This window comes from Diceros bicornis, chromosome 21 (assembly GCF_020826845.1).
Source record: "Diceros bicornis minor isolate mBicDic1 chromosome 21, mDicBic1.mat.cur, whole genome shotgun sequence".
In the NCBI taxonomy this organism is placed as follows: Eukaryota; Metazoa; Chordata; class Mammalia; order Perissodactyla; family Rhinocerotidae; genus Diceros; species Diceros bicornis.
Window position 1 is genome coordinate 53854368 of NC_080760.1, and position 142870 is coordinate 53997237.

A 142870-nucleotide genomic window follows, 5' to 3' on the forward strand; every position below is an offset into this window, starting at 1 on the left:
CAAAGGGCACTTTTGTGCCTTCGCTGTTTCTTCTGTGCTTTGGAGTGATTCCATGATGAATGATTTGTCACGGGAAGGCCCAGAATGAGCCGGAACTCATTAAACAGGATGACGCCTTCCCTCCTTTGGCTTTAGAAACCTGAATTAAATTGGTGCAAAAAAAGTGTTTATCTTGAACTAGAAGCCAATCTACGTTAATATAATTTCAGCTTTCCGGCTGTATTTCAGACAATAGAAAAGAAAGCTTGCTTTTGGGGGCTGGCTTTACTCCACAACGCCGATCAAAAGCTTGCCCCACTCCCGCTCATTGCTGCAGAAGTTGTCAAGATGATCACATGGTAACGTTTTTATGATTTGTTCTCGGAAGATGTGACTACGTCGGCTGCTTTCCAGTGACAACCTTGGAATTGGATGTGACTGTAACATCTGACAAATGCATGACTTACGTCTGTTTCTAGAAGATTCCTTAGGAAGATGAAGGGGTGCTTTCTCCACATGGCTGGGGGGGCATGGTTGGAAAACCAGGCAGTGTTGCCCCGCTGTTTCTTCTGCCTGCAAATGTTTGTATTTCTTGCGGCGATGCCAAGGGATCCCCAGGAGGTGAGGCAGAGGCTCACAGACACTCGAGAGCTGGTTTCTCTTGCCCAGGCTCCTGCTCAGCTGCAGCGTGACCTTGAGCGTGCACAGGACCCCGGGGCCTGATCCAGGCCTAGCTGGAGACCTGGTCACGTGACCCAACTCCCTGTAAGGTGGAGATGGTTCTTTCTCACTGGGCTGGTTTGGAGACTGAGAAGGGCACTCCACTGCTGGGCCTGGGAGCAGCTGAGAGAATATTCCATCCTGGACTGCTTGCTGGGCTCTTGTGAAAATATTAAGAGTGAGCAAATAAAAAAGCGATAGCTACTGTAATGGGTGAACAGTGGCCTTGGAAAGATATATCCATGTCCCAACCCTCAGAACCTGTGAATGTGACCTTATTTATTTGGAAAAAATATCTTTGCAGATATAATTCAGTTCAAGATCTCCAGATGAGATCATCCTGGATTAGGGTAGACCCATCCAATGACAAGTGTCCTTAGCAGAGGAGAAGACACAGAGATGGACACACACGGGGGAGAGGCCCAACTACCTGTCATCTACCAGAGATGCACTTTAAATACGAAACTACAAATGAGATAAGAGTAAAGGATGAAAAAAGTATATACCATGCAAACAATAAGCATGAGAAGGTGGGCCGGCTATTAATATCAGACAAAACAGACTTCACTTCAGGGTACATTACAAGAAACAAACAGGGATATGCATAATGATAGGTCAATTCATCAAGAAGACATACTAATCCTGTATGTACATGCACTTAATAATTTAGAGATTCAAGATACATGAAGCAAACGTGACAACTATAGGGGAAAACAGACAAATCCATGCTCAGAGGTGGAGATTTTAACACCCTTCTCTTAGTAATTGACAGAACAAGTAAACAAAAAATTAGCAAGGACAGAAGATTCAACACTGAGCTGACGTGACCTGGCATTCTAGAACACGATACCCAACAACAGCACAGTGCCATTCCTTTCCAGTGCACATGGCATGTTCATCAACTAGACGATATGCTGGGCCGTAAAAAGATCCAGCTGGATCCAAAAAAATCTTAGAAAAGATTTAAATCTTACCGATTATGTTCTTAGACAACCAAAATTAAATTAGAAGTCAACAGCAACAATTACCTAAAAAAATCTCTAAATTAAAATCGTGTTGGAAATTTTAACATACTTCCAAATAAGCTATGGGTCAAAGAAAAAAATCACAAGGGTAATTAAAAAGTACTTTGAACTGAATAATAGTGAAAACACAATATATCAAAATCTGTGGGATGCGGCAAAAGCAGTGCTTAGAAGAAAAATAGCTTTAAATGCCTCTATTAGAAGAAAAGTTTAAAATCAATAAGTTTCCATCATAAGAATGTAGAAAAATAAAAGCATATTTAATCCAAAATAAGGAGGAAAATAATAAAGACCAAAAATCAGTGAAATGGAAAACAGAATCAACACAACCAAAAACTGGTTCTTGAAAGTAATTGGTAAACTCTAGCAAGACGGATCGAGAAAATAGAGCAAACACAAATGACCAGTCTCAGGCGTGAAAGAGGATCAGACCTTATAGACATCAACAGGATATCATGAACAACTTTACAGCAATACATTTGACAGCTTAGATGAAATGTACAAATTTCCTGAAAAACAACTTTATGAAACCAATGCAAGAAGAAATAGAAAATCTGAATAGTCCTGTATCTATTAAGGAAATTGACTTTAGTCAAATCCTTCCCACAAAGAAAATTCTAGGCCCAGTTGATTTCATTAGTGAATTCTAACAAACTCTTAAGGATGGACTAATAGAATAATATTAATAATAGCAATAATCATAATAATTCCACAGAAACTCTTTCAGGAGAACAGAGGAGGGGAGAATACTTCCCAGCTCATTCTAGGCGACCAGTATGACCCTGTACTAAAATCTGACACAGATCTTAAAATAAAACTACAGATCAGTTCCCTCATGAACATAGATGCAAAATTCCTGAACAAAACATTAGCAACTTGAATCCAGCAATATTCCAAAAGGATAATACACTCCGACCAAGTGGGGTTTGTTCCAGGAATACAAGGGGACTCTAACATTTGGAAACCTATCTATGTGATTCAGCATGTTAGCAGAATAAAGGAGAGAAGCCACAACAATCATCTCAATAGACGCAGAAGAAAATCTGGGGGCCGGTCTGGTGGCGTAGCGGTTAAGTTCCCTCGCTCTGCTTTGGTGGCCCGGGGTTTGCAGGTTTGGATCCCAGGTGCAGACCTACACACTGCTCATCAAGCCATGCTGTGGTGGTGTCCCACATACAAAATAGAGGAAAATGGGCACAGATGTTAGCCCAGGGCCAATCTTCCTCACACAAAAAAGAGGAAAATCTGACAAAATAAAATACTCATGATAAAAATCTCAGCAAACTAAGAAGAGAGGGGAACTTCCTTGAACTGACAAAGAGCATCCACCAGAACCCTGCAGCAGACATCGCACTTGATGGTGAAAGTCTGGTTCCTTTCCCTCTAAGAGAGGGAAGGGCAGGACATTCACTCCCACCCTCCTATTCAACACTGTCCTGGAGGTTCCGGTCATGGCAACCAGGCAAGAAAAAGAGAAGACTGGACTGGAAGGGGTGAAACTATCTTTATTCACAGACAGCATGACTGTTTACATAAATCCTAAAGAATCTATTTTTTAAAAAAATACTAGAATAAGCAAATTTAGCAAGTCATAGGATACAAGGTCAATATACAATAATCATTACATTTCTATGTTATAACAGAAAACAATTGGGAAATGTAAAAATACTACTTACAATAGCATTAAAAACACATCAAATAGGAATAAATTTAATGGAAGATGTACTAGACCTGAACACTGAAAACTCAAAAACTTTGCTGAGAGAAGCTTTAAAAGACCTAAATAAAAAGATATACCATGTTCATGGATCGGAAGATTAAATATTGTAAAGATGTTCTCTCCAAGTCAACCCAACAGATTCAATTTAATCCCAATCCAAATTCCAACACAATTTTTAAAAAAATATATTAACAATTTGATTTTATATATATATGGAAATGCAAAGTAGAAAAGATAACCTTTAAAAAGAAGGTCAAAGCTGTAGGACTCACACTATGTGATTTAAAGCTTTAGTGAGAAGCTACAGCAATTAAGACTATAGGAGTGTGGGATTTGGCAAAAGGATAGATAAAGAGATCAATGGGACAAAATGTAGGGTCTGGACACATCAGGGTACAGTCAGTTGATATTCAACAAAAATTCCAAGACAATTCAATACGGCAAGTCTTTTCAATGGAAGTGCTGCAACAACGGGGTAAATGTATGGAAAAGAGAAGCGGCTCCACCCGTGTCTCACTACATAAAATGTAATTCAAGGTGGTTCACCTAAATGTAAGACTGTAAGTTCTAGAAACAGGCAAAGGAGAATATCTTTGCAACTTGGTATAGACAAATTTTTTTTAGAGAGGACCTCCCCCCCAAATGCTAAATATAAAAGAAAAAATTGATAAATTGGACTTCATCAAAATACATTATTAAGAAAGTGAAAAAAGAACCCATAGACAGGGAGAAAATATTTACAATGCTATATCTGACACAGACTTGTATCCAAAATATATAAAGAGCTCCTACAAATCAATAAAAAGGCAAACAGCTCAATTAAAAAATGTGCAAAAGATACTTCACCAATGAAGATATATGGATGGCCAGTTTGAAAAGATGCTTAAAATCATTAGTCATCAGGGAAATACATATTAAACTATAATGAAATACCACTCGATGCTCATTAGAATGGCTAATATTAAAGATTCACAATAGCAAACATAGATGAGCATATGGAGCAGATGGTACTCTCATATACTGCTGGATAAAAATAACATAACCACTTTGGGAGAACAGTTTGTCAGTTTCTTCTTATAGACACATACCTACCCTACAATTCCACAGTTAGTTTTTTACCCAGGAGAAATGAAAACATATGTCCACAAAGAGACTTTTATGAGAATGTTCATAGCATCTTTATTTGTAATAGCCCTAAACTGGAAACACCCATCAACTGGAAAATGGATGTGATAGAGCCTCACCATGGAATACTATACAGCAGTAAAAAAAAGAACTAAAATGCTGATGCACACAGCAATGCATATGACTTTCAAAAGCATTATGCTGAGCGCAAGTAGCCAGACACAAAGGCTACAAACTGTATGTTTCCATTTATATGAAGTTCAAAACAGACAAAACTACTCCATGGTGACTAAATTCATATCAGTGGTTACCTCTGTGGGGTTGGATGGAACTGGAAGGCACCAAGAGAGAACTCTCTGGAGTGAAGGAAACGTTCTATGCAGACTGAGTATTAGTTACTTAGGTGTATGCCTATGTTAACATTCATGGAATTGTGCACTTCTACTTGTGCACATTACTATAGGTAAATTCACCTCAATTAAAAACAAAAAAAATCACTATGGATCCTACAGCTGTTGAAAAAATATTTCAAATTTTATGCCAATAAATTTGACAACTTATATGGAATGGAAAAATTATTTGAAAGACACTACCAACCAAAGCTCATTTGAGAAGAAATAGATAACCTGAACAGCCTTATCTACAATCAACAAACTTAGTCCACAGTGTAAAACCTTCACATGAAGAAAACTGGACATACAGAATTCACTGAGGAATTCTTCCAAACATATAAGGAATAAATAATACAAATTCTATGCTAATTTTTCTGCATAGAAATAAAAGAGTGAACACTTCCTATCTCATTTTATGAGACCAACATTACCTCGCTACCAAAACCGGACAAGATATTACCAAGAAAAAAAGTACAGACCAATTTCCCTCATAAACATTAAAATCTCTAACAAAGTTTTAGAAAATCAAATCCAGCAATACATAAAAAGAATAATACCTTATTACCGAGCGAAATTCATCCCAGGAATGCAAGATCGGTTTAACATTCAAGAGCAATTGATGTAATTCACCATCCTAAACTCAAAAAGAGAAACCACAAGTTCATCTCACTAGATTCAGAAAGAGCGTTCTGACATAATTCAGCATCCATTCATGATAAAAGCCCTCAGCAAACCTCCTCAACGGAAGCTACAAAAACCCCACAACAAACATGATACTTACAGGTGAAAGACTCAATGCTTTTGCCCTAAAATCAGGAACAAGGCAGACTTCTTTCTCTCACAGACAGGGAGAAAATATTTACAAAATATATATCGGATAAAGGACTTGTATCCTTAAAACTAATAAGAAAAACAAACCAACTAAAAACCAGGACAAAAAATTAGGTGAGCTATTTCACTAAAGATATGCAAATGGAAGACAAACACAAGAAATGATGCTGAACATTTAAGGAAGCGCACACAGAAAGCACAGTGGGATACCGGCACACCCACCGGGTGGCTCAAGTTTTACAAGCTATGCTGAGTGGGATGCTGACAAGGATGTGGAGCAACTAGAACCTTCCTTCACTGCTGTGGGATGCACCATGGTAGAGTCCCGCTGGACTACAGCCTGGCAGTTTTTCATCAAGTTAAGAATGTATATACCATACCACTCAGCAGTCCTCTTAGGTATTTATTGGAGAGAAATGAAGATATAGGTTTACACAAAGTCTTGTACTCAAATGTTCAGAGCAGTTTTATTCATAACCCAAAACTACCAACAACCCCAATGTCCATCTGCTGTTGAATGGAGACACTAACTGCAGTGTATTCATTTAATGGAATACTAATCAACAATAAAAAGGAACAAACGAATGATATGCCTGCGAGAATACGGATGGATCTCAAAGATGTATGCTGAACAGGGAGACAAATCACAAAAGACTGCATATTGCGTGATTCTCTTGATATGAAACTCGAGAAAAGGCAGGAACTACAGTGACAAAAAGCCAGTCAGTGGTTGTCACGTGTAGGGGGTGGGAGGAGGGCGTGCCTATGAAGGGGCACGCGGGACTGTCTGGGGTGATGGAATGTGCTGCCGTGCACGTGTGTTTGAGAAGGTTCTGTGTGAATGTGTTTTCATCTTCCTGGGTAGGTCCCTAGGAGTGGGGTTGCTGGGTATATCGTGACTATGTGTGTTTAACGTGTTGAGGAACTATATCTATATGATTGCAGTGGTGGTTATGCCCTGTATACATCTGTCAGAACTCATTGAATTGTACCCTTCAAATTGGTCAATTGTATTGTATGTAGATGATACCTCAATAAAGCTCATTTTTAAAGCAAAAGACAAGTTGAAATCAGAAAGAAAAAGAAACAAATCGTGATGCATCCTGAATTATACACTTGACTGCTACACAGTACTCATATTAACAAGACGACGCCAGATCTCTACTCGCTGTGTGCTGTGTAGACCCAGCTGAGTCCATGTGTCCTGTCCCGGGCACGTCGGCACTCCCGCCACACGGGGATGCGGTTGACTCGCTGTCTCCGCAGGGCCCCCCCCACCATCCTCCACCTCCGCGTGGCCTCTCCGACCCTCTGCAACAGTGCTCTGTGAGCATTTCAGGTTGGGCTTCCTTCTTCAGTCCGATTCTGTCTGCTTTCCATCCCCCCAGGGTTCCTCAGTTCATGGGCCCCTTGGAAGGTTCCGGCTCCTGTCTTGGTGTGTCTTTCCTATCATTTCTAAGGGCCTGGAATGGAGCACTGTGTCCACCTCCTGGGATCTCTCTGAGCTTGGTCTCCTGATCTAGAAACTAGAACACAGTCTTCTCCTCTCCATGTTGTTGGAAGAACCAAATAACATGATGTGAAAGAGCTGTGCGCATGGCAGCCAAACAGAAGGCTTAGAATAAAGCCCGCGTGTTCTCTAGACGAAGTTAGAAGCCAAACATGAGATTTCTCACTAAGAATTGAACTCTTTTCACTAATAAATTTGTCTTGTCTACATGTCCTATTTGGGGGCTCCTGCCCTTCCCAGGAAAATCCTAAACGGTATCACCCAGAAAGACAAGGTAAATTTGTGCCGATAGCTATCAATAAAACGTTTTTTCTTATTTTCTAATCAAAACAAAACAAAACCCAAAACAAAAAATCCTCTGCTCATCCTGTTAAAAGAATGTAGTAGACCTACATGTGCTAATAAGGAAAGATGATCAAACATTTTGCTAAACAAAAAATGTAGATTGTGAACTCTACACAGTGTGGTCCAATTTTTGTAAAAACAAAAAAGTTTTCCAATTTAGCATACGTGGGGACAGATGTGAGGGCATGCGAGTTGGGGCGGGGTCTGGGCACTGATCTGTTTACTGCCCGTAGCCCCTCCAGGGCCACCTGGGGTGCATGTAAGTCCTCGGACCAGCGCCTTGGAGGGGGCCTCCCCAGGCAGTGGGGGGCACCTGTGCCAGGTGAGGTGGCACTGGGCCTTGCGCAGCGTGTCTCCAGGGCACACAATGGGGAGTCGCGCACTGGCACGGGCCGGGGCGAGGATGCGGGCCACGACCCGGGCTCCCTGCTTCCCTTCCAGCTCCAGCCACCCCCCCAAGTGCCCCTGTCCTGTGGGTGCAGTCCACGTGCGCTGTAGCAGGAGGGGCAACGAGGGCCCCGAGTCCTCAGGACACAAGGAGGCCCCGCCCGTGTTTTGCCCACAGGGCACAGCACAGGCCCCAGGCCTGGGGTCTCCTGGCCTCCGTCCGACCCCTGACACTCAAGCTGGACCCCAGGACCTGGCAGTGACCTCGTGCCCCTTCCCCTGCGATCCAAGCCGACCCCTCTCCCTCCCAGCGCCCATCCCCAGGCCTGGCCTCTCAGCGCCGGATTCAGTGGCCCCCTGCTCCCCACCCTGTGTCAGCGGGGCCTTTGAACAAATCGACTGATCCGAGTTCCAATCTCACCAGCTATGTGACCTTGGGCAAGTCCCAACCCCCTTCATTTCCTCTGCTGCCAACTGGGGGTGACAGCTGCTTCCAGCCAGCCAGGGCCCCACCCAGGCCGTGGCACACACACCCGGGCCCAATGGCAGCTTCAGCGCTCAAGCTGTGCTGGCTGGCGGTAACCAGGGTCCTGTTTCTGAGCTCCCCCTTCCTTAAACGCTCTCCACAGGCAATCAGGACCCCATGGCCCACCCACCAGGACAGCCCTTCAGAAGGAAGGGCTGCCAGACCTGTGGCCTCACCTGGCCTGGGACCCTAGCCCTGGGTCGTGCCTGAAAGAGCCCATGACAGTTCACCAGCATAGCCAGCGTGCTGGGTGGGTGTCACCCCCAGCTGGCTCAGCCTGAGTCCCCTTCTGAGACAGGTGAGGCGGGTAGAGCTGAGACCCACCCCCCTGCCCCCGGGAGATGGAGCTGCCCTGGAGGGGCTGGGACTGAAGGCAGCCTGTGCTGCGGGTTTAGACTTGGGCCCCCAGGTCTGCGAGCTGGGAGACCCCTGGGGAAACATAATGGCCCAGACTTAGTCCACTCCCACCCGAGGCCTGGCCAAGCCAGCCATCTCTACCCTCCCGCCACTGGACCCACCCAGGCTCCAGGAAGCAGGGGGCAGGCCAGGTCCCACAGCCCAGCCACAGAAGGAGGAAGTGACACAGACAGACCCACATCGTCACCTCATAAGGAAAGGTTTATTCAGATTCAACCGCAGAGCAGTAGAGAGCACATCAGACACAGGGAGGTCCTGGTCCAAGCCCGGATTGGTGTATGCACAGTGGAGATGACAGCGTTACACAGACAGGGCCGTGTGCACAACAAAGATGAAGCAAACAGCATGTCACACAACCAAGGGCTACCTGAAAAGGAACGTTGAAACCAGGGCTCTGCGTACAGACAGATGCCACCACCAGGCCACTTGTGCCCACCTAATAAAAAAATTACGGGCGATAGTACTCTTCTTTATAATCCCTTTTCCTCATAAAACATTGTGTGTTTAACACACACGTACATCGTTGCTAAAATCAGCAAGAGCTATTGTAGTGCTCCAACTTAATAAGTTGATAAAAAAAATTTGTCCTGTGGGCAGTTCGCAATAGAACTAAATAGTTTTGTTTCGAGACGCCTGGGAGCTTCTCTGGTAACAAGAGACATTTCCAACCAATGGGTCATTCTGCCTCCCAGAAGGTCTCGGTCCACGGCACCTGGACATGTGCCCCGGCAGCCCAGCGGCGGGGAGCAGGGGACGCCGCAGGTGAGGGTGGAGGCTCGGCCTTCCCGGAGGTCCCAGCGGAGCTGGCCCGATCCTGAGGATGGGATGGCCAAGGGGCTGTCTCCAGGCTGAGGTTCGGCCAGGATGGTGGTGGCTGGCTTCCCACAAGGAGGTGACGAGGATGGCTTTAGGCTGGGCCCCCCAAACATGCTGCATGTCCACGGCCATACTGAATCGACACCACGGCCAGTGGGTGCTGGGCCGAGCCCCCCAACAGCTGGGCCCCAGGAGCACTCAGGAAGTGGGCCCTCGAGGCAGCCTCTTGGCAGGCCAGCAGCCCCCAGGCCCGGACGCAGGCGGAAGGATGGCTGGTGCATCTCAGAAGCAGCCGCTCGCAGATGTAACATCAAGACGACAGGCATGTCTGCCGGTTCCTGGCAGCAACCTTCCGAGGAGGACCGGTCACAGGCATCCTTGCACACTCACAGTTCTGGCGGCCACAGGTGGACAGAGCTCAGGGAGAAGCCAAGCAGCTTGGGAAAAGTCATGTGTTGGTGCGTCTTTTCTGAAGTTGGTTAGTGTCTAGTGTGGATCTGGGGTACGTTTTACAGACTCGGTCTGTGACAGCATTGCCGTCGCTGGCTCTGAACCATCAGCCACAAGGGAGGGACAGTCGGCATGTATGAGAGCATTCCTCCAACACGCCGCACACACACCACGGCCCTGGAGGCCTGGGCTGCCGCGGAGGTGGGAGGGTGAGTGCCGCCCTTTACATAAGTCCTCCTGACCTCCCCTGCTCCCTGCAGCCCTTCAAAGACGGGTTCCTCTCTGGGGTTCTCAGGGGTCAGACACCTACTTCTCCACACACCTGAGGGCTGTGGAGCCACTGACACAGCGAGGAGGGCCCAGCCGTCCTGCTTCCCCCCAGAGGACACCGCTGATCTCAGCCTCTCCTTGGCCTGGCCCCATAGGGGCTCCGAGACTTTCAGGGGCGGTTCTTGGGGAAGCAGCGGACACACTCAGCAGCAGGCAGGATGCTTCCGGCTGAGACACCTGCCTCTACTGCCAGCTCTCGTCACCCGGGAATGTCACAATGCCACTCTGCCCATGGAACAGGCAAGAAGGGGTGCAGGGCAGGCTGGCCTGGCCTAACGCCAATCCTCCTCTGCCCCTTCCCACCAGCGCACACTCTGGCACGGTCTCGCTTCTGCCGCACGTGTCTGAGGCATCTCTTTAAAAGATTCTTTACTTAGTTGACTTTCATAGGGAACAAAAGATGCACACTTTCTTTTTTTTTATTTTATTTTTCCCCCACAAAGCCCCAGTAGATAGTTGTATGTCATAGCTGCACATCTTTCTAGTTGCTGTATGTGGGACATGGCCTCAGCATGGCCGGAGAAGCGGTGCGTCGGTGCGCGCCTGGGATCCGAACCCGGGCCGCCAGCAGCGGAGCGCACGCACTTAACTGCTAAGCCACGGAGCCGGCCCGGGAACAAAAGATGCAAATCAGACCAACGTTACCCTATTTTGTTAGTAAGTCCATTTATATTACACAGCAACCAACCAAATCCCTGCCACACATGCTCCCAGTCCTCTGCTCGAAGGCACCGGCCCGCTGACCTGTGCCCAGAAACCCCAGGGCCTCTACGAGGCCAACTCCAGGCTGTCTCAAGCATCGGCCACTCGGCCAGCCCACCCAGTGGGCACTAACAGAGCCCAGCCCAACCAGGCCCCTCAGCTAGGGCACCAGACAGAGAGCCTGTCCATTCACCAGGCTGCAGAAGAGCTGCTCCGGGGCAGTTCTCCTGCGATCCCACTGTGTCTGAGGTACAGCGTTAGAAAACACACACGCCCGAGCCAGTCTGCAGCCACACTGCACAGCTAGTCCCTTCCCCTCAGCTTAAGACACAAGGTGATGACACGCTGAGAGTTTCAAGTTAACACAATCTTGAAATAATCTCACTGCAAGTATGGGGCTGAGGCTAAAGGATTCAGCTACTTGGTCCTCCCCGAGCTCACCCCCCAGCGAGGGCCCAGCAAGGCAGCTCCAGACACCAGCTTCACACCAAGTCCTCTGATCCAGACCACAAGGCACCTCCCTTCCTTCCGGCCTGCACGCTGACCAGACCTACACAGTGAGACAGACTTTGGTCACAACACCCAAAGGGCTTAAAAATCTCTACAAATCTACTGGAGCACAGCCACGTGCTTCTGCGCCGAGGAACAGACAGCAGCCACACGCTTCACCGGCTCTCACCAAGAGCGCAGAGGAGCGCCTCGCTTCTCAGCGCTGTTCTTCTTCTAACAGGGACTTCAACAAAATGTGCTTTGACGTCTTTGTTATTTCAGATCATGGTCAAGTTTAAGGCTGGGATCTCAAGGGTTAATGCACTTTTTGGGTGGTGGTCCTCACCATAAGCCCCTCTTTGTCCTAAAAGTCCAGTCCCAGCCAGGCCCTGAGCCCCACCACAGGTGTCTGAGCACTGGCCATGGGTAAGGGTGGGCGCCCCATGGCTGGACATGTGTTTGGTTCATTTCAGATCTTGATTCAAGTCTGTTCCACCCCTACCTGTATTCTCTGCTCTCCTGTCTGTTTCTAGGTGTCAGGAGACCTGTCCAGGAACAGGATAAACAAGCTGAACAGAGGCTGCGACTTGGAAAGAGGACTTACAATCTTAAAGCCGTTAAGGGGATCTCAACTGCAGGTGAGTGACCCGCAGGGGTGCCCGGCTGGGGCGGCGGGGAGAAGGAGTGGATGCTGGGGGGCTGGGCTCACGTGGGCACTGGGTGCACGGGGATGCCAACAGTGCTTTCAGCAGGAGGGAGGACTCTTCCCATCTAAGCACACGACTCACAAGGCCACTTTCAAGTTGGAACACACATAGAACACACTCGTGTCTCCAAGTCACTCCTCCGTGACCCTGGCCTGCGAGGGAGGACGCTCGGCCCGAGGAACACATCTGCTACGGATGGGCGCCGTGGTCCTCGGACACGAAACAGCCTACAAGGTGCCACCACAGCTGAGACTCAGCGAGACCAGGGGCCAGTCAGGTACATTAAACATAGTCACTCCTTTAAATATACAGAAAATTCAAGTAATTTATTTAAAAACTGCTTAGTTTCATCTTGAAATATATATATATTTGCTTTAGGATGATCATATTGCAGCATGATTCTCATGCACTTTAAAGTACTTTATTAAAAAACATCAACTTGAGGCAGCAGAGTATCGACTGAGTTTACCCAGGCCCTGTGCAGGAGGCCTCCCTCTTTCTCCTGAGATCAGTCAGCTCAGACCGACCATTCCAAATAGGAAAGCAGAAACTGCTTCGTTTTAAAGAGATTGTGGTCTGGAAAAGAGTTCCAAACAGCTGCACATCTGACGACTGCACTCGCCCGAAGTCCAGGTTTGGTTTATACGCTGAAAGCAGGAATATCTCAGGGCGCCGTCCATGGAGTGGACCTTCTGTCCCAGACGACACGTTCTTCACATCGCAGGTGTTCTGATCCCAGCGTCCAGTGGAGTGAGCAGGTGAGAGGTCAGAGGAGGTCAGAAGTGCCCGCACACACCCGAGGTAGGCCCGGCGCAGGACTCAGGCAATGCCACGCCTGGAGTTCTGCCCTCACAATTTCCCCAACAAATGGTTTCAAGGTGAATCAAAGTGCAATGAGAGTCCACAACCTCTCCAGGGAGCTTAGGACAAAGACGACAGGTCGGGGACAGGAGGGTACACGCGCACACGGTGCACACGTGCAAGTGGGAGCAAATCCGCCAGTTCCGAAGCTGTCCCACCCCAGGCCCCTGGTCGGGGCGTCTGGAACGGCCCTTGCAAATGGCCCTTCTACACCCAGGGGCCCCGGGGCCCTGCCTCCTCCCAGCTTTGGTGTGTGGCCGCGAGCAGGGCTGCCCGGGCGCGGTCTGTCAGACTCTGAGGAAAAGAGGAGATGTTGTTCTTCTAAGAAAACCACAGTTTTGGAAAAAAATATTTTTTTCTATAATAATCATAAAGAAAAATACTCTCCAATAGCTGCAGCACCAACAGAATGTGATGAGATCTGACAAGGTCCAAATCCCTGTAGGCGTCCACAGGAAAAAAACGTGATAAAATGTTTTAGTCACTGACTACACGACTATCATCTGAAGATTCAGATAAGATATAGCAAAGGACATCAGATATTTTTTGGTTTTCAATTATAACTTTAGAAATGCAAAATCTTATTTTTTTCTAAATTGCTTGTCTATATTGTAAATCTGGTCTACAATTTAAAAACATGCAGAATAATACACCTGCAGAAAAAAAGATAGACTTGAAATTAAAAGATCTTTTTCAATTAAAAAAAAAGATTTCAAATGATTTTTTTAATTGTGGAAAAAGTAATTAGCGTGATGTTTTTGCCTAGTGGCTCAAACCTACCCGACAACTGCTGAGTCACCACCCCACTGTGGGAAGGAACTCTGCCTGTGCTGCCCCGAAGCAACGGCAACCAGCCTTCGAGGCAGCCTCTGCCCCGGCCCAAGCGCCCCGCTCCCTGCCGCCCTCTGGAATGTGTGCACAGGAGCTCGGTCACACCATCGACTCCGTCACCACTGGCCCCTGTGGGCCCTCCCTGCGGGAGAGCTTCAGCACAGTGGGCTTCTCGCTGCCGCTCCCGCCTTCCCCCGACGTCTGGGAAGACAGGCCTTTCTGCTCCTCCTTGGCCTCTTCCGACACCTCCGGGTAGATCACCAGGAACGTGGCCGTCAGGAAGCCCAGGAAAGAGCCCACGGAGGCCACCATGGGGATAACGCGCACAGTCCCAACGGCGTCGACCACGCCCCCGAGGGCAGACGCCACCAGGATCTGGGAGATGTAGACCTGGCAGGAGAGGATGGCGCAGTCTATGCCGAAGCCGCGCTTGGAGTTCCCGGGGCTGTGGTGCACGTACTGCAAGAGAGGAGAACACACGGTGAGGGTCATGCGGAGGTAAACCGGCCAGTCAGCATTCTCGCATCTGAAAATTAGCTCAGGAGTCTGGAAACAAATCATTGCCTTCCACTCAGCCTGTCTCCCCCACCCTGTTCCACTGCTATTCGACACTGTATTGGAGGTTCTGGCCATTGCAATAGGCAAGGAAAACAAATAAGACGTAGTAAGGATGGGGAAGGAAGAAGTAAAACTCGTCATACGTGGATGATGTGACTGTGTGTGTGGAAAGTCCAGAGGAACCTGGAGAGATGCTGTAAGAAGAGAGCAACGTGCCACATTCATGGATAGAAAGGCAAAGTACTACAGAGCTTTTCACTCTCCCCAAATTAATCTATATAAGGATTGTGCTTCCAATAAAAAGCCCAGAAGCTGATTCTAACATTTAGATGAAAAGCAGACGGCCAAGAAAAGCTAAGACAGAACATGGTGTAACCCATGCAGACAGAGAAGTGGAACGACACACACCTGACCTGATACAACGTTGCAAACCAACGTGACCACAATTAAAAAAAACAAAAATAAAACAGACCTAAAAATATAAAGAATGGCACAAAAATACCTTTGTGAAACTTGCATTTCGCCTACTATAAAAAAGATGATTAAAAAAAGAAGAGCTAAGACAATCTTGAAGAACAACAAAGTTGAAGGACTTGTACCATCTGGTTTCAGGTCTTATTATAAAACTACTTAGGATAGTGTAACATCTGTCTGAGGACAGACAGGCCAATGAGAGAGCACAGAGACCAGAAACACCCCCGGATGGACACCTGACCAGGACAAACACGGCAGTGCAGTGCGGGTGGGGAACACGCAGCCTTTACGATGAGTGGCGCTGGGACAGGTGGCCGTCTGTATGTGGGAAAACTAACAGTCTCCATCCCCTGCTTCAAACCACACACACACACCTACCAGGGAAGAGCACACATCGAGAGTGCAGGCGCACGGAGGACACAGGCAAGAACGCTCCCTGCGGCAGGGTCAGCAGTGACCCCCACTGGAGGAGCCCAGTGCCCCCAACAGCAGGACGGATACAGGAACTGTGGCCAGATGGTGGTATAGGAAAAGGAGTTAGCAGCAGGGGGTAATCACAGACACTCCAGCCACAGCAGGCTCAGAAACCGGCCAGTCGAGCACATGGGTTAGAAGGCAGGACGATGAGTATCTGCACGTCTGCTTCTTGGTCTGCAGTGGATTCACAGCTGTGTTCTCCCTTCCGAAAACGCATCAAGCTGTGCATTTACAACGCGCGGACTTTTCTGTAGTCATGTTAATTTCAACTAAAAAGTTTATTTAAAAAAATGCCATCATTTAGATTTTCCTTAGTTCCATATTGATTCACCTCATCACAGTGCATTTATTTTGCTTTAATAATCGTATACGAGATGAGGTTAAACACGGTTTAGGTTTAGGAAGAGAGAGACATGAGCTTCTCTGTGGTTTCTTCCTTTCCCTTGGAAGGGTCTGATTGAAGTCTGAGAACCTGGGCTCCACCTGCACGGTGGCTCCTGAGCACTCGAAAGGTGTTAAATCAACACTGAATTTCAAAGACTTGGTGCAAATGCAAAATACCTCAACCTTTCGTATTGAGTACGTGTTGAAATGATGATGTTTTGGAAGTACTGGGTTAAATAAAATATAGCATTAAAATTGGTTTCACCCACCTTTTCACTCTTTAAATGTGGCTACTGGAAGTGTAAACCTACCCAGGTGGCCCACATTCTACCTGAAGGGACAGTGCTCGTCCCAAGCTCCCCTCCCAAGGGCCTGAGTGGGAGGGGACCGTAGGCAGCAGGCAGCCTCCCCATCCCCTAAGTGCAACCCTGGGAGATGCACCTGAAGCCTCCAGGCAGGTGCTGGGTGGGCCGGGGTGCCAGCAGCCGGGCAGCTGAAGAAGGAGACCTGCGGCCAGGGAGCCGGGGCTTGGACTGACCCGGGCAGCTAGCAGCTCTGTTAGCCCCTCAGGGGCCATTCAGAACTGAAAAGCTGGGGACCGTTTGTGTCTCGAGTGGCCACAAGCGGAAGGTGCAGAGCTGTGGCTAGAGACGTAGAGAAACGAGCACAAGCTCTGGGGCAGATGGATCTGATCATCTGTCCCGCTGGTGACCTCGTGCCCCAGCACCCTGGCCGCTGCGGCCCCCAAGGCGAGGACGCACCTCCTTGATGTCGTGGTACTGCCCGAGCAGGGCGTAGGGACAGTAGGAGATGCTCATGGAGACGATGCCCATGGTGCTGATCATGATCATGGCGACATAGACGTTGGCGAACATGGCCATCACGGCCGTGCCGATGGAGAAGCCCAGCGTCCCCAGCACGTAGATGACCCTGATGCTCAGGTCGTAGCTGTCCAAGTACTTCTGTAACAGGGCTGCAGAGAGAGTGCGACCACAGGACGGTGACCGACAAGTGTGGCCCCCGAGCGGGTGGCTCAGCTCGCTTCACTCCTGTGGGGCTCCCTCCACCGCTCGCCCCCTGCCGCCCCACCTCCCCTGCTGAACTCAGCCTGGCTTCATAACAGGCAGAACAGGCAGACACACCCCTCCTCTGTGCCCACGCTGCACAGCCAGACACGCGCCCAAACACACCTGCAGCTAGCTCACCTTGCGCACTCCGCTTCCAGGAGCTCTAGGCCCTCTTGTCCCGGACCCATAACCTGAACCCATCCTGGGGCCTGCGGCTCCGTGGGGCCTCCCTCCCCTGCCACGCCAGCCCGGCCTGGCCCAGATCCTTCCCATCAACCCAGGCCCACTCAGCAGTGCTCTCCGACCTGACACCCATCCTGCCTTGGGAACTTGAGTCCTAGCTGGTTTTCCTCATGAGTACCCTTCTGGATCTGGAAGGACGGACTCCTGCTCACCCCTCCTGACCAAGCAGCTCATGGCACCTCCTCCAGAAAGTGTCTCAGACACTGCCCTGACAACTTCTCTATCAAGCGTAGGCAGTGCTGTGTGACTGTCACGCTGGCTTCCCACTGCGGTGTGGCATTCACCTTGACTATCCTCAAGTCTAGGTCAGGCTGAACGAAGCTGGCTGCCTCCTTCACGGTTTGGGCAAAGACCAGGCAGGGAGCCAGCAGGCCCCAGACACACTGCGTGCCCTCGAGACTTGGGATGCCCTGCTTCTGTGCCTGCACCGCCTCTCCCTGTCCTCCTGGCTAAGGCACCAAGACCTCTGTCCCGGGCTCGGGGCACCGCGCCTGCAGTCCTGAATCACCCTGAGCCCACTCCCAGTCAGAAGACAGCCTGCAGCGGGGTCTCAGGACACCCAGGTCCCGGGGTCGGGCTATAGGGGCTCTTCCCTGAGAGGAGGATGCATGGGTTTCCATGCTCCTGTCCCTGAGGGACAGCCTGTTCAGTCAAAGCCAGGGCCTGCGCCTGTGCAGCAGGACCCCTCACCCACGTCTCTAGTCACTGACATCGCCCAGGCTCCCGGTGCACTGTAACCCCACTCTCGGCTCACTTACCTGAGCAAATGGCGCCGGTCGCCGCATAAATGACCAGGCCCCAGCAGCCCATCTTCACGCCGGCATTGTAGGCCTGCCAGGCGGTGGAGTTGGAGGGGGCCTGTTCCAGAAACAAGACTGGGGTTCAGGGGGGCAGGGACCACGTGCCATACTCTCTGGGCAAAGAAGGTTATTTTCCAACTCAACTACAGACAAGCTGTTCATTTTGAAAGAGGTGATAAATGCTTCATCAAGAAGAGAGCCAGCCATGGTCCAGGTCAGGCTCTGAGTGGATCTCTGCGATCCCTCCCAGCCTCGCGCCTCCTGCTCTGGGCTGATCGGATGTGCAGCCCCCACCTCTGCCCTCTCAGAGCCCAGGGGCCACAGAGAGCAGCTCAGATGGACCCGGAGGTGAGGGATGGCCTGCAGCAAGGAGGCCTGAGCCTGTGTAGAGCCCATCTTGGCCCTCCCGGCCCACCCTGGGTGACATGGCCACAAGTGTGAGCCAGCTGATGCCACGGGGAACAGGAGCAGTGCCCAGCTGAGTCCCGACGGTTACTCTAGGCACTGAGCTCTGGGGCAGTTTGGTAGACGGACAAACGAGAACGCCTCACATCAGCCTCCCACAGCGGCCTCACCCTCACGGAAGCCCTTGTCATTTCCGCCTGCAGACCATGGGCCCGGGGGCCAACACCCTGCTGGGCTTGCACACAATGACGCCTGACCCTAACAACGGGCGCACACTGGCTAGCTGCCCACTGTGCGCCTCCCGCCCCTGCATGTGAAGCACCGCGCCCCTCCCTGACTCACGTGGATGATGGGGCTCGAGGAGGCGGTGGGCAGTGGAGGCCGCCTGGGAAGTGGCCTCCCCGAGGCCAAGGCCGTGTCACGCTCAGTGCACTGAGCTGTCACCCCTGCCAAGCTCTCCCAGCTCTCCTCCTGGATCTCTGCGATCCCTCCCAACCATCCCGAGAGTGCCACCCCTCCCAGTGCCAGAAGTGCTCACCTTGGGGTCCCCTTCGAAGATGACCTGGCCCATGAAGTCTGTGTAGAACACGGCCTCGGCGATGACGGAGAACCAGGTGAGCAGGTGGCAGAGGCAGAGCCGCATCAGCTCCCTGGGCATCTTCAGCATGGACAGCCACAGCAGCCGCACAGTGGTCTCCCCCTCCCCCTCCTCGCTCTCCGTGTCCCCGCTGGAGGTGGTGGCCCCGCTCGGGTTCCGGTGCCGGCACCGCTGCCGTTGCCGCTTCTGCAGGTCGTACAAGTCGCTCATGCTGCGTGATGGCTTGATCAGGACCACGGCATTGGCGCGCCGGTAGCGGTAGCGGTGGGCCCCAATCTTGCCGTAGTAGGAGAAGGTGCTGGAGGCCTGCCGGCGGAACATGTGCCGGCGCCGCCTCATGGAGGCTGATGTGGTCGAGGGCTTCCCGTCCACCCTGGTGTAGCCACTGAGGCCGTCTTTTGGGGGGGAGCCACTTCCGTTTGGGACTTGGGCTTCGTTCGAGTGACTGTCGAGCAGCGTCTCATCCTCCTTCGCGGTTTCCCTGAGCAGTGAGGGCAGGCAGGGCGGCCTGGTCTTGGCGAGCTCCTGGCTGTTGCTGCGGGGGGTGCTGGGGTAGGAGGCGTCGTGGAAGATGGAGGGCTCGATGTCATGCAGAAAGAGCAGCTGGGGCTCCAGGTCCAGCGCGGCGTCTGGCACGTGCAGCACCGAGTCGCTCTTGCTCCGCACCATGTCCACGTCCAGGTAGTCCAGGGCGAGCTCGTGCTCCGACTGCACCTCGTCTGGAAACAGGCCGGCGCTGCCGTCCGGGACGCTGGGGCGGGCGGCAGGGGGCAGGGCGTCGGCCGCCTCCGGGCTCCGCTCCTGCTGGGGGCTGTACTGCTCCTCCTCGATGCTGAAGAGGTGCAAGGCCACCGACACCGTGAAGATGATGGCCGCGAAGAAGAAGAGCACTTGGTTCTGTGTTCGGAACCAGGCGCCCAGGAAGGTCTGGGTCCAGTCCAGCCCGCCCAGCACATAGCCGATGGCCCCACCGAGGCCTGAGCAGGGGGAGGAGACAGAGCGGCCAGTGAGTGGTGCAGGGCACTTTGACCCCCCAGAGGACACAGGCAGGCTGGAAAGATCTAGAAGGGCTTTCAACCTCAATCGGGGGCCAGGGCTGCCACTCACAGTTATGTCACAAATCAGGACATAAGTTTTTGGGACATAGAGTGAGAAACGGTAGGGAAAAGAAAACAAGAAACTACAGTTGACCCTGGGTTTGGAATTCTGACCTAACAGATTCCTGCCCATAAATGAGGAGCAGACGACTGTCAGGAGGGAAACGAGCGGCTATCCCGGGACTCCGCTCGGCACAAACCACCACCCCCTAGGCTCAGAAAGTCGACAGGCCCTGTCGGACGTGAAAGCTGCCCGACTACAAGGAGCAGTCAGCACAGGGCCCTGGGCCACGGTCACCTGGCCAGCTCGTCACCCCCATCCCAGCCCCACAGTCACTTGGCCCCGCGGGGCTGGGGGTCCCTGCTCACTGCCTTGCCTGTCGGCATCTGAGGTGCAGCTGCGCCCGGGCAGTGGAAGCCCACCCCTAAGTGGGGGTGCTGGTCTCGGGAGCAGCCTCCTCCACTCCCATGGTCCTCAGCGCCAGGCAGGAAGTGGGGGGCTGGGGGTGAAGGGGGGAGGGTGGGGAGCAGGAGTACATGCTCACCGGCAGAGAAGGCGTGGATATTGAGGGCCATGTCCTGCTCCTCGCTGTCCACCACGTCCAGCAGGTAGGCGCGGATGGGCCCCTCGGTTGCATCAGCGCTGAAATCCAGGACCACCACCCCCAGCACTGTGAGGACGATGCCAATGGGCTGCCGGCTGGGGACATCACCGAGGGACAGACCTGACAGAGTACATGGGGCAGTCAGATCTCAGCTCCCAATGCCGACGGTCATCTCCAAGGGGCAGCAGCGACACTTCCACTCCGACCAGAAAGGGGCATGTTTCTGGGCACAGACTCGGTATGGAAGGGGGCTTTGTTGTCTCCATTTCTGTCATTTACAGGATTTTTTTCTCCCCGTTCACATCAGCTGTTTGGTGAACCTCAAAGAGCTTACGTGACTTTTACATTTTGTAACTAAAAAGGGGAAAGTGGTCCTTCCTACTCAACCTTCACTGGGGGGCCGTGCTGAGAGCACCAATTGTGTCAGCGAGAAAGGATGACGTGTGACACACCAGGTCCCTCACGCCTCTGTGCACGCGCTGCGTGTGGGGTTCGACGTTAGCTCCCCTGGGCCAGGGCCTCGAGGGGGAGCCTGTGCGCCTGCCTGGCCCAGGGTCTGCGGGACGCTCCGCCGGTGCTCACAGAAGGCATAACCACCAAACGATGCTTCCTCGTTCGTTCGCTGTGGTTTCTCGGGCCTTCCAGAGGAAGACTCTGTTTGGATTTGTCTTATTGATGCTACATGGTGAGCATGTGTTTATTTTCCAATTTGCTTTACAAAGAATTAACTGCGAAGGCAGACACCGATATTTCACGAGTCACACTGCATCCAGGGCAGCCAACCAGACCTACAGGCTAATTGTATTGTATAATCTGAAGTGAAATAATACTGAAAATACTAATTCCTTCCACTGGGAGCTTTTCAAGCTAATTCTCTGAGCAGCCTGGGTTGGAGAAGATGCAGCTCTGGAGAGAGAGATGCAAATGGCCTTGCCTCTCACAAAATCCCTCTGTAAGTGGGCTGTAAGCACCCAGAAGACGCTATAATCACACACCACGTCTCACTTGCCTCAGGTGAGTCTGCCCCTAAACCCTGAGACCAGATCACTGGATTCACCGCCCCTGAAAACAAGCAGCGCCCTCTTGCACGAAGACGCAGAGGTGGCCGTGGGCCCGTGATCGGGGACTCAGGCCCAGCTCCAAAGCTCGGCAGGTTAGTTAGAAGGCGCACAACCCGCCCTGCATGCGGGCAGGGAAAGGGGTTTCTGACTAGGAGGTCCCTGCTGGCTACCCCAACCCTGTGGTGCCCGAAGAAACACAGGCACAGCAAGAGACAGGGTGCCCAAGGCATGGGCCAGAGCCCCCAACTCACCGCATTTGGGCCACATTTAGGCGGGACCACCCCATGGACACAGCCTTGAGAAGGCCCATGGTTCTCTCTGGGTGAGTGTGGGGCAGAGGCCGCTGCTCCCCAGGGTGAGGGTGACAGCCTGAGAGAGCCCACAGCATAGTGCCCGCAGGGGCCAGGAAAGCGGCACCCCTGGACTTCTGATTGGGAGACACCCCAGCTGGAGAAGGCCTCACATAAGGGGTGTAGCTCAGGGGTGCCCCCAGCCTGCCCCCACACAGGCCTCTGAGAAGCCAGTGAGGCTCTCGCTACAGCAAAAGGCTTCCTGCGGTCTCTCCTCCTGAGCGTTCCGGCATCCCTGACTTCCATCTGAGCTGATGCAGACTCGGGGTAAGTTTGTGAATGTCAGAACACAGAGTAAGCCTCCATCTTAAAAAGTGGTTGCCAGAAAACATGGCTTTGTCTTTGGCAGCATTGACGGGCACCCTCAAGGCAAAAGCTATGCTCCCACATAGAGGTGCTTTAACCAAAAACACAAACACAGCAAGCAGCAGAACAAAGCGTGAGCACACGAAACCAAAAAGCAAGCATCCAACTAGGCCTGGACACTTTCAACACCAAGTCTAAGAAAAGGAGAAAAAAAGAAAAGATAATTTCTGAAATAATGCTGGAAACAGGATGTGGTGTCAGATACGCATTAAAAACAAATGGGTCACAACAGGAAACGCTTCCCTGTGAACAGGTTCCTACAGCTTTCCCACGTGGGCCCGGATCCAGCGCCGCCAAGTGCGGCCACCGCCCGGGCGGCAGAGGGCCCAGCACAGTCGCGCTGCTCAGGGACCCAAAGGGGGCAGGGCTCGCCCAGGAGGCCACGCCGTCCCACGGCCGCCACTCGGAGTTATCTAACACCACATATTGCACTGAATGGAAAGCTACTCCCAGTCAGGACTCAGCCACAGGTTTTAGGAGGCATAGGTGGCAGAGGACACTCACCGATGGCAGAGCCGTTCAGGAAAAGCGCCACGCCGAAGAGCACGCCCACGCAGAGGGCCAGGATGAAAGGCCGGCGGCGGCCCCAGCTCAGGGTGCACCGGTCGCTCGCCGAGCCGATGAGGGGCGTGAAGATGAGGCCAAGGACGGGGCTCAGGAACCAGGTGAGACTGTAATACTGCTCCGGAAGGCCTGCAGCAGACACGCGGGCCGTCACACACACGGCACGCATGGGGACACGCTCACACAGGCCCACCCGCTCACCCCAGGCGGACTCTGCTCACAAAGCATGGGGACAGGTGCCACTGAATGCACATCCCCGCTGGTTAGAGACTCTTCGGGGTAGAGGTTCCCACCCGCGAGGCTGGGCGATTGGAAACCAACTGAAGCCTCACTGGGAAGCACCAGGCAGTCAGAGGTCAGCCCTGGGCCTTGGAGTGGGCACCCTGGGATGTGCCCGCAGGTGCACCCGGCCGCCGGGCACAAAGTGTAACAAGCAGCAAACATTAGTCGCAGCGGAGCATGGAACAGCCATGCACACACATGCGAGTGCCACGCCAGGGCCCACACACAGCAGGTGCCCATGGGTGGCAAGAGGCCGAGACCCTCGCATACCACTGGTGCTGACCCAGCCTTGGTCTCGGGGGCTGCTCAATGTTACCTCAGGGGCACCAGGCACTGAGCCTAGTCAGCCCAGGACAAGGGCGGAGTGGGGACTGCAGCTTGGGAGAGGCGGTGAGGACCCCCTGCCTGCATCCTGGGCCTCATGGCTGGAATCTGTCACCAGGGTCCCGAGGCGGGGCCATGCAGCCACTGATGTGCTGGACGCCCCCAGCAGGAGGCCGCTTAGGGGTAGCAGGGGGAGGAGCCTCAGTGTCCAGCTAGAACCAAGGGGTGTATCTGGCGCTGGATATCCCCTCTCACTGAGTCCTCCTAACTGCCCAGAGAGGTAGGGATTATTGTGCCCATTTTACAGAAGGGGAATCTGAAGCTCAGAGAGATTAGCTAATCTGCCCCAGGTCACACAGCTAGAAAGTGGGAGCCCCAGGACTTAACACCAGGGCTGCCCGATTCCAAAGTCCATGTGTCCCCCACCCCCATATGCTGCACCCTGTCACACAAACCCAATGCCCATCGACGGCGGAACGGCAAAATGGGTCTGGCACATTTGTATGCTGGAGCGCTGTGCAGCAACTGGAATGAACCAGCTGCAGCTTCTCGCAACAACACAGCTGAACCTGGCACACAATGCTGGATGCGGAGGAGACACGCTGTGGGTTCCATTTATCCGACATCCACAATGGCTAAAAGAGGCTCTGCCGGCAGCAGCCAGGGTGGCTGCCCTCGGGAGGGCAAGGGCTTCGGGGCTGGTATGCCCTGCCCCTGATCTGGACGGTGGTCCCTGGTGAGAAACCACCCAGCTGCAGGCTTCGGTCATGCACTTCTCTATGTTATGCTTCAGTAAAACGTTGACTTAAACAATAAATGGTGCTCCAGCCTGCCAGCGACTCCTCTGGCTAATGTTTTACCTCGCCAAAGACACTGAATGATGATATTGTCCTGAACTACCAAGAAAAACAAACTCGTGTAGGAGGAGGAAACCATGTTCAAAGGAGGAGGGAAGCACCTTTCAGAATTATCGCTAACATGCCAGTGAAAATATTGATGCGTTCAGGCTAGAATGCAAGGCGTCTGTTCTGACCTCTACGCACACAGCACTGTAGGAAGGGTGAATTCTGCTCCTGTTTCAAGTCAGCAGAATGTACTGTTTCAGGAAACTCGAGGCTTGCTGAGTGTGTTCATAAGGCAGGCCTGGTTCCTCGTCTTTCATCATCAAATTAGGCGGAGGGGAAGTACCAGCTGCCCGGCCGTGCTGACACGGCCCACATTCAATGACACACGTTGTCCAGCCTCGTGTTGCTCAGAAGTGATCCCTGACAAATGCATGCAGACCGTGAAACGGAGTCAGGACTTCAGAAAGAGCAGACAGCTTTCCCATCCCAACGTACACAGCCTCTTCTGTTGGGATTTGTAAACACGTTACAATTTTACTGATGAACTCTAATGTGCCTGGTGACAGGCAGCTCCTTGCAGAGCTGCAGCACATGCTCGCGCACACACACATGCACACACACACACACACACATGCACCCACGGGTCTTCTCTCCTCGGGTCCTGGCCTTCCGGCCTCAGGCACATGGAAGCCCCTGGGTCTCCTGCACACCCCTTGCTGATCCTCACGTCCCTGCCTGGCTCCTGTTAGAATTCTGAGGTCACCCACCCAGGAAGCTTCCCGCCTCGCCCACAGCTCCCACTCACCCAGGCACACCACTGTATTTCCACACCTTCTGAACCACATGTATGCATTCTCAAGAGACCAGACAGCCCTGAGGGCGGGGACTGGGTTATTCGTCCCTCCCCAGATGTGACCCACAGGAGGTGCTCATGTTTGTTGAACTCAACCAAACCTTGAGCTGCTGGAGAGAAAGCCCCAGATGCGCTGCCCAGTGACTGCCAGTCTGTCTCTGTCTGTCGATCTTCACCTCCCTACTGGCTCCTTTTCTGAAACACCACCTGCAGGGCCAGCTGGAAGCCCCCTGCACCCCCAGCCCTCTCCACCCCTGGAGAGGCCAACACTTGACCCCCAGGCCCCTCCACCCCTGGAGAGCCCAACCCTTGACCCCCGGCCCCTGCTGCTGGCTGGCCCCTGCTAAGCCGGTCTGGTCCAGTCCTTGGGTTGTGGCTGGCCTACCCCCTCCCTGGAGCACCTCACCCACCTGGCCTGCAGTCTGCCCCAAGTTACCAAGCCCCTTCCAAGCCACCAGATTCCCAACAAGCCCACTCTCTCCAGCGAGGTGCAAAGCGCCCCATCTAACCGAGCGTGCAGCTCCCACGCTCCTCTGCCACCCCGCCACACGTGCATGCCCCTCTAGCATCACAGCTCTTGGCACCTGGTTCTGGCAACGCACTCGACGCTGGTCCAGGTGCAGGCAGATGAGCACACACAGCATACCTGTGACCCCTGTGCTTGCCCGGGCAGTGTGGCGGCCAGAACCAGACCTGGTCCCTGGCTTCCCATGGCTTCCAGTCCTGGGGAGGGACTGGCATGAGCAAGCTCACCAGGGCGACCCATGGTGCTGGGGACTGGCCAGGTCGGGAAGGCAGCACCCTCATGCCAAGGTCTGATGGAGATAGGCAGACAGGGTGCTGCAGGCAGGGGGAAAGCAGCGGTGGGCATTCATCTGGCTGTGCAGGGGCCGTGACCATGAGCTTCCACATCCTTACAGACCAGGAGACAGGCAGCCCTGGCGAGACGAAGGGGCAGGCTTTAGATCCGCAGGCCTGGGGACCCTGGCGGGTCTCTCATGGGGGGACAAGGGCTGGTGGTCGTGGGGCCCCACGCACACTTGCCTGGACTTCAGGGCGTCAGGACAGGGTCCAGAGCCCGGTGAGCACGTCCTCCTGGCACCCTCCAGGGGCGTGACTGGCAGGAGGCTGCCCTGGGAGGGGTGCCCAGCTGGGGGACCAGAGGGTTCCAGCTGTTGTCCCCTTGCTACTTGGAGGAACTGACGTGTGCACCAGACTCCTCTCCTCCTCAAGGTCAAGGCTCTGCCACACGGGCTGACAGACTCTGCCACCTGTTTCTGTGTAGCCTGCACCTTAAGAATGGTTGCCACTTTTTTAAATGGTTGAAAAAGATCAAAATACGAATATTTCCTGACATGTAAAAAGTTGATGACATTCCAACTTCAGTGTCCACACATAAAGTTTTACTGGAGCAGAGCCACACTCGTCCGTTTATGTACTGTCTGTGCTGCTCCAGCTCTGACGGCAGAGCTGAGCAGCGGCGACAGGGACCGGCTGGCCCACAGGGCAGAAGACCCCTTTGGCCCTTGACTGCAAGAGTCTGCTGAGCCTGCTGAGGGACGCGGGCGGCGTTTTCTGTTGTGCGGTTTGTCTTCCCCTTCTGTGTTTAGCTGTCCTCTTGGGCTGAAGGAAGGGTGTTCAAGTTCCCAGCGACGACTGCAAAACCGTGCATTTCAGCCTTCAATTCTGTCCACTTGGGCTTTCTGTATCTTAAAGCTCTGTTTATTAGGAGCACACACACTGATGATGGCTACGTCTCAGTGTTGAACCGACCCTTTCTCCCTGGGCTGCCTGCTCCCTTTATCGCTGGCAATACCTCTTATCTGAGTCCACTTCATCTGATATGAATGCACTCACCCCGGCCGACGCAGGCTTCCTATGGGCACAGCAGATCTTTATCCCTCTCTTTACTTTCAACCCATCCGTGTCATAATATTCTAAGAGCATCTCTCTTAAACAGCACATTGGCAGATCCTGTATCCTCCGTCCTGCCCAGCTCTCCTCCCGCATGTCCAGTCCACCGGCACCTGGTGCAGTTACTGCCGTGGCTGACGGCAGGGCCCCACTCCTTCTTTCTGTTCTCTCCTTGTTTCTGTTCCTCCGTTCTTACCTTTTTTGGGTTAACTATCTTTGCGCATTCTATTTTACTTTACACATTGGCTTTTTGGCATCATCTTGTAGTGGCTGCTCTAGGGATGACATTATATGTCGACTTTTCAGTCTACGTGGTGACTGTTACACATCACAGAAGGACCTGGCAGCCAGCTCTGTCCCTCCTGCTGCCCCCTTTCTGCTGTAGTTGGCACCGAGACCACGTCTACAGACACTGTCAACCCCACACTCTACTAGGATTTTTGCTCTAACAGTCATATCTACTGTAAAGGAGTGAAGAGAAAACTCGCCCTGTATTTTCCCATTCAGCCCTTCCTTCCTGAAGATGACTGTCCATCTGCTATCGCTTCCCTTCAGCCTCAAGAACCATCTTTAGTTTCCCCAGCATTTCTTTCAGAGCAGATCTGCTCATGACAAAAGCTCTTAGATTGTATCTAAACTCTATTTCATTTTTATTCTGAAAGGATATTTTTGCTGGATACAGAATTCGGTGTGAACTCTTCTCCCCCAGAACTTTGAAGATGTCACTCCACTGTCTCCTGGCCTCACTCCTTCTGAAGGGAAGGCCGTGGTATCCCATGGGATTGTATATATGCAACGTGTCTTCCTTTCCTCGGGGTGTTCTCATTTCCCTCTGCATCGCTGGCTTTCAGCAGTTTGACTATGACGAGCCTAAGCAAGGTTTTCTTTACATTTATCCTGTTTGGGGTTCACCGAGCCTCATGAATCTGTACATTTCAGTCTCCTAACATATTTAGAAATTTTTCAGTTATTTCTTCAAATTTTTTAACCCCGTTCTCTATTTCCTCTCTTCTGGGGCTGCAATCACAGGTACATCAGACCTTCCGACGTTGCCCACTGCTGCCTGAGGCTCTGCTCACTCCCTTTATCACTCTGTTCTCTGTTCTCCACATCAGATCACTTCTACTGACCAGTCTTGCAGTCCACTGAACTTTTCTGCTGTCGTCTCCAACCTGGTCTCAACCCCATCTGGCTCATTTTTATTTCGGATATTGCATTTTTCAGTTCTAAAATTTCCATTTGTTTTTTTTTTTCCTTTTAACAGCTTCTATTTCTCTGGTGAGATTTACTACTTTTCCTTATGAGCATGTTTTCCTCTATGCCCCTGAGCACAGTTACACATGCTTATCTGGTAATTCCCACACGAGGCATCACCTGGGGGCAGCCTCCACCGCTGCCTTTTCTCCTGAGGAACCGTCACATCTTCTTGTCCACGTGTCTAGTAACAGTGAGTTGCATCCTAAACATTGTGAGTGATGTGTTGTAAAGACCACACTCTGTTATAGTCTTTTGAAGAGCGTGGATATTTTTGTTGTAAAGATTAGCCTGGCTGGACTCAAACTCAAACTCTCCCCCCTCAACTGGGGCAGCAGAAACCTCCGCTCCGTTCTGTCAGCTTGAGCTGAGCTGCTTGAAGTTTGTCCCATGAACTCCCATTTCAGGAATCAGCAAGAAATGTGAGCAGAGATGACACACAGGATGCGGGGTCCCTGCCCTAACTCTGCCCTAAACTCTGTCCTCAGGTTCTTCAAGACACTAAATGTGCAGGTGCCTTGTGAAGTTTTAGCCACCCTGTGTGGCATCAAATGAGGGCAATCCTTGGGCTAAGAACAAGCAGACAACGAGAAACCCACCCAGTGCCGCTCTCTTCTCCTGTTGTTGGATGCGCTCCAGTGTCCTCAGATAGTTGTTTTACATTCTGTCCAGAATTCCTAACTCTTAACTGCAGAAAGGTTGTTCTGACAGGAGCTCCTCTGCCATACCTTCTGCTTGGTTTTACAAGTGAGTAATGTTGAGTGCTATTATTTCAGCTAATCCTTGTAACAGCTCTGTGAGGCCAGTATTACTGGCTTTATTGCACCCCATGCTATGATAACCTTGCGTCTGCCCTGCTTGTTATATGTAAGCTCTGTGAAGAAAGGGACGTGTTCCTTACGTTCCGCTGTATCTCCAGCAGGTGCTCAATAACTACCTACTGAACCAAAGTGTGTCATTCAGCAATTGCCAGCTTGGTCTACACCCCATGCCCCCAACTGTGAGATGGGGCTAACCGTGCAGGAGGGCAGCGGGCCCATGGGCCCACGGACCACACGGCAAGTGATGGGCAAGCAGGGCAAGCTGCCGTCACCAGCACAGTCCAGATGGGAGGCTGGAGCTAGCTGGTGGAGGGGGCAGCTCCCAATGTGCTGAGCTCACCAGACCACCTCATTTTCCAGTTTCTCGATGTCCCACTGATGATGACAATCTTGTGATACAATTTAGAGCATGGGCACACCGTACTTATCCCCACAGGTACACAGTGTGGTCTGCATTACCGTGCCCATTCTACTGGTGAGCAACGGAGGCTCAGAGAAGAGACTTGCTCACCCAGATGGGGAGGAACACCCCCACGGCCTGAACCTGGTGTTCTGCTGCCAGAGCCCTCCTCCTGCTGCTGTACCACAGTGAAGACCCCACGAGGTGCATCCAGCTTCTGGTTCGGGCTTGTCTCTGCTACCGGGCCCAGAGCCAACCAGAGGGCCAGCAGCAGCTCCGGGGCTGGGTCTGAGGATGGTGCCATCAAGTCCCCCACAACGCCTCAGCAACGCTGTACCCTGCAGGGTGGGGGCCCTGGGCACTTGCACGGAGTGGGCCTCAGAGCCGGAAGCTGGGGTTCAGGGGAAGAAGGCAGGGTAGCTGGGGTAGACTGAGGGCAGGCTGGAGCCAGAAGGACAGGTGCAGAGCTCCGGCACACATGTGTGATGACGGGTACCACCCTCTGGGCACTAAGACGCAGCCACCTAGGGACTCAGGATGGCACGCCCGCACGCCCCACAGAACGCTGTCTTTAACAATGGGTTTACCACACGCGCTGGCATCAGCCTCCAGACCCCACTTCTGCCTCGCTAATTACAGGCAGGGAGGAAACTGCAGAGATTAAGCTCCTCGAAGATTCGGCCTCTCAGCTGGAGAGGCACAAATCGTGGCCAAGCCCTTCCTTCTGGCCACGGTCAGTCATCACTACAGTCATGCCCAAGCGCTGGAAGGCCACAGGGCCTGGCCACACAAGAGCTGTCCATAACCGTCCCCTCTTTAGCTGATGTGAACATCCCGTAAGCTCCTAAGAGGCACATGGCGTGCGAGGGGGGAGTCTCTGAAGACTGACTGCACAGTGCAAAATGCCACCCCGCAGTACTGTTGGGCCACCCCTGTGCCCAACAAACACCACTGGTGGTGGTGACTGGGCCCAAAGGTGTCTTCATGTCACAGCTCACGCCTCAGCCCGTGTCGCCCCTCACTGCCACCTGAGGACACATGGGATGATGATTTCAATGCGGGAAGTGGCGTTCATATTCCTGGGGGTTCTGGTCATGCTGGCGGTCATGTGACCTGCCCGAGGAGCTGCTGTTGTTCCTAGAGCACTACCGCGCCCAGGGAGCAGCGGAGACGGCTGCACGGGTGAGATCCGCGCATTCACCCCAACACGCCAGGCGTCTGAGGTTCAAGCTCAGCGCTCCCCGAGCCGCTGCTCTGTGACCCTCCGCACAGACTGTAACAGCCCGCCCGCGCCCAGCGGCTTCTCTTCCCTGAGCTACTCCCCGGGCTAAGCTGGCGAAAGGTGGCCTTTCCCGGCAAGAACGTTGGGGCACACCCGGGGGCTGCTGGGGAGCCTGTGCTGTGGGCGCGTCCCTTAGACGCAGAGATGCCCTCCGGCCTGTGGCGGTACGGGCCTGGCTCCTGGGCCCAGGGCTCACAGCCACGACTGGGAAGCGCTGTCATTCCTTTCTGACAATAGGCACGTAACAGCAATAAACACAGGCAATGTAAACCCGAATCTCAGAAACACGTTAGGAAATTTGTCAAGTGGGGCACCCCAAATCTGTGTCCTGCTCGCCTGGAAACACGACCCTCAGCAAACATCACGTGCTGGAGTGCCGGCCGGCCTCGGGGGTGGAGGCGCTGCAGGTACACAGAGCGCCTGCTGGGGAGGTCCCTGGCACCGGGGCAGCCTGCACCAGCTCACAGCGAGGCTCTAACCCCGAGGGACAAAGGGAGATGGCGCTAGCGGTGAGCCACCTGGCCCAGGAGTCAGCATGCCCAGCCCACCTGCTCTCCTCCTTTGCCCGCCAGCCCCTCCAGAGCCCTCCGGGACCCCGGCACGCTGTCCTGTCCCCTCCTGCTCCAGCCTGTTCAAAACTAACTGCTGCCATGACAGGCCAGGGGGGTATCTTCCTCTAGTCATGGTGCCATTATTGCTCTCCCCTCCCCCACACACACTGCTCCCCTTCCTCACCTCCCACTCACCCCTCCACCTACTGCAGTCTGGCTTCCCCCCAGTGCCCCTTGAAACTGCCCTCTCAGAGGTCACCAGTGCTGGCTACCTGCCAACCCAGCTGGGCCTCATTTATTCGAGTTGGCTGAAAACCCCAAGAGGGCAGAGTGTGCTGGCACAGGTGCCGGCTCACCTGGCATTGTGCCCGGCACGCAGCCGGCGCCAAAACCATGTGCTGGATGAAGACGTCACTGGGCGGCAGGGCCGAGCCCCAGCACCACCTGGCCTGGGCTCCTCACCCTTCCCAGACCTCCTCCCTGCAGGGTGGCTCATCCTCCCCCCACCGCCCTGAACTGCTCCCTCCCTCACACTCTGCAGTCACCCCCAAATCCAGGGAGGCCTCCCGTGGAGAGGGCCACAGAGTGGAGGCTGCAGAGACTAAGAGGGGATCAGGCCAAGGGAGGTGGGGGAGCCCAGGAGAAGCAAACAGGGCCTACTTCTCTCTTGTTCTTTTCTCCTGAAAGTAAATCCTAGGCTCCACAGAAGCTGCAAGCCTACCAGGAAGTTGTCTGCACCTGAGCTCAGTGGTCAGGGTTATGGGGACAGCTAGGGGCGAGGCCCCAGCCCCTGGTGGGCACCCAGAGCCGGGCACCGTGAGATCGGCACAGGGACGCTGGGTGGCAGGGACGCTGGGTGGCAGCTTTCTGTTTCAGCATGTTGGCAAGAAAATGAAACATTCCCCACCATGTCCCCCAAGCAGCCCCGCCAGCGTGAGCCAGCCACTCTGGCCGCCCCCGAGGTAGTGAGAACAGTGTCCCGGTCCCTGCGAGGCTGCTGCTGGGACGCCTCGGCCAGGGCATTTCCCAGCCAGGCTCTAAACAAACACAACACCGGCCCCAGTAAATAATTTTTGTTTTCTTCCAGGCAAAGCTGAACAACAATGGTGGGACCAGGAAGGCTCCCCGTTCACAGGAAACGCTCAGTGTGTCACCGCTTGTCCGAGGGCGCTGTGAGGTCACAGGCGACGGCAGCCACGCTCGGTCACGCGCACCACTTCCATTCAGTAAAATGTCTTTTTGATAAACGGGTACTTTCGGGGGAGGGGGCCAGGGGAACGGGAAAGTTGCCTATAAGCGTTTAACAAAAGATCTGAAATGGGAATAGGAACTTACATTCTTTCTTCAATAGACAAAGCCTTCCACATCGAGACATGTTTGTGTTTTGAGACAAAATCTCACGATAACATTAGACTCCTGAGAACCAGCTCTCTGTGGGAATCGCCTAGCAGCCCTGAGTGACCTCTGAGGAATTTGAGTCACGGAACCCTGAGGGGAACCCATCACCAAGTGGCCACTGAGGGCCACAGATGTGAAAGAGAAGGGTCCCTGCCCTCCAGAGATGCCACAGGCCCTGTGGCATCCAGTGCCCGGCCCCGAGGAAAGGGCCCCCATGAGCAGGGAGGGTCTGCACGGGGCCAAGACAGAGGCCAAGCACCTCCCCCAGCTGGAGGGAGGGCTGTAGAGCTGCAAGGAACATTCCAGAATCCCGGAGCCACGGGAAGGCATGGAGGAGGGATAATAAAGAAAGGGAAGAAAGCTCAGTTGGTTCTTCCGGGGCTCCACGTGGAGCAGTGCCTCCTGGTGTTTTTACGTGAGAAGGAACGGGACCTGTGAGGGTCTGCTGGGCTCGTGAGCGTGGGGCCCCAAAGCCCTTCTCAGGGTCCACAAAGTCCCTGTGCCTGGGATGGCCCAGGAACAGAAGAATTAAAACCCAGACGTCTGGCCTCGTGCTGCACAACACCCCCGAGCCCCCCCACATCACTGTTCCTCACAGCTCCCCAGAAGGTGCTGGTCCCCAGACCTGGGCCGAGGGGAGCAGGTCACCTTGATGTCAGGCAGAGGCGACAGCAGGGCGGAGGGGAGAGCTGTGTGATGCAGATGTAACCCAAGTGGCCAGGTTCATTCAGCTTATTCATTCCGTGCTCCCGGCGGGTTGACTGTGGTGAAGACAGCCGGACAGGTTCTTTGGGGCTTACTGCGCCATTTTAGAATGAGTTATTTTGGATGGAGGCAACAGGTTAGAAACGGTGCCATTGAAACCTACAGAAGGCTCCATTAATTAAATTCCAGTAGACTCAGAATGTCTTTCTTCTGGTAAAATAAACATTCTCCAGCCCCTTATGTTGGCCCAGAGGCGGGACTTTGTTTCCAGAGAATAAACGTGCCCAGCCACCGCCAGCCCGGCCCTGGGGGCTTCCCAACAAGTCGGTGATGGGGTATGGGTCCTATTTTTAAACGAGGGGCCTAGCAGCCCAGCTGGATGAACTTGACCAGACGCAACCAGGACACTGACCCTCTTGAAAGCCAGGGGGAGCACGCCTCCTGCTCCTCTGGGGCCCAGCCACGGGGGTCTTTCCTTCCCAGCAGCTCCTCAGGAGCATGGCCCACTGCAAGCTGGAGCACCGGCTGCTCTCTGCCCGACTATCAAGACAACCACCCATCCCACTGTTCCTTAAACCAGATGTTGCAATAAGCAAACATCTTAATGATGACAAAGCAATATTACCTTAGCTGTACAAGCAACTGCATGGCTCTCAGCTTGAGACTCCAGAAGCTTCCTGGAGTGCACAAAATGCACAGCATGTCCTGCAGCCCCCGACTAAACTCACAGGTCAAGGTTAGTTTCAAGTCCCTGCTGCCTCCCACAGCTACATGGCTTTGTCAGTCCCAGAAGCCAACAGCCCCCTTGACGCGGAGAGCTTTTTCTGAGACCTTGAAGAAGGGGATAGAGGATCTTCAACTTCAGCATGTCCAGAACCTAGCTCTTGATCTGCCACTCCGAATCTGGACCCCCTCCGGAGTCCCCTCACCAGAGAGAAGACAGCTCTGTCCACCCAGCCACGCTGGCAGAAGCCCAGGAGGCCCCTCCCATGCCCCAGCCACCAGAGCAGAGTGCTCCGTGCCCCCCGCCCCACCCCAGCACTTGTCTCCTGCCAGTTCCTCATGCCCAAACACTCTGCCTTCCCCTCTTGTTCCCGACGCCACCTAACTCCTTTGTACCCCTGAAGAGCTGCATTTTTATACGCAGAGTTTTATTTGAGCACAAAGGGCTTCCAACTGGCCCCTGGCTTCCCCCTTGTCTCTCCACCACCCACCAGCTCACAGCCAGAGTGATCTTCTACACCCTAAATGAATGATGTCCCTGGACTTCTCACACGCTCCCATGGCTCCCAGCGTCCTGCAAGGCCCTACCCTGCCCACTGGCCGAGCCCGTCCCGAGCCAGAGCTGCCCTCTCCCCTCACTAGGCTGCAGCCGCCGGCTCCACCTCCTATTCCTAGACAACTCTGCGCCCACACGCAGCTCGGGACCCCGCCAAGGCCACCGTCTCTGCACGGAAGCCCCCTTCCCCCTCTGCAGGCGGCTCCCTTGTCGTTCAGATGTCCCCGCCACGACACCCACCGCCATCCTGACATGTCTCGCTCACTTGTCTCTGTCTGTCTGAGGGTCAGCGTCTGGACAGCAGGCCTCGTCCACTGTCGTGTTGTAGAGGCTCCCCACAAACGCTGGTGGAGAGAAGAACGTCTGGTCAGCATGGCTCCCGCCAGACCATGACCCCACGGCTGAGACCACGGCAGCCTTTCCGCACACGGAGAGTGGGCCTGACGACAGACCCCTCGGGTGAACGTGGAAGCAGCTTCCGGAGCCCGGAGACAGAGCCAGGCCCAGATGTCCCAGAGGTCTACCCACTAGTCCTCCCCTTCACAGCCAGGCCCGTTGGCGCCAGAGGGACGCACGCGCTCTGCAGGCAGAAGCATCTGTCCACTACCTGCTGCGCGGCTTTGGAAGCAGACTTGGCCTTGAACATCCTGATCCCTTGTGTAAAGTGGACACACGGATAAAGGCAGACGTTCTGAAGCTTAAACAAGAAAACATACAAACGCACCTCGGCGTCTGGCACGCGGGACGCTCCCCGGACACGAGCCTCCCTCTGTTTCTGGGGCTGCAGTGCCATCGCAATTCCAACGGGCAGCGAGTTCAAAATGCTGGAAGGACAGTCCAACAGCTCAACTGCTGTTCGTAAGAAAGTTCTCCGGGAGACCATCTGCCCTCAGGAAAGGGGTTACAGGGAGAGGCCACTGCCCTGCACACCACAGGTCCACAGGCTGATTCTGCAATCAGTCTCCCCAGGAGGGGATGAAGAGAGCCCTTGACTTCTGCATCCTCAAGTCTAAGAGCCACTGGGGCACAGCCCCAGACCCGAGAGCTCCTCTAGGCTACAGCTGCTCTGAGGAACGCATCTCCAACGACCATGGGCCACCCCCAGAGCACCCAGCCGCCACTCACAAGGCCCGCAGAATGGAACACAGGGAAGCAGCTTCTGTCCCGAGGGAGGGTCCCCTGGAAAGACCCCTGGGTGTCCGAGGACCCCGAGCACACGCTGGGCGGGGCTCCACATACCCACATATCAGACAGACGTAGCTGTGAGGGGGTCCCGGAAACGGTGGCTCTGATCACCTGGCAGAGGTCTGAGGCTCCAGGTGGCCCCAGCGCCCAGAGGAGGTGAACAATGGTGGTGAGAAAGGCCGTGGGCGGGGGGGTGGGGCTGGCAGCTGCAGGGCTGAAGCCAAGCCCCCACCTCCAAGCCCCTCCCCACTGAGCAGCTCAGAAACACTCCAGCACAGACCACTCCTATCACAGACCACCGCCGTCGCCTCACTGGGGCCCCACGCACCTAATATTTTCCTGTGAAATCAGATACCTAACAAGTCTCATGCCCAGGTAATATAAACATTGACATTTTCCTTATATCCTGGAAGAAAATGACTGAAGAACGATGCTCCACAGAAGGACACGTGACCTGGTGACCACGTTTTCCCTGACTGAAAACTGGACACGTTATGCTGACGACAGGATGAGTGACTTGGAACCAGGCCTGCCCCACACCGACAAGCTTGCATGTGGGAGGGCACCTCCTGCTCCAGGGACGACGCTGTGCTGGCAGCTGCCATTGCCACTGCCTGGCACAGCGTCTAACCACCCAGGGAAGCATTTCCACTACTTCCCAGAGCCTCACTTTTCTCATCTATAAGACGGAGAAAACACGTGCCCCTCTGAGGACTGAATGAAATCGACCATGAGAAGTGCCTGGAGTCCAACATACGGGATATTCTGACAAAAAATAGTGAAAAGAATAAATAAATATATGTGGAAACTGAGGCTCAAAGGAGCCTGAGAAGCACCTCTGAGTCACCAGGCTTCCAAAAGGGGCCAATGGTCCATGGCCCTGCTGCCCCCGTGGCCTCCACAGCACAGCAGCACAGCGCCCCCAGAGCCACCGTCCTGTGGGCTGCACCTGCACCCGCCCGTCTGAGGCAGGAGAGCAGACGGGGAGTGCCCAGCCCAGGGTGAGTGGGTGGGACGCCCGTGTGGGTGGGTCACTGCTGCCTCATCTGGCGGGGGTACCCGAGGTCAAGGAGCCCCTGGGACAGGGACACAGAGCAGGAAAGAAGAGCTCCCACCCACTGGCGACAGCAATGACAGCAGCTGGTCTCACTCTGGCGGTGGGGGTGCAGGGGCAGGAAAGGCTCCCAGGCAAGGGAACAGCATGAGACATGAGGGAAGAGCATGAAGCACAGCCTGGCCTTCGCTTGTGGTTTCTGCCAGCACCCTGGGACCCGAGCAAGGAAGCCTCAAGTGTCCTCGCCTGCCAACCTCTTCCTGGGGTCCGAAGTGAAGGAAGGGGCAGCCTTCCAGATGGATTCCCGTCAACACCCATCTACAGTGCCATGCAGGACCCACACTGTGTAAGACAGACTTCCAGCCGAGACGGTCTCCTGTTCCTAGCAGCTGCAGGCAGCGTGTGCCACACTCCAAGTGACCTGCACAACGAGTGACCGTGTGGGGCACAGAGCCCAGCAAGAGGCGATTCCTATCTCGACGTAAAGTCTGAGCTGGTTCTCTCAGCTTCTACCTTCACTTCTAGATACGCCATGCTGCCTTCCTGAAGGATAAGCTGCACTTTCACATCTAGGGCTGACGGCCCTCAGGAGAGGAAGGTCCAAGCAGGGTCTCCTGGGACGGTGGAGAGGGCAAGAGGAAGGACGCGTCCTGGCAGAGTACCCTGTGGGAGGCGGGGGGCAGCAAACAAAGAAAGGAGGCCAAAGTGCCACGGCCACTAGCAGACAGGAGGAGTGGACACGAGGCAGGTGTGGCCCTGGCCGGACAAGGCTCGAGTCAGGATAAGGAAGCTGAGCCTGCCCGGGGGCAGCAGGAAGGCTCAGGGGTTTAGGTCTGGGAGAGGGGTCAACAAGATCAAAGTACAAAGAGTGCACAGCGAGGCAGGAAGGCCAATTCATAGGGCTTACTACCACCCGGACCGAGGAATAGCGTGACTCCAAGGTCAAAGGCCAGGTAAGCTGAATCATGAGGTCAACTAAATAAACGGAGCATGGTCAGGGGGGCCACTCTCAGAGCTACCAAGCTGGACGTCACACTGGGAAACGCCCATGGTGCCAAAAGGCTGGCAGACACCGGCAGCATGGGACCTCCACCCTGAGCTGTGGGGCTCAAGGGGAGACCGTGACTGCTGGGGTTACCTGGTCCCCCGGCCTCTCGCAGAGAGAAAGCACCAGTGTGCGCAGGCAGGGTGCTACACCCAGCGGCAGAGAGAGGAAGCGCTCATGAAAGACGTGGGACTGAGCCACCGACCGCACGCGCAGGTTACCACTAACGAGCCTTTACTCTCGTTTGTGAACCTCTAGTTTGCGGGGACACAAGTGCTGTCAGCTCTGAACACCGTCTGACAAGGGCAAATGGCCCGAGAATCTGCAGATGACAGCTTTGCCACAAGGCTTCAAGGAAGGAGTTTCTCCTCCCTCACATGAGCTGGAAAGTAGAGCCCAGGTCACCCAGGCCAAAGTCAGGTCGCCAAGGCCAAGGTCAGGTCAATGCTCGGCCGAGGGAAACGCAGGCCAACACCGCATGCCCAGTGCTCACACACCTGCCTGCCTTTCAGAAGGGGGCTTTCAGGTGAGGGAGCTGAGCTTCCAGAAGATGGCACAGTCTGCCCAAGGTCCTGTGCTCTTACAGGCTGGGGGGGGGGGGAGGACCCCATGAGAGTCAAGGTCTCTCCAACTCCAAGAGTCCCCAGTGTGAATCAGGCTCAGGGGGAAAGGAACCCAACAGCCACGCTATATGCTCTTGTTCACAGCTCTGATTTTAGTAAGAACAGGTGGCCAGAAACACCCCAAATGCTCAAGCGGGGAGCAGGTAAGCAGAGTCTCTATGTTGACACATGGAGTATCTGTCGCCCCCACAATGAGAAACACGTGCACTGAAGGGGTGCTGGTAAACACTCACAGCTGGGGGTCTCAGACGGGGAGTCTCCCTGCGCACTGGCCCACTTCTGTGGGGTAGGTGTCCCCCCCTGCCCGTGGCCCACCTCCCACTACCCAGGCGACCTCAGTGAGCCAGTGAGTGGGGAGCTGGGCAGAGCCGGGCCTCTCTCCACATTTCAGACACAACACGAGGAAATAACCTCACGAGCACAGACAAGAGTCAAGTGCAGCCAAAGTTACAAAGGGACGAGTATTTATCACCTTTGTTGTCAGCATAACTCAACTGTAAGTATGCAATTTAACCTTTAATAATGGATCCACTTACCCACTGGCTCACCAAAGCCCTGAAAATTTCATAGCCGGCCCTCACGAGGCAGTGTGAGCCGGTCTCAGCACACCCGGGGCTGTGGGCAGCTGGAAACTTCAGGGAGCATTAATTATATCCTGCCTCCCGCCACAAAGTAGACTGGAGGTGGCTCCAAAACACTATTAAAACTAGCAAGTGCTTAGAAATTAAGAAAAAAAATAACTTCTTACTACAGGTTGCTATTACACTTTATCAATAAAGATCTTGAGTATTTAAAAACAGCCACGACCACCCCTCCCTTCACGATACCTCTGCCAAGGGCAGCAGGCTCTCAGAAGTGTGTGCTGGGTGGGCAGCACCCTGCTCTCTGTTTTCCCTGACGCAGCCCCTTGACGGGGCCGGGGACAGCATGACGGCCGGGCGCCTAAGAGGGAGGCTGCGTTCTGAGTTTGAATCCCAGCTCCCCCACTCACTGGCTCTGTGAGCATCTATTTCCTTACCTGCAAAAATCTGTAAAATACCACTATCTCCTGATTTTTATAAGAATTAAGTCATCTGGAACAGCTCGCTGCTGACGCAAACCATTAATAAACAATGATTACTGGGGGCGCATATTTAATTTGCAGGAGTGGGGAACTGCCATCATTAACCTGCGAATTCTCCATCCCTGCGGGCTCCCTCTCGCCGCCCGCTGCAGCCTCAGGCCTGGTGCAGCGCAGGGAACGCAGCCTGGTTTTAAGAGCAGCAGCAGCGCCAATGCCAAGCCAATGTCTTCTGGCCACAGACCCCTGGGCAAGTCATTTGCCTTCCTGAGCTCCAATGCCCTCACGCACAGCTCAGCCACGCCCAGGACCATCGGGAACAGCAGGGCAGGTGTGTTTTTCTTGTGAGGCTCCCGCAGCCCTGTCACTGAACCTACTCAGCTCTCCACTTTGACATTTACCTTCTGTTATGACTTTTACCGTCTCTCCATCCAAACAGGGTCCCAGGCGGCCCGGGGGCCCCACCAGCACCTAGTGCCCACCAGAAGAGGGCTCCAGGGGTGGTCTGGGAATGTGCCAGCTCTATCCTAACCCAGGGTCCTCATCAAACTCACAGCTTGCCTCTAGAGTACTCTCCACACCAGCACGGCTAGGGCCCTCATCATACTCTGCCCCTGAGATGACCACTGGCCCCAGTGTGGCCTCCACGCTGCCCCAGACCTGATGACACAGGAGGGCCAGCACTCCTGGCCAGCTCTGCTCCTCCCTCCCAGCAGCCAGCATCTCAGGGCTTCTGTGCCCTGGCCTGGAGTGGCCGTCCTGCCTGGTGACCATGGAACCGGCTGTGAAGTGTGTCCCTCCTCTAAATGCTGGTCTGCCCCCCCGAGGACAGGGCCTGTGTCATCGTTCTTGGTGCCCCAGTACGTGTCATCTCACCTCCCTGTAAAGGTGAAATGCTTGGGCCTGGACTCTCCAGTGACCCTGCTCACCAGAGCCGCAGAGGCCAGGGCTGGGTGTGTCCTGGCGTCACCCAAGAGAAACCCTGACCACAGCGGCACTGCTGAGTACCAAGCGATAGAAATCCACAGCGAGACACATCCGCTTGCTCCGGGGCCTCTCCTTCCCTCACTGAGGTGAAAGGACTAAGATTCAGGAGACGTGCGGGAGGCCCCTTCACAAACCACGAGCGCCAGATCACACTGGCACCCAGAGCACACTGCAGACCCAGAACACTGCCGCTGTGTCCACATGACCGTGTTTCCGGTTCGGCTGTGGTTAAATTGTGCTTTGCTGTCACAACCTAGTGAGAATCAAGGTGAGGAAAATGAGGACATCTCCACATTGCGGAGAACACGGGGAACAAAAGCCTTCCTTCCGCTACCCTGCGACGGCTCTGAAGGACCGTTTACAGGAGGCTCCGATCTATTTGCTGGATGGGACGCTGCCTGACTCATGAATCACTGAACATAGCCAATTAGACCTTCAAAAAAATAAATAATACATTAAATTAAAAAACAAACAAGGACTGTTGATAAGAACGGACGAACGATAAGCATTGGGCAACAGGCCAGCTCAGGCCTGGCAGCGAGAAAGGGGAAGTGCTGGCGGCTCAGGTTCTCCTGGGGGTGGAGAAGAGGAAGCGTGTGGGACGCTGCAGACCAAAAGCATGACCCTCGAGACAGCAGCGATGCTCATGAGACAAGGTTCAAAACCATGGCAAAATGGCAAAATGTGTGTGTGAGTCTAAAAGGGATTTCAAGTAGAACAGAACTTGGTTGATAGTGATGAAGCGTTATAAGCTCTCCCTACACTCAGCCCCCCAACTCCCAATCCCCCCAGCTCAGAGGGAGCCTGTGACCCTCGACCCTGGACTCCTGGAGGCTCTGGTGACTCTGTCTCCACCTCCTCAGCTGGGAAGTTCACAGCCAGGCACAGGGTCTTTCCCAAGCCATGCTTAATCCACCCCGCAGGCGTCTGGAGAGTCCCTTGGACCTTCCCTCTCATCCAGCCCTGACCTCCTCCAACTGAAACGCAAACTTCCTGTTTCCCCCCATTTTCTACTCGGTGATACACCTCCACGCAGGTCTGCAGATAAAGTGCCTCCAGCAGAGTTACTTCCAACTCAACACATTAGGTTGAAGTTTCTTTCTGTAATGTTCCCCAAACAGTTTACAAGCCAGAAGATAATCCCCATGCACCCTTCATTTAAAAGGGGGGCAAATGACCTACACTGCACCCAAAGACGAATCCTACTGACATAACTTAGAAGTGCAGGGTTTTGTGTAAGACAGTACAGACCTGTCACTTGACTACGGGGGTGCATTCTGAGAAATGTGTCGTGAGGCGATTCTGTTGTTGTGGAACACGACAGAGTGTACTTACACACACCTAGATGGCACAGCCTACCACACACCTAGGCTGCATGGCACTAATCTTATGGGACCACTGTCATATACGCGGCCCGTCATTGACCAAAACGTCGCTGCACGGCGCATGACTGTAGTTAATTTTTTCATGACAAAATTACCACCATCTGGGAAATACTTTGCGGATGGACACATTCTATACTAATTGGTTTTTAAGAGGAAATTTAAGACGGTATTTGTTCTAAAATTTACCGTTAAAAAAAAACAACTTCATGATTCTAATTTTATTTTTGATATGTGTTTAAGAAAAATATTAAACATTTACAGAGTGATTTCCTTAAGAACTCTGCCTCGAGAAAGAGCATGCCCTTCCCAAGATAGCCCAGAAGCCACTGGACTATGCCAACATGAGGAAGACGCGTGTGACCCACTGGGCGAGCACACAGGTCACCCCAAACCCCCGTCTCTGGGTGAGCTGGTATCTTGCCTTATCATTTCAACACACATTTGTAATGTTTTGTTAAAATTTAACTTATTTTTGACTTTCATTATAAATTTAAATGATCATTTTCTGCAAAGTAACTGATAGAATTTTTCCTGTTTTGTTTAATCCAAGTGTGTATATGGTTCATGGTCTGTCACTTTAATTCTGAAAATTATAATGATCTAGTAAGTTTGGAAACTGCTATAATATACTGCTTACTATTAAGGTTTCTAAAACTACCGTTGCTTTACCAGTGCTCATGTGTGCAATATCGGAAAGGGGCAGAATCGCTCAGGTTTCTCTGTAAATCACCTCCTTGGAGTGGCCTTATATGACCTACCAGGGGCCAGATCTCGCATACCACTCCACACCAGGCTCAGGCACTTCTGCCGTGCTGTACTTGTCACAGCATCCCTCACACAGCACACTTTCCTCTCTGCCACAGCCTAGAATATGCCGACTCAGCCTTGCTTCACTCACTGACCACTACTTACTCTTTGCAACACAGAGGCCCACCCCCACCTCCTCTACTCAGCCTCCCCACTTCCCGCCCCCTCTTTCTGCGTCTAGTCGGGTAGCCTTCCACCCTGTTCCCGCTGTCCTCCGTGCTCGCCTTCAACGGAACAGGCAATGGCTGGTAATCTAAGCGTCCCTCCTGATCTTGCTTCTCCAAGACCATCAATCACAACCTGCACTCCAGGCTGGCGGAACACCCGGTTGAAGAGAGAGCCCCCTCCAGGCCCTCCCTGATCTGGAACCATCGATCTCTGGAATGGGGCTCCAGTATTCACACATTTACTCCCAAACCTCCCACCTCACCGAACCCCTTGTTGTGGTCCTGAGTTCACATCTCCATCTGAACTATAAACCTCAGGCTGCCCCAGACCATTGCCGGCACCTGGCTCCATGCCCCGCACCTGGCAGGTGGGTACTCAATGAGTGTTTGATGAAAGAATAACAGGCATGTAACTCCTTGGGAAAAATGACTCTAGTTGACATTTCATTGTTTCTAAAATACAATGATCCGAAACACAAGGAAATCCAGACCTCCCAATCCAAACAAAGCCTTGCACAGAAGTTTTTCAATTATTTTGGTCAAAATTCAGGCGATTTTGACAAACTCCTGCCTCAATTATGCAGCTTGTTTTCCATGTCCATCCTGACTGCGTCTGGAGGTGCACGCGGGCCCCGAGCCGGGTGGGCTCTACCGACAGGACTCCCAGGCACGGACAACAAGCTTCCTCTGGGCCAGCAGGCAGTCTGCCATCGCCAAGCCCGGGCCATGTGTCACCCTTCAGGTTTCCTTAGTCTCTAGGCAGCAGGAAATCCAGCTTCTAGTTGGATTTTCTGTAGGGCCCATGCAATTATTTTTTACATTTTTTTAAAGTTGTAGTAAAATGTACATAACATAAAATTTACCATTTTAACCACTTAAAGTATACAGTTTGGTGGCATTAAGTACATTCACACCGTTGTGCAACCATCACCACCATCCACCCACAGAACTCTTTCATCTTGCAAAACTGGAACTCTGCCCCATTAAACACCAGCTCCCCATCCCCCTCCCCCAGCCCCCGGCACCACCGTGCTCCTTTCTGTCTCCATGAATTTCACTAGTCTAGGCACCTCATTAAGTGGAATCATACAATATTGTCCTGCTGTGTCTGGATCGTTTCATTTAGACTAATGTCTTCAAGGGCCCATCCGATTTTAGCCATTTACCATTCCCTCCTTCTCGGCACTTCTAGCCCTGTAGGCCTCACCTCAGCTTGGGTAATGGTCGTAGTCAGTGGTCAGCTGGGCAACCTGTCTTCCGCTCCTGGGCTCTGGTCCCCAGAGCCTCAGCTCACGCCTCCGCCACCGGCCCATTTTCCAGGTGTTCGGGAATGAGGTCTCCATCCTTTGAAATATTCCTTAATTGACACAGCTTCCTTCCCACCCACCAGGGTGCCCACAACTTGGCAGAAGCAAGAGTCCAGACCAGCGTGGGCGCTGCCACCCCACATCTCTGGGGCATGAGGTGAGTGGAGGGCACGAAGTAAGTGGGCGTACCGGTGGATCTCTGTGGGGCCCATTTCAGCACTACAGACGCCTGCTGAGACAAAGTGGTGCCATGTGCCAGGCAGGTGTGCCTTAGTAATTCCTCCTGCACAAAGGAAATTGCTTGTGGGTACCTAGCTGCTGGGTCTGCTTTTTCAAAACAGGAAAACAAACCAAGAGCGCTCCCTGCAGAAGGCCCTGGGGGTGCCAGGGCTCCAAACAAACACAGCAGGCTTCACCAGACCCTTGTCAAGGGGTCCTCACACACAAAGGGAATTCCTAGAAACGCAGAAGGCTGAGAGCGTGTTCGAACTGCGGAAGCAAACCATTAAAATAACCTGCTACCGCCCAGGCCAGGGAGTCACGACGACACTGGACGACAGTGGCTCCCGAGTTTACACATACAAGTTAGACGAATCGTAGAGTAAGAAAGGTAACTCGTCCTCACAACAGGCCACCTGTGCAGCAATGTCCACACTCACTCGAGGAGGCTGCAGATGCACACGCGCTCAGTTACGACACCTCTCAAGTCCATTTAAGCATATTTCTACACACACACATGCACGCACACGCACAGAATAATGAGATGCGCTTTCACTTTGGATACAGCGTGAACCCGTGTTTCTCAATTCTCGCCAAAGACTTGTGTTCATGGGCACTGCCCTGTGGATTTCAAACGTGAAACTAAGAGTCAGCCGCACAAGAAGGCAGGCGGCTTTCGAGACTGGGCACAGAGTCCCTACGAGGGCTGGCTGTAGCCCTGCAGCCCTGAACTTCTAGGAGGGTGAGAGGCCGAGCCAGGGTTTCAGGAGGGTGTTGATCCCACAGATGAGTCAGCACGGGGCTGCGAGCCGGGTCACGTTCCCACTCCTGCTCTTGCCAGCGCGGCCTCCAATGTCAATTTCCTTACACAATCCAGGGAGTGGAGGAAAATGACTACCACTTAAGGCACTTAAACTTCTAATGTTCTCTTGAAGGCAGGCTTTTAAAGGGTAGGCTTTTCCCACAGGAAGAAAGGGGAGCCTTGAGTCCCAACAAATCATATCCTAGGAATCCTGATTCACATTAAGCTACAATGGAAAGTGGAAAAGTCTGGTGTTTTTTTTAAATAAAAAGACATATACAAAATGAACATAAGCTTTACCCCCCACACCAAATGAGACAGACAAGATTAAATCTGACTTTCCACATAAATAAACCTGCAGCCATCGCTTGTTCATTCTCAGATGCCACAGTATTCAAGACTTTCATCAAGCAGGAGAGCAATCAGGATCTCACCACGTTAACCCAGTTCTAATTCATTAGTCAAACTGCCAGACCACAACTAGCCACCGTTTTTTCTTTTATATGACTTTCCTTTTCCCTCAAAGATACTTCCTGAACCAAGAGGAAAACAATAAGCGTGTGTGTGTGGGGGGGGGGGGGGGCAGACTTCTTCCCAAGGGAAAATGCAGTGAGGGAACAGACCACACCAGCAGGAGGGACAGGCCCGGGGGGCACCTGCTCTTTGGGAAGGCCTGTCCCAGGGCTCTGGGGCAGTGTTTCTGAGACTTTCCATTAAGAGTGATCCCACATCCCCACTTGATTCTAACTCTGAGAAGCCAGATTCATCAGCTGCTCTCACACACGCCAGACGTGTACGTGGCTAGCACCTCACCTGCGGTGCCCGGCACCAGCAGCAGTTCACAGGCAGCCCCTCCTCCGTGCTCAGACCGCCCCGGATGCGAGGGCCCGGGGAGCCACCAGCTCTGCAGGAAGCGGGCACACGTTTGGGCCTCAGTGGAGGGCCACACCCTCATCCTCATCCTCTTCTTCGAGGCAGGGTTGTGGGTCTGCTATCAGAACCCACCTTCATGCGAACAAAACAGAAACCAAAACCCCGAACGTCAGATGCTTCTCTGATCTCCCGTATTTGAATCTTTGAGTCTTGGGCCTAGGAACATACATATTTTCAGACATCCCCTCCAAAAGCTGACTTGTTCAATAAATGGTGTGGGAATCTAGCACGCGACAAATTCAGCCTCTCAGGGGAGGAAGACATGACGGTGATTCTTTGTGTGTGTGTGTGTGTGTGTGTGAGAGGAAGATTAGCCCTGAGCTCACATCCATGCTAATCCTCCTCTTTTTGCTGAGGAAGACCGGCTCTGAGCTAACGTCTATTGCCAATCCTCCTCCTTTCTGCCCCCCAAAGCCCCAGTAGATAGTTGTATGTCATAGCTGCACATCCTTCTAGTTGCTGTATGTGGGATGTGGCCTCAGCATGGCTGGAGAAGCGGTGCGTTGGTGCGCGCCCGGGATCCGAACCCGGGCCGCCAGCAGCGGAGCGCGAGCACTTAACTGCTAAGCCACGGGGCCGGCCCGATGACGGTGATCTAAAGGCACATGGGACACAGGGCAAGATCAGCTGGGAAGCTCCCACAAGAGCCAGGGAGGGGGCCCCCTCCCTAGGCAGACAGAGCGGGATGGCCTGGAGAGAAACAGACAGGCCTCCTGCTTTGACCTGGAACTGGATGCTTTATCTGCTTTGGATGTTCTCCAAGAGCCGCTGCTGGGGACAGTGACAAGACACAAAGCTACCTGTCTTGTGTCATAGGTGCAGGAAGGCCCTGGAAGGAGGCCAGAAACCTGCTGCTCAGGGACAGAAGGTGTCTGGGGACAGGACTGGGACAGAAATCTCACTGTCTACACTATCGTGAATTTCGAATTCTGACCTTGGTGAAAATGCTATCGATTCAAGAAAGTAGAATTTGACTTTATTTAAAGACAGCCTCCCCTGTGAGTGAGGATTCAGAACAGCGGTGGGCACGGTCTGTGGGCCAAGCTGAGCCACTGCGACCGTTCTTTCCATGCCCACGGGACAGCGCCCACGGGACTGCTGACTGGCGCCGTCCAGGGAAAGGTGGACGGTCCTTTCGTGCCAACGTTCTGTCCCCTCTCTGCAGCCAGAGAGGTCTGGGGCATGTAGGACCAGGAAGGGAGGGACGGCCCCACCACGATCCCCTCCACTGTCTTAACGTTATACCCATCTCCTCCTTTGCCATCTCACGAGCCTTCTTTCCTCCTCAGCTCAGCAATTCCGCAGCATCCTTTCTAGCACCGAGGAATGACACTTGCTACTAGTCTAGAGGCCCCTTTCAGAAAAAAAGGAGGTCATTCGGAATCGAGAGACCTGAGTTCAGGTCCCAACCCAGCCAGGTAAAATGGGGACGACTTTTCCATGGCAGAGCTCGCCGTGAGGAGTAAGACGAGAGCGCTGCGGTGTTCCTCACATATCTGCGAGCGTCAGGGAGCGCACACTTTACACGGCAGAAACGCGCACACACACAGTTTCGAGTGTTTGGATTTAAACTGGCACCAAAATGAGTCACCTCTTTAGGGAAAAGCATGGCAATTTAACTCCCTATCAGAGATCCCCTAGAGCAACTGCCCGAGACAAAGAGACAACAGCCACGAACAGTTGGCGAGTCCAGCCCCATCTCAGCTCCAGGGTCAGGGAGAGAAGACAAAAGGCAGGCACCCCAGGCGCCCAGACCCTGCCCTTTAACCTCCCTGATGGAACGATATGAAAACAGAACAGCTCCGGCATCCCCAGAGCATGGAAACAGACAAGTCCTGCCAAGTGCATGTGTCACCACATGTGCATTTAGCTGGGTCACAGGCTGAGCATTTACAGGATCACAGGGGCCAACTTGCAGCCAAAAATATAAAACCCCAAGACTGAAGTTTACTGTGAAAGAAAACAAACAAACAAAATCCTTACAACCAGGATGACTACTGAAAGGCCCAGATTCTTCTAAATAATCCAGCTCAGGTGACAAACAATTTAAAGAATAAAACAAAACAAGTAGTAGAATTTTTTTTTTTTAATTTCCCAAACCTAGGAATGCAACAGGCCAGGCCCAGTTGACTTCCATACCATACCAGGAATGGGCTTGGCTATGGTTATGACATTTCCACATTATTTCCTTACAAAGGATGTTTTGCACAAGAAAAAAATGTTCCAATTAAAAATGTAGGATCCAGCATGAAAAAAAAGACCACCACACTCCACCATATCAGGAACTGGGAATAGAGGTTGGTTTGGTAGAAGAACTTGAGATTCTCACGAGAATAAAAGCCACTTGCTTTGGCCCCGCTGGAGCTCCATGGTACGGTGGCAAGAGCCCCAGGTAACAGGGCACTCGGCCCAGTCCAGGTTCACTCATCTGTAGATCTGTTTAGCCTCTCCCGCCCTGGCCCACGGGGCTGTTGGAATAATGCTCTGGCCTCCCAGGAGCGTCTGCAGAGCCCAAGCACGTGCCCAGAGGCTGTGCTCCACATACCTCTACCGGACCAGCCCCTGGTCTGAGTTTACGCACAAATACCACAGGAAGTTGAATTTTAATTTAAATATGGATCCCACCTGCCATCACTTAATGTATCTTAAAACATGGCTACAAAGTTCGAGGGTACACAGTAGGCTGCCTGGGTCCCAGGCCAGGCAACGTGACTCTCGCAAGAGATGCTGGGGTTTCAGAGCTAACCAAGGGCCCCGTGAGACAGCCTCCTTAAGCTCCTGGCATCTGCCAAACATGTGCACTGACTCCCAGAAGAGCTGCTTAGACCCTCGTGACACACTCAACTACGAAAAGAATTATTTCAACTACACAGAAGATACAGATGGAAAGGAAAGCCACTACTCTTCAGCATGCCACCAAAATATCACGTCAATCCTAAAAGACTCGGGAAAGCCCAGGGCCTGAGTGCCGGCAACAGAGCGCGCCATGTCGGGACGCTGAGACTAGGGAGAACCCCGATGAGCATGTGGTGGCACCTTACAAGAAGGTGAAGTGTTAGCACTCAGTGAATAGGGACAACCACCAGCTGGTGAGGCATGGTCTGGGGCCCCTTTGGTAGGGCTCGGCACCCCAAAGCCCCTAAGAACTCCATGGCTCGCTCCTTCTCGTCTGTGCTGTAGAACCTAGAAAAACCTTAACTAAACTGGAGTGCAGAAGGCTGTAGGGGAGCTCTCATGCCCCATGCACATCATCAATTACACCAAACAGGAAGAGACCGACTTGCATCTCCCACAGGAAGTAACACTACTCGACTACTGAAGGAAGATTTCTCTCCCCACCGGGAAACAGCCCAGCAAATCAGAAATGCTGTAGCTCAGCCAACAAGAAGCTGTTGCTGCCCTGAACTGTTACCTCCCCCTATGGACTTTCCTTTAGAACAGCCCCTCTCTATGCCCCCTTTTCTCTATAAAGCAGCTTCCCTCCTCTGTTCTCTGGATTTGTCTATGGTTTGCCATAGCGTGCACATCCCAAATTGCAATTCTTTTGGCTATTCCCAAATAAACTCGTTTTGAGGTTTTTCAAGTTAACAGTGCCATCTCAGAACCAAGACCACGTGGTACTTAACTCCTGACTACAGCCTATGCTTCATCTCCCCGAGAAAGACTCCAGAACTCTCAGTGTCTACTGACACTGATTCCTCGGCAGTGGACAGCCAGCAGGGAGGGGACAGGCCTCCCATCTCAATACTTTTTGAGGACCACAAGACAACTACTATGGGAATCAGGATCATTATTCCCCCAAGCGGCTCCCTGCACACTTACTTCCTCCTCTGAGCACCACCTTGCAGCAACCCTTCCCACGTCCGTCCCCCCTGCTGGGCGGCTGTGGGGTGGAGGGCGTCACGTCTTCCTTCTCTGTGTCCCAAGACACCAGCCCTTTGATGCCATAGGTCCTCCAATGCAGCTGACCTGAAAGACCAGATGGAGGGAGGCGCAGGACTCACAGTTCAGAGACCCACGCAGAGGGCTGGGGATTTAAGCTGAAACCACCCAAGATCTATAAGCTCCGTGGCGCATAGCCCAACCACCACAGCAAACAGAAAGAAGGGGCCTCTGTGTGAATGGACGGCTTTCAGGACCACAAACTGGGAAGGGCTATAACACACAGCAAAACCTACTACCTCCACTGCAGAAAAACAAGAGAGCTCACACCAAGTATGCTAAAATGGAAACATTTGCCCGACACTGCCCGAGATCTAAACATACCCCATATATTTCCCTCCCCAACAGGTCAACTCAGCTACTTGAGAGACTTTCAGGCCCTACTTCATTGGGGTGGGCTCCGATGGAGTCAGGTGTACCCAGGCCATGCTAGGGCCACGAGGAGGTTCTGTTAGGGTAAGGTGCTAGATAGTAACACCTGGTTTTTAAAGGCCTTTTCCCTGAGGAACTCAACAGTTTCTCCCGTGCGTTGTACAAGCGAGCAGGTCCGAGAGGACTCGCCACGCCTGGGGTGGGAGCAGCGCTGTCCTGGACCTCCTCAAGGAGGTGATAATCACGTTTCCAGGCTTTGACAAGAGCATGTGGGACTATCAGGTGTCTGAGGGCATCACCTGCCCCTTCATCAAGTCACCATTCACTCCTTCAGCAAGCTCAGAGCTCTCCCAGGTGCCCAGCTCCACGATGGCACAGGGTTCAAAGGTGAGTAAGTCCGAACCTGCCCCGGATGGATTCACAACCTAAGGTGGAGGGGGGCTGCAGGAACAAGTGACGGGAAGACAAGCTACAGGTGCTCCCAGGAGCGTCCTGGGAGCTGAGGGGACGTGCAAGAGCTGACCACTCGAGTCTGAGCACAACTGGGCGGCCTCAGCAGACATGGACTCTAAGCGGCTGGCTTCACCAGCCTGGCCTGCAGATGGGCCGTATTTCATCACATCTAAACTGCCACCCACTTTAGAAGTGACTGAGTATGACAGACATGGGAGTCATCCAGCACGACGGGGTCATCCAGCAGACAGAGCTGGACACTGAAGGGGCTCAGGACGGGCATGTACATGATGAGCGCAGGCCGGGTAGTAAGCCCTTCTGTATAAACTTCCAAACACTTCATACATAGAAGCTCTGTAGGCATTTTCAGAAAAAAGAGATGCTGGTATACACAGAGATAAATAAGGCTAGCAAGATGTAAAATGGTAGGTGGTAGGATTGGAACCAAGAACCAACATTTGGGTGGGAGGCCGCCCCCTCCCAACACCATGGTGGGGGGAAGGGAGGGGAATCTGTGCCACTTGAACAAATAATGCAAATGAGAGAAACCAGAAACAGACCTTGAATCATCATAAAGACAAGGGTTATAATTCACCACAAATGTTGGTCCATCGAGAAACCAAAGAGCTGCTAGACGGCCCCACCCCCACAGCCTTTGTCTAGACCCAGCTTCCCTGAGCCCCCCCTTCCCCCTTCCCACGGGCTGGCACAGGAGGTGGCCTCCGAACCCCGAGCATCTCCAAGCCAGGCTCAGCATCTGGAGCACACTGAAGGCACCTGAGGCCGACGGCTCAGAGGGTGCTGGGCCCTGAGGGCCAGACGGGAGCCCAGACCCTCATCTATCCCAAGCTGGGGTTTTACAAAGCAACAGCACAGCTTCCAGAGCACCTTGCAAGGAGCACCGGGGAGGCTATCGCGGAGGAAGGGCAGAGGGAACAAAGGGGCCCTGAGACCCAGCCTGAGGCCCAGCAGCCCAACCCCGATGTTCAGGACACCAAAGAGCCAGTAGGCATAGAGGGCCTTCCCAGGCAGAGGAGCTCGGTCTGTGAGCTAGCTGTCAATGGCCACTAAACCCCAGGACGGCCACAAAATGATGGGCGGCGAGCAGAAGGGACTTCTTTGCTATGAAGTGAAGCTACAGGCACTGCAGCTGCATCTGTGCCACACAGTGGGGTTCATGTTCAATCAGGCCAGTCACTTACATCTTAAGAGAAGACAACACACTGATTGGTATAAACACACTCGTAATAGGATGGTACCAGTTTAATAACTTTAGAAAACTGTCAAAGCTAAATGTCATGCACATTGTCAATTAGCTGGCTAGTCTTGGATTAAAAACAACTTTTCTGGTAACTTATGATGGCAGAGTTTGACCTTATTTACTTCTCACAGTTTCCAGTTTATTTGTTTCCTATGGGAAAGTCTTCTTTAGGGAATCGATCTTTCAAAAGAGAAAGGGCAAATCTGGTATTGTTTGATATTTCAAAACACAACCACTTTATAACGTAAGGTTTTATGCTGAGATATTTATCAACACAAATATGTTTCTTCTAAAGCACTTTCACACCCTCTTCTAACATGATAAATATTTAGGTAATGGGAAAAATACAAAATGTTCTAAACTATAAATGGGAAAACAGTGCAAACACTTTAACAAAGAGCATGTGTATTAGTTATCCACTGCTTAATGTCTAAGCAACTCCTACCCAAATCAGAGAAAATTCTGATCAGTGTGTTGCCCCTATGAGTGTAATTGAAGTCCAATTGAGACATATATTGGGCCTTTGTCGTCTGGACACAATGAAAGCCCATCCAGGAACAACTCTCATCGAGTGCCATCCCTTTAACCTATAAAATACCCTCCACCCACCAGTCCACTGAACATGGGCTGTGCAGTGTTTAGGGTCAACAAGGGTCACTTTTATCCCCTTCGGGTCAGTCTGCCACAGCCAACCATTTACTATAAATTTCCTATTTTCAGTCACCATTTCTGGAAGTTTATATAGGTCAGGAGTCCGGCCTCAACTGGGTGGTCTGGCTCAGGGCCTCTCAAGGCTCAGCAAGGGGAAGACCTGCTGCCAGGCTCACTGCTTAACTGATGAAGGATTCGGTTTCCCACAGGCTCCTCGACTCAGAGCCTCAGGCCCTCGCGGGCTGTTGGCTGGAGGCCTCCCTCAGTTTCGGGCCACAGGAGTCTCTCCAGGAATGCAGCTTGATTCACGAGAGTGTACAAGCCAAGAAGGCAAGAAAGCACCTTCTGACCAGACTGAAGTCACGATCTTTAGTAACCTAGTCACAGAAGCCACCTCCTCTCATTGTTGACATATTGTTAGTTAAAAGAAAATACTCACAGGAGGGCATCACACAAGGAGAAAGGGATCACTGGGGTATCTCAGAGGCTGCTGACCACGGCAGGGACCCCAGGGGTCACCAGGGCACCTCAGAGGCTGCTGACCATGGCAGAGACCCTGGGGCACCTCAGAGGCTGCTGACCACGGCAGGGACCTCGGGGGTCACCAGGGCGCCTCAGAGGCTGCTGACCACGGCAGAGACCCCGGGGCACCTCAGAGGCTGCTGACCACGGCAGGGACCCCGGGGGTCTCTGGGGCATCTTGGAGGCTGCTGACCACGGCAGGGAGCCGGGGTGTCGGGGACACCTGAGAGGCTGCTGACCACGGCAGAGACCCCGGGGGTCACCGGGGCACCTCAGAGGCTGCTGACCATGGCAGAGACCCCCGGGATCACTGGGGCACCTCAGAGGCTGACCACGGCAGGGACCCTGGGGTCTCTGGGGCACCTGAGAGGCTGACCACGGCAGGGACCCCAGGGGTCTCTGGGGCATCTTGGAGGCTGCTGACTACGGCAGGGACCCCAGGGGTCTCTGGGGCATCTCGGAGGCTGCTGACCACGGCAGGAACCCCAGGGTCTCTGGGGCACCTCGGAGGCTGCTGACCACGGCAGGGAACCCGGGGCACCTCAGAGGCTGCTGACCACGGCAGAGACCCCGGGGGTCACCGGGGCACCTCAGAGGCTGCTGACCATGGCAGAGACCCCCTGGGTCACTGGGGTACCTCAGAGGCTGACCACGGCAGGGACCCCGGGGTCTCTAGGGCACCTCAGAGGCTGCTGACCACGGCAGGGATCCCAGGGTCTCTGGGGCACCTAAGAGGCTGCTGACCACGGCATGGAACCCGGGGCACCTCAGAGGCTGCTGACCACGGCAGAGACCCCGGGGGTCACCGGGGTACCTGAGAGGCTGACCACAGCAGGGACCCGGGGGTATCTGGGGGCACCTGAGAGGCTGCCGACCACGGCAGGGACCCCAGGGTCTCTGGGGCACCTCAGAGGCTGCTGACCACAGCAGGGACCCCAGGGGCTCTGGGGCACCTCAGAGGCTGCTGACCACAGCAGGGACTCCAGGGTCTCTGGGGCACCTCAGAGGCTGCTGACCACGGCAGGGACTCCGGGGTCTCTGGGGCACCTCAGAGGCTGCTGACCACGGCAGGGACTCCGGGGTCTCTGGGGTCCCATTTATACTCCTCCCTGACCCCCCTGGGTAACAGCACTTTTATTTACTAGAAATAAAATAATTTCCAATAAATGATTTTATTAGGGAGGGGAAATCTAAAAAACAATGATCTAAGCTTGACCTTTAGAAACTAGAAAAAGATCAAATTAAAACCAAAGTAGGCAGAAGAAAAAAAATGAACATAAAATTAATGAAATAGGAAATGGATAAACAACAGAGAATGAAATAAAAAGCTGAGTCTTTGAAAAGATCAATAAAATTGGTAAGTCTTTAACCAGACTGATAAAGAAATAGAGAGATGATATAAATTACCAAGATCAGGAAAGTGGAAGCATCACTACAGACTTTACAGACATTAAAAGCTACTAAGACTAATAAGTGAGTTTAGCAAGATGGCAGAATACAAGGTTAACATATAAAAATACTTTTATATTTTCATATATAGTGATTTACAATCAGAAACTGAAGTTAAAACAGTACAATAGCATAATACCATTAAACACTTAGGGATAAACTTAACAAAATATGTGTGAGACCTACATACCGAAAATTACAAAACATTCCTAGGAGAAATTAAAGATCTAAATGTATGGAGACGATATACCATGTTCACGGATTGGAGGACTCAATACTAAGATGTCAATTCTCTCTAAATTAATCTATACATTCAATGCAATCACAATAAAAACCCAACAGGCTTTTTTTTTTTTTTTGGTAGAAATTGATAATTCTAAAATTTATATGGAAAGGTGAAGGACCTAAAAGAACCAAAACAAGTTTTAAAAGGTAAAATGAAGTCCAAGAACCTATATTTCCTAATTTCAAGATGCACTATAAAGCTACAGTAACTAAGCCATTGTGGTACTGAGGACAGATGAATACATCACTGGAAAGGAATACTCTAGAAACAGACTCACATATATGTGGTCAGTTAACTGTCAACAAAGATGCCATGGAATTCAATGAGAAAGGACAGTCTTTACAAATGGTGCTGGAACAACTGGATTTCCATGTCAACGCGAAGGAGGACCCTTCAACTCTTACTGCACATAAAAATTTATTCTAAATTTGAGAGTTCAAACTATAAAACACCTAGAAGAAAACAAGAGAAAATCATTATGACCCTGGGTCAGGCAAAGATATCTTAGCTAAAGCAAAAAAGAATAAAAGAAAAAAACTGAGGTACCAAATTTCACCTAAATTAAAAACTTTTGCTTTTAAGATACCATTAAGATAATAAAAGGGAAACCACAGACTCAGTGGATACATGCAAACATGTATCTGATAAAGGACTTTTATCAAGAATGTATAAATAACACTTGCAACGCAATAATAACTTGCATAGCAAAAGTTCTGAACCCACACATCACCTAAGAAAATATACTAATGCCCAATAAGCACATGAAAAGATGCTTAACATCAGTATTCATTGGGGAAATGTAAACGTTGTCAAGGATACAGGAGAAACAGTTGCTGGAGGGAACGGTCTGTTTTCATATGTAAGGAAACCTGTACTTACCGTGTGACCAGCAATCCCACTCCTAGGCATCTACTCAGGAGAAATGAGACACATGTCCACACAAAGACTTGCAGGTGAATGCTCAGAGCAGCTTTATTTATAACAGCCCCCAAACGGAAACCACCAGATGTCCATCAGTGGATGAGTGGAGAGAGAAGAGGGATGTGTCCATTCAGAGGACCACAAGTCATCATTAAAAAGGAACGAAGTACTGATTCATGCAGTAAGATGGATGAATCAACCACAAAAGAAACGTTAAGTCAGCGAGAACAGACCACATATGTGTGATTCCATTTATACGGAATTCCAGAAATGGCAAGACTATGACAGAGGCAGGCTGATGTGAGGGGCCACTAGGAAGCCTTTCCAGTGATGAAAATATTCCTGGCCTTGGGGGCTGGCCCCATGGCCTAGTGGTTAAGTTCGGCACACTCCACTTTGGCAACTGGGGTTCGGTTCCCAGGCGCAGACCTACATACACCACTTGTTGGCAGCCATGCTTGGGTGGCGGCGACGCACGTACAAAATAGAGGAAGACTGGCACAGATGTTAGCTCAGGGCCAATCTTCCTCAGCAGAAAAAAAAAAAAAAATATATATATATATATATTCCTGGCCTTAATCGTGGCGGCTGCTGGACTACTACAGACATCTATCAAGCAGCTCAAACTGTCCTCTTAGAGTGGGAGAATGTTACTGTTTCAACACCGGCTTCGATAATTATTAATACACAAAATCCAATAATAAACACTGTACATCGGGGTATGGTAGACATTTTTTTTTTTTTTGGTGAGGAAGATTAGCCCTGAGCTCACATCTATTGCCGATCTTCCTGTTTTTGCTGAGGAAGACTGTTGCTGGGCTAACATCTGTGCCCACCTTCCTCTATTTTGTGTGTGGGATGCCGCCACAGCATGGCTTGATGAGTGGTGCATAGGTCTGCGCCTGGGATCCGAATCTGCGAACCCCAGGACACCGAAGTGGAAGCGTGTGAACCTAACCACTAAGCCACTGGGCCAGCCCCTCTAGACACTTAAGAAACTCTGACTTAAATCAGAGAAAATTCTCATCACTATGTTGCCCCTCTAAGTGTAATTAAAGTGCAACCTTGAGACATATGTCGGGCCTTTGTCGTCTGGACTCAATGAAAGCCCATCTAGAAACAACTCTCCTTGAGTGCCGTCCTCTTTAACCTATAAAACACCCTCCACCCACCAGTCCGGCTCTCAGGCTGAACACAGGCTGTGCAGTGTTTAGGGTCAATAAGAGTCACTTTTATCCCCTTTAGGTCAGCCTGCCATAGTCACCTATTTACTACAAATCTCCCATTTTCAGTCATCATTTCTGGAAGTTTATATGGAACAAAGTACCTATGACTTTCAAAAACTACCTTTAATATACAGCATATGTATTATATTATAGTAAAATATGTAATATATATGATCCCAAATTATCTAAAATCAATACAAGTCTCATGTAACACATTAAATACTCAAAAGTAAACAATGAAACGTGCTAAGCTGTATGGAAATTGAGACTCACAACCTTACAGTGTGAAAACTCCAAGGAGCTATGTTAGTGCTGAGGTTTTAAGCCATGATACACACAACCGATCACAAAGAAAATTCGGGAACAAGAGCTCCCAAATCTCTATTTATGGTATCAATTTATTTCTCAGTAACCAGAGATTCTGCATTTTGTATTTGTCACCGTCACCATAAAAGGTGATCCAGAAACAGAACAATGGGACCCTATTCTAACCACCTTGGCTTAGTTACAACTGCTTTTGTAATGACCTCACTACAGGGCCAAACCCAAGTCCTTAGACATCGAAGGGACAAAATAAACCTACGTAAAGTTAACTTCCACTGGACTTCTCCATCCCTGGGGTCTGGCCCAGTTTCTGGAACATACCAAGCCTTTCTCTCCTGGGGTGCCCTCTCTCTACTCTCCATACTGCACCCCTGAGCCACCTGCTATGTGAGGCCTTCCCAACCAGCCTGGATGAGGCGGATGTAACTCCCTCCAAGGGTGTGCGTCCCCCCCCCCCCCGCCCGTTCCTCTCCCTCACAGCACTGTGAAAGTGGCCCAGCCCCTCCACCGTCAGAAGCCAGCCACACGAGGACAGACGTGGCGTCCTGTCCGCCTGAAGTGCCCTGGCGTACAGTGGGCACCCCGGAACGTGAGCAGAACTGCAGAGATGACAAATACAGAGATGAAGAACAGAAGAGGGACCTACGTCACTCACACTCCACAATCTCCAACTCTCCAGAAAAGGTTCTTAACCCTGCCTGGGGCCTCGTGAAGCCTTCTCGGGACAACATTTTTAAAGATGGAAAATAAAACACACAGGATTACACAGGGAAAAACATGTTGAAATACAACCGCCTAAATCTTGACAGAGCAATACGCACGCTCCTTCATTAGCGTGTTAGGTGACAAGATGCAGGCGTGGGTGCGGGAACTACGGGACGTGAAACGGCCACGAGCATAAGCGGTATTTCCAGACACCTGCCACCGCCGCCGTGAGAGGAGGTCTGTGCTCCCCAACCACTGTGCCCGCTTCTAACTGCAGGAAGCGCCACAATTTCCAGATCCACGCACTTAACTGACTGATGCAGACAGTGGGGCCTAGTTAGCGCCCACTAAATAAGAAACACTTTATTATGTTTGAAGAAACATTCCTAGAACCAAAGCAAGTAGATTTTTAAAATATTTTACTATGCACACGTAGAATTCTAGAATGAAACTGATGCTTTTACATAGCTTGGCCCTTTACGCAGATCTCTCATAAGCTGGAAAATTACAGAGTTTTAAACTTCCTTAGACAACAGGGAAAATTAAAACACTGACAAAATTCTTAGGGCCTAGGGCACCCCGGGTGGTTATTTGGAAGGGACACCAGCGTTCTTGCATACCGGGCTTGGTAATGCTAACCTGAGTGTGACTCTGTGAATTACAGTATTTCTCGGCATATCCGTCATTCAGCCACCTAAAGTCCACAATAAACTCAGATTTAAGTCGACAATAACAATGACAATAAGATAATAAAGAAAATAGAGTTATTCCGTGTTTTCTACAGCCAGGCACTGTTCTAAGCCTCGTACCCCACAGGGGCTGCTCTGCGATTACCCTCACTTTAGGAGAAGGAGCTGAGTGAGATGCAGGGAGATTCACCGGCTCCCCCAGGATGACACACCTGGTGACCACGTCCAGGAGGGCTGGGGCACGGCGGCAGGTACCTCGAGGGAGAAGGACGCTTGCAGAGTTAGAACTTATCAGTGCTGACTGCACACACCCAAACACTCAATCACCACTTTGCCAAGACTCGGAATTCCATGTCAGCATCCGAGGACCAGCCCCTCTCCCGCCCCGTTCACAAGAGGAGGAAACGGTCAGAGTGGCTGCAGGGAGAGAAGACCAGGACGCTGGTTCCCAGGGCTCCTGACACTTTCCAGCCCGGTACGTGCTCCACGCGCCGATGTTCGCCCGTGTGTTCCAACCGCCCACGCCGAGGCTCCGTGCTAAGGCCTACGCAGGCGGGGGCCGACTTACCAATCTGCAACAGGATCGGCGTGACCAACGCCGTCTCCATGGCGTAACAGAACTCCCTGCCAAACATCACGGCCCCGTGCATGACCCACCGGCGCACGGGCACGCGGTCTATGGAGCCCTCACTGCCGGTCTCCTCTCGGGGCTCCGCCGCCGTGCTTCCGGGGGTCTGCAGGGCCGGCAGGGGCACAGGGGACTCTTGAACTTGCATAGATTCTGAGTCGGCATTCTGCGGAGCCATTTTCATTACCACCAAAAATATATATATATTTGCTCTATCTATATAAATAATTCTATTATATATCTTTAAGGATAAATTAAGACGTCTTCTCTTTCTGCTTCGGTTGTGTTTCTCCGGCAAGTAATACTTATATTCCTCTTTGTACAAACAGAGATCTCACAACTTCTCACAATCGGATGAGACACGCAGCAAAACAAAGCGATTTTTGGTTGGATTTGAAACATATGGCTTGCTGGTTTACTGTGAATTAGAGTTAAAAATCCATAATTGCCATTCAGTTAATACCAGTTTCATCATTATTACTGAAGAGGTGCTGAAGTTATTTTTCTTGCTACAGAGAGGTGGGAAGGTGACACAAAAAGGTGGTCCACCGTTGCTCCCCATCGAGTGACTGGCTGATCTGCAAAAGAGGAAAACAACGCCACCGGAGAGTCAGACGGGGGCGGCCACCATGTGGCCTCCCACCCCCTAGCAGTCCGGGCGCCCCGCGGGACTGGTCGGCGGTCACTTAGCAGACCACGGACCTCTGACCGCCTCAGTTCTGTGCTTATTCTGAGTCATCTGTGGAAAAAACAAACCTTAATTTCTAGAGAAACAACATTTTCTTGTATGGAATTTAATTCAGGGGCAGGACAAAGACAGCGACAGCAAAGGGAAACCGCACCAGGGAAAGCGAGTAGACAGAGAAACAGAGCTCAAGGTTCCTGCTCTCCCCAGTTCCCCTCGGCGGGCTCGGGGACGGGCTGCGAGGACACCGCACAGGGAAGGCGTCCGGCCACCCAAGGTCTGCAAACCTCAGGACGGGGAGTGAGGGTGGAGGGGCTGGGGAGGCGGGAGAAAGACTGAAAAAGGAAAGGGGATGCTGCCTGCAGACGTGGCAGAGGAAAATGCAAAGTGGCAGGCTGGGCGGAGCAAGAATGGGGCGATGCGCCACCTGAAGAGGGGAGTCTGAGGTCCACCCCAAGGTGGCAGGATTCGGGTTGAGAGCTGTCTACAGTGTTTGACCTCTTTAGGTTGTACAACCTTTTGATAATCAAATGCAAGTCACAGCCCCTCTCCAGAATAAAACGCACATGCGTGCCAAACTCGGAACACCATGTCTAGGGGCCCAGGGACTCCCAACCCACACACAGCATTCCCAGGGGGCTGTGGGACCCTGGCCCCTAGTCCTGTGTTTCCACCGTCCTGGTCCCTGTGACCTGGCTTTGTGACATGTTCTCTACCTGGATGAACACACCACAGTAAAGCATCGAATGCTGAGAATCTTAACTAGAAATGCCCCTTTAGAAAGGTTTTAGGAAAATGAGGTCCCTCTCCCCCATGTGAGGCAAGATTCAGATGCAGCTGCAAAGCTGCCCCTTCTAGACTTGGGCCTCCAGACGTGCATTAAAATAGGTGACCCTGAAATCACGCAAAATGGTGTTCACATTTTACATTAAGGTAGGTTTGTGACCTGATATCTTACCAAAATTTTTCCACAACTGGTTTAAATAAAAATATTTCTAGTTAATATTCACTTAACCAAAGACGATCTTCATTAGCCCCTTCTCTCTTTCTCCCCAGAAGGGACCAGAAATTGGGGACAGCCTTCACTTGGTCCCCCCCCCTCAGGAGCCTGGGAGCGGTGGAGGGTCCCAGAGCTTGGCTGCTGGGCAGAGCTGGAGCTGCTCCCCCTCAGAGGTCCCCAGAGGCCCCTCCGCTATTCCAGCATTCCAGTGCCTTCTCACACTCTCTCTCCAGCTGCAACTGAATCTTCCCTGGGAATCGCAGTCCAAGGACTCCTACCTATACATGTGCTGCTTCTGTCCCCCAAATTTCACTACAATCCCACGCTGCAGCCCTTACCTGAGATTTCTCTGAAATTTACCAAGGGTCCTCTATCATATAATTAACATCTCAATTAAAACCAGCGCTTCCAAGCTGTCACCCTCCTACAATCTTTTTAAAAGACTATGAAACTATTTCTAATATATACAAAGTAAACAAAATAGTATTAAAACAAAAAATCACCCAGCATTAAATTCCCAACATTCTGCTGCTCTTATTGCATCCCTACCTTTCAAGGGATTTCTGTCTTAAGACAAATATATCATCATCTTCCTTTCTGTCACCAAAACAGGGTCAATGATTTTAAACGCATTTTTCCACCAGATAAAATGGATGATTTTTACGTGAAGAAAGTGTATCCAGACAGGCTTTAAAAGTCTAAATTGGGGCCGGCCCCGTGGCTTAGCAGTTAAGTGCGCGCGCTCCGCTACTGGCAGCCTGGGTTCGGATCCCGGGCGCGCACCGACACACCGCTTCTCCAGCCATGCTGAGGCCGTGTCCCACATACAGCAACTAGAAGGACGTGCAACTATGACATACAACTATCTACTGGGGCTTTGGGGGGGGTGGGGGGAAAGGAGGAGGATTGGCAATAGATGTTAGCTCAGAGCCAGTCTTCCTCAGCAAAAAGAGGAGGATTAGCACGGATGTTAGCTCACAGCTGATCTTCCTCACACACAAAAAAAAGTCTAAATTGATCAGCTGGGCTTTTGGTGGGAACAATAGTAATCAGTTTTCTAAGAAATCCTAATGACTTCATTATGAACATCAAACTTTTCAGTTCTGTCCCACTGCTGTATCCATCCTGAGACTCATGTCTGAAATAAAGCAGTCTCTGCTAAGAGTCATTTCAGCAACAGCTAAAAACGAGGCAATAAAGCTCTGTGATAAGTATACTCGAATTATCTTAAGGCAGTGGCTCTCAACTGGGGACAATTCTGCGCCCCCGGGGACAGCAGGCAATGTCTGGAGACATTCTTGGTTGTCACAACTTGGGTGGGGGGTGTTACTGCATCTCGTGGGGGGAGGCCACAGATGCTGCTCAGCATCCTACAGTGCACAGGACAGCCCCCACGGCAGAGGATGATCCGGCCCAATATGTCAACCGTGCCAAGGTTTAGAAACTCTGTTCTAAGGTTATTATTAAATAGGAAAAAAGTTTTCTTAAAAAACGCTGAAACCCTTCATTACTACATTTTGCATCAATCAACTAGACCAAACATCGCAAACTCAACTTCACTACTACCTTTGTTTTACTAAACCTCTCATCTTTGTTCAAAGCAGAACTGGAAAATGCAGGAGAGCTCAAGCCACAGGCCCCTGAGGAGGAGGGGGTGGGCTCCAGGGTCACGTCTGTAAGAGGAGAAGGGCGTGAGCTATTCCCTCTCCAGTCCACCCACCTACTCCACGGGGAGCGGCATTTCTTGTAAGAATCGCTGAGGAGCCGTAAAGAAAGCCCCAGCACACCGTCGTGGCCTCCCGCATGTTTGTCCAGACTCTGGGCTCCAGCCACAGGCCTACGGCTGTACCAGCTGAAATATCTGAGGAATCGGCTATGGAGTCCTAGCAAGATGTCTTTATTTTACCAGGGAAAAGCTGAGGAGCGTAGGGAACTGAACACTCGGAGCGAAGTTACATGCTGACAGAGAGAGCAAGTTACCACATCTGAGTTACTCTTAAATGTTTGGAGTTCCCTACCAAATTTCTAAAAATGGTCCAAAATTGGCCTTGGGAAGAGATAGTGAAGAGGAGGGAGACAGACAGCTGGACGGTCCACGCTCACTGGACTTCTCCAGGGCCGGGAGTGTCCCATCTTCTGTCTGTCTCCCACATGCTCGGTCAGGGGCCAGCAGCTACTGAACTGCTGATCACAGCTGTCTACCTCGTTAGCAGAGTCTGTTCCACACCTAGAGTGCTGCTGAGTTAGTCTAATGGCCCAGGGAATCTGCATTTCAACCCGGGCCCGGTGAGTGGTCTTCTCAAAGAGGGGAACCTCCCATGGGCTGGGGCAGTGCTGTGACCTGTTGTGGACTCAGTTCGCAGTCTAGTTCCTGTCCTGACACTATGTCTGGGTGGCAGAGGGAAGGAATCATCCTTCAGGGCAGGATGCCTGTGTGGAAGATCAAGATTTGGCCACCCTGAAATCTATCTCTTTACCTTGGTTGTTTTCTCTGAGAACATTTGACCTCCCCCACTAACTGCCTAAAGAATTTGACATAGTAACTCCTTCCTGGAACACATCTTCTATCTGATGGCTGTAATATAATGTAAAATAGATGTTACAATAGAAAAGGCATCAACAAGCCCATCTTACGGCTCTCTGGCCACATTCTTTGGATGGCCCTGCAAGGAGCTGCCAGACAAACATTTACATTTATGAGGGAAATCTCCATTTGTAAAGGTATCTCCCTCTCTGTTTTGGGAAGAGGGGGGATGACGTCATTTCTAGAGACTTATCAATGTGGAAGGTGAGGCCTTGGGGCTGCATAATAAACCTTACTCTTGTTTACTGTGCTTTAGTGGTAATCTCCTGTAACTGACTCCCCCCGCAACATCCTCCTTTGTCATTGGCTGAACATGGTATTTAAGATGAGAATTTCTGCTATTGTGTTGAGAAACTCAGTGTCCCTGCTTTCTCCCATGTATACATGTTATTAAACTTGGTATTATTTTCTCCTGCTAACCTGTCTTGTTCATTATTTGGCCAGCCATAAGAACCTTAAGGAAAAGGGCAGAGGGAAATTCTCCCTCTCTCCCGACACCTGCCTCCCTCTCGCTGTGCCCTTCAATCTCTCTCCCAGCGCTCACACCACTAAGCCCAGCCTGCCTATGGCTCACGGCCCTTCATCTGGCCCCACCAGCTCTCCCAGCCCTGCCTCTCATTCCACCCCTTGCTTCTCCCCTCTTCAGCTCAAGCCACACAGTCCCTGAGGACTCTTCTCAAAGCTCAGCCCTGGCCTACAGAACTGATGTCCCCCTCGTGCCAAGGGCTCTCACAGCAACTGTGCATGGGTAACAGTCTTGCCCTAGGCAGCGAGAAGCTCCCAGGGGAGACCCCACCCCCCACTGTCATCTGCTCTCACATCCCCCACTGTGCCTGGCCACACAGCAGGAGCCTGGCAAGGCTACTGAACGAATGAATGAACGAATGAATGATGATAACCAGCTAACCAGTACTTACTAGGGACTGTCTGCACTGGAAAGCCACCCCCCACCCAGGTGATCGGGTGGCCAGCGGCCAGGGTCAGGCCTCATGGGCGTCCTCATGAAATGGTGTGAGCGTGGTGTGGGGTTTACCTGTTACTCAAGTAGTCTAGGCATTAGCACGCTGGCTCCCCTTCCTCAACAGTGCAAAAACGCAGTGGTAGAGGGAACAGATTTTACGTGGGTACCTTCACTGTCATCTATATTGATGAAAATAACAAATGCCGTTAGCATTGTCCATTAGTTTGGTTTTCAAGCAGCAGCAAGTACAGAAGTCGCAAGCTACGGTGATAACACCACACCGGGTAGCAAAACTCTCGAGAGCAAGCTAAGCTTTTTAAAAGCGTTGAGGCAACTTAGCAAACAGTAATTTTAAATAAGGCTAAACTGACTAACTAAAAATCAACTCCTATTAGTGAACTCTGGATTTCTTCAAAGATTACGCATTGGTATGACTAACCCGGTTTACAACGGCTCTCAGCAGGATCTCACTTGGCATAGCCACTGTTTCCAAATGCTCCTGTTCTGCAAAGCCCTGCGGATTTTATCAGCATTTTAGGGGATATCACCAGACTACTTCAAAATAAAATTTAAGCATCATACCTTAGAAATAAGGGTCATAACACCTTGTCAAGGAGTGAATTCGGTGCCTAATGACCTAAATCGTGGGGCTAAGAAGGGAGAGAGAACAGAGAGGACCACAGTGATCCAGCCTGCACACCAGCCATGCCAAAAGAAGAGCCAGAGGTCTAAGGGTTAATGCCAGAAGAACCAGTGCGACCATTCCCACTAAAGAGCCACAGCTGAAAGGTGGGTTCCTGGGTCCACAGGACATGGGAAATGTACCGGCACATTCTGACATGACTCTGGGTCAGGCTGTGCACAAAGGCTGCAGAATGTTCGAGGCGGCCATTAGTTCCCATGTTCTCGATACGGGGTGAGGTCAGGAGCCTCCCTCATCTCTTCCCAGTGGCCATCCAGTTGTCTCAACATGATTTATGTTTATAAGTCCATTCCCGGAACTCTGAGATCTCTCCTGCACTGTATATCAAACTTCCAACTGTACTTGGGTCTAGTGCTCAGTTTTCTATTCTGTTCTACGAGCGTGCCCATCTGCCCATGTCCAACAACACAGCCCTGTAAAAAAAACGGCTTTTAGTATGTTCTGATCCCTGCTGAGGTAGCTCCCACTCACTGCTGCGTCTCTCAGCGTTTTCTGACATATTCTTGCATGTTTATTTGCAAGAACTTTAGGAGCACATGAACTTTAAGAGCTTGACGAGCTCTGGGTAAAAAAAAAACAACCTTTGTTGGTATTTTTATTGAAATTCCATTAACTTTATAAATTAGCTGAGGAAGAAGTGCCATCCTCAGCTGCCGCGTCACCCTGTCCGAGGAGGTGGTCTCTCCACGTGTCCGAGCCCACCCCAGAGCCCTTTGGGAGAATTTCAACAGGTTTTGCACTTTCTTACATTCTTTCCTAATTCGTTTATCTTTTTTGTGGGCACTATAAATGGGATTTTCTCTTCTCTTCTATTTTCCGCCTGGCTGGTCTGCACACAGGAAGGCCACTAAGTGTTGGTGTATTTCCTCAGGTGTAATTTACATGCAGCGAAAACGCACCATTCAGTCAGTGTTGACAAATTTATATCAAGACACAGAGCATTTCTAACACCCTGCAAAGTCCCCATGTGTCCCTTCCCATCCAATTAAGGCTATTGGTTTTTATATTTTAATTTGATAATCTAATTCCTTAACTGTCCGAGTGAGAATGGACAAAAAGAAGACTATAACCAAATTAACAACAAATCTACAACCCATTATGAAAATACACACAGTTCCCAACCCAGCTTAGAGGAGGAGTCTGTCCCAAAGCTCACATGTACATTGTCTGGAACTTGCTCATCCTCCTCGAGACGGAACTCGGGGTCCCTCTCAGTCTGAATTTATCTACACCACAGCACTGGCTCAGGGGCGCGAAACAAGGACCCATGTGGCACATGGCTGCACCGTTCCTGGGCACAAAGACTGAAAAAATTTGAAATTCTTCTCTTTATAGCCTCCCCCACTTACTCTATTTCCAGGGCCCCACAGAAAAGGAAAGGAAAGAAGCTTTGAGCAGAAAAGGAAGGAGCGCGCAGGGCGGAGCCACATGGCTGCTCTCCCAGTAGCCAAGCCCCTGGGCGGCCGGGTGTGTCATCACGTCTAGAGAACCCTGGGATACCACGAAGTCTGGTTTACTGCCCATAAAATGAGATCCATGACGTAATCTTCGCACAGCATGCAAAGTGTGTTTTTTAAGGAAGCTACTTTATATAAATGCTAGAGTATTAACTATAATATCTAAAAACATTAAAATGTTTTCTTCCAAAGTACCTAATTTAAAATGCCCAAGCTACAGCACGACAACACACTGAAGCAATTCCAGAAAGATTAGATGGCTCCTTCCAGAAAGCACAGGCAAGACTGTATTCCTAAGAGCCTCCTCCGGAGTTGTGGAAAAGTGTAGAGAAGTTTAAGTTGTGACCTATTCCAGTATCTTCTATTCAAAAGACAAAAAAAAACACTTTAAGACAGGTTTTCCCCAGCACAGAAGGAAACGTTTCCCGTGGAGCCTGCTCCAGCGACCATCCAGCATCAGTGATGATAACTTGGTTATGATTTGCAGATGCACTCAGACAAGTGAAACTACAATTGTTCCAATCAACAACTTCCTCTATTGTCCTGTTTCTAATTTCAGGGTGAGGGATGCCAAAACACGTGACTTCCTACAATTTGCTGTGTGGAAAAGCTGGCTGTAAACCTAATGTCATCAAAAAGTTAACTGCAGACTGATTTTCTGACAGGCACCCCAAGCTTCGGTTCAAGCTTGAGACTCTGCGTAATGGTCACAATACTCGACAGTGATATGATGACAAAATTCAGTCATCGATGCTTCCCAGAAAATGGTTCAGGAGGAGTTAACACAGGTTTGTGCTGCGACTTAAACACGTCCTACTCCTTTCATGGCCCCCTACACATGCACGCGTGCACGCACACACAGTTATGGGCACTGTAGGTGTGCAGCGAACGCTTTATGGTGGCTGGTTTGTGGCGACAGCTGTTTGTTTTGTACGCCCACCATTAAAAGCAGGCACCCTATCCTTGAAAAATCCACTGTAACTACTAACATTTTTCTAAAACATCAACTGTTCACCTCAGATGAACCTACCTAATATTTACTAGTACAGTCCTCTCCACTAACATCAGCATGCCCCTCTCTCTCCAGACGACCACTGCAAAGAACACTACCTTACAGACAACACAGAAGCCAGGGAAACCAGACAAACTGCAGCATGCAACACAGAAGATCAGCGTTTGGACAAGAGTATAAAAGATGGAGAATTGAACCAAGCAAGGTCACAGCATCTTTGATAAGAATGAAGAAAAGCATTCTGGCAAATCTGTTTATAAGGCTATTTCCTGAAAAGATTTAACAAATCTCATCAATTTCCAACATAAGAACAATGTTGCGTCAAGAGAATGAGAAGATGAGCTGCAGACTGGGAGAAACTAGTTGCAAAAGACAGACCTGAAAAAGGACTGTTATCCAAAATATACCAAAAACTCAACAAAGAGAAAATAAACAACTTGATTAAAAATTGGGCAAAAAACCTGAACAGACACCTCACCAAAGAAGATATACAGCAAATAAGCATATGAAAAGATGCTCCACATCATGTGTCATCAGGGAAATGCAAATTAAAAGGAGATACAACTACACACCTAATAGAACGGCCAAAATCCGGAACACCGACAACATGAAACGCTGGAGAGGACGTGGAGAAACAGGAACTCCCGTCCACTGCTGGTGGAATGAAGAACAGTTCAGACACTGGAAGACAGGGTGGTGGTTTCCTACAAACCTAAACATAGTCTTACCATACGACCCATCAGTCACGCTCCTTGGTATTTACCCAAAGGAGCTGAAAACTTATGTCCACACAAAAACCTTCACACAGATGTTTATAGCAGCTTTATTCACAATTGCCAAAACTTGGAAGCAACCAAGACGTCCTTCAGGAGGTGAATGGATTAATAGACTGTGGTACATCCAGACAATGGCATATTATTCAGTACTAAACAGAAATGAGCCATCAAGCCATAAAAAGACATGGAGGAACCTTAAGTGCATATCACTAAGTGAAAGAAGCCAGTCTGAAAAGGCAACATACTGTATGATTCCAACTATATGACATCCTGGAAAAGACAAAACTATGAAAGCAGTAAAAAGATGAGTGGTTGCCAGGAGCATACATGGGGGGAGAGATGAAGAGGTGGAGCACAGGGGATTTTTAGGGCAGTGAACCTACTCTGTATGACACTGTAATGATGGATACTTGTCATTATACATTTGTCCAAACCCCCAGAATGCACAACACCAAAAATGAACCCTAGGTAAACAATGGACTTCGGGTGACTACAGTGTGTCCGTGTAGAGTCAGCAAGGGTAACAAATGTCCCAACCTGGTGGGGGATGTTAACAATGGGGGAGGCTGTGCGTGTGCAAGGGCAAGGCTATATGGGAACTCCGTACCTTATGCTCAATTGTGGACCGAAAACTGTTCTAAAAAATCAAGTTTATTAATTAAAAAAAAAAAAAACCAGTGTTGTGTCCTTACATTAACAAAATAAAAGATGCAATGAAAAACACCTGACAAGAAAGAAATTAAGCCATGGTCACACTGAATGTTACCTACTTGGGATACTATCTCACGTCTGAAATTATCCGCTCATGAATTTATCTACCTCTAGGTATTCCGTGTGTCACCTGCGGAAACCCAGGTTGGTTTCCTCTGATCACTCAATGTGCATCTAGTCTAGACATGTGGGCTCAAGAAATACAAGATTAACAACATAAACTAGCCGTGTGACTTTGTGCTATCCCCAAAAGACACAGCTCCTCAACACCCATGTGGATTAGTGTGTGCTATGGTCTGAATGTTTGTGGCCCCCAAAACTCATATGCTGAATCCTAACCCCAAAGGTGATGGATAGCAGGCAGGGCCTGTGGGTGGTGATAAGGTCACCCGGGCGGAGCCCTCGTGAATGGGATCAGTGCTCTTACGATAGACCTCAGAGCTCTGGCACCTCTCTGGCGCCTTCGCCACGTGAGGACACAGCAAGAAGACATCTAGGAAGCAGGAAGCAGGCCCCCTAAGACAGAAAACCCGTGAACCTGCCGGCCCCTTGATTTTGGACTTCCCAACCTCCAGAACTGTGAGAAACAAGCGTCTGTGGGTTATAAGTCCCCGGTCTACAGTATTGTTTTGGTAGCCGGCATGGACTGAGATGTTGTGAGTCAGGCTGAATCAGGACAGCCCAGTGGGCTCCACCCCAGTCCACTGAACCAGATCTTGGGGGAAGGGCCCAAGAACCTGCACTGCAACCCGCTCCCACGCCACAGCCAAGCGTGAGATGCTGCACGTACGACAGCCACACGTCCTGGATTCAGGGGACGATCTCAAATGAAGTGTGACCTTGGTGTGATTATTAACCTTGCCCCCTTTTCTCTCTCAGAAGTGTCCCAGTTTGGATAGCACACTGCCACTCCAGATACAAATGACCAAAGGCTTATTTTATTTTATTTTTGCTTGAGGAAGACTGTCCCTGAGCTAACATCGTGCCAGTCTTCCTCTATTTTGCATGTGGGATGCCACCACAGCATGGCTTGATGAGCGGTGTATATCCACACCCGGGATCCGAGCCCACGAAACTCGGGCTGCCGAAGCTGAGCGCATCAAGTTAACCACTATGCCACCAGGCTGGCCCATAACTTATGACTTAAATCTTTTAACAACCCAGCCTTTCAGCGCTTTCTGTCACAAGACATAGTCAAGGATCCTTCAGAAACCAAACATGACATGCATCAGACCTGATGTCCCTTTTTATTTGCACTCCTTTTGATCAGTTTGCTGTGAACTTGGTATCGGCGGTGGGGGGAGTCTGTTATCTGTGACTGTGTGTGCATCTGTGTTCTAAGAAAGAGAGGGTGTTTGTGTCTATGAAATATTCTGAGTATTAGGAGACTGAATCAAAGGAAATCTGGAAAGGGGCCCCAGGGAGCTAAGGGATGAAAATATTGCTACACTGTAACAAGTCAGTCTAATTACAGTATTTCTCAATGGATTCCTAGCCCAGCAACAAGCAGGAGTGGCCCGGCCAAGTCCCCTGGACCTCCAGAGCTCCTTACCCTGGATTTCTGTTGACTACACAGCCCAGCCCTGCACCCTGCTCCCTCCCGCTGGACAGCGCCCAGGGCCTCCTCCCCTGGCCCCTTACACGCCCCTTACACACCAGCTCACAGACTCAGGTCTCAACCAGATGGCACCCCAGCCTGGGCCAGCCTGCTTATTCTCACAGGAGGCCCGGTCACAGCGCTCACTGCAGAACATGTGACAGCTCACCATCACCCGCCCACACCCCCCGTGAGCTCCCAGAGGCGGGGACGTGGCTCCCGCTCTCCCACTCCCCCATCCACTCGGGTGCCTCTGAGGTGGCCTGGCTCCTCCGCTTTTCCTTCAGGCCCCATCAGACCAGGGGGCACCCAACAGCAGCATCTGCACCTTTTTCACACCCTGACATCCCGGTGAAGGGAGGCAACTGGGCCTAGGCCGGCCGGCGCACACAAGAACACCCCACTCTGGCCCTCCCTGACTGCACATGCCCGAGAGCAGGACGCGCTCGGATCACGGCTGAGCATCCAGCACCTCGCCAGCGCAGGCACCAGGTGGCTTTAACAGAAACGAATTCATAAGCACTGAAGGCAGGGGGCCAGGCTAACCCACAACTACGCCATTAAAAAAAGAAAACCACTTTTTAGAAATCCTTCCCTTCTAGAGACAAGAGCAAGATAATCACAGAGCTCAAAGAAAATCCATTTCTCTTCTGAACAGGAAGCAGAAACCAGTGTGTCAACACTACTGAATGGTAGACATGGTCTTTTTAATGCCTTAAAACTGGCATACTGCAATTTAAGTAAACTTTAAAATACACACACTACTTTAAGAACTATTTTTCAAAAGTCGCCACACCCTCCAGATGAATCACAGCAGCTCACAACTTCACCCCTATGTGGAATTTCTCAGGAATTACCAAACTCCAATGAAACAGAGCATGAGTCCAGTGGCTCTCAGGGTGTGATCTGGCTCCTGGAGCATGAGACACTGTGCAGTCACCTTTTACCCGCGGCATCCTCCAAATCATCACCCGCCTGCCTGTCGGGGGTCTCGCTGCCTTGTGTTTGACACCAATGCAGTCTTAGCAGACTGGTCCCAGACCAGCTGGGTGGCCTGCTTTCTCAGTGGTAAATGTTGACACCAAAAGGCCTTTCCCCAGCCCAGGGGCTTCCTGGTGCCCCCATGACAGCAAGGGGACCACCTCTTGTTCCCACTGCCCCCGCCAGGACATACAGCAGGGAAATGCATCAGGAGCAGAGCCTTCCCGGAAGGGCACCCAGAGGCTTCCAGGAACAGTGACCTTCCAGTCACTGAAACAACAGGCCAAGTGCAAGATGCTGACGAAAAGGCTGCCACGCAGACATTAATGCTATCCACCCGCAGGATCCTGGATCTTCCCTGCTAGCACACCCAATTCCAGAGCTACTTTTCCATCAGCAAAGGAAAACATCAGAATTGTCAAGAGAGCCACAGGATCTTACCAGGAATTCCTAGGGCCATCAGGACAGGGCACGGCTGCAGGTTCCTTGTGGTCCAAGACTTGCCTGGACATCCGAGAACCACATCTCTCAGAAAGGCAACATACGGCGGGACAGTGGGGTGCAGCCCCGCCTCAGAGGGCTGTTTGGCGAATTACATGGGAGCAAACAGCAAGCCCCAGGTGAACTCCCTTCCTGACCCCACTCCAGAAGAAGCCGGGGTTTGGAAAACCCAGCTTCTCTCCACCAGACACGGCCACAACCCCCACCAACCGCCGGGCAGAGCCTTGGTCAGCTCTGACGCTGGCTGTGCGCGAGCCCGCGGTCCGCAGGCCGGATACAGTGCAGACGGCACCGCGCTCCAGCAGGACTCCACCCGCCCTGCCCTCTCCTGCAGGGCGCTGCGGCTCTGGACGGCCTACAAGCACAGCACCAGATCAAAACAAGGAAGGGTACGCCGAAGCTAAAGCCGCCAACTCTAGCGACAGTTTGCACGACAAGGAAACGTTTTTAATATTGATCAAATCAAAATTCCTATTATTCCACTTCTTGAAATTTAGGGGGCACAGCATTAGGGTTGAAATCAAGCACCTTTTAAACAGAATCCATCTTCCTTTTCTAAAACAAACAGTTACCTACAAGGGAAGGAGAACGTGACGAAGCAGCCAACACCCAGGAAGCAGGGGACACGGTTCAACCAGGAGGAAATCACGCCGAGACAAGGACGAACTGCCCCAGAAGAAGCGCGGTATTCTCTGCAACATGTACCTTTTGTAAAATACAGAAAACTTGCTCACTTAAAACTTTTTACCCTGACCTTTATATAGTTGTCCTTGATCTGCACAATCTGCTGAACAGGAGAGTTTTTGCTCTTTAATTAAAAAGCAGCGACGGTTTTTTTTTCCCCTCTTCTTCTAAATGTTCCTCCCATCGGTTTGCTAGTTTAAGCCCCTCAAGTCAGAACGACGCTTTGGCTACCATGGCAACAGCAGCAAGCTTTTAAAGTGCGCAGCTCCGGAATGCCAGCTAGCCCAGGAAAACTAAGCTTCAGGATCAACCTGAAAGGCCAAAGCAGCACCCACTGCCAATGGTATTTCTCGGAACTTCTAATTACTCCATCTAGGAGCAAGGCCAGGTACCAATAAACCCAGTCTCTGCGACGCACGATATGAAAAGAGAGGCAGGTCGCAAGCTGCCTAAAGACACTCATTACAACTAAATGGTATTAAGAAATAAAAATAAAAATTCCTCACATTACATACATTAATCAAGAACTGACATCACAGACAGGGGCATAATTAAGGAATAGCGCTAAAGACTGCCAAGATAATGAAAGCTTTCGACAGCACTTAAAGGTAAAATCCAATCAAAGCAGCTTCCACATTCTGAATTTATCCCGAGGCAGAAAAGGATGCAGCGGAAAGAACAGAAAAACTGGAAACCACCGGACTACCAACGCGGAATCATGTGAATTATGGTCCATGTGTCAGGTTAACACAAAATGTCAATGTTTTTAAAGAGGGGAAGTATGAAATATATTTGAGAAATGTTAAAATCAAAACTAGGTAAAGTTTTGGTGAATGAAGAGAACTTACATATGGCTTTGGTTAAATTTATTCATTTTTTTGTGTGTGTGAGGAGGACTAGTCCTGAGCTAACATCCGATGCCAATCCTCCCCCTTTTTTCTTGAGGAAGACTGGCCCTGGGCTAACATCCGTGCCCATCCTCCTCTACTTTATATGGGACGCCGCCACAGCATGGCCCAGCAAGCAGTGCGTCAGTGCGCGCACTTAACGGCTGCACCACCGGGCCGGCCCCTGGTTAAATTTATTCTTACTTTCTAAGACCATAAGAAGAACAACGACAAAACCCAGTGCTCTTCAGTCGCCCTCCTTACACTCCTGAAGCTCGGGCTGGAGGGTGAGCTATCTAGAACCAGGATGCGTCCCGTCTGCACCTTGTACAAGGCAGCGTGGCACAGCTGAGCACTAGAAACGTGGTCTAAAGAAGTCTCCACGCCCTTCCTAAACCCCTGCTCTGTCTCATGGACCCCTTACGTCACTTACAGTGGGTTTCACTGCAAGGAAAAGGGGGTCCCGGGACAGTCTTGTCGGGGAGCCCCCGTGTTCCTCCTCGGGCCCCAGTCGGGAGGCCCACTGAAGGCGTGGGACGGAGGAGAGAGGGCAGGGCAGCCGCTTCCTCTGCCCCATCGTCTCAGCTCAGAGAAATGGCTGGAAGCAGCAGAGAGGACGATTCTTGGGGGGCAGGAGACAGAGATGGAGCCTGCTCGAGGTTCCCTGGTGGAGTAAATCAGATCATAAACCCACAGAATCTCTCCTCCACCTCTACAGAGATGAATAGCCCCTTAACCTGGAGGCCCCCTGATTCTCTGTGATGAAGAAACCCAGTTTGGTACCCAAATTACTAATCCTTCTGCTGTCTGGAAAAGTCACTGTGCAGGAGCAGCACTGCTGCGGGATTACGGACAGCTCACGTGCGCAGTACAAGCATCATACCACCTGCAGGACTCATGCTGCCAGTCCTGGGGCCTCAAAGATGAACTACAAACTGGAGTCCTCTCAAGATGCGTCAAAAGCCCTAAAACGCGCATCCCCTTTGATCCTGCAGTCCCACTCTTCGGAACTCATCGTGGAACACAGAGCCACAGGCTGCTCACCACACCACTAAGAAACCTGAAGTATCCAAACAAGATGGGTTAAATAAAGTATGGCATGTCCGTACACAAAATCATGCTGTGTGACTACTTGTTGACATGGAACCGTACCTAATATTAAGTACGAGAAGCAGGTTATAAATCAAGTACATACTATGATCACATCACATTTTTTAAAATGGTACGGATGCAGAAAAAATGGTCTTATCTCTGAGTGATTTGTAATTATATTCTTTCTGCTTCTATATGACCTAAAATTTATTTTTAATGAAAAAGAACCCAGTAAATTACCTTTAAAAATAGATTTCTGGTTGCTCCACCCAAACATCATATAAGATCGTGATCTGTGGTATGACATTCAGGAGTGTCTTACGATGACGAAGCTGAATCTCAAATGGCCTAGGCAGTGCCAACACAGGCTTGCGATGACAAGCAGCCCCTAAGAGGGGTAGATGGGGGAGTGGAGGGGGCAGCAGGTCTGACACGCCGCCTGTGAACTCACTGAGCCACTGGCAGGTCCACTTAGCTGGTTCAGACTCAGAGCTGATTACCAAGAACCACCTCAGAAGCCTTCCCTGATCCGACATCAGCATTAAAGTGACAGACTATTCTGTAACCTTACCCAGGAAAGCAGCAGACCTCTCCTGAGTGTCCCGGTCCACGCAGGCTCTTCACTCCTACTGTATCCCTGGCGGGGCACTTCACCCAGCGGCTAGTCCAGTTTCCAAGCACAGTCACAGGGCTTCTCCTTCAACAGCAGCCCTCACCCTCCTGCAGCTCAGATTTCGCTCGGCTTTATTTAAGCTTCTCCCCACTGGACTAGTCAAGCACCCACCCCCAGCTGCACCACCGCTTCCTTTGTTCATCCTGATTCTCCCATGATGCACTGCACTCAGGGGTACTTACAGTCAGCCTTGACGACCAGGCACGTGCCCATCAGGGAGAAAGAGGAGTCGACCACTCTTTTCTCTTCTCTCCAGACCAAAAGAGACAAGACCAAGAAGCTCTGCACCAAGGTCTAAGACAGGTCTCTGTGGGATTAACAAACTCGACCTCGCGTCCAGGTGATGCACAGCGTATCCTTCCCTGCCTCCAGCCCAGACAGTGCTGGGCTCTCAAGGCCAAAGGCCTCATTTGGGTTTCTTGGCTGAAAACACCAACAGGCACCTTTCCAACTCATTAATCCGTGGGTGCTGTCGTCCCCCAGCCTAAGCACTGCCCTCCAGGATCGGATTACCGTCTGTGAGCCAGCAGCAGAATGCTGCCTCCAGCCAGTGCTGAGAACGCAGCAACAGGAAAGAGAGCCTGAGCTGGAAAGGAGGCCCAGAATTCCTATGCACCTGCCACCCAGGCGAGCGCTGGTGGAAGCGCTAGACTGTTCTAAGTATGCCTAACACGAGGGTGAGAAGTACATAACCGCCTCCTACAAATTGATACCCACACCAAATGGTGCAAATGCACATACAGCCAACCCAATGTGGTCATAACCTTCCCTTCACCATCTTGGGAGACTAGCAACCTCCATCAACCTCGCCTCATCGGGATGCCCAATGCTGACGCAAGTCACATAATGACCGAGAGGTCAATATGATCAGGAGGCCGCAGGGAACACCATAAATACAAAGAGGGACCACTGATTTTCCCTGAGGAGTAACGTCTGGCCACTAAGCTGGACAAGAGTTCATGAAACTGAAGCATAAGAGTCTTTAAAACCTGGGAAAATAATTAAAATCAAGCTATTCTGGGCACATTGGAGTCCTCAAGGACGTAAATATACTCTATTTACTTTATGTAAACTCAACATGACAGGATGACCCGGACGTGCTATCACACACAGACGTCACAGGTGCTAAAACGAACGGGATTAAGACAGGCTGGATTTTACCTCCACTGGAAATAAATGCTAATTCACATAAGTCACCGATTTCAGATACGGCACTTTCCATCCAAGAGTCAGTCACACTCCGTGCCTGTACACACCTCTGCATCTCCCCCAGCTCGCCCTGGCACGGGCGGCTCACGTTCCAACAGTCCTCGCACCAGACAGCGAGTGCTTTCAACATCTTGGCAACAGGTGTCAAATATATGAACACACAGCACTAACCATGGGGCCTTACTGCTTATGATGGATTTTCAGATGCATTAAAAATAAATGTTAGGGAGGGCCAGCCCTGTGGCTTAGCGGTTAAGTGCATGCACTCCGCTGCTGGCGGCCCGGGGTTCGGATCCCCGGCGCGCACCAACGCACCACTTCGCTGGCCATGCTGAGGCCGCGTCCCACATACAGCAACTAGAAGGATGTGCAACTATGACATACAACTATCTACTGGGGCTTTGGGGGAAAATAAATAAATAAAATTATAAAAAATAAAAAAAATAAATGTAAGGCGGACAGAGTTTCCGTTTGGGAAGATGAAAAAGTTCTGGGGAAGGATGGTGGTGATGCTGCACAAGATTGTGAACGTATACTTAACGCCACTGAACTGTACCCTTAAAATGGTTAAATGGTAAATTTTATGTTAGGTAGATTTTACCATAATAAAAAGTAAATAAATATAATATGAGAGACATATCTAGACATGACCCGGAAAGTCATTTAGCAAGAAATGGGGTTTTCCCCCTTTGTAGAAACTCAGTGCATCCCCAAACAATTCAGCCAACCACCAATCTTTTAAACACGGATTTTGAAACCCACAAGGACACTGGGGTACAGACAGGGATAAAAACCTCTGTGGCAGCGTGGAGACAGCAGGAAGACGCTGGACACACACTGCCCAGCCCCACTGCGACTGGCAGCAGCTCAGAGTGCAGCTCAGGGAAGTCGGGAAGGAGGGAGACACAGAGACACGAGTGAGAGACAGACAGCGACAGAGGAGGAACAGCAAGACAGCAGGACAGGGGGAGTCAGCTGACCCAGGAGGAAGTGCCTGGCCCCTGACTAAGGTCCCGAAAGGGCACAAACACAGCTGCACAGGCGCCGAGAGCCAGCCCGGGTCTTGCCGGGAGTGGGTGCCCATGCTCGGGCAGGGCCACTCTGACCTGTTTGGTGAGTGCACATTTCCCGGCCTCCAGCCCCTAGGGCAGCCCGTCTCAGCCCCTCTCTGCACCCCCAAAGGCCAGACACAAGGGCCCTGCCCGCCTAACACCCTTACCCAGGCTTCCCCAGCCCCTGGTGAAGTTCAACTGTTTCCAGAGCTCCCTCTCCAGTTCTCGCCACCCCACCCCGGCCACACACGAATCACCGTGACTGTCCCTGCACACATTCCGCAGGACCCCATGTTAAAAAAGACAGAGGCCCAAAATAGTCATTTGCCGCCATGACAGCAAACCAAGACTTAACTGCAGTTGCAGCCTATCCCAGAAGTGACCTTTACGACCTTCTGAAACGCCCTGATCCGCATGGGCGAGGGAAGGTGCCAGATGGAAGACGCCCAGGCCCGAAACAGTGTCTTCTCTTCTCTGCTAGTAACTCCCTACCCTACCCTCCTTCTGCCTATAAAAGCCTTCTATTTTGCACGAGTCCTCGGAGCACCCTTCTGGCTGCAATGGGATGCTGTCCGATCCACGAACCGCTTAATAAAGCCAATTAGGTCTTCACACTCACTTGGTTTAATTTTGTTTTTTCATATCCATACCTGGACTTTGCTGGCACAGTTCTCGTCTCCTCCCGCCCATGCCCGCCCCCCACCACTTGTTCCGCGACGTGCCTGGCACGAGGCAGGGGCTAGCGAACGGAGGAGCACTTGTCGGCGCCGGGCCCCTTGGCTCTGTCCCCACAAGGAGGCATTGCCACACCTCCAACCCGCCCAGGCGAGAGCACCGAGGGCTGCCAGGTACAGGAAACAGATGCTGAAGAAGATCCAGGAAGTGGCTCCTTTTACTGAAAAGTAACACCCTCAGGAGAGAGCTGTACTTGATTTGTTTTTAAGGAACAATAAGTTCACCATCAGTGTGCTTTCCTTTAGACCTGACCACACGTAAGTAATACCATCTACCCCACATTCTTGTTATTTCTATCACTTTTTCTTTCCTGGTGAGGCCAGTTTTTCCTCTGGAAGGAGGTACCTCCAGGTTTACAGGGACAATTCATAAAAAGTTACAGCTCCAAGTAAAAGTCCACATTCCTGAAAAGCCTGCCAATCATAAAGTGAGTAACACCTGAATGTATTACAGAACAAGCCCCACGTGCCAGGCCTCCCCTCCCCCAGCACATGCCAAACGCTTGCCAGCAACAAACAAAAACCACATGGATAAAGACCTCTTTACAAGAACAGCCAAAACAATTCCATCTGTTAGCAGAAACTAACTGCTGAATTAAAGGCTGCAAGTTCAAACACAATCTGGCTATTGTAAACCGCCTCAGTTTATCAACGTAACAATGCCTCTCTTTCAAAGACTGATCACGTTCTCTGCAAATACTCAGCTCTCCAGCATTTTTAAGATACTTTGCAGGATAAACATTAGCTTGAGACGTGCCTACGTGAGAAGTGAGAGCTGCCAAAGCAGCACTTTTAAAAAGAAAACAAAGAGGAGCAGCGGCCAGAGGGCAGCCAGCGCTGGGCCGGGCCCACCCTGCCGCGGCCAGGAGACAGCACTCGCGCCCGGGCCCGGCCCACCCTGCCCCGGCCAGGAGACAGCACTCGCGCCCGGGCCCGGCCCACCCTGCCCCGGCCAGGAGACAGCACTCGCGCCCGGGCCCGGCCCACCCTGCCCCGGCCAGCAGACAGCACTCGCGCCCGGGCCCGGCCCACCCTGCCCCGGCCAGGAGACAGCACTCGCGCCCGGGCCCGGCCCACCCTGCCCCGGCCAGGAGACAGCACTCGCGCCCGGGCCCGGCCCACCCTGCCCCGGCCAGGAGACAGCACTCGCGCCCGGGCCCGGCCCACCCTGCCCCGGCCAGCAGACAGCACTCGCGCCCGGGCCCGGCCCACCCTGCCCCGGCCAGGAGACAGCACTCGCGCCCGGGCCCGGCCCACCCTGCCCCGGCCAGGAGACAGCACTCGCGCCCGGGCCCGGCCCACCCTGCCCCGGCCAGGAGACAGCACTCGCGCCCGGGCCCGGCCCACCCTGCCCCGGCCAGCAGACAGCACTCGCGCCCGGGCCCGGCCCACCCTGCCCCGGCCAGGAGACAGCACTCGCGCCCGGGCCCGGCCCACCCTGCCGCGGCCAGGAGACAGCACTCGCGCCCGGGCCCGGCCCACCCTGCCCCGGCCAGGAGACAGCACTCGCGCCCGGGCCCGGCCCACTCCCGGCCAGCAGACAGCACTCGCGCCCGGGCCGGGCCCACCCTGCCCCGGCCAGGAGACAGCACTCGCGCCCGGGCCCGGCCCACCCTGCCGCGGCCAGGAGACAGCACTCGCGCCCGGGCCCGGCCCACCCTGCCCCGGCCAGGAGACAGCACTCGCGCCCGGGCCCGGGCCCACCCTGCCGCGGCCAGGAGACAGCACTCGCGCCCGGGCCCGGCCCACCCTGCCGCGGCCAGGAGACAGCACTCGCGCCCGGGCCCGGCCCACCCTGCCGCGGCCAGGAGACAGCACTCGCGCCCGGGCCCGGCCCACCCTGCCCCGGCCAGGAGACAGCACTCGCGCCCGGGCCCGGCCCACCCTGCCCCGGCCAGGAGACAGCACTCGCGCCCGGGCCCGGCCCACCCTGCCCCGGCCAGGAGACAGCACTCGCGCCCGGGCCCGGCCCACCCTGCCCCGGCCAGGAGACAGCACTCGCGCCCGGGCCCGGCCCACCCTGCCGCGGCCAGGAGACAGCACTCGCGCCCGGGCCGGGCCCCACACGCCCTCTGGCCACCCGGCCCAGCGCTGCAGCTCCGTCTCCTGATGCGGGGCACGGAGCCAGGCACTCAAAAACCAAAACCACCCTGGCAAACAGAAAAAAACGGAAAATGGAGTTAATTAAAAGGAGAGATTTTAAGATAACTGTTGGGATGAAAGAGAACAAGGAGCATTACGCTTAAATTTGATTTAAACTGAATTTCTTGCAAGACAGTTAAGTAGCCGGGATGACCAAATGCAGAACAGCACAGGGAGAACAGGCCCATCGCCCAGGCCGCAGGGACCCTGCCACGGCAGCCATGCCGCCAATCCCCACGACTGACGCCAGATGGGACCTACCCCTCACTTCACCTGAGGGGATGTTCTTCCAGTTATACACTAGCTTGGAAGCAAACTCAGAACAGAGCCAGCCGCAGCACAGGTGATGTGGAAGCCTTCCCCAACAAGGCACCCACTCAGTGCGACCACCAGGAGCAGGCTCTCCTGAACCAGGTGCGCTAAGGGACCTCAGAGAGCACGGCCTCGTGCGTCACAGGTGGGGACGTCAGGCTCCGAAAGGGTCAGCCAGGGGCCCACAAGGCCGACCCACGGACCCCGGCTTGCACATCCTCATTCTTCCGATGCCACGCTCTGATTTCATTATGCTCCTCCCAAAGCTCCTTCTAAAACAAAGCGGCATGAGGAAGATTCTCCCAGCGTCTCCGGAGTTAACCTGTGACGCACTCGAAACAAGTGAGGCTTCCTAACGTGACTGCAGGAAATGGTGCAGAGAAACGGACTGCCAGGTCTGACTCACACACACAGGCTCTCACGAGAGCTGTGACTGGGACACCCGGGGATCAGCTCCCCTGTCTGTAAATGGGGACGACACCTACACTCTGTTCTGAGGATGCAACAACGCAGATGACTATGCGGTCCTCAACGCAGCAGGGTCTCAAGAAAGGGAGCTGCTGCTGTCACAGTCCTGAAGCTGGGGAGCAGGACAGCGGCCACCTCTGACAACACTCAGATAGGATGGTGCGGAAAACTGCCTGGCACAAGCAAAGCCTCTGTCCAACTCCATCACGGAGGATGCGGTGTTCAGGTACTTAGCACTGAAAGAGACAAATAACAAAAAAGAACAGAGAACCACCTAACAGAATTTAACTTACTAAACACAGTCTAACTTCTGTTTGGATGGTCCAGAAGCATGAGTCATCTAATAATGAAGATACCATCGGTCTTATGAGAATATTAACCCAGAGTCGTCACTAAAAGGGGTAAATTTTTGTTGGAAAATTCTGTTTCTATGCAGTTACCAGAAGCCAGGTGTAGCCTGCTGCTTCACTGCAGACGGTCCGGAGCACGCTTACCCATATCACCACGGACCTCCGTGTCGCCTCGCACAGGACCTTCCCGGCCCCTAGGAATGCTGACCAGCCAGGAGGGAGGTCGGCTGGGTAAACAGGAGTGCTGGCGAGCAGGACGGTGGCGGGGAGCAGGGCTACCTCCCTGGCCACCTGTGGAGGGGTGGACACCTGGACACCGACCACGTGGCAGTCCAGGACACGGCCCCTTCCGTTAAGGCGCCTACGAGTGGAGGTGGAAGTGAGAGGAAAACCTCTCCCTAAACGCACAGCCAGCCCGTGACAGCTGCCCCAAGGCCGGGGTGTCAGAGGGGGCGGGGGGAGTCCCCTTCTCCGACGACGGAGGGCGGTGGGCAGGCCGGGACGACTAAGGAGGCGGCTGCACTGAGGCCCAGGCGTCCTGCCGGGGACGGAGCACAGAGGTTTTGGACTCGATGGTCAACAGGAGCAGGGCAGCTGGCTCACTTCACCGTGGCCAGGGGTGTGCCAGGCACCTTCTGGCGACGGGGATGGCAGGACCCGCCCTGCCCCTTTGTGGAGACACCCATGGTGGACAGCACGGTGGACGCGGGCCAGCACAGCCCAGGGGCAGGAAGAGGTGCTGTCCAGGAGTTCTGTAGCACCGAGGGTGGTGGGGGCCACCAGTGCAAAGGTGGGGGCAGGGGCTCGGACTTGACCCAGGTCAGCCGTGGGGCTTCCAGGAGCCTGAGGCAAACGTAAGAACCAAAAGGAAACTCCTTCAGAAGGGGGACAAGTGTCTCGCAATTATCACGCTCCAGGTCAAAGACCATCGAGGCCAGAAGAGCTCAGACAAGGTCCTGCCCCACCAGAACCTCAGAGGAGAAACGGGCCCGGGAGGCCAGGGGCTCCCAGCAACGACAGTGACACTGAGCTGACCCCAACACCGACTCCTCCTGCCCTCTCAAGTACCCCCCGGCTAGGGTTGCCTCCAAGTTTCTGAAAGCTGGATGTCTGTTCTGAAGGAGGCCCCGAAAACTCGTAAGCAGCCTGTGCTGCATGCTCCCGTCCTGACCAGAAGAATTACAAATGTGCCCCTTACTGCGCATCTTTGACTGCAACTCAGATCCCCGTGGCCTGGGGTCCCTCACCACTCTCTAGATGTCCCCACCTCCCCCGTCCTGAAGTCCTGCCCCACTGGCAGCGTCTCCCTGAACTAGTCTCCATCCCTCACTCCTCTCTCTGACTTTCGAGGCCCCTTGCTGCTCTGTCCCCCGCACGAGGCCTGGCCAGGATACGAGGGACACGCAGGACATTCTGTGCTCAGCTCGGCCCCTCCCGCCACCCCAACCCTCATACCTTCCGTCTGCTATTCCCCTGCTTTCACCTTCCTCACCCCTCCAAAATAACAAATTTGCACTAGTCATCGTCCAAGGCCCCGGCTACAAACAGCAGACGACCCCTGAGAAGTCAGCCACCCTCCCCATGGAGGCAGCAATGCCTTTGAGATTTGGGACAATGTTGCATGAGTCTGCTGTGTCCCCTTGGTGCTGGGACAAGCAGCCACAGTCTGGGGGCCTGAGCGAGTCTCCTTTCCTCCTGAAGCTCCAAGGCTACTTCTCACCTGGGCGTCCGGGAAGTGGGACAAGCTGGACGAGACCAGAACTCGAGGCGGCAGCCTAGGGCCTGCAGGATTTAGCATGGCCTCACACCCAGTCCAGCGGGGGGCGCTGGCACAGGGAGACTCAGCAGATCTGCCAGCCTGCCTCCACCGTAGGCCTAGTCCAGGTGGCCAGCAGGTGTTTCTGGCCAAGGCTGCACGCCATACAGGGAAGCATCGATAAGCCACCCGAACCACCCCTGGAATGTCTGTTATTTCATGGTTCGTTGTATCCGAAACCTGTCATAAGCCACATAATTCCTACCCCACAACCTCACCACCAAACTACACCCACATCCTGAGCTTACACAGACCCCATCAAGGCGAAAGCCGAGCCTAAGACACCCCAAGGATGCCAGAAGCCTCTGCACTGGAGAAGCTGCGGGCACTGAGCGCCTCTCTCCACGCGCAGGCAGTGGCCTACCTCCACGCAGGGCCATGCCTATGGTGGAGGAAAGATCCCCGCTCAGCCTGCAAGTCCTAGGCCCACCTACAGCTTCCAGTCCAGTGCCCCGGGACAGGTGGGAGAGGAGGGCAGAATGGAAGACAAATGAGGACGCTCTTGACACTGCAGCCTGGCACGTCTCAGCTTTTCCAGAAATCCCAGGCATCGATATCAGCTCCAACTCTGCCTACACTTCTAGGGTGGTCCCAGGGGGTCCACCAGACAAAGAGCGCCAAAGGGGCTGCAGTTGGTCAGCTTTTGGCTACACAAACGCAAAGCTTCAGGAATGCTGCTGCTGTTCCCCTGCAGCTCGAAGGCACAGAAGACAGGCGGCAACACGGACACAGGCCAGGTCCCGCTGACACTCCTATCTAGAGACCCGACGGCAGAGCGATGGAGTACGGGTGGACGGTGCAAAGTGACAACTCCAAGTGCCACAAGGTGTTTCCAAAGCCCAAGCCTGCCCCTCTGTCTCTAAGTCCTGCAGCGTCTCCACGGTATAAATCACAACACGCTCCTCGGGAGCACGGGTCACTTAAAAGATGGAAAACACCAGACACCGAGTGTTCTTATGTTGATCCTAAGAGTACGGACACATTGTAACGACGGCAGAAGAAACCCTTTCTTCACTGGCTTTAACTACGCGTATAAGCACTTTGCTTTACCCTGAAATTCAACGACGACAGTGACCTTCTGCAACTCACTTGTGAAAATGCTGAGGTTTGTGATCTGAGAAGGAAGAGTCCCAGAGGGAGTGCGCAGTCACAGGGGAAGCTGGGCGGGTAGAGTTTGCGGCTTAGATGAGGAGGGACAGGCAGCCTCAGGACCAGAGGGGCAGGTGCTGCTGCAGGAGCGGGAAGGGCACTGCCTAAGGGCCCGGCGCCAGCCGGCAGCTCGGGCGGGGAGGGGCCAGCCGGCGCCACACCCCCATCGTGTCAGGATGGAAAGCTGGCTGGAGCTGGCGAGGATGTCTGGTGTCTGTACAAATGTTCCTCTCAGGGGAAACTCTGAGACAGAGACTCCAGGACACCTTCATCCTCTTCCTCATTTGCCACCTGAAAACGAGCTGCTCTTCCCATTCTGAAACGGAACACAGGCCAAAACCTTCTACAGTGAACAGCCACCCAAAGAAACAAGTCACCAGATCCAAAACACTTCTCATCTGGCCAGTGGCCCAAGGCAATTCTATTCGGTTTATGTAGTTACAGCGGAACTCTCCCTGGGGATAAAAATCCTAATCCAACCCCAGTGGGCCGGTCTGTGTAAGGCCCGCAAAGATGGCCGAGATGCAGGAAGCTTTCTGCTCCCTCAGGTAGGTCCTCCAGGTGTTGCCGCCCCGGCCCAGGTGCTGTCTCCACTGGAGCCTCACCATGGAAGAACAGAACCGCCCGCTCAGCTGTGTCTCCCTCAGGCATCCACGGGGGCCCCGCCCCAGCTGCCCAGCGAGGCTGACAGCAGAGAATGGGGGACCTGCAAAGGCCGGCGCAGAACCAGATCCAGGGCTGAAAGTGGGCTCAGGGTCCTCCCAGCTCCAAAACGGGCTTCTTCCCCCCATCACCAGGCCGGCTCCCTCTATGGCCTCCCCGCGCCTCATCACTTTCAGCGGCCCAGTGAGTGCAAGTCAGATCCCGCCTTCACCACGTGGTCCTCGGCCAGACGTCTTCCGTAAGGGCGTCTTCCGTAAGGGCGGCCACAGGAACAGCGACCACACTCAACACCAGCCAGGCCAGGGGTCATGACACCTCAAAGGCTTCCACTCACCTAATATTCCAAGCTCAGAGTCCACGACCTCACGCCGGCCCCTGCCTTGGCTGGATATAGGCAGCTCCCCATGTTTCTTCCCCGCTACACACGTCGGCTCAACCTTCACTAAACCATCACTGAATCCCCACTCCAGGGGGACAGGCCTCGTGCTCCGCCCAGGCCAGAGCATGGGCCATTTTCTGCAGCAGGACCCACACTCCCGGCGTATAAAGTCCACCAAAGTGGACTGCCTCACACAGACTTGTCTGTCCAACTCCTGTGAGGCCTGCATTCTCGTCAACGCACATCCATGTCCATCTTCATTAAGATATTTCCTGAGGACGTGCACACCCCAGTTGGGAAGATACTGTCCCCGAAGTCAAGGACCAACAAAACATGACGGAGAGGCAGAAACAGGACGCACGGCAGAAAGCCCGTGAAGTGAGTCCAAAACACTGAAGCAGCAGAGGAAGGAGCCGCTATACGCTCGGATCTGTACGCTTCCCGACACACACCCGCACTGCAACGGCTTTCCACGTCAGGATGTTTGCAAACAGGAGATTTTAGTCTTTCCCCAGAGAATCTCTAACAATGCTAAATAGTGAGGTTTAGCAGTGATTGCAGATGGAACACCCAACGCTTCTAGAACCAGTGACGGTGCTTTTCACCCTTTGATGTCAGTCCACAAGCTGGGTGGACACTGCTTCTCAGGAAACAACCGAGGCCGTCAGCATGAAGTGGGGGCAGGGGGCACGTGGAGGGCGGGCGGGGGGCGTCACTCTGGGCAGGAGCAGCGTACGCGGAGTCCCTGGTGGCTCCCCTCTGTCACTGACTACACACACAGCGTGGGGAGGCCACGCACTGGCTTGGGCGAGCTGCTGCCCACGGGGGAACCCCAATCAAATACCCTCTCCTGGGAGCTCCTGGGTGACAGCTGCCTCCAAAAGGCACGAGGGAGACAGGCCCGGATCCAGCCCCTGAGGGGCCCCTGCACCGGGACCCGAATCTCCGCCTGTGCCCCCACCCAGCCCCTGGGAAGCAGGGCTCTGAACTCATGATCCCTCTTCCCCCCCAGCTCCCTGCTGGAACAGGGGCTTGGGAACAGAAAAGGAGGACCTGCGGTGGCTATGGCACATGTGTCACCAGCCTCCCGAGCCCCTCCCGCTGCGCCCCCAGGAAGCTCAGTCTGGAGGAAGCCTCGCACGTACACTCACTAGAAACAGACCAAGGCGGAGCGAGATAAGCAGGCCAGCCTGCAAACGGATCTTACTTGTGCTTTTAAAAGCACCTTTTAAGTAGCACGTTCTCTACTTAAACCACTTTAAATCCTTCCCAGAATAAAGCAAGTAGAAGCAGAGTAACAGGTTTAGTTCAAAAGCGCGTTTCCCCATGGAGGCACACTGAGAACAGCGAACCGCATCTCTCTGCGCCTGGCCCGGATCCAGGCCCTGCTGTCCCCAGAAGCCTGGCCCACAGCACATGACCCCTCCTGCAGTTTACCAGGAGACGCTCCTGTCTGTCCACTTACTAGTGGCCCTTGCCTTGATCCCACTGTCTATCGCATCCACGCCTTCCCCCGTAAGTTCAAGACTACTGGAGAAAACAAGTAGCCGTGCTTTACAGACCACGCAGACCCACAGTGAAGCCAGTAAACAAAGTGACTGCTCCACGCCAGCTGAGGGGGGCTCTTCGGGTCTGCCGGAGGGCTCACACCTTCAGTTAGGATTCATCCCTGCGCACTAAGAACTCAGACAGGCACAAGCAGCAGGGCAGGACGCCACGGCCACTGCAGGGCCCTGAGTGAGTGGCTCACCTCCCCAGGCCATGAGCAAAACGGCAGGGTGTGAGCAGAGCACGCTCCCTGCTCTTCCCCGTCCACAGGCTTTGATGCTACAACTTTGAACCGCACACCGAGGGCATAACCATCACAGCAGAAAGGCCTGCAGGGCCAGCAGAAAGCCTGTGACAGACACGCTATAAACTCCACACACCTCACTCTTTCTTCAAGACTAATTTTAACAGAGAGAAGACATAACCGCAGCTAACAAACCTTTCCTTGCGGATATAATTTACAGCATCATGACTCAGCTGCCCTGACAGCCTAATAGGTGAGGTCACCTGGATGCCTAATGGTGTCTTCACAAGGGAACAACCTACACACAGGGCAAGGAGAGCAGGCTGTGCACCTCCCAACGGCCCCTCCCAACTGGGACCACCTTCGCTGGCCTCCCACCTCCAAGGCCCTCGGAGCCCCGGGCCGGCCCCTCATTAACCCTTCACGGTGCATCTGGATTTCCAAACTCCTTCCGGACTAGTTGGTTGAACAGCCAATTAAAGGCAGTTAACTACAAATACGAAAATTATTTATGAATTTGGTTAAAGAGGTTATTCTTTTGGGGATCTGACAAGTCTATCAAGAAAAAACTTTAGGCCATAAAAGGGTCAATGCGCCAAGGGTCAGCCCACCACCCTCCTCAAGTGCTGCCTCGGGGCAGCAGGCTCGCTGCCAGGCCAACAGCCTCTCAGCCAGGAGTGTCCAGGGCCCGGTGCTCAGACTGCGGCCAGGTGGGACTGACAGCATCTCTGGCAGCAGCAGAGCGGCGCTCTCGGGCCTCCCAGGGCACACGCACAAGGGCCCCTGGGCAGGGTGCATGGCGAGAAGAGGTGCAGGACCCTCAACTCCCCCCTTTCTCCTACCTTCTTCTGCCTACTTGTGGGTCACGCCCAGGCCAGCCCTCCCACCCTGCTCCCAGGATCCCAACTCTCCCAACCCGGATCGCAACCTCCTCTTGCAGGCAAGCCAGTCATTCACTACACCCCCCAAAGCTAGTCCCCACACAGCCCCGGGGATCCAGCTTGCGCACACGAGGAACCAGCACGCAGAGACGACGTCCAACAGAACCACCTGCTCTCACTGTTTCATTCTCTTCACAATCCTTCTGGATTCCACAGCATCTGCCAGGACAAGCAGCCCTCCAGCCTGGCGGTCGGTCGCCCTCTAGCCTCCTCCAGCTCGGCCTCCCTGTGCTCCAGCCCAGCTCGGCCGCTGCTTCCTCCTCTAAGTGGCCGCGCCATCCCTGCGGTTTGGAATGTCGGCTCTGCCCCGCCGTCAATCAAGGCATGCGCGCCAACAGCCAAGACAGAAAGTCCTCCGCGCTCCCCGACTGGACCTCACCCCCTCGCTCCTGAGAACTGCATAGCCGCTGATCTAACGACATCCTCAACTGCTCCGTGTGGGTGCGTAACTGCACCTGAAACTCTGAAAGCACTTCTACAAGCCAACCACTATTCTAGACGCTTTATATTTCGTAACCAATGCTCGCAGGAGTCCAGTGCGGGGAATACGGTTATTAGCACCAATTCACAGATGAGGAAACTGAGGCACAAAGGGCCAAGCCCTTGCCCGGAAGATGCAGGATTAGAACCGCTGGGCACAGAGCAGGACTGGGACAGCAGCCCTGGGCAGTGCCTCCTCCCAGCGCTGGCTCGAGCCCCATTCTGGCCTTGCTTTTCTGTGGGAATCCTCCTGCTCCAGACGCGGATGTCAGGAAGATGCTGACAGAGGCTCCTAGAACTTCGAGGCTCGGTCCGGGCTGCGTTCGAGATCTGAGTCAGGAATCTGGAGAAGCTGACAGCGGTGGGCAGAGCCAGGGGATAGAGAAACAGTACCTGCACACACACAGGGTCTCAAGAGGAGGCTGCCGGCGGGGCGGGGTGGAGCAAGAGAGGGGAGGGCTGTGCTTGTGCTTTTGCTGGAAGAAGTTAAAACCTGGCCTGAGCAGAATCTCAGTTTAAAAGTCCTTTACTTCTCTTTCCATACTTTATAGATAACCATTAGTGTAAAGCATCGAGTCACAAAGATGTTATTTGACTCATGGCTTCCCATTACGATAAGGATTCCTATCTTTAGGGCAGCAGATGGGGTAAGACTGCTGAGCATTATCAGTAACTGTTCATACTAAAGCTGTGTTCTCTTTATTTGAAGAGGACGAAGAGGTGATTTTATAAACGGGTGGGACTCCGGGTTTTCCCAGCTTAGAAGAGCTGGGCTGGCCTGCCAAGAAGCTGGCTGCCAACGTCCGGAGAAGCCAGGCTGGAAAGGATCACACGTCCTGTCTTGAGCGCAACTAAGTAGCCACATGCCAGAGACCTGCAGGGTCCCTGGTGGCTGTGGCCTCTGCAGAGGGGACCTCGAGGGAGGCCCGCGGTGAATGCTGGAGAAAGCCAGCAGCCCCGGGTCCTCCAGGCCAGCCAGGGAAACAGACTCTGGGCAAAGCAGGCCCCTCACTCACCTCCCAGCTCCTCTGAATCAGGAGTCAGTCAAGCACCTTCTCTGCCTGCGGGCCCAGGATGCAGAGGCGGCTCGGGGGACTCCTGGCACTGCAGCTTCAGACCCGCAGGCACAGTCTCCTACGAAACACATCATGCCTCACTTCATCAGTGAACATGAGCTAGCGGAGAACTCAAACCCTGACAGCTAGACATCCCCCCAAAGAATTTTAAATAAATGAAATATATGTTATTATATACTATATAATACATTATACACAAACATTATATATGTATAATGACGTGTGTATTACATATATTACACTATATAGCTAAATAAAATGTGTATAATATATATGTAATGTTATAATATACAATTTATTGCAATATAATACTACATCATATATGAATATATTTATAAGTCCAGGGCGCTCTCATGCCGTGGTACATATCTGGCTATGGGATTAACTACAGGTGCACATGCAGAGCTGTAACCTGGTGGCCCCTCTTCCGGGACTCTCTGGTGCTGACACCAAGGTCCCACGTGCTGCAGCTCCCAGCCTGACCTGGCCACCTCGGCCACCTGAGTGCCCCGCCTGACCCGGCCACCTCGGCTCAGCTCAGCTCAGGGTCAAGAACTCCATCCTGCCACTCCAATAGTCTTATCTCAATGTGACACTGCTTAATTCTTCTGGACAAGGCCACTCTCCACGGCACTCACTGCTAATTTTAGCCACCTTACATTTCCCCACAAAGTAAACTGGAGCACCCCAATGTCACCATCACGACAGCATGCCAACAGTCCCTCTAGATGGCATTCTGCGGTCCAGGTTTTCAGACTCGCTAGTGCCTGAGACACATGTCCCAAGTCTGATGGGTGGTCACTGCTAATCGTGGTCACAACAACAAGGAAACACAATCGACCATGATCCTCGGGGTTATCTCTGACACACTCCTCACAGGGAGAGACTGGCCCCAGGCCAGCGCCAGCCCAGCACCGGCCTGCTTCCGGCGCTGCTGGACGCACGGGTTCACGTGGCTCCCAGGCCCGGCACCCCGTCCTCAGGATTCCAGAGACAGCCCAGGCGCCCATCCTGCAGCGTTCGCGGCCTCGGCTCCAGAACAGAGGGTCCTCTGCTGGGGCCCAGAGACAGGGGAGCTGGGGAGGACCGTCCCTGGGTGGGTGTTAGGAGGACCCATAAGCACTCCTTAAAGTATACACAAAATGGTGTCTTTTTGCATTTTTGTGGGAAAGAGATCCATAGCTTTCACCAGATTTTCAAACGGCTCCAAGACCCAAAAAAGTTTAAGAACTATCCCAGTTAGAGAAATGGGGAAGGAGGAAGTAAATATGGTCACTCAGCTGGTTAAAGGGATTTTTGCTGTGATATGATTATTACATAATCTTTTCATAATTTTTAAAAGTCAGTCCTTCCTTTTGTAGTTTCCTTTAGCACTTAGTTGAGCAATTTAGGTTCACACCAAAAAAAAAAAGGGGGGGGGGGACAGAGACAAAGAAAAACAGAAAGATACATTCTAAATTTAGGAAAAACTATAAGGGCCAGCCCACATTATCACAGAGCTGAGAATTTTCTGGAGCTCATCAAACAAAGTCACAGTGACATCAGAAAGTAAAGCTCAAACCACAATTTCTAGAACTGATCCTAAAGGACTGGGCAAAAGTATGAACAACCACAAGTAAAACGACTATCACTCTGTCAAATAAAGTCAAGTCAGGCAGGCAGGTGACGGCGTCCGGGTCGAGCCCTGGATGGATGGTACTGACCCGGCTCCCCAGCACAATAATGAGCTTGTTCTGCACGTTTTGTACACGGTTTTAGCTCATTCGTTCTGAAAAGTAACCCAGGACAGACCGAGCTGGGGAAAGACTGAGCAAGAAAAAAACAGATCAGCGAAACGCTGGTCTCGAGTTTCATAACCAAAACACGAGCCACACTCTAGATAAAACCTTAATCCAATCTGCACACTGCGTTTGAAGAAGGGGTCCAGCAGTCAGCTCTCTCCCTCAGATCCAAGAACAGTCATGCTCTTTCCACCGTGCCTGGCTCGAGAGCTGGCTGCCCCTGGCTGCCCGGTGCAGGGCAGAGGCATCATGGTTAGGACACTGATCTACGCAAGGCTCTCCCTCCTCGTCCAACCTCGCACTGGATTCCTACCATGCACGTATTATGGGCTGAAGGCTTCAGACTGCCCTCAAGTTGCTTCAAGGCCGCCCAGGAGACAATGGAAGCCCACCTGTAACCCTAGGAAAGGAGAAAGTGGCACACACACGTGAGGCCTGACACATCCTGAGCACAGTCACAGCTCGCCCTGGACCCACCAAGCCCCTTCAGTCTGAGTTTCTCAGCCCAACGCAGTTGGGCTGCCCAACGCAGTTCCTTCCCTCTGCCATCTCTCCAAGACCCCAAGTTACCAAAAACCTAGAGCCATCAGCTCCAACCAGAGAACCACGCCAGGCGACCGGAAGGCCAACAGGCTAGTCACACACACACGCACACTCCACCCCAGGGAGCCGAGGAGAGAGGAGGACAGGGACGGTGAAGGCCTGGCACTGGTCTCCCAGGCTCCTGCCCTGACAGGTCACCACCAGTTGACCCGGCCCCTGCACGGAAAGCCACCCCCTCTCCCACAGCCCCCGTCTCTTGGGTGCTTCTGGCAATTGCTCCTCTCCGCTGCCCCTGGGCCTAGGGGTGACGGTCCAGCTGCGGCCAGGCTCCTCCTTGCCAGTGTCCCTCAACCCTGCCCACCCCTCTGTGTGGCCCGTTCTCACTCTCCTCGAGCTACTTGTGGACGCCATCTGCTTCCTGGCAACAGCAGGACACAACAGATCCACTGAGAACATCCTAACCGACACCAACACACACACACGCACGGTCACCATGGGGCGCTGAGGCTGTCAGTGAGAACAACTCGACCTTGACGCAGCTGTGAAGGACTGATTCTATGAAGTTCTCGATCAGTCTGTTACCAAATCAAGTCTGGAACCAGCAGCCTTGAAACTGATGCTCAGGTGCAAGACAGGAGGACGTGCGAGCGGATTCCAGACTGCGCGACACTCAGCAAGAGGCCACGTGTACTAAGGCCCCAACTGCACGGGAGGCATCAAAGATGGTATCACACTCCCAAATCAGTGTCGGCACTCAGGTCAGTGCAAAGAAAATGGAACTTAAAGGGAATTCCACATAAACTGGATATGCAGGCCCTAGTTAATGTAAATCAACAATTCACTGTAAAGATGGCAACCTACTTACATCACACCTACAGTCAAAGGGGGGAAAAATGCAGACCGTCCTTGTGAAGTCTAAAATGTGACCACAGAGGCTCCACTGCTGACGGTTTAAGGTGTTGCCTTTGGGCTTAGCTTAGAGTGCTGGGGAGGGGGCAGTTATGTTTGGAAATGAATACTGCATCTATAAAATAGTTTTACAATTAAAAAATATATCAATCTAGACAAGATCTTCCTGATGCGAAAATGTGCAAAAGAAAAAGTAAGAAAGAATGGTTTAAAAAAAAGGTTGAGAGCCAATACGCACATGAAAACATGTTCAACATCACTAATCATCAGGGAAATGCAAATTAAAACAACACTAAGATACCTCCTCATGCCCGTTAGAATGGCTATAATCACCAAGACAAAAAACTACAAATGTTGGAGAGGATGTGGAGAAACAGGAACCCTCATACACAGCTGGTAGGAATGCAAACTCGTGCAGCCTCTATGGAAAACAGTATGGAGATTCCTCAAAGAATTAAAAACAGAAATACCCTGTGATCCAGCTATCCCATTACTATCCAACGACCCTGAAATCAACAATCCAAAGAGGCTTATGCACCCCTATGTTCATTGCAGCATTATTCACTATAGCCAAGAAGTGGAAACAACCTAAATGTCCCTGGACTGATGACTGGATCAAGAAGATGTGGTATATATATACAACAGAATACTACTCAGCCAAAAAAAAAAAAAAAACACAGAATCGTCCCATTTGCAACAACATGGATGGGCCTGAAGGATATTATGTTAAGCCAAATAAGCCAAAAAGAGAAAGACAAACACTGTATGATCTCACTCATATGTGGAATATAAACCAACACATGGACAGAGAAAACTGTATTGTGGTTACCAGGGGCAATGGGGGTGGGCACAAGGGGTGAAGGGAGACATATATATGGTGATGAACAAACAAAAATGTACAACCCACAATTTCACAATGTTATAAACTATTAAAAAATCAATAAAAAAAAATAAAAAGGTTGAGAAATCCTGGTTTGGGGCTTAAGACCAACTTGTGGCAGAGAATCGGGCCAGGCTGAACTCTGACCAGGAGGATCCTGAGCCCACAGGCCAGGGTCTCGGGGTCGCGGCCCCCTCCACTGCACCCTGCCATTAGCATGGTGTCCCACCAGGGGCAACTGGGAGGGACCTGCCTGGGCTCGAAAGACACTCCACACTCCAAAACCGACAGAGAGCGGTCAGGGGTCGCTGGACACAAGTCTGCCTGCCCTTCACAAGAGCAGGGACCTGTCTGCTTCCGCTTGCTGTTGTCTCCCATGCCTGCCCAGTGCCTGCACACAGTGAGAGCTCGCTGATGCTGAGGAGGCGGCTCAGAGGCATGCACAGATGCCCAGAGAAGAGGGCAGAGCAGGGAGAAGTGGCACCAACCAGTGCCAGTCCTGAAATACCTGGTCCCGAGGGGCAACAGAGGGAGAGTGGGAATGGGGCTCAGCCTGACACACGGCTGCCAGGACTCTCGGAGCCCTGCAGGGCTTCTCCAGCCAAGGGCTCATTGGCACTGGTCCTCGTGGTGACCAGCAGTGACTAGAACTCACGCCATGGGGACAGCCGTGAGCGTGCCCTGGCACTCCTCGCCCCTCGCAGTGAGCGCTTACTGCATGTGAGCCAGTTAGCTATGGCCCCAATGGCAGGACAACAGGCAGCCGGCAGCACAGGTCAGGACAGGGGGCTGCCCAAGGCCCCGACTCAGAGAGGACAGATAGGCGTGGCAAGCAACGCTGCTCAAGAGCCCCGAGTGGGCCCCCTGCACAGGCCCCAAGGCGCCCAGGAACCTGCGGGCGCCAGATGCTCCCCGAGGCGGGCAGCACTGCACCAGTGTCAACTCCTAGGCTGCCGTCTGGGGAGCACCTCCCAGGTGGGCCACCCAGGCCTTCTTCGCTTGATCCTCCAGGGCACTGCCAGCTGCCTGGGTTCACAGGTGAGGAAATGAGCCAGGAAAGGGCAGGTGACCCAGGTCACCCCACAGAGCAGGGGCAGCAGCTCTCCCAGGCTCCACACCGAGTCTTTCCATGTGGGCTTCAGGAGAAGCCAAGCCTAGAGGTCTGTCTTCTGTTGGCCAAGGCGGCTGGCGTCCCAGGGCGGGAAGCAGGAATACACCACAATACAGTGTCCAGGAGAGAAGCCCCTGGCTGGTACGGGAGCCACAGGTCGGGCTGCAGGAGAGACACAGAAGACAGCAGAGGGACAGCACTCAGAAGGCTTGGTGGGGGAGGGTGGCCTGGCTGCAGAGGGTGTGCAGGTGCTCTCTGGGCTTACGGACACTCCCGAGCTCCCTCAGCCCCCAGCAGCCCATGGTGCAGGCCCATGACCATCACGGCTGTTTCTGGGCGGGGGCCCTGGGGCTCACAGAGGTTAAGCAGCGGGTCCCAAGTCACAGAGTCCCTAAGGGAGGCAGTGGGGTCCAGTCTCCGAAGGGTCTCCTGACCTCAGCCTCCTCACCTGCAATCAGCTGGTGGACGTGGCCCAAGGGTGCAGGGCCGGGATTCTCCGCGTCACCACTTTCCAATGAGGTGACCCGTGACAGCCTCTTGACCTCACCAATAAAGATCAGGATACCTCATTTTAAAAATGGGGATACTAACTCCTCACAGGGCTGTTTTAAGCTCACATGTTATCTGAAGCTGTGAGTGTAGACCACCGGCTCTCACAGACGGGCAGGGGCGAGGGACTGCTTTCTCTGGTCCCTCCCACCTGCTGTCTCGCCATGGAATCCCAGACGAAGGAGCTAGTCTGCAGCCCCCATCTTCCCTCGGTAACACCCAGGGCTGCTCAGAAAAGAAGGGACAGAGCAGGCTTCAGCCAAGCAGCTGCCCTGGGAGACCCTGCAGACAGGAGACAGGGAAACCAGGCCAGGAAAGCAGCTGGGTGGCACGGAGAGGGCCACACACTGATCGGGGCAGGGGAGCAGTCAGTTCATCTGCAAACGCACTGAGGTCACACCAAAAAGATTGTCCCTCGATGTACGCAGTGCTGAAGACAGCGCCTTTTCCCATTGATCAAACCGCAGGTGGCAGGGCGGTCACACAGACGCCGCTCACAGAGCAGCCCAGGCACTGGGTGCAGACCACTCCCCCTAAGTTGAAAGGCTCTGAGAGAAGTTCAAGGGCTCCGCACCTGCCAGCGGTGCATCTGGGGTCCATCTCGGTCCCGCCCTGTCTCCCTGGCTCTGGTGCAGAGCCCTTGCCCCTCCCGACAGTCCAGGTGGTCAGTCTCTGACAAGGCCACCATCCAAGCTCAGTGGGGCCTGTTTCCTGGCCAAATCACTGGTGACAACCAGGCGGGGTAGTCACTCACTACATCAGATGCAACTGAAGGTGCACCCCACCTCCACTGTCCAGAGCAGCAACCACGCCCTCAGGCCCTGACAGTCAGGCTTTGCTTCTTCCTAAGCCGGTTATAAGAGCCTCCACTTCCAAGAAGTCTCCCTGAACAGCCTCCCCTGAAGGTGGTAATGATCCTCCTGTGTGCTCGACGAGCACCGCATCATTGCTCTTCAGTGTCGCTTCTCTGCTCAGGCTAATACTGCTTTTCCACCTCCCACTGTCCCTAGGACATTTTCCAGCAGAGACAGTCAACCAGGAGACAGAATTCCAGATGAATTCCTTGATGTCTCTGGGCCTCAGTTTCCTCATCTATGAAATGGGGATACTACCACTTCCGTGCAGAGCAGTCGAAGTTCAGAGTTAACTCGGGATCTAGGTGGCAGTTCACACAGGACCTGGCCCCCAGCAGGTACTCAGAGGTGCCCGCTGAAGACAAAGGCGTCCGTGGGAGTCCCTGGGGCTGTGAGGACACTGTAAATACTCAGAGAGGTGGGGTGACGCCCCGGCACACCAACACTCAAAGTGCAACGCCACCAGCTTCTACCGGTGACTCAGTTCACCAGAACCAACCACGAGAGCCCTGGGTTCACACTCTCCTGGAAATCCGCTCAGCTCACAGCAACGGCCTCGGCAAGAACCTCAGACACTGTTCCCTTCGGATCCCGTCCGTATGGTCCATTTAATGCTTTCGAGAGCATGAACATGACAGCTGTCCCCGTCCCTCTCCCTGGGTGACCCGAGTCAGTGCACCCAGGACTCCTCCGAAAGGGAAGGGGCATCGCAGAGCCTCGGTGAGCCCCGTCCAGCGGGGGAGCCAGTGGAGCTCCGGCGGAGGCGGGCTGGGACCCCAGTCCCGGTCTGCAGGGCTCCTGGCCGAGACAGAACTGTGTGGGCAGGAACAAATCCCCAGACGGACAAGGTTCTGAAGGCAGCCTGAGGAAACCCACATGAAAATGGTTAGAAACTCTCTTCCAAAACCGTATCATAACCAGCAGAAACCACGGCCTGCATTCTCTTGGCTTCCAGACTCTGCCACAGACCCACAAGACTTCATCAAAACCTATCTGAGCTTTACAACCACAAACCGACATCACCCTGGGACCCTTATCGGCACAGCCTCCCCGCTCAAGCTGCTCCAACCGCCACGAATTAACCAAGCACGATAACCAGCCCGGGACAGTGCCACTGGGAACCCACCCTGTGGACACCTCCGTTCACCGGGACCTTCTACGACACTGCAGAATGCTTGGCCCGTCTCACACCGTTTTGAATTATTAGTATAACTGCCACCAGCTAGCTCACTTGTTCAAAAAAAGGTCCCGATTTTATTTTACATTTGTGTTAAACATCATTTCATGTTGTGAAAAGTTACCAATATTTTTCATACACACAGTCACAGTATTAAAGAGAAAAACAAGATACCCCAAACTGCAAAACTACGTATATTCTCGATGTACCTGCAAACCCAGCTTTTCAGGTGAGTAGAGGCATCACGCACCCCCATGGGCTCACAGTGCTACCCAGGAGACCAGAGGCCTGGGCCCAGCACCCGGTGGGTGGGCTCCAGGGCTCACTCCCAGGCTCGACCACTTACTGTGTGGCTTTGGACAAGTTATTTAACCTCTCTGTGCCTCCTCTTCCTCCCTGTAAAATGAGGTAATATAGCACAGCCCTTAGCAGGTTCTGTTAGGGAAAGAATGTGACTGAGAGCCCAGCTGTCTATGTTATTTCTTGAGTCCTACACTAAGTGCCAGGAAGAAATACGTATTATGCTCCCCGGGTTATAACAGAAGTTGAAGCTCAGAGCAGTCAGTGGGCAGCTTCTGGGCCAAGGTCACGAAGCCAGGGATGGCCCAGCCTGGGACGTAACTGCTCCCTGCACAACGCCCTGCTCTACAATGTTTCTGCTGCAGAAGACAAGGCACAGGGCCCCTCCCTACCCTAAGAAGTAAAAACACTTTACACATCTGAATAATCAAGGATGAGCTAGACATGTCTTCAACAGCCCTGAGCTTCCCCTCAGCTTCCCGTCAGCCAGGCTCGCTGAGCCCATGCTGGCAAATAAAAGAGCAAGACAGCTTCAACTCTACAATCCAGCTCCAGCACCAATCAGAGCTGCCTTCAAACGGGCACACTGAGCGCGACAGAGCGGCAGCTGGGCCAACCCCGAAGATCTGGCTCCATCCAGCAGAGGGTAGTGGTGCGCAGGGCCTGACAGGGAGGATTTCGTACTCCAAGCTTTTAATGCAAATGGTTTTTCACAAAAGTGATATGAAAAAACCACTAACGGTTATTCCTGTATTCCAGTTTCACGCAGCACAATGGGCTGGGAGTAGATCTGCGTACTGGAGTCAAGCACCAGGTGAGGGCCCGAGTTTCTAGAACAACTGAACTCTGCAGGCAGGGTCACCTAGGTGCTTGTCTCTCCTTCAGCAGCTCATGCCTTTCTCTAAGCCTTTGTTTTAGGAGCCTTGAACCTTGACTTCAGCATCAAGGCCCAAAATGCCGAGAAAGTGTAAGTAAGGATTCATGCTCCAGAGACCAGCAGAGGCTGCATCTTCGGGGCCATGTCACCCTGTCCTCCTACGGGGTGGGTAGGGGCTGCGCCGCCCTGCCCAGTTCCACTCTTCACTATCTAGATAAACCACAGGATTCCTCGAACACGAACCTGGAACCAGCTCCTATCCTCACTTTATCCCCAGGAACAAAGGGACTGCCTCACAATCTCAGGACGCATCTTGTACCCAAATAGTTACAAGTCCAAATTGGTGGGGAAGCACTCTTAAGTGGACTCTTAATGGCCAGCCCTGAGGACAGAAGACAGCTAAAACTTCAAGCTGACCCACATTCCCAAAGTCCCAAGAGCTGCGCCAGTGGTTTGGCTTGCGTCCCCCACGAAATGGATGACACCAAGAGACCCCCTACTTGGAATCTCTGCGTATGCCATAAAAGTGTCACGTGAGACTAAGTTCCACAGCTCTCAAGCCAAAGCATTTTCTGTTTCTGGGTGTGAAGGTAGAGGAATTTCTTGTTGTTTTTTAATTACTAAACTTATTTTCATATCAAACTTCAATTGGCTTTTAGGGTAAAAACAGTAAATGTTTATACTTTGAGAGCATCTCCTGCTTAACTAACAGAGGACCAGCCCAGGACCTTCAAAGAGATCTCAGGAAGTTCTCAGGAACTGACACCACCTCATCCTGGCTCCTCAGGGAGAGAGGCCCACCTTCCCCCACCCCACCAGTGAGGCTCCTCTGCACCCTCAGGAGCTTCTAGTCAACCTGCAGGCCTCTCCCTGGAGACAAGCAGACAACACTCTCCTCTTCCCAGCAGAGGCTCACTGTTGCCTGGAGAAGGAAAACCAGCAGAGCAGGCTTCCTGGATTCCTGCAGGGTGAGACCCTCTTCGGAATCCAAAGCCCAGCCAGGCTGTCTTTTCTGCTTCTAACACATCTTTGTCAAAAATTAAAATTTAACTCAAGGCACAATTCCATAGGTTTAAATTTTAATCCAACCAAGGAAAAACGCATTGCCACTAACTGAAACACACACATTTATGAGATGTAGCATCTTTCGCCCTTTAACACAGCACAACCAGAAAACACGCAATTGAATACTGAAGTAGACGCGGAGCACCACTGATGTCGCAATTTAACGCAATGGCCGATGCTTCACGCCTGCATCCACCGAGCACTGGGGCACCACACAGCAGAAGCACCTGATGGCACGTGTGCACATGCAAGGACAGCCTCGGCAGGTCCCAGGCGTGGGTGACTTGGAGAGACTGAATTTAGAGATCCTCAACGTCCCCATAAACTTGTTCCTAAAACTGAACTGCCTGAGAGGTCGCTAGCGGCAGAAGTCCCAGCCCCTGGTGGGCCCCCCACCCAAGGTCCCCTTCACACTCTCCCTTCCTCCTCGACAAAAGGAAGGCACACCTCTCATGGAATGTTCCAGTGGCAAGGGCATAGTTGGCACCAATGGCAGTTCAATAATTCCTTTAATTGAGGCATCTTAAGTGGACCTCACCCAGCTCTTTAAAACATGCCCTTCCAATGTAGTCTTTTTATTCTGTGCATTTAGTAATTATTTATCAAGACAAATAATACATTTATGCTTCTGTGATCAATTCTGTACTGATCATCACAATGACACAAAATTCTTCTGGATTGAGTTCACCCAGCCCTACCACAGAAACGCTTTACATTGCAGTTTATACTTTTGTCACAGAGAAGTGTGAAGAACGATCAATAAGACTTTCAAGTACAAAAGCGTGTAATATTAGAATAAATTCCATGAAGGAAAATGGAGCCCGCACACAAGTTCACGAAGAGGAGAATGTACGGAGAATGTACACACTATAGCCACTAGTGGTTTGCTCACGGTTTTAAAGGACAACGGTGGCTATCAGCCATTAGAGTATTTAACATTGGTTACTTTTGAGAGCAATAATAGTTATTTTAAATGTCCACATTTACAATATATTAGAAATTACATCTATAGCTCTTTAAAATTAGCATGAAAAAGTTCAGATGTCAATTTAAAAATGTGCCCATAGTTTTTCAAAGTTATTTTGCAGAACATGAGCAAAAATCTGCAGATCGCCGCTATAAGGCAATGCAACTCGGCAACAGTCATCATGTAACCAGTCACGATGACGATGACGACAGCACTGCCTCCTACCCCCTAAGCTGGCGCTCCCCCCGACGCCCAATGCACTCTGCATAAACAAGTTCATCTCTGGTGTTAAGATGTCAAAACCCCTCCCCTCAAAATTATTGATGGAAAAACATTCCCTTCCCACTCCAAGCCAAAAATCACACTCTTAAATACATTTTTCTACAACGATGACTACAAGTTGGCAATGAGGAGCTTATATATTGTCTTCTGGCCTTGCAATGTCCAAGTGGTTGCTTAAAATAGTGCAACGAGATCTGTATGTACAAGCACAGCGACCACGACCTCTGAACCAGACAAGCGCCCTGTTCCAACTCCCCTCTCCATCTGCTTTAAGGGTTTGCTACGTATTTTGCACTCAAGACTTTCCTTTCTTTGAAATGGGGAGAATCTGGTCGCCAAGCAATTCAGCTGGCTCTGGGATTCAAAGGCAGAACCCCAGGAGAGACCCTCCAGCAAACTCCAAAAACTCAAACCGAGCTGCACCCCAGAACCCCATCGGAAGGTACTTTCTAGAAGCAGCAAAATAGAGCACCTCTCTGGTGGGCACCAGTTCAGGAATGCAGTGCTCCTCTCACTGCCAGCAGAATCCTTCAACAGGTTTGGGAGGATGAAAACACCAAGGACCCAGGTCTGAACAACGCTTCCCTCACCCGGGCTCTGGGCCAAGCAGGTGGAAGGGCAAGGCAGCCTCGCTTCACATCTTGAAAAGGCTCAGCGAATCCCTTCAGCTTCGAGAGGATCCCACCTCGGACGGCGAGCGCTCCCATTCCTGCACTGCGGGGCAATGCCTAGCATAACGTGCCCCCTCGTTGGGGGTTCCTTATAGACTCTGCCACTGACCTTGTGTGACCTCTGTCTAGCCTAAGGTTCCAAACCAGCCAAACAGAACTCAGAGCCCTTCTCTCCAACTTCAGGGTTTTGTTTCATTTCCCATAATCTCTCTCAAAAAACTCATCGTGTGCTTAACTCAAGATTAACACAGTCAACAAAGGACCCACACCAACTGCCCGAGCGTCCCCGTTAGCTAAGGTGACAACAACAGCAGTCCAGGCGCTGCTTCGGAGGGGCCGCCGCGGACACGCAAGTTTAAAAGGAAAACTATTAGGGACAGGAAAACAGTAAGTGGATTATGCTGTTGCCATCGAAGTTCGTGGATTTTTTAATCTTCTTAAAATGCCTCCTCTAAAAGTCACTTGCCAAGGAAGCAAGTTCATAAACACTATTAGGTCCCACTAAATGTTTCCAATGTCACCGCTACCCGAGTGGCAGCGGGCTGAAAACGACTCTTGTGTAGACCGGTGGAGCCTGACTTCTGGCAAGCTTCCTTCTGACTTAAGGCAAGGAAGCTTCCTTCGCACACACAGTAAAAAGGTCCACAATCTCCCAGTTCCCTTCAAGCGCCTTATTTCACAAGGGCTTAGCACCTGACACCTTAAAAAAAGGCGGGGGGGGGGCGGTGGCGCTCAGGCACATTTTGAAAGTTCCACATTTCAAAAGACCCTTGTTCATTGATCTCGGTGGGGTAATTAAGCTAATCTAAACAAGGGGACCTTGTCTGGGCGCGGGTGGGGGAGGTGCCGCAGGCCAGCCTCGCCTGGGAGCCCCCTGCAGACAGCGGCGGCTCCCACCCTTCCCTTCTATATGGCTGCTCTTCATCTGGGAGGCTTTTCCCTCTGGTCAGATTTCCACTCAGCAAAGCTAAAACGCTCTCATGTTTCCTGGCTCAGAGTCGAGGCCACCCTCCTGATGGTGTTTCACTGAGTGCCCCTTCATCAGCGGAATTATGCTGTGATCAAAACAATCTGGGGAACCAGAGGAAGCGAGCGTGGGGCAGCATCCTCACCCATCCTCAGAAGGAACACGGCTTCCAGCACATTCCAGCTCCACAAATTATAGACAAGGCTCTGCCAGGGGTGTTCCTGAGGAGAGCACTGGCAATTTGGGGTTGTCTGCCACCTACAGCGCTCGCCAGTCGCCCTTGCTCCGTGCCAGGCCGCGAGGCTGTTAGTCACAAACCACCCCTGCTGGCTACACAGGGCCGGGCTTCGGGGCCCGCAAGACAAGCGGGAGAGGGCAGAGGGTGCAGACGGGGACAAACAGGCACCACAGGAGGAAAACGACAGCGCAGCCTGGGCCCCAGCCTGGCCCTCCGCCCTCCTCCCCACTGTCCCTCTGACAACACGGAGGAAACCAATCCAACATCAAGAACCGAGACGCTGGCTAAAATACCTTCTGGGGCTCCTTTCCTCCACTGGAGATGGGGGAGCCACTGGTGCCGCAGCCCCTCCTCCCCTGCAGACCAGCAGGGCGGGATCTCCTGGCTCTGAGAGGGCAGGGTCCTGGTCCCAGGCTCCTCCCGCCCCTTCCCACCTCTCCACCCCGCCCACCCCCCCACCCAATAAGCAAAGTTAGAGGGCAGAGAGAGCCCCAGGATGTTAAAAGCTGCAAGCTACCTTGGAGATCACCCAGTCCAATCTCTGCTCTGCGTTCACGATGCGACGTGGGCCAAGGCTGCAGCACACATCTCTGCAAGGGAAGCAGGCTCCCTCACCGGCCCCAGAGCCGGCCCCGGGGCAGCCTCCCCAGGGTGAAACCCGGGCCACACAAACCCACCTCACACACCTAATATGCATTTCAAATGCATCTCAAATGAGCCACTTCTTTCCTTTACAGCTGCTGCCCATAAAAACAATTAGCTGGAATGGGACTGAAATTCTTGATTCTTAAGACAACCTATTTCCCCACCCTCTCACCAGAAGCACTGGAGTTCTTTATCCTGTCAGGCTCTTTCCACCTAGGCCTGCATAGCCCTGGCCCCAGTCGGAGCCTCTCCTCATCTTCAAGCAGATTCTGCAGAATCTCTCCCAAGCATTAAACTCTTAGTCTTTCTTTTAACATGTAATTCAGATACAGCAGAAAAGCGTGGAAATTACATTTTTTAAAGGAAGCTAGGGGTTACTGTTTCTGACACCCAGCCATGTGTTCCTCTTCTTAATCAGTAAACCAATCCTCTGGCTTTTTATTCTTTTTTTTCCCTACTACCAGCACAAAATAGAAGAGAGGAAAGATGCCCCCACACCCTACCTGTCTGTCGCTGACGAGAGAAATGGGGTGGGATGGTGTGGAGAAGGAAGTGCAGGGCACACACATAATGCTGGCAAGATCGCCTCGAGTTTTCCCCGTAGAAACAGGCTTTGATTCTGACAATCATTTGACCCCAAAATTGCTTCAATATTCATCTTCTGAACCCTCCTCCCTTCCCAGGCCCTAGGCTAGGAGACATCTCCAAACCCAGGAGCTACAAGGCCCCTTTTGCTGAAGTCAGCTGAGGTATCCCAATGGGACTGGGCTCAGTGGGGCACTGGAAAAACAAAACTCCCTTGATCAAGCCCCCCTTCCCACTCCTCTCTAGCATCCCCCTCCACCTTCTAGAATCACTGTAAATAGCTAACCAGGAGGCTGTGCTTTTTTCAAACCACCGCATCTTGACATACCTCCCCTGGAAAAGCCCTCAGCTGGAATGTGCTTCCAAAGACCCCAGTCAAGAACCACACACCTTGGGCAGGAATGGGTTAAGCTCAAGAGCTCTAGGAGGCCGAGGTGCTCGGGAAAGGGAAAGCGGTGCTGAGACACAGATAAGATGTGCGGGTACTTCTGCAGGGCAAGGGCTCCGGCCCTGGATTCACGGATGCCCTGGCCCCTCTCCTCCTGGCACAAGCTTGCCGCAGGAAATAAAGGGGTCTTCAAAGGGAGAGACTGGAGGACAGTGCAGATAAGATAAAAAAAAAACACAGGCAAGCCCAGGGGGCAGCTCCAAGCCCAAGGTGTGGAACACTAGCGTGTGTGCTGGGGGAGGAGGGGTCCAGGCACAGGGGGCTGAGGCTGAACTCTCAGAAGTTGGAGGTGTCAGGCCGAGACGCCAGGCTTCCCTCCGGGTAGAGAAGCCGGGGAAATGGGCGTGGGGGATACTGAGGGGTGGACGGGGGCAGGGGCCGAGGGAAGGTGCACACCGCGGGGAGGGGCCCGGGATGCTCCAGGAGGCTGCAGGGACAGGACGAGGAGGGGCAGGTGCAGTCCGGGAGGGAAGGGGGGGGTCAAGGACAGGGGCGTGTGGGTCCCCTTCCCGGGGAAGAGACGCCCGGGCGGGCGGGCAGCGCGACCCCCGCCCGAGGCCGGGCCGCGCGGAGGTGGGGGTGGGGACGCGGCAGGTGCCGGGCTCCCAGGGGCGGGGCCTGGGCCGGCGGGCGGCCGCTCACCTGTCTCCTCCAGCCGGGGCCGCGGGGGCGGCGGCGCGGCGGGGGGCCGGGCCGAGCCGGGCCGGGCGGCGGGGGCGCGGTGCCCCGGGCGCTCGGGGGGGGGGGGCGGCGGCGGCAGGGGCCCGGCGGCGGCTGCTCCTCGGCCGGCCGGCCGGGCAGTCAGTCACCCAGAGAGGCGGGCGCAGAGGGAGCGCTGCGAGGCTGCGGCCGGCGCGCGGGGACAACGCCGCTTTATCGGGTCGGAAACAGCCGCCGCGCGCCGTTTCCGCTGACGCAGCGCCGGCCTGCGCTCATGATTATGCAGCAGCCCGCGGGAGGCCGGGGGCGGGGCCTGCGCCGCGCGCGCCCATTGGCCGTCGCGCGCCCCGCCCACCGCGCCGCCCCGCCCCGCCGCCCGAGGCCCCGCCCCGGAGCAGCCCCGCCCCTGCCCGCGTCCCGCCTCCCTCCTCGGGGGGGGGCGACCCGTGCGCCCCCCGCCCGGCTCCTCCCCGAGAGCTCCGGCCTCGGGGCCTCGGTGGCCGCGGAAGGGAGAGCCGTGCAGCCCCCGCCCCTCCCCTGCTCTCCCCGCGCCTCCCCCTCCCCAAACGCCCTCCTCGCCAAGAGGACGGGAGAGCCTCGTCACCGCCCACCAGCCTAGCCCCTCTGCGACACCCTCCTCCCATCGCCCCCCGCCCCCGGTCGGACCCCGGCAGGGCGAGCTCCGCCCCCAGGTGCCGCAGCAAACACTCTCCTGGTCTCCCTGTCCGGGTCTCCCTCCACAAACCCCCTACCTCACCCCGGGCCACCTCTCCTCCCCGCTCCCCTCCCGTCTCCCGCGCTCTGCGCGTGCCCGCCTTCCGGCCGGCGAGCCCCCCAGAGGGCTGGGCAGAAGCCCGGACCCGGACCTGGAGCCTCCCACTTGAGGCCTGACCCATGCCAACGGCACCGATCTGGTGTCACCCCGCAAGCAGAAGGGCTAGAATCCTAGGATGAGGCTGCTGGGAACCCAGAGGGACAAGGTGGGAGGAGGCAGCTTGACAGGGAAATAGATGATATAATGGGCTGAGGTCAGACAGCCCTGCGCCGTCGCCAGGGTTTAAGTGGCTTTGGATAAATTACTTCACCTCTCAGAACCTGGGTGTGCTCATCAGTAAAAGAGAGATCATAAGATCCATCTCATGGGGTTGCTGAAGGGATTTAGAAATCAAGGGTGCACTGCACAGCCTCCAGAGCAGTTCAGATGGGAAAATCTGACGATATCAAGTGTTGGCCAGGAAGTGGAGCAACTGGAACTCTCATGCACTGCTGATGGGGATTCAAAGTGATGCAGCCACCTGGAGGTCTGCTTAAAAGTACTTGATGCTATGTAACCCCTATGACCCGGCAATCCCCTCCTACGTGCATGCCTTATATGATGATGTTGCTGTTCATGGCGGCACTGTTTGTGGTAGCCAAAAATTGCAAACTACCCAAATGCCCATCAACTGTAGAATGGATACATAAATTGTGATATTTTCACAATGGAATGATAGTAATGACAATGAATAATCTACAACTGCACACAACAATAAGATACACTCGCACATACAATTTTGAGCAAAAAAAAAAGCCAGACTCTAAAGCGTATTGGTTTCCATGTATGTAAATTGGCTGAAGTATATACATGGTACACGTGGTGGTAGAAGTCAGGATAGTGTTAACCTTAGAGGGAGGGGTGCCAGAGCCAGGAAGGGGACAGATAGGGAGTGTCTGGGGTGCTGGTAAGATTCCGTTTCTTGATCTGAGTGCTGGTTACAGGGGTGTGTTCACTGTGTGAAAGTTTCTCCAGCTGCATGCTCATGATGTGTAAGCGATACTTCAAGCAGGGGTTCTTGAGAACATCAGGGGTGTACACGTGAAAAGCCCAAAGCGGCACCTGACATGTCGTGGGTGCTCATAACTGTCTGTCTACACCCCCCCTGGATTTTTGGCTCCTACTGCCAGAAGATAGAGGCAGAGGCGATCCCAGCTGTGCTGTGTGCCAACTGCGTGACCTTGGGCACCTCCCCCAACCTTTCAGAGCTCTCATCTCTAAATGAGCCTTCTCAGAACCCCTGGCTCACACGTCATCTTGAGGATTAAACAATGCTTTTTAGAAAGACTTGCTACAGTGAGGAGCACAGAGTAAGAGCTTAATAACTTTAATTATTCACTAAACACTAAATGCTGATATTTATTGAATCTTTTTCATTTTCATTCATTCAGCAACCAACTACTGAGTGCCTACTCTGTGCTGTGTACCATGCCAGGTTCTGGGACTAGAGCTGGCAACAAGATGTGCTCTGTCTCCTTAAGGATCCCAGTGTGGAATGGGGACACAGAGAGGTAAGGGTACGCTCACTAGCACTGCAGCCGTGGAGGCCAGCACAGGATCTGACTCGTAGTAGGCACTCCATAAATATTTCTGAAAGAATGACTAAATGCATGTATAAAAGTGTATGCATAAGGTTTCATGTGAATGAAATTTAGAAGGCAGTTTCTATACCTGAGATGTGGAAACATCAGATTAATTTCCTTCTGTAATCTGGAGTACTACACAGAGAGCAAGGGGAAGGAGCAGCACAGCCCCAGTGTGTGTGCCCCAACACGGCACCTGTGCCTGTATACACATGCATGTGTGCACACGTGTGCATGAAGGCCAGGGGCATTGGGCCAGCACTCCATCCCGGCCTAGCCAGCCGGGGCCTCATCCAGCTGCCACCACCAAGAAGGATGTTGTGGACTGCACGTGTGTGTCCCCCTCAAATTCATGGTGAAGCCCTACCCCCAGTGAGAAGGTATTTGGAGGTGGGGCCTTGGGGAAGTAATTAGGTCACAAGGGTGGAGCCCTACTCATGGGATTAGTGCCCTTATAAGAAGAGACATGAGAGAGCTTGCTTTGTCTCCACACACACGCACCAAGGAAGGCCAAGTGAGGACATAACCAGGAGGAGGGCCCTCCCCTGCACCTGACTGTGCTGGCACCCTAGTCTCGGATTTCCAGACTCCAGAACTGGGAGAAGTAAGTGTTTGTTGTTTGAGCCGCCCAGTCTCTGGTATTCTGTTATAGCAGCCCCAGCTGACTAAGACAAAGGGTAAGATGTGTCTGTGGTCTGTGGCCCCATTATCCAGCTACCCAGGGCAACATGGGAACAGGGCCCATGGGGCCATTACACAGCTTCTCCTCACTCCATCCTTGAATGCCTGGGCCCCCAGTCCTGTGAGCAGAGAGCTTGACATATGAGAAGCCCTCTTGCTCCAGAGTCAGAAAGACCTGCCTCTGGTCTGGCTCCCAAGCGAGGCATGCCTGGGCACCTACCTGTCACAGGTGTGCAGCCTGGGCAGTCACGCAGGCCCTGTGCTCCCAAGAGCTCCATGCCTGGTTTATGGCTCTGCTGTCACTTCACCATCTTTAAATTCTTCATAGTTTTTAACAAGGGCCCCACAAATTATGGAGCTGATCCTGTGTGCTCTTCTGTAAACGCATCGACCTCCCGGGACGCTTCTGGGGAGCCTGGGGCATGATGATGTCTTGATCCCTGCTTGTGTGACCTTGCCTTCTCCCCACCTCACTGGTGGACTCTTGGAGCAGGGCTGTGTTCCTCTCATCACTGAAATCCTAGGACCTAAGAACTAGTAAAACTAATCTTGACCATTTCTAGAGGTCTGCCAGGAATTGCTTCCTCCAGGAAGCCCTCCTGAGTGTTCCTGCCTCAGAGGAATGAGTGGCTCCCTCCCGTGAGCTCTGAGGCACTCTTCCCTTCACCATAGATCCTGAGACCCCCTCATTCCCAGCTGTAACTGGGCATTGCCTCTCTCCCTAATTGTCTACGAGCCCTGTCCAAGGGGCTGGTCCCAGGTCAGGTTCACTGCTGTGTCCCGGAGCCTGACCACAGCAGGGCTGCAGACGTGTTTGGATGGAGAGGGGGACAGAGAAAGAGAGAGAAAAGGAATTTCTTGACAAGGGCCCATTGATAGAGTCTGGTGGGGGGAGGGGTGGTCCACAGACCCCGGAAACAGCATGAGCCAACCTTGGTTGGGGACTCGCCGAGGGCCGGCACCCCGTGTGTTCCCTGCAGTCACGCGCCCTCATGGCTCAAGCACTTTCATCTTGTCTTGTGGCCCTATGGGGTTCGGGACACCTGCCCCAGAAGGCATGGGGCCCCTGCGACCTTTAGCACCCTGACCCTGTGTGCCGGGAGGCAAGCAGAGGAGGGAGAGCTGGCCTGGGAGAGGCAGGAGGGAGGGGCAAGATTCGGGGCAGATCAGGGGTTGGGAAGTGGAGGGGCCGCTGGCCAACAGGCTCGGGCATCACAGGGTCTGGGTTTGAACTTTGACCTCAACGTAAATGAGCCTCAGTCTGTGACATGGAGGGGACCTTACCTGGAGAGGGCGCAGTCAGGAGCACAGACGTGGAGCTGCCTGCCTGGGCTGAAACCCCAGCCCTGCTGCTGACCGGCTCTCCAACATTGGGCAGGTCGCCTCAGCTCCCTGGACCTGGGTGGGTGTCTGTAGCTTCCAACAGGGAAGAATGATAGTTCCTGCCTCTCGGGCTGTTAGGAGAAATGGACGAGTTAGTATCCCTAACTGCGAGCAAGCACCTCTACGCGTCTGATATGCAATGACTTTGAACTAGTGGGGGCTGGAAAGGGAAGGGAGGGGATGTGCGTGGAGCTCGGTTGACTGGGACGGCTCAGATTTTACTGTGATTAAAAATAATAAACCCTCTCACCAATTGAGGGCCTACTGCGCGCCAGGCCCCTCCCATACCTTGTCGGATCTCTTTGGAGAAGTGAGACGAGGAGTCCTCTCCTGAGACTGCAGTCTACACAGTGGGAGTGGGGATGGGGAGGCAGAGGAGGGAAAAGAGCATAGAAGCTGAGACAGTGTCCCAACTGGACAATCCCTTAGTGGACGTCTCCTCTGCTCGTTTGCAAATCTCTCCTTTGTTTTGTAAGCAGCAAAAACTTTTTTAAAAAATTTTTGCAGAACCCCAATATCTCAGTTAGCATGCTCATTCATCAGCAGGTATTTCTGAGCACCTGCTCTGAGCCAGGCCAGGTTCCACACTGGGGAGGCGACACAGGAGGCCGTGTTCTCAGAGCACTGATTTCCGCTGTGTCTACCTGACAGCCTCCCTCTCTCCCCACTCCTCGCTCCCCTTGGGACCCCATGCTCAGGGGTGGTGGAGAAAGCATAGAGCAAAGAGCCAGAATTCAGCTCTGCCACTTCCCACTGTGTGACCTCGGGACAATACCCAATTGCTGTGAGCACCAAGGTAAAAGGGAGGGGGGGACCCCCGGAGGGTGGGGTACAGACCTCCTGGGGTGCAGGGTAGGCGGGCCCATACCCTGCAGGTCCCAGATCTTAAGCAAGGCCAAGCCCCCCGAATTGCCCATGATGGAACCTGAGACCCTGAGAGGACAATGCCTGCCCAGGTGTCCTGGGCAGCGAGGGGCCTTCAGAGCTTCAGCACCAAGAGGGACAAATCCATGGCGGCACCTCAGGCGGCTTCCTGAGGTCATAAGGCTACCTAGGGTCATATGGCCACTCGGGGGTCACAAGACTGTCTGGGGTCATATGGCTTCCCAGAATCATAAGGCTGCCCAGGGCTATACAGCCAGCCAAGGTCATATAGCTTCCCAGGGTCACACAGCCACCTGGGGGCATAAGGCTGTCCGGGGTCATATGGCCTCCCAGGGCCATATGGCCACTGGGGGTCATATGGTCATTTGGGGTCATATGGCCACTTGGGGTCGTATGGCCACTTGGGGTCATATGGCTACCTGGGGTTGTATGACTTCCCAGGGTCATGGGGTTTCTTAGGTCATGTGGCTACCTGGAGTCATACAATTGCCTAGGGTCATTCAATTGCCAGGAGTCATATGGCTACCTGGTCATAGAGTGACCCAGGGTCATATAGCCAGTTGGGGTCACAGAGCCACTGGGGTCGTATGGTCACAGGAGGGTCTCATTGGAAGCTGAGGCTCCTTCTAGGCCATTCCACTGCCTCTGTGTCCTGGGTGAGCCCCATCTGCTGCTGAGCCTTGGTTTTCTCATCTGTGAGGTGGACAGAAAGTTTGTGTGCAGAGCACAGGGCCATGGTGAGGGGTACAGGAGGAAAGGGTTGTGCGGGGCCCACACAGGCACATAGGCTATGCTCAGCTGGTGGCCACAGCACTCACCTGCCCAGCCTAGCAGACCCGGGGGTTCCCAAAAGAGAGCTGGGCAGCCTGGGAGCGGCCTGGGAAAGGCCCCATGCTAGAAAACACCAGGCGTCTTCCAGACAAGATGAGCGGGTCGGGACTGGGGACAGCAGACTCCCCCCCAGGGGGGGTGGCGACATGGATGTCACTGTACTGTGCTTTTTTCTGCATTTGTCTTATATTCCACAATTAAACATGTAGAGCAAATAAATAAAACGGTAAAATAAGACACGGGCTTCAGCCAGGGTAGTGGGGCCCTGTGTGCCGGGGAGGGAATTTGGCCTCTTTCCTGAGGGTGAGGGAGCCTTGGGAGGTCTTGAAGCAGCAGGGTCGGGACTGGGGAGCCCAGAGAGGCAGCAGCTGTCCCAGGCTGGTGAGAGAGTGAGGCAGGGCTAGGGCAGGGCGGGGGCGGGAGAGGAGGGCCGAGAAGTAGGGTCTGCCTGACCCCGTGTGCAGCCCTGGTTGCCAACCTGTAATCCAAAAGGCCACGTGCATCCTTTTCTGCCCCTGCCCCTCCTGGCCCACTCAGAGCCTTGGAACAACCAGCTGCCTTTTCCTCTCCCCTTCTCCCTCAGGGTTTTGCCCCTTAAAAAGAGAGCAATGCTTACCCCAGAGGAATGCATTGCCGATGAGGGCTCGTGAGCCACAGTGGCCGAGTGTCATGGGAGGAATTTACTTGGGGGTGGTAGAGCCCAACTGAGGGCTCACAGAGCCTTAAAGCAGGCACACACACACTGGCGTGTGCACACACACAGTCGCACACACATGCACAGGTGCAGACACACGCACGCCACGGCTGCAACGCCAGCCTCTCAGTCCCCTTCTGGCCTGGGAATGAAGAATGACCAGTGAAGAGGCTTCCTCCTCTCTGAATCCCAAGAGGACTGGCAGGAGCTGCCAAGCGTGGGACACCCGAGTGCCGGCAGGAAAGGGCACTGGTGCCCAGGGACCTTCTTTGAAGGGGACTCAGGAGTCCTAGGGTGGGGACAGCTGGGGTGCCGGCCTGCCTGGCTTCCAGCCCCAGCTTTACCCCTTCCTTGCCGGCTTCACACAGGGCCCCACGCTTGGTTTAACGTTCTGTTTGCCATTTTGCAATTTCTAATAACTTGTGAACACAGGGACCCAATTTTTCCTTTTGCACTGGGCCTAAAAATTATGTAGCCGTTCCTGGCTGTGCACGAGTCTCTCTGCTTCTCTGTGCCTTAGTGTTCTCATCTGTAAGATGGGTGCTCAGATTCAGTGCTAATGCTCAGACTCTTGAGCCCGGGGAATGATAAAGGACGAGCACCATGAGGGACTGAATGCCGACGCAGGCCCTGCCTGGTCAAGGTCACCTCAGACCCACCTCAGCCCTGTGCTCGGTGTGTTAGTGTCCCTGTCTGCTAGAAGAGGAAACTGAGGCACACAGAGGTAAGATGGCAGGCTCGACATCACGCAGTGAGTGAGTGGCTGAGCTGGGATTTGAACCCGGGCTGCCTGGCTCTGAGTCCTTGGCCCTCTGCCCAAGGGCGCCAGGCTTGCAAGGGGCTCCCAGACGGTCAGAGTGGGGAGGGGCTGCAGCATCCACTTGGTATCTCGAGTCTACTTCTCAGGACAGTGAGAGGGGAGGCACAGGGTCCCTTCAGCCCAGCTGTGAACCAAATGATCAGGGTGACCTGGAGGGAAGGGAGGGAGCCAGCTGCCCTCAGCAGGTGGCAGGGTGGGGCGTCTGGCAAGACTTCTCAGAATGCAGGGTGAAGACAGGTGATTGTGGGGCCACCCCACCCAGGGCCTCTGGCACAGGCCCCACCTGCTGACATCAACAAGGGCAGGGCAGGCCCCTGAGGTGCTCCGGCCAGGTCATAGTCCCCAGCCAGGCGTCCATCTCCAGACTCCCACCCCCACCCCTGCTCGGTCAGCCCTCTGGGTGGACTCTCCCTCCTCCTGCCTTTGCTCACACTGTTGCCCCTGCCAGCAGTGCCCTCCCTCTTTGGGTCTGCTTGTCCTGTGTGTGCCTCCTCCAGGAAGCCCTCCCAGACCATTCCAGCACATGGCAATCCATGCCTCCCCCAGCACACAGCAGAAATAAAGCTGGGCTTTAATTACATCGTGAATCATCATTTACAGAGCAATCTGCACTTTACAAGGCACTCTTCCTATCCATGGTCTCGCTGGAGCCTCACAGGAACCCTATGGGGTCAGGGGGTTCTTGTCCCCATTTGCAGATGGGGACCCAAGAGGTGAGGGAAGGGCCCCAGCTCACGTGGGGTCTAGTTTTGTACCAATGGTTAACACTTACTGAGACTTCTCTGGGTGCCAAGGGCTGGCCTACGAGATTTCCATTCATTCATTCATTCAATAAAATGTTGACTGAGCACCTACTCTGTGCCAGGTGCTGTCATAGATGCTGTGGAAGCAGCGACAAGGAAAACAGACCAGCACTATCCCCTCCTTCTGGAATCCCAGCCTCGTGGGAGACAGACGATGAAGAAATAACAACAGTAAGTGAGGTGGTGACGGAGGCTGTGCAGAAGCAGGAAGGAGGGAGAGTGCTGGGGGGTCAGACAAGGCCTGAAGGAGAGGAGGGGACAGCCCCGAAGGTGTCCACCCGGAAGCCAGCTGGTCTCCTGCTGGGGGCTAGGCCTCTCTCCCTCTACCCGCCAAAGCTCGGAGAAGCCTCCTTTGGCCCCTCACTGCAGATCTCCCTGGCCGGCCTGCCGGGCCCTCACCCCAGCCCCAGCCGCCTGGCCTGCAACCCTCTCGGCCACACAGGATGGGCCCCACCCTGCCTCATTGGTCCCTGGGTGCCTGGCTTCTGGGCTGGGCCTGGCACGCGTCCACACCTGGCCAGCGCACGAAGGACCAGCAAAAGAGAGAATGTGCGGGCAGGCGGCAGGCCCTGGCCCTGCTCCCAGACGCCCCTTGTCTGGGGTGCAGGCATCAGGGGGTGATAGAGGAGGAAACAGCACGCCCTTCAGAAACTAGCCCAAGTGGGGCTGCATGCTGCTGCTGTGGCCCTCCGGTTCATCCGCACGTCCGCCTGGTCACTCTTTCACACAATCGTTCACTCAGCGCGTAGTCCAGATTGTCTGCGATCTCGGTGAGCGAGTGCGATGCAAACAGACTAAGTCCTCGCTCTCAAGGGGCTCACATTCTCCTGGGGAGACACAGCAACAAATAAACAAGAGGAGCGCACGGTTATCCTACCACTGAGAAAAAGAGAGCCGAGGAAGGAGGGCAGGAGGGGGCTGCCGTGTGCAGCAGGCGGGCCTGGGCGTCAGGGGGGTCGGGGCAGAGGAGGGACGCGCCGACCTAGATGTTTTAAAGGGTCCTTCAGGCTGCTGCCTGGAAAATGACCACGGGGCAGAGGCCGAGCGGGGGACCACGGGGTGCTCCTGTGATGGAGCGGGGAGCGCCGTGACGGTGATGGCACCGGGGAGCAGTGGCAGGTTCCGGATGAACGCTGAAGCCACAGGACTGACCTGTGGACAGGCCATGGGATGCGGGAGCAGAGTCATTACTAGCCGTAAAAGCTTGTCTGAGCCTCCTCCAGCCTCAGCTTTCTCTGTAAAGTGGGGTGCTAGGACCTCCCTGCCCAGGCTCTGGTGAGAAGGAGCCGGGGAGAGTGTGGGAGTGGAGCCAGCCTCGTTTGTTCGACGAAGCCTGACTGAGGCTCCATGGATGCTGGGAGCTGGTCTGGGCCCCGGATACGGCACGTGCTAGGTGCTCCACAGATAGTGGTTTCTTTCTCAAAATCAGGATGTGGGAGAGGTCAATGCTGGACCCAGAGGCAAGGACGTGCTGATAATGGACCTGGGGCCATAGTGATCCAGTGGAGGCAGGCTGTTTGGGATCAAGGGTGCTGGCCCTGTTAGGTGGCTGCCTGCGGCAGGGTCAGCATTGTCTGACCTTGAAGCAGGAGAGCCCAAGAGAAGTTGCTGGGGAGTGGCTGGAGTCCAGAGCAAGAGCGGCAGGCTGCAGAGAGGGCTGACCCCATTTCCCAGGGCAGTGGTGCCAGGAGGCGTGTTTGCCATGATGTTTACTGAGCTCCTCGGGCTCCAAGGAGCTCTGAGTGTTTGGGCCGTGTTCCCAGGGTCACCCCCTTGACAGCACACTGGGAGGCCAGGAGGGAGCTGTGGGGTTGGCTGAGCCCATGCCGCCCTGGGCCAGCTGGGAAGGGTGGCGGTGGCAGGCAGCTGGAGAGGAGTGGGCGGCCCAAGCCCACCTTAATCTGCAGTCCTGGGAAACCACGCCCAGGCCCACCCCTGATCTGGGCTCAGAGCTGGGGGCTGGGTGGACCTGAGCTGAGACCTCTTCTCCAGGCTGCCTGATGAGGAAGAGGTGGAGCAGATGCAAAAGGGTCCTGGCAGTAAATAGGGTTAGGCTCAGTCAGGGAGCACATGGGGTCAGAGTTCAGTGGGTAAAGCCAGAGCCAGTGATATGTTGAGATCAGGATCAAGGCTTAACGTGTAATAATGGTCGGGCTTCAATGTCTGACCAAGATTAGGTCTCAGAATGTGAACAAGGATCAGGGCTCAGTGTATGACCAGGATTAGGGCTCAAGGTGTGACCAGGAGCAGGGATCAGAGTGTGACCAGAGTTAGGGTTCAGTATATGACCAGGATCAGGGCTCAGTTTGTGACAAGGGTCAGGGCTCAGAGTGTGACTAGGATCAGGGCTCGGTGTGTGACGAGGGTTAGGGCTTAGTTTGTGACAAGGGTCAGGGCTCAGTGTGTGACCAGATCAGGGATCAGAGTGTGATCAGGGTTAGGGCTCAGCATGTGACCAAGGTCAGGGCTCAGTTTGTGACTAGGATCAGAGTTCAGTGTGTGACAAGGGTCAGGGCTCAGTGTGTGACTAGGATCAGGGCTGAGTGTGACCAGGGTTAGGGCTCAGTGTGTGACCAGGGTCAATCCTCAGTCCATGAGCAAGGTCAGAGTTCAGCCTGTGACTGGGATCAGAGTTAGGTGGGTCACTAGGATTCAGAGTTCAGTGTGGATCAGGGCTCAGTCTGTTACTAGCATTAGGGCTAGTCTTGGAGTGAAATCAGGACTCAGTCTGACTGACAACAGGACTCAGCATGGGACTGGTGCTCGTGAAAATGATGTGGCTGTTACAACCCTCAAGGTTGACTGGTCTCTTTTCTCTGCACCGTTCAGCCACATTAATCTTCCTGTCTCTTTCATTTAAGAATCATCTCCTCTGTGCCAGGCGCTGTTCTAGGTGCCCCAGACTCCAGGGTCACTTAGCTGCAGTCCCAGCTCTAAAGGACCTCCCCTCTCCCCTGTGGCTCAGTCGAGTCTCCATTGTACAAGATACACAGAGGCCCAGGAAGGACCAGGGGTGTATTTCTACCCAGGGACTCAAGACTCCCTGGAGAAGGCTTTGACGGGTGGTTCATTTGAGAGAGCGGGCAGGAGGGCATTCTGGGCAGAGGGTACTGCTTCAGCAAAGGCCGGGAGGCGGGTCAGCTCACAGCAAGGGCATCTGGTTGCCAAGGTGAGCTATGGCCAGTGTCAGGAGGCGGGGGCCGGCTGTGGACATACAGGGCTCAGTCATCAGAGAGTGCATTTCAGGCTGGCCTCCATGGGGCGGGAAGCCACGCTTGGGGAGTAGAGGGAGGTCGAGATGAGTGAAGGGGGTCATTTGTACAGTGACAGATGGAAACTAGACTTTTGGTGCTGAACACGATGTAGTGTATACAGAAGTCGAATTATAATGATGTACACCAGAAATCTGTATGTTATAAACCGATGTTATCTCTAAAAAAAAGGAAAGAAAAAAGCAAGCCATGCTTGCCACGGGCTCAGAGGCAGCCCCAGCCAGTTCCCACTAGGTGACAGAGTGATTGCTTGGTGGGCACTCTGTGCCCCAGAAGCCGCCCACCCTTGGTGGACCAGAACGAGCAGACAATAGGAAGGAATGAGAGCTCGAGAGGAAGACAAGCATGGCTGGCGGGAAGGTTGTGGACGGAGGCCAGGGCAGTGGGGGTGAAGACAGCCCTGGGAGGACCAGCATCAGCAAGGGACACACGGCTGGGGGTGGGGGGCGGTCCTGGGACACACGTGAAACTTGGTGATGGGGCTCCCAGCTGGGCATCATCTCTGGGTGCTCGACCGACTGGCCAAGTCCCCGTGGGCTCAAGGCCTCCCCTCCCTGCCTCGAGCTCACAGATCTTGGCTTTGGGGACCTCCTGGCCCAATGATCTGCCATCTGAGCAGGAGTGTGCAGTCCTGGGCAGAGGCTCCTGGCCTGCTGGGCCCAGGCCTCCCACCTCCTCCACGTCACACCTACCTCCAGAGTTTCCAGAGTCATCTTTTCAAGCACAATGGGACCAGGGGAACTGCCCCTGCTTGACGCCCTTCCCGTTCTCCTGCCCCCAGCTCCTGGGCCCGGCCACCAGCCACTTGCACAGCCTGGCTCATGTGTCCCCCACCCCAACTGAGTCAGTCCCTGGTCAGAGGCAGGGCTCCAGGGGTGACAGTGGGTCTGTCAGAGGACGTGGGGGCCCCTCCCAGACCGGCCGAGTGGAGGGAGAACTCTGGGCCCATCCGCAGCGAGGGCTGGGGATGCAGGCGGGTTGGGGTACCTTGGGCCGGGGCTGCGCAACCACAATGGCTCATCCAGTCCTCGAGGAGCCCATTTCACTGGACCAGGTGCTACCGTTATTCTTTTTGCTCAGATGAGGAAACTGAGGCCCAGAGCAGTTAAGTGATGCATCCAAAGTCACCCAGCCATTGGGAGGGACCAGGGCTAGACTCCAGACCACTGGCCCCGGAGCTGGAGCTCCAAACCCTGAGAGCTGTCAGGGTCGTCGAGGGCGGAACTGGTGCTGTGGGGGTGCTCCATATCTGAATTCAGAGGCGACTGGGCAGTGTGGGGAGGGCCCTGCCTGCTGCCCCCACTCCTGCTTGGGCGCCTCACCCTGGGGTGGCCTGTCACTCTCGTACACATAACGTCATTTGAGCCTGAGTGAACGACAGCTGGAATTCATTGAGCATTTACTCTGTGCTCACCCTCCCCCTGCTCACTGGGCTTCACCCTCCCGTCTGAGGACTGCCCTCCGCTCTCCACCCCTCCGTGCAGAACCCCGGTGGAGAGCGGTGGCCTGGCCCTGCTGTGGCTGACAGCAGAGCTCTGACCCCTCTGTCCATTGCCCCAGGCTGTCCTCAGGACCAGGAATAAGGCCGCCCACATCCTGCAGAGGTGGGGTGCAGGGAGGGAAGCAGGCCCACCCAGTTCCCGCCCAACCTGCTGGGTTGGTTTGGCCCTGCCAGCGCCCCACGCCTGGGGAGCCCGCCCATGCCGCCCTCCCCACTGGCTCTCTCCAAAGCTCTCTGGCTCACACTGAGGGACTTTCTAGAGTCCACTGTGGCCGTGGCGGGTGCAGACCCTTGGGACACCCCCCTTAGTCTCTGGAGAGCACCAGGTTTGAGGAGCTGGGCAAAGCCTCGAGCCCACCAGCCTTGCGGGTGAGCCCAGGTGTACAGCGACGGCCGCCCAGGGCTGCACAGACCCTGAGGCAGGTGGGCATGGGGAGCCCCACTCGGGACACAGACAGCCGTGTCCGTGACATGGACAGGTCATGTTGCCGGTCAGGGCCCCAGTTTCCACATCTGCAACTTTAGACAATGAACACCCCTCACAAAAGCCTGGGGAGGGGTCCATGGAGTGACAGTTCTGAGTGGAGGCCCATAGCCTGGACCCCACAAGGCTCAGCCCCTGGTTCTGGGGGTGGGGTCAAAGGGCATGGGCTGGAATCAGATGCAGACGTTCAAGTCCCCTCCACCCTCTGCTAGCTATGAAGCCAGACAACCTGCTTCCCTTCCCCATGCCTCAGTGTCCCCATGTGTAGTGGCATGTCGTGCTTGCACGGATGGTTGGGGACATTCGACTCTCATGCCAACGAGAGAGACTTGGGACCCACAAGTGGGGGGTCCCCAGGACACGAGATGGGGATCTGTGCCCACACGCATATGCTCTGCCCTCAGACCTACAGGTGAACATGCTCAGACACGGGTGCATGCACAAATGTGGGCACATCCACATGCCACACTCGGCCGCCATGCACACTCACCTACACGTGCCCATGGATCCAGCCCAAACGCCTCCCGCCACACACGGACACACGCCCGGCTCTCCCTCTCCTACAAGCGCAGTCTCTCGGATCTGCCACACCCTCATCCCCGGGCACCCCTAGAAGCTGGCGGAGGCTTCCACTTTGCTTTGCTTTTTGTCGCCTGCCCCTTTTCTGGACGCCTGCTCCTGGAGCTCACGTCTCCTGAGAGTCAGCCCTGGGCCCAAGGGTTTAGGCAGCTTCAGAGAAACAGGAACCAGCCAGGCGCTAGGCCAAGGCCTCTCCTTCCTGCCGCCCCTGCCTGGGACCCGTGGGGGTCCCCACAAGCTGAGGTCACCTCCACCCATTCTTCACCTGTTACCCCACAGAGTGCCCGCTGGCGGGCAGTGTTCCATTCACCTGCGCCTAGCGCCCTGTGGATCCCTGGGGGAGGCTTTGGCGGCCTCTCCTTTCAGGGTGCCGGCCTGCTCCTTGGCAGAGGGCTCACAGCCCCCCACTCCTTTTGCCACCTGGAGTCCTGGCTCCAACACTGACCACTGTGTGACGTTGGGCTCCCTCTGCCTTAGTCTCCTCACCTGTAAAATGGGGACACTGGCAGTAGCCACCTGTGGGCCGCTGGAGGACCAAGTAAAGTGCCAGCCACACGGTGAGACTCCACGAGGGCCTGGGGTGAGTCCTCCTGGTCCTGGTGGGGTCATTGCCAGCTCTGGGATCAGACAAGTGTCCTGGGATCACCTGCACAAGACCTCTGCTTGTCCCTTGAGGCCCCTTTAAGGACACAGTGCTCCTTCCCCAGGACTCTGCCAACAGTATAGGGGGAGCTGTGGACACACCCACGACCTGGGCTACTGGCCTTCGCCTGGCTGAGCCCGTTTCCCCATCTGTGAGGTGGGCTGGCATCTGGCCACCCTGTAAGAGGTGGTTTCCATGAAATGCCCTCGACAAAGGAAAGCAATGATGGAGGCAGCAGGGATGGGACACAAACTCTTCATCTCCAAGGCCATAGCACCGCTGAGACAGGAGCTCCTTCTGGAAGCTTCTCAGACTTCCTTGAGGCTGATGGGGAAATGTGAGCATTCTGGCTGGGTCCCTGCAGTGAGACCCTTGGTAACCACAGCACCCGTCTCCAGTTCTAAGCTCTTTGGGGCAGAGCAGGGTCTTGTGCAGCACGTGGCAGACCCTCATTGTCGAGCCCAGAAGAGTGGAGGAGAACCAGTAAGAAGCAAGAAACAGCCCAGTCCTGAGCCCGACCTACTGTCCCACTAGTCCCCCAGTGTGATCCCCAGTAGCACCCTGAGACAGAGCTGCTGCCACCCCCTTCCCAGAGGAGATGCTGAGGCCCCGTGGCTGAGTGAGCTGCCCAGGGCCCCTGTTGCCTGCCATGGCCTGGCTCTGAGCCTCACTTAGCATGGCCTGCCTCATGTGGCACGGCGTGGGACCTGCCATTGACAAGGATTCCACTCCCATGGGCCCCACTGACCCTACAACCCTTCCAGGGGTGCAGGAGGGCCAGCAGGATTAGCCCATCTGTGAATGAAAAATCTGGGCTCCGGGAGGTGAAAGATTCAAGGAGGAAGGTTGTGGGGCCTTGGCTTAGATCACGTGGGCCCTTGGCTGCCACCTGAGAGTGACGTGGTTCTCCGTGCCTCGGTTTCCTCATCTGTGAAATGGGGCAGGGTCATAGTGCACAGGCCAGGGCGCAGCCAGAGCTTGCTGCTGTTTGTGTTACTATGACGAGGGCTCGGGGAGACCTCCTAGGGTGAGTAGTGTTTGAGCTGGGCAGTAAGGATGGGCTGGTCTCTATCAATGGACAAGACGGGGAAAAGAGTTCCAGCAGAAGGAACACAGCATGTGCAAAAATATCGAGGCCTAGAGATCCCCTCAAGGCCGGGCAGCCCCCTGGGAGGGCTGGAGCCGGAGTGGGTGGGGATGGGGTGGGATGCAGAAGGCTCCCCACCTGCACTGTGGGGCCCAGACGGGGGCCGTGGCCGGTGGTCAGCCACACTCCCAATCACTGCACACACTGTTCCTTCTGCCAGAATGCCACCCGGCCCTGCCCACGCTCTCCACCCCGTCCAGACTACAGGAAAATGCGCCTTCACTCACCAAGGCTTTCCTCAGCACTGCCGAGATGCCAGAGCAGGAGCAAAACCATGCTCGGACCCGCTCAAAACACGCGTGCTGAGAAGGCCAGCTGGAGAGGCTTCCCTGGGGGCGCGACTCCACGGCTGGGATTGGAGACAGGGAGGGGCAGAGGGGAAGAGAACCTTCTGGTCGGCTCAGCCAGGCCTGTGGTCCAGCCCCACTCTGCCTTTCTTGGCCCCTCTCTGAGCCCACTCATCTCTAACAGAGCCAGTCAGGCCCCCCGCAGGATTTTTCTCAGTATTAGAGAGGCCGGCCGGACTCTGCAGAGCGGAGACAAACTTCTGCAGCGGGGTTTCCAGCAGCTCACTCCCCACAGAGCTCCTTGGGGCACTTTCTGCAGGGTTTCCTGTTCCAGGGGCTCCACGGGCACTAACCCCATCCTCATCACAGCCCATTTTACAGATGGGCATGCTGAGGGAGAAGAGGGCACAGCCAGCAGGAAAACAGCATCCCAGCCCCAGATGGGGTCGCCGAGAGGGAAGGTGCCAAGGTTGTTCCCCGGACAGGGTGGGACCCGCACCCATCTGTGGGAACCGTCACCCGGGACCTAGAGAAGAAACATCGATACCCCCCTGGGCGCCCAATTAATCAAGGAGGAGGAGGCTGTTGCAAGGGCCCAGGTTTTGAAATTTGACTGTGACAGTCGCCCTAGTGAACTTGATTCACCCACAGGCCGGGATCCGCCTTCTCCAGAGCCTCCCGCCCTCCAGGTAAGGCGGCGGCCCCTCTGCGCCCCGGCAGCGTCCTGACCCACTTCTTAACCCCCTGGGCTTCCCTCATCTGTGAAATGGGGTGGTGAGTCTTCCCTTTGGGGGGTGTTATGGGTTGAATTGTGCCCCTTGAAATTCCTATGTTCCAGTCCTAACCCCCAGGACCTGAGAATGGGAACTTACTTGGAGATGGGGCCTTTCCAGAGGGGATCCAGGTAAATGAGGTCACAAGGCCACCCTCCTCCGATCTGACTGGGTCCTTATAAGAAGGGAAATTTGGACCCAGGTCCACAGGGAGAAGGCTGTGTGAACACACGGATGGCATCTACAAGGAGGCCTCCGAGGAGCCAACCCTGCCAACCTTGATCTCGGACTTCCGGCCTCTAGCACCGCGAGAGAAGAGATGTCGGCCGTCCCAGCCGCCCAGGCTGTGGGGTTGGTTACACCAGCCCGAACAAACTAACACAGGGAGGTAGTTAAGGTCATTTAGATTAATGTGTATGAAATGCCCAGCCCAAAGTCCGTCGGCCGTGAGCCTCCACTGAGCGTGGGTGACCACATTAACAGTAAAAAGCACACCGCCCTTTCGACAAAGCAAAAAACAACTGCCAAGACCCCATGTTGGGAGCTGGGGAAGAGCAGGGCTGATGGCTTACCTCTGAGCCCTTGGCGGGGAGGGAGCACTGTGTAGCCTGATGGTTAGGAGCACAGACAATGGCTGAGGGCCCTTGGGTGAGTGACTTAACCCCTCTGTGCCTCAGTTTGCCCATTAGTCGATTGCACCTACTCGGGGGGCTGTGAGGATTACCTAGGGCACGGGTCGGCAAATTCATCCCGGAAAAGGCCAGAGAGTAAATATTTTCTTCTCGGAAGGTCCCCCTTGACTGTTGTAACCACTCATCTCTGCAGGTGCATTTGAAGGCTGCCAAGACAATATGTAAAGGAGAGGGTGTGGCCGTATTCCAATAAAACTTTACTCATGGACACGGAAAGTTGAATTTCATATAGTTTTCGTGTGTCACAAAATATTGGCCCTCTTGAGATCTTTTTTCAACTCTTTTAAAATGTAAAAACCATTCTTAGCTCAAAGTCTGTACAGAAGCAGGTGGCTGGCCAGATTTGGCCCGTGGCTGTCGTTTGCAGGCCCTGCCCTAGGTGAGGGGACCTCTTGGCACCCGGGAGGCACCAGGCAGGATCTGCTCCGTCACCATGGGGCTTGGCACAGGACTCGGGCTCAAGAAACACTTTTGAAATTCATGGGCTCCGTTTGGGAGGGTGGCTACCTCAGTGACCTCCACACTTTCACGCCTCCAACCAGGGGCTCCCAGGCACCTCCTGGGTGCCGGCCCCATGTGAGCATGTCAGCATATTCTCTCTCGAGCTGCACCACGCACGGCCCTGTGAAGGAGGCCCCATTCGGAGAGCTCCCACTTTGCAGATGAGCAAAGAGAGGTAGGTTACTCTGCACCATCCTGCTTGACCCTGGCACCCCCATAACCACCTCTGTGAACCCAAGCCAGCACGGCCGTGGCAGGGGCTGCGTGGTGGATAGAGGGCATGGTCAGAGGAGCATCGAGGAAGAGGAGACTCTCCAGACGAAGGGAGAAGCGGGGATCAGGGAAGGGCATTCCCAACGGAGGGAACAGCTTATGCAAGGGCCTGGAGGTGGGAGGGGATGTGGCACAGTTGGGGCAGCTGGAAGGTGGGGTTAGTGGTGAGAAATGACACTGAGTCATAGGAAAAGTCTACACTGGGCGTGAAGGACTTTCTCCGAGGGCAGCGGGAGCCACTGACAGGCTTTAAGCAAGGGAGGGACCGGTCTGACCTAAGTTTGAAAAACTCCCTCTGTCTTTGTAGAGAGTGTAGACAGTGCTCTCTGATAGAAATCAAATGCCAGCCTCACAAGTAACTAAATTTTCTAGTAGTCATGTTGTAAAAAGAAGAAAGAAATCGGTGCAATTTATCTTAATAATATATTTTATTTAACTTAATATATCCAAAATATTATTTCAGCATGTCATTAATAAAAAAAATCATTAAGATGTTTTACATTATTTTCCTCACACTAGGTCTTCGAAATCGGGTGTGTGTTTCACACTTAGAGCCCATCTCAGTTCCGACTGGCTGCACTCCAAGAGCCACATGAGGCGCACGGCCGCTGTATGGGACAGCGCAGGTGTGGACGATGGGCTGTAGGGGCAGGAGTGGAGGCAGGGAGGCTGGGGGGAGGCCACTGTCCAGGGGAGAGTTGTGGTGGGCTCCCTCTCTGGGCTGCCCCTTGGACACCAGCCCAGGCAGGGGACCCAGGAGGAACTCAGAATGATGGGTTCCAACCTACACGGAAGGCGGCGCTGGGTCTGGGCTCTGTCGAGTGTTCAGTGGCAGGTCGCGTGAAGAGCAGCAGAATTGTCCCAGTCTGTGTCAGCCCAGACAGCTGGTGTCCCCAGCCTGCTGGGTCAGCCTCTCAGCCCCTGCCCACCCCCCACGCCAGACTAATGTGAGGCTTCCTGTCCCAGCTGGAGGGTGACCCCAGACCTGACCCTGCGGCCTTGGCGGATGAGCCGGAAAGGAAGGCCTCCTCCTTGATGTACTCCACAGCAGGCGTCTGCCGGGGGTTCCCCGGGGACTCCCTCGGGAAGCACTTCACACGCTGGTGGGCGCTCCGCCAGGGCGGCCCCCAGCAGCTGCAGGAGGCGAGGGCCTCCAGGGCAGGGAGGGCTAGCAGCCAGCGTTTGGGGCCCCTGAGGGGCTCCCCACAGCACCTGGGGCTGGGGTGCACCAGGGTTGCCCCCACAAGGTAGCCAGAGCTCTTAGGCAACACGCAGCAGGCCAGCTGCTCCCAGCCCAGGCCCCGCCCGGAACTCGGGGCAGCAGACAACCGGGTCAGAAGTACATCCTAGCCGTGTGGCCGGGTGGGCCTTCACCCCCTGGAGCCTCTAGTTGCTCCTCTGTGCAGTGGGGCCCTGGGACACCTCTCCGGCAGGCGGGGAGAGAATTCAGTGCGCTCGCGTGTGTGCATGTGGTCCCCACGAGAGAGCGATCTGTGGCCACGTCAGGAACGCTTCGGCCCTGACTCCTCCCGCCTGCTGTGCGGGCTCCTCTCCCCTGAGCTGATCTCTGCTCCCAGGACGTGAGCTCTCCCTGCTCTGGGAGTGAGCTCACTCACGCCCCTCGTTCATCTGCCTTCAGAATAAGTACTCAGGGCCCTCCAACTGGCCCTCAATGCCTTGCCTTGGGGTGTTCACCTCTCTCCTTCCCTCCCCCCACAAGTAGTTATTGAGCACCTCCTGTAGGCCAGGTGGAATGCTAAGCACTGAGGATTTAGCTGGGAATGAAAGAGACGAAGCCCCGCCCTCGCAGAGCTGACAATGTGGGAGCAGACGCTAACCCCTTACATGGATGGTAAATGCAAAATTGTGACTCTTCAGTCCTTTGGAGAGATACCTGGCTGGCATTAGGAGGGCAAATAGCAGACGGATGGGGGCCAGGGAAGTGACTACTGAGAGCTAAAAGAAGTGTGAGGAAGCAAGGTGTGGGCAGCAAGTACAAATGTCCTGGGGCAGAAGCCCCACTGCTGGGCTGTGCCAGCGAGCCTCCTGGGGGCAGGCTGGGGATGTTGGTCTTCTCAATCAAGCACAGCGGGAGCCTGTGGAAGGGGACTAAGCAGGGGTGATGTGTTCTGATCTGAAAGATCAGCCTGGCGCCTGAGAGAGGCTTGGAGGGAGCAAGTGTGAGGCGGTGAGCTGGCCAGAACTGGAGGGCGGACAAGGGGAGACATGAGTGGACTGCGGCACGCTGGAGGCAAGAACCGCCGGGCCTTCCGCTAGGTTGGCCGTGAGGGCTGGTGTGTGCCGGATAGGGGGCGCTGACGCCCCACTTCCTGTCGGTGGAGGGCGCTCTCCGGCGGCCGCCCGCCCCGCCCACCCGCTCCGCCGCCCGCTCCGACTGGTGGGCCTGGGGGAGGCCGTGCGCATGCCCAGCCCCGGGAGCTCCCCTGCCCGCAGGCGGCGCACCTTTTGCGCTGGAAGTCGGGGTGCGGAGTTGCAGGGCGTGTGGGGGTCTGGCCTTTGCCCGCATCTAGGGAGGAGCGAGAGGGAGCACACTGTGGCTGTGCGCCTGAGCACCCCCCAAGTACCCGCTGACTTAGGAATGAAGGCGGCGTTGACCTTTCCCTACGCCTTACTCTTGTGTCAGCTCGTGGAGAGTTAAGTCGGGGGAGACCGGAGAGCGTCATTTGCTCGCCCCGCACAGGTGCGTGCAGGCGGGCAGGCGCTGAAGTCTGGGTCCGGACCTGGGCGGCTGTGGCGGCAGGGAGAGCCGGGTGGCGGGATGGGCTTTATCCTCCAGGACTTGCTCTCCCATCTCTAGTTCTAGAATTCATACCATACACGGGGAGTCGTGCCGTCCGCTAGAAGCTGGTGGAGCCCTGATGCATCCTGGCCTGTCCACGTCCCGCCTTCCCCACTGGCCTCACCCCACGACCCAACCCGTGGGGACTGGGAGTTTTGCCTCCAATTTCAAATATATCACTTTATTCCATCTCCATTCCCCTATCCTGAGCTGTCTGTTGCCAGACTGGCCCTTTTGGGAAAAGAAAGCGGGGGAGAATGGATCCACCGCCCACTGGAGAGGTGATTGCTCAGCCCACACGAGCAGCGTTTGACTCGGGGTGGGGATAGGGGCTCTGGCCAAGCTTTCAGAGGACCCTGCTGCAGCTGGGCTGTGGGCACAGGTAGACAGGTTGAAGTTTAGGGACGGGGAAGGAGCCTCCTGGGACTTTCCTCCTGTGCCTGTGTGGCTGGGGGAGCCGCTTCACCCTCTGAGCCTCATTTTCCCCAGCTGTAACGGGGAGAAGGCCCCCCCCCCCGCCGCCGCCTGCCTGGTGGGGACTCTGCAGAGCCAGACCAGCTCAGCCTTTAGGTTGCAGGTCCTGGGTTTACACACAGGAACTCTAGTTGGTAGCCAAAAACCCAGACGGGCGTGATGGGTCATGGGGACAAAGCAACGGGGACTGGGGACAGGATGAGGGGCAGTGGTGGGCTCTGGGACGGCACCTGCTCCTGTTCTCAGTATCCAGACTCCGATGGAAGAGGGGATCATTGTGCTACAGTGGTGCTCGTAGCCAATCTCTGGACAGAGGTGTCAGGGGGACAGGAAGGTGGCATGCCACGCTGGGAGATATTCAGGCCAGTGCCGAGCAGAAATGAGAGCCCGTTATAAATTTCCTGAGTGGAGGGCAGCTCTTAATCCCAGTAAGATGGGCAGTAAGAGAGAGATCCCTCCTGAGGGCCGCATAATCCCCTTAACCAGCTTCCTGGTGACCTACCAGACAGTGAGGGGCCCCGACACGGGCTTTGTAGGGCTCCCCCTTCCTCCAAATGCTGTCACGGTGCCTGACCCCCCACCACTGGGGTCACGTTGATTTGATCCTGTAACACTCCTGGATTTTCCAGTGTTAAACAAACACTCATGAGACACCGCCAGCATCTGACACTTATTAAGGGTGTCCTGTGTAGCAGGCTTTGTTCTGAGAATTTTTTTTTTGCATTATCTCTTATTGATGCAGGAAATAAATCCTCTTAACCCATTTACAGACTAGGAAACAGCAGCTCAGAGAGGTTAGGTAACTTGCCCAAGGTCACCCAGCTCATGGGTGGCAGAAGCAGAATGGAACCTTGCCTATGTGCTGATGGGGTGGGGAGCACCCTGATTCATTTTTAGAGCCTCCACTCCTAATCCTGGTGGGAGCAGCAGGCCCCTGAAAGCAGGCTGAATCAAGTAGTTTAGCCAGGCAGCTGAGACGGAGGGTAGGGGGCTGCTCCTGGGATCCACAGTCCTGGATTCAAACTCTGCTCCGCCATGAATGAGCTGTGTGCCCTTGGGCAAGTTACCTCACCTCGCCAGCCTCAGTGTGCTCCTTTATCAAACAGGATACTAAGATATGCACTTGGGACGCTGCATCAGGGCCCCCCTCCAGGTTGACAGCCCCTCCCTGTGAATTAGAAAAAGGCACTTCCTCCCAGCAGACACAGACCCTTGGGCTCATGGGCTTGAGCCCCAGCTTAGCTCCTCAAAAGAGGCCAGAAGGATTGCATTCCCTCCCTGCCCAGCCCCTGAACTGAGGCCAGACCATGTGACTGGTGCTGGCCAATGGGTCTGTGACCAGGATCAGGGCTCAGAGTGTGACCAGGATCAGGGCTCAGTGTGTGACCAGGATCAGGGCTCAGTGTGTGAGCAGAGCCAGGGCTCAGTATGTGATCAGGAGCAGGGCTCAGTGTGTAACTGAGATCAGGGCTTAGTCTGTGACCATGATCAAGGGTCAATGTGTGACGCAGGTCAGGGCTCAGCATATGATCTGGGCTCAGTATGTGGCCAACATCAGGATTCAGTGTGTACCAGGATCAGAGTCAGTGTGTGACCAGGGTCAGGACTCAGCAAGTGACAGACCAGGGCCCTCTCTGAAGCTGGCTATCTCAGTGCAATCATCTCCAGCAGGTGCGTTAGACTGGAAGCCGGAGCCTCACCCCTGCAGGTGTGTCCTGCCTGAGACCCAGAGGAGCGGGGTCAGCCCTGCTTATGGGGTTGTCCTCACCCGTGTTTTTAACCTCCTGCTGGCAAGAGTCTGGACACAGGGCTACAACACAAGTCCTGCTCAAAGTCTGAGCCCTTTCCGCTCCATCAGCCGTCTTGCCCGTGGACCTGACTCTGACCCAGCCCGCCCTGCGCACACCCGGGCCTGGATGTGGGCAGACACAGCTGGAGAGATTGACTGGGGAACCAGGGAACACGCGCATGTGTGCATGCGTGTACCTGCGAGCTCACACCAGCTTCTGCAGGGGGACCAGAGGCTGCAGCGGGGCGGGGTGGGGGTGGGGCGGCGGAGCTCCGTCAAGGTGTGAGTCCAGTTTATCCTCAGCTTGGTGCTGGGGAGTGGGGTCAGGAGAGGGTGTGGGGCATCCTACGTCCACGGAGGGCGTGACTCCTGCCGCCTGGTGTGACCTTGAGCAGGTCTTTTCATCTCACTGAGCCTTGCTTTCCTCATCTGCAGCGTGAGATGAAGATAACGGCCCCGCCCCGGGGGTCTGGTGTGGATGACACGAGATCAGTGTGTGCACGGCGTCCACACTGTCTGCATCCTGACCCCACGTCCCTGCTATCTCACCTCCTCCCAGGAGGCCACACTGGAGGCTTCCACATTCGGTCCCTGAGCCTTCATGAGTGGCTCCTCTGTGCGGGGCCTGTATCAGGGGTGTGGGGAGGGAGACCCACCAGATGTGGGCCCTCACCAGTGGAGCTCACGGGGCCCCTGGAGAGACAGGTGTGAAGCTGGTTGATGACTGTCCAACATGCCAAAGTTGTAATGGAGGCGAGGACAAGGTGCCGTGGGAGCTTGGGGCACGGGGGTCACATTTGTTCCAGGGACCTGAGAGGGAGAAAGCTTCCCAGACAAGATGGCGGCCAAGCTGTGTCTTGAAGGATGAGTAAGAGCTCATCAGGGGAAAGGCACGCGAGGCAGAGGGAACAATAGAGGCAAAGGCACCGTGCGAAAGTGCCTTTGGAGTGTAACATGGGGTGGAGATCAGGAAGAGGCCTATCAGGGAGGCAGCCTGCCCCACCCTGGGCTAACCCCAGCCCAAAGGGGAAGGGCCGACTTCCCTGCAGATGGCCGACTCTAACACATGTCCCCGAGGCCCACTGTCTCAATCTGCAGGGAAGAAGCTGAGCCCAGAGAGGGTGCCCACTCACCCTGCATCACACAGAAGAGGAAGCTCACTCGGAGAGATGGAAGAAGGCAGTGTTCTGTCAGAACACTCATCATGGGTGGCAACTCCTTCGACACGGTGCTCCAGCCTCTCAAATCTCCCAGCCTTGACCCTCTTGGATGGCATGGTGATGTCACTCTGGTGTTGAGGGTCTTCTGTGACACTTCTATTGTATGCATGGAGGGCAATGCTTAACCCAAGGTACTCTGAGGCCCAAACATCCAGCCTTGTCCTTGGGGGGATTTCCTGAGACCTTGGGGGGATTTCCTGGGTCCCAGTGCCTGTTTACTCGCTGTAAACTAGATAGCAGCCCCACCCTCTGCCCTCCCCTAGCCAGGCTTGCCTGGCAGAGCAGAGGTGAGGAGAAGTGAAGACAAACAGCACCCTCAGATCTGTGAACTGCGAGGGGCGAGGTCTGCAAGGAACATTTCAGCCACACTGATAACATCCCTTCCCGCTCCAGACTCTCCCTTTCCTGGTTCGTCCGCTGCTCTGTAAATGACGCTGTGCCCTTCGTCACACCCTCTCGAGAAGGGAGACACCCCTCCTTGCCCTCTCTTGTCTGTGTCCCCCCTTCTCTGCTGCTGAGTGTTCGGGAGCTTTTAATTCAAAAGGTGATCACACAGAATGTTTGCTAAAAATAACCTGTCAAACATTCCCAGACGTGGTGTGCTATTGTGGATCTTAAATACTTATTAAAAATGAGCGCATACTCCAAATAGATTTTCATAGAATATGAATTCTTTTTTTAAATCCAGTTTCAGTCTGCAAGATGTCCTGAAAGACCCAGGTCCCCAGGCCCTGGCCTGGGGGGCCCAGGTGGCCTGGCCTTCCTTCCACCTCCAGCTCATGGTGGGCTCTGGGCTCAGCCAGAGCTGGGTTCCAGCCCCTGGGCCTCGCCTTTGGAGCTGAGGGAGGGCTCTTGCTGTCGTGGGTCAGGCCCCCAGGGCAGTGGTGGTGTCCTATCCCTCACTAACCCTCTGAGCCCCATGTGCAAGCTACCATTCTGCCCATTCTATAGAGGGGGAAACGGAGGCTCAGTGTGGTCCCCAGAGCCGTGTCTGAGCAGCAGGCTGGCCGCCCCCCAGCATCCCCACACCCCCCTGGAGACCCTCCTCCTGCTCTCTGCCCCAGCAAACATTGTCCCTGCCACAGCTGAGGATGCCTCTGCCTTGGACCATGCTGGACTCTGCCCGTACTGGTCACCCTCCCAGCCTAGGAAGGGCTGCAGGCCCAGGCCTACCCAGCTGCAAGGCCCCTCAGGGGAGGGGACAAAGGGGCTTGGGGGCCATCCAAGAGTGAGAGTCTTGCTCCACCTCTCTCTCAACTTCCTTGTGTGGGCCTCCTGGACCACAGGGTCCCGGGGCCCGCCCTGGCGTGGGGACCTAGGGGCTTGTTCTCTGCTGGGCTGTTCTAAGATGAGGAGCCATGGCTGGTCCTCGAGGTCCCCTCAGGCCCAGAAGTCTGAGCTGGAGCCTCCCTCCCAAGGGGGCGTGGGACAAGGTGGGAGTGGAGGTGGGAGTGGGCGGGGTGGGGGGGCAGTGGGCAGGTGCAGGCACCAGCCTGGGTGAGGAAGCAGCCTCCAGGTTAGTGTCAGAGGCGGGAGGGAACTTGGGCCCACAGGCTCCTCCTCTCCCCAGCCTCAGTTTCCTCATCCATAAGATGAGATGAGGCTCCCTGCCTCCTCGGAGGGCCAGAACAAGGTCGCAGATGGCACAGGGCACCGAGACCCTAGGCTCTACTAGGAAGGACGCCGAGGCAGGCAGCTGGCAGCTTCTCAGGCTCATGGCACCATCCTCACTGGGCGAAGGGTTGTTCCCTGGAGGGCCGGGGGCGGGCGGCCATTGGCAGGGGCCTCGGTGTTCTCATCTGTGAGTCAGCGGCGATGGGAACATTAATTTATTTGAGTGGCTGGCGCGGCTGAGGCCTCGGAAGGCTCCTCAGGCTCCTTGAGGAGCCTTTGCCAAGGCTGGGCGGAGGGCGCCAGGTTGGGGTCAGGGATGGCGCCCGGGACCACCCTTCGTGGGCACCTGGTCGAAGTCCCCGGGTCTGCTGAGTGCCAAGCCCTGTATCCAGTGCTGGGATGAGAGGGCACCGCCCCGTGGACCCGGTCTCAGGGAGCACCAGTCTGATGGGGGAGGCAGGGGAGGGAGGGTGACTCTGTATGATGGGGGCCAGGGGGCGGGTGGCAGGATTCGCAGCAGCGTGTGGGGGCCTGAGGGAGCTGGAGTCTCCCGCTGGAGGGGGCGGAAGGCACAGTGTGGTCCAAGGCGCGGAGGAGTGGAGGGCCGGGAGGAGCTGAAAAAGGCAGCGCGGCGGATCCTCCCCTGGAGCCTCCACGTGAACCGGCCCCGCTGGCCCAGTGATCCGGGGCTCCCGAGCTCCAGAACCGTGAGGGAGTAAATTCGTGCTGGTTGAAGCCACTAGATTTGTGGTAATTTGGTACAGCAGCCATAGGAGACTAAGACAGGCTTTTCTGGGGCCAGAGGCCAGCCGAGGCCCCAGGCTGATGCTGGCTGGAGCCCTGCCCAGCTGCCATCACTGACGGGGTGGGTCAGGCCAATCCCAGGACGCCTGGGGGCCGTCACTAGGAGCTCTTAGCTGGCCCCCACCCACAGGCACGGCCCATCGAGACGAGTGGGCGTGGGCTCAGGCTGGCACAGGGCTAGCACCCCCTAGGCAGCACCCAGGCCCTACTGGAGGCAGATTGCCAGTGGCATCCCCAGCCCCACACGTGGCGTTGGGGTCCCTATGGGAATGGCAGGGCCAGTTGGGGGGGTGGGCGAGGAGTAGATGGAGTCTACCAGCCAGCTCTAGGATACTTCGGAATCTCCCGGGAAACATCCCACGCTGGGCGCGCAGGCTGCCCTCGGGCCCAGCCAGTCACAGGGGAGGCACTTCCTGTCAACGCCCCCTCACCTCAGCTCCCCAGTTAGGGAGCCCTTGGCTGGGCTGGAGGCAATGCTGAGTGTGTCACAAATGGTAGAAATATTGTTTTCGGTCAATTCTTTCAACAATCCCGTGGGGTATTGTTATCCCTGTTTTTCAGATAAGGACTTTTTTAATAGGTTTTTTTATTGAGGTGAAATTCACATAACATAACATCACCTTGTTAAAGTGACCAATTCAGGGACATTTGATACCCTCATGCTGTTGTGCAACCACCACCTCCATCCAGTTCCAGAACATTTCCAACACCCCAAAAGGAAACCCTGTACCCATTAAGCAGTCACCCTCATTCCCTCCCCTCACTCCTGGCAACCACTACTCTGCTTTTTGTCTCTGTGGACTTGCCTTTTCTGGGCATTTCATAGAAATGGAATCGTACACTACGTGCCTTTCGGGGTCTGGCTTCTTTTGAGTAACATAATGTTTTCAAGGGTCATCCAAGTCGTAGTGTGTGTCAGACCTTCATTCCTTCTTAGGGGTGAGTAATATTCCATTGATGACTGTTTATCCTCTTATCTGTTGACGGACATTTGGGCTGTTTCCGCCTTTTGGCTGCTGTGAAGAGTCCGGTAGACGGACTGAAGCAGAGACGGGTATGACCTGCCCAGATCCCAGAGCCATTTGGATTGGAGCTGGGTCTGAACTCCTCTTTGTGGGGTCCCGGCTGTGCTCTCTCCCACACCCCTCACTGCCCCAGGCCTGCCTTCCCCTTGGGGCTGTGTCCTTGACTTGGGGGCTTCTACCCACCCCCCACCCCCACCCCCAAGGGTGAGCCCTGCCCCTGAGCGTCAGGCTGGGTTGGGGAGGGGTCAGCCAGGGATCCTGTGAGCTCCCTCCAGGCTGGATGAGCCCAAGAGACATTCTGTAGGTGACTTTCCTGCCTGAGGTTCCAGAATTGGCAAGTCCTACAATTCTAAGTTCTCAGAACCCTTGGGTCTGAAGATTTTTTTTTTTTTTGGTGAGGAAGATCAGCCCTGTGCTAACATCTGCCAATGCTCCTCTTTTTTTGCTGAGGAAGACTGGCCCTGTGTGCCCATCTTCCTCCACTTTACATGGGACGCCGCCACAGCATGGCTTGCCCAGCGGTGTGTTGGTGCGCGCCCGGGATCCGAACCGGCGAACCCTGGGCCACCGGAGCAGAGTGCGTGCACTTAACTGCTTGTGCCACTGGGCCGGCCCCAGGTCTGAAGATTCTCAAACACTAAGCTTCTGAGGTTCTGGGAGACTGAGAGTTCTGATACATGTCCCCACCCCCATACCCACCCACGGCAGATGTCACTAATCAAGATTGGCCTTAGCGTCCCTGCAAGGGCCTGGAGCAGCTACCACCATCAGCTGAAGGTGAGATCTGTCGGTCCCCTCCATGTGCAAACTGTCCGTCTCCAGCTGACCCCTACCTCCCTCCCGCCTCCCACCTTGCACCCTCTCCACCCTCACAGGCCCTTCCCTGCCCCCTCCTCGAGCCCCCCAGGCCTGCTCTCTCCTGCCACCCCCATCCTGTGCCCTCCCACACTGAGGCAGGGCCCATGGACAGCCAGGAAGGGACTCACAGGGAGGACCCTATAGGGAGGACTCCATAGGGAGGCCCCGCAGGGAGGGCACCCCAAGGGAATGCCCTGCTGGGAGGGTCCACAGGGTCTCAGGGTGGGGATGGGGGCTTTCCAGAAGGGTGGAGGAGACTGCCCAGGGTGCCCGAGCTTCTTGGCCAGCAGCAGAGAACCTGGCTGGAGGGCAGCGGCACCCATGGGCCTTCCCTGGGCCAGCCGTCAGGTTCCCGGAAGGCTCCAGACGGGCAGGAGGTGACACGGCACCCTGTGCTCCAGCTCCTCCCGCCCCTGCCCACCTCGTCCTCCAGGTGTCAATGCCCCAGGTCAGTCCTCTGGATGGCAAATGGACTGAGGAGGAGAGGGTGGATGCTGGGCAGCCAAGGAGGAGCACTGGGCCCACCAGGGCTGTCGCCATGGCGATGGGGAGGCCGGTCTGCGGGCTGGGCAGCGGTAGAGGGGTTTCCGGGCGGCCAATGATGGGATCTCATGTGTTGGTAAATGCTTCTCGTCCCCCCATCTGGAAAAGGGGGCTTGGGACTGGAGCTGTCTGCTCTGGGGGTTCTCAAACTGGGCTCCGGGTGCCCCAGGCTCCCCAGGGAGGGGACGCTCAGCCTGCACCGGCTCCTGCTCCACCGGGGGGTCTGTGCTGCTCTGGTTGGAAGACAGGTGCTGGGTCTGCTCCACGTGCCCCCTCCCCGTCCTCCTGCCACGTCTTGAGAGCGAGGAGTCCTCCGTGGGAAAGGACGCGCTCTGGGCCTGGAAATAGCCAAGTGCGGACAGAAATAACCCTGGCCTCAAAAAAGCACATGGAAAATTCAATGGGGGGCATTAGTGCTTGCCTGCACTTCCCACAGCCGCCATCTCATCCGGGACCTTGCGTCTTTACCCTTACTTTATAGACGGGGAAGCGAGGCCCAGAGAGGGGACGGGACTGCCTGAGGTCCTTCTGCCAGTCAGCCAGGCCTTTGAGCCCTGTGCTTCCCACGACGTCGCCTCTCCACGCCTCTGAGCATCCGCCCCACAGTGCCGCTGCTGTAGATGCTCCTTTCCATACCCGCTCTGTGTCACTTCCTCTGGCAAGCCTTCCCCTGCCCCCAGCAGGTGGCTGAGCCCTAGGGTGTGTCTCTGCCAGGACCTGGCACACTGGATTAGGGCAGTAGGCTCCTCGAGACAGGAGCGTGCCTCGTCCATTGCTGCATCCTCCAACTCTAGGCCAAGGAGCATGGTAGGTCCGCAGTAAATGCTTGTTGAATGACTGATCAGTGGACTGGTCTCACTAACCTGTGAGTGGTCGTAAGCTGAATGCCTGTCGTTGCCCCTGCATTTTCATCACAAGGCCCTGAGAGGTTGGCATTAGAATGGCCATTTTACTGATGAGGCTCAGAGAGGTGAACTCATCTGCCTGAAGGTCACACAGTAACTAAGAGCTGGACCTGGGATTTGATCCCAGCCCTGCAAGCATGGATCTTTCTGGAGAGCTCGCTGTGGGCCTGGCCCCGGAGTGGGACTTGGGAGCGGGCACTGTCTCTGACTGCTCAGCCTGTCCACTCCCTTCTTCCTCTGCACCCCATGGCTCGGCTGTCCCTTGGGCTGGCTCTGAGCTGTGGCATCTGAACACCCTTCCTCATGCCCGGCATCCCCTCTGTGGGGTCTGGCATCGTCTCCCGGGGGCTCCTCCCAGGCCGAGGTGGGGGAGGTCAGGTGGGGACATGTTCTCCAGGAGCACTGCAGCCCCGTCTCAGCAGGGATCCTCCAAGGTGCCACCTGCAGCCACCAGGGGACCCTGGAAAGGTCGATTTTCACAGGAAGGCAAGGGCTTGGTGCAACCCTGCCAGAAGTCCATGTATGGGGGGACCCACACGGCTGTCTCGGGGTTCCAGGAACATCTGCGAACCACCGACCTCCCTCTCTCGCCTCCCTCAGGTCGGCCCCCCACTTCTCGTCCCCTTTGAGGAGTCCTTGGCAAACACTGAGGCCTGAGGCTACCCCTGTGAGATGCTTGGGGGAGGCAGAGGCCACAGAACAGGGAAGAAGGGAGTGGATGGAAGGTTCTAGAGCCATCACAGTGAAGGAGAATGCAAGAGAGGATTTCAAGATTCTGGTTTAAAGAGTTAAGGTTCTAGGATTCTAGCGTTGTTTCCACCTGTGCGGGCACCCAGAGAATGAGAGGAACTCTGGGAAGGGGGGACAGGCGGTGGACAGGACGGCGGGGAGAGACTAAGCTGGAAGGGGAACCCCACCCCCGAGGAAGGAACGGGCCCTGGCCCTTGCTCTGGGAGGGGCCCATTGAGAGGGTCTCAGGGCCCAGCAGCCACACTGCCTGCTCCCTGGGGCCCGTGACTCGAGCTTCCTGGGGGGCCCGGTGGGGAACATCTGGGGAGTGGCCAGTCCCCCAGCCTCTCCAGGAGTCCAGGCCTGGGCAGAGCTGGGCTGGAGTGGGCCTTGTGCCCCCGCCCAGGCCAGGCTGCCCTCCTCAGTGGAGCTGGTGGGGGCCTGCCACCTGCCCCAGTGGGGACTGCTGCGTGGGCAGATGGGGACATGGGCAGTGTCACAGCCCAGCTGTCTGGCCAGGGTCCACTGGACACTGTCTCCCTGTGTCTAGTACAGACAGGGCCTGTCCCCTCTGCCCGATCAGAGAGGCCAGGGACCACCGAGTGACTCATACCCAACCCAGTCCCTCCCTGCATCCATCTGTGCGTCCGTCTGTCTCCTGCCTCCTGTCTCCTCGCCTGGCCTGGGGGCAGGTGCCAGCGCTGTGGTTGGAACTCATGGTGCCACTTGTCAGGACATACCAGCCCTCGGGCGCGTCTCTCTCTCCTGCCCACTCAAGTGGCTCGGCCGCCAGGCTCTGTGACTAAGGGCAGCTGTCTGACCCCCTCTGGGCTCACGAGACGGTAAATGTCCTAACCTGGGGACTATGTGTGGCCTTGGGGGGCTCTCAGCTCCCCTAAATCACCTGGAAAATGCAGCCTGCGCAGCTGGAAGGCGGAGGCAGCATCTCGGGGGCCCCCAGCTGCCCACAGAGCCCCCCAGCCCCGTGTGTCGTGGCAACATCAGCCTCATTCCACAGCACGTGAGGAGGTGCCCTTCCCCTCTGTGGCCACCTCACCTGCCTCTGCTCTAGCAGGTGGAGACACTGAGGCCTGGAGTGAGGGGCCGGGGCCCCTGACTCAGGGTCACTCTTCTCCCAGGTGGAAGAGGAAGCTGCAGCTCCTCCGAGCAGCCTTCCAGGATTGCCGGCTCTGCGCTGCCCCTCCCACGGTCAGCTGGCAGCGGGGATCTGGAGGGGCACTGCCAGCCGGGAGGTGGACACCCAGGTTGCCTCTCCCAGGCCCGCAGCGCCACCTGGTGGCCGCAGGCCCCCCATACCTCCATCCCACTGGCGCTCCCAGCGCATCAGCTGGAGGGGCTCGCCGAGATCACAGCAGCCCCAAGAACCCGGGCGTCCTGCGCCTGGACCGAGCCCAGAATGTGCCCTCTGAGCTCTGTGCCCCTCCACCCTGTGTGTGCAAGTTCCAGGGGAAGCTCAGAGACAGGGCTCAAGCCGGAGGATGAGCGAGGACGGAGGGGTCTCGCCATCATGACCAGCGTCTGTGTGTGTATGTGTGTGTGTGTGGGGGGGGCAGACGTCCTGTTGGGAGAGCCCTCAGATGATCCCCGGCACAGGGAAGGCAAAGGACGCTGGTGAATGAAGGAAAAGGAAGGAATGTGCTGGGCCTTCCTGGGAAGCCCTGTCTCTTTCACATACTCAGTTCAGTCCCAGTTATGGAGTGCTGAGTGCCGTGGGAAGACACACACATACACACATGCATGCATATACATAGACACGCCACACGCACACACGTACACATCACACGCACACATATGCGCACACGTACACGGCATACATATACATGCACATACAACATACACTCATGCACACATACACATGTGCACATACACAGCACACAATACACACATACACAACACACTCATGTGTACACACAATGCACATATAACATTCACATACACACATACACCAATATATGCACACACAACACAGACACATATACACATACATGCACATACATGCTAGTGTTAATTCTCATCACCGCACCTAAAGGTAGAAGGCGTCAATTATCCCCCCGTGCCCTCAGGGAGGGCATGGACTCGCTTATGGTTGGAGGAGCTGGTGTGGCCAAGGGGCCTGGCATGGGTGACCCCGTTACCCTTCCTGGGCTCAGTCCCTGGAGCCCGCCCTGGGCTGGGCTGCAGCACCCTCTCCGTCATCCTCTAGTGTCAGGGTCCCCGGAGGAGCCCCCAGACCCACCCCATGGCTTTGCTCTGGGGAGGGCAGGGTGGAGTGGGGGTTCAGACCGCTGGACCTCACCCCCATGGAGTAGAGCTTGACCCTCGGGACCCCCCAGCGGGCCACTAGGAGGGGCATCCATGGGGGTGGGTGGGGCAGGAAGACCCTCATGGGTCCCAGGACTCCTCCATAAAGGGGGTCCCAAGGCCACTGGTACAGTCTGGACACCTGGGGTTCATAGGGGGTCCGACATCCTTTACCTCCCATGGCCCCTAAAGGTGAGAGTCTGTGGGTCCTGTGGCCCTGTGACATGCTGGGGATGTGCCGATGCCCTCCTGGGTCCCAACCTTCAGTGCAGGGCAGGTGACTGAACCCTGCCCGCTCCTCCCACCCCTACCTCCATCTGGGACCCCGTCAGGAGTCCCCACTCTGGCATGTGGAGCCCCGAGAAGGCCTCCCTGGCGTGGGGTGTGACTGGGGACCCCATGCCCTGTGAGGCCGCCTCTCTGCCCAGTACACCCCCTCCCCCAGCGGGAGCCCTGGAAGCCGAGGGGCCGCAGGGCGAGGGGCCACAGGGCCTCGGGCTGGTTCACAAACATAGATGGTGCTTCTCCCACTTAAGTCCTCGCTGTTAGCTGGATGCTGAGGGTGCCACACCACAGGCTGGGGACCCATTTGTTCTGAGCTCTGGATTACAGACGAGGAGACCGAGGCCCAGCGAGGGCAGCGGTGTGGCTGCAGTCTCACGGGGCGTCGGAGGTCCTCCTGCCTGCCAGGCTCCACTGCCCCTCCTGTGCCGCGTCTCCTGCAGGGCGCGGGCTGTCTCTGTCCTGGGGACACCTGCGGTCTGGGCGGCAGGCTCCCGGTTACAGATGGTGGAGCTGAGGCGCGGGGGGTCCCAGAGTCAGCGGACCAGCGGATGAGCTGGGCTGGGACCAGTGTGTGTGGTCCGGTGCCTGGGCTCGTGTCCACTCACCCACTGGGCCTCAGTTTCTTCATCTGTAAACTGGGAGTGAAATGCCCTGGGCCTGCCAGCCTGGAGAGGCTCTAGGGTCACTCGATGCCTGAAAAGCTCCCGGCGCCACAACCTCAAGGAGAGGCCTGGCCGGGAGGGGGCTGGGAGCTGGGGAGGGCAAGCTGAGGACCTGGAGGGAGGGCCTCAAGCACAACCTCCACCATGAAGCCCTTCCGGATGCCCCTACTTGGCTGGTCCCCCTTGGTGTGGTGGAGGGCTCTGGGCTCCCACTGGCCCCGGCTGTGCCACCGGCTGCAGACTCCCAGAATGGAGGCCTCCCCGGGGGCCTGCAGAGAAGGTGCTGCGGTGGGAAGTGCTGAGCATTACCCTTATCTGGAGAACCGGGAGGATGGGTGTGGGTGCGGGGACAAATGGCGCAGAGCCCCTGAGGGCTCAGCTACGGGCGAAGGGCGTTGGGGGCCGGGTGCAGTCTGGAGGGCTCGGCTGGGCCATGTGGTCTGTCCTGGGGTTGGGTGGGGAGGAGTCTGCCAGGCTGGCCCAGGGGGGAGCAGGGCAGAGGAGGTGGAGGGACGCAATGCGTGGACAGTCAGACTGGTGGGCTGTGGGCCTGCCGGGACCGAGGCACAGAACAGAACGGGTCACCCAAGGGAGGGTGTGGGGAGCCCCGAGAGCAGGCTGGGGGAGGGGCTGCCAGCGGAGGGCAGGGGCCTGGCTGGGAGGTCTGGGGAGGCTCCAAGGGGCAGGTGGCCCTCTGGAAATTGGGGAGCAACCCAGGAAACAGCAGGGGCCCAGGCCTGGTGGCAGGGGAGTGTGAGGGTGGGGGACCATTTCCCCAGGCCTTCACTCCCCTCACCCCCGCCCCTGTCCTGCACCTGGGTGCACCCCCATTTTCGCTGACACGTGGCTGACGGGCCCCCGCCTCCCTGGCCCACTGCTCCCGGCTCCTGTCAGGGGGTCAGGCACTGGGTAGCCTTGGACAGGTCCCATCGCATCGTTGAACGTCAGTCTTCTCCTCTGTGAACGGGGAACACAGACCCCTCAGGTGTGGGGCAGGCCCCTGGACGGTGGGAGGCCGTGAGGGGGGAGGGCCCCGGGGGTGTCTTCACACAGTCGAGGGTTCCCCTCACACCCGCCTCTGGGCTCCTGTCCCTCCTGGGGGCGGAAGGGAGTGTGAAAAGGCAGGGGCCGAGGGTGTGGGGTCTAACCCAGGGCGTCCGCCTGGGACATCTGTCTCTGACAGGGCCCTCGCTCCCGCCTCAGGCATCCCGGGCCTCCAGGAAGCAGGGGCAGGCGCCGCGGTGACATTTCCTGCTATTAATGGAGCTTAATCTAAACAGGCCCTAATATTTACCTCCAGACGCCTCCGGCCTCCGAGGGTGCCAGACAGCGAGAGTGATGGGCCCGGCCAGCCAACGCCCCTTCACCTCGCTCTCCTCTGGGCCGAGGATGGGGACTAGGTTGGGTGTGAGGCAGGAACTGGGTGCCCGGAGGCCTAGGTTTGAGCCCCCCGCCGGGCCCAGAGCCTCAGTTTCCCCATCTGTGAAATGGGGTGACAATCCCGACCTCCCAGGCTTTTGGGGCAGTTCAGAGAATGAGAAGCTCAGCGGCACTTTGTAAACCCACTGCTTACATAGTCCCTCCCTCTCCCTCCGGTGCTGCCAACTGACCCATCTCCTCCCTCTCCCTCCAGATCATACCTTTGGTGATATGATAGGGTGCTGTAGGCAGTCTGGCTGCCCTGCCCATGTCCAC

At 54.3% G+C, this 142870-nt stretch overlaps 1 protein-coding gene across 7 annotated transcripts; it reads right to left on the reverse strand.

Moving 5' to 3' along the window:
- Positions 1–13489: 13489 nt before the first annotated feature.
- Positions 13490–106562, reverse strand: SLC45A4 (solute carrier family 45 member 4). 7 transcript variants are annotated; one of them, XM_058565003.1, is made up of 8 exons: positions 106482–106544; positions 60064–60701; positions 23153–23341; positions 20812–20991; positions 19110–20146; positions 18125–18224; positions 16818–17029; positions 13490–14622 (listed from the first exon to the last, which is right to left on the reverse strand). In XM_058565003.1, exons 2-8 carry the CDS (start codon positions 60305–60307, stop codon positions 14263–14265), a joined length of 2322 nt encoding a protein of 773 aa, XP_058420986.1. In that variant the 5' UTR covers positions 60308–60701; positions 106482–106544; the 3' UTR covers positions 13490–14262. The 7 variants fall into 7 exon arrangements, with proteins under 7 accessions (XP_058420986.1, XP_058420987.1, XP_058420985.1 ...); XM_058565004.1 differs by lacking the exon at positions 106482–106544 and adding an exon at positions 104679–105595; XM_058565002.1 differs by lacking the exon at positions 106482–106544 and adding an exon at positions 90931–91048.
- Positions 106563–142870: the final 36308 nt, after the last annotated feature.

Bases quoted from the DNA above. Each gene is read 5' to 3' on its own strand.
- SLC45A4 (XM_058565003.1), bottom strand. From the start codon at position 60,307: ATGAAAATGGCTCCGCAGAATGCCGACTCAGAATCTATGCAAGTTCAA. The intron at 20,992-23,152 runs GTGAGTGTCCTC...GTACTCTGTCAG, and splicing joins CCTGAACGGCTCTGCCATCG to GTCTGTCCCTCGGTGATGTC. The intron at 17,030-18,124 runs GTAAGTGAGCCG...CTCTCTCTGCAG, and splicing joins GACCGGCGCCATTTGCTCAG to CCCTGTTACAGAAGTACTTG.